The 144179-nt window shown below is 44.0% G+C and overlaps 2 protein-coding genes and 1 pseudogene across 8 annotated transcripts in view; all 3 read right to left on the bottom strand.

The window, feature by feature from the left end:
- LOC125447520 (protein Wiz-like) overlaps window positions 1-175 on the bottom strand; it is a 174048-nt gene extending 173873 nt beyond the window's left edge. For all 7 annotated transcript variants that reach the window (XM_048521968.2, XM_059639878.1, XM_048521967.2 and 4 more), the window contains exon 1: window positions 1-175. This exon is cut by the window's left edge and continues 18 nt beyond it. The gene's annotated coding sequence lies outside the window, so the exon portion shown is untranslated.
- A 12573-nt stretch (window positions 176-12748) lies between these two features.
- Window positions 12749-21030, bottom strand: LOC125447522 (regulator of G-protein signaling 5-like; annotated as a pseudogene).
- Window positions 21031-34950: 13920 nt separating this feature from the next.
- LOC132206340 (adhesion G protein-coupled receptor E1-like) lies at window positions 34951-101993 on the bottom strand. The gene is made up of 21 exons (XM_059640002.1): window positions 101940-101993; window positions 98614-98730; window positions 94493-94570; window positions 93118-93187; window positions 90121-90255; window positions 86565-86699; window positions 83928-84059; window positions 83012-83100; window positions 80501-80599; window positions 76937-77114; window positions 71881-71997; window positions 68625-68827; window positions 67569-67739; window positions 56322-56513; window positions 53132-53367; window positions 51399-51465; window positions 49219-49310; window positions 48223-48391; window positions 42659-42745; window positions 40115-40130; window positions 34951-35054 (listed from the first exon to the last, which is right to left on the bottom strand). The coding sequence occupies exons 1-21, from the start codon at window positions 101991-101993 to the stop codon at window positions 34951-34953; spliced, it is 2541 nt and encodes an 846-aa protein (XP_059495985.1).
- Between the last annotated feature and the right edge of the window lie 42186 nt (window positions 101994-144179).

Raw genomic sequence — 144179 nt, forward strand, 5'->3', positions numbered from 1 at the left:
TGGATTATTGTTTTGGTTTTGCACCTGATCTCCCTCAGGCAGCACTCTCTCCCTCCTTGCTGGGGTGCCTGTGCTCAATGCTTGCTGCCTGGAAGTGCAGCCCCCCTGCTGCAATCCTGCTCAGTCCATAGCAATCCCAGCCAAGAAGCATCCATTACTGCCTGGGAATGCCAGGCTCAGCCCCAACGCGCCGGGCGGACATCCCGCCCGCTGCCGCCTCTCATTGGTTCTGAGTGTTGCTTGTCAGGGATAGAGGCCCGCCTCCCCGTCTTGTCCATTGGCCAGAGGGCCTCCACCCCCAAGCCCCCGCTGTCACTCGGCCGGCGCCGTGTTTCCGTTGGGTCTTAGCGGAGCCCACTCACTTGAACTCCCCGCCTCTCCCACCTCCTGCAAGCAACTGACAGAGCGGCGAGGGCTCCCTTAATCGAACGGTACCGCGTTGGGGTTTTGCCACATGACCTGCATAGTTTGCACAGAGTTGAAGGCCAAATACTTTAAACCACCGCCCTCCCCAAAGTGCCCAGTTCTCATTCTTCATGTTGGGCTGTTCGGCCAATTGGAGACGTACGGTGCGCTGCCAAAATACCTCATCCATCTCCCTGCCACATTCCACCAACCTTCTTCCCAAAGTACCTGGACTGAGTCTCATTCTTCCTGAGATAGTAGGAACTGCAGATGCTACAGAATCTGAGATAACAAGGTGTGTTGGGTCTAGGCCCGAAACATCAGCTTTCCTGCTCCTATGATGCTGCTGGCCTGCTGTGTTCATCCAGCTCTACACCTCGTTATCTCTGGTCCTTCCTGTTGGACTGTTCGGTCAAGAGGAAGCATCCCAACATCCACATTCCAGTCCAGCTAAAACAAAGACTTCCCTTTATATAATGTCTTTGGCGCCCTTGCAGGATCTCAAATCCAAAAGGAATGGATAGTCACCACTTGCAGACGGAAGATTGCACCCATGACCTCAGGATGACCCGAATCACTTTACATAAGACCAGAAGAAACAGCAACGAGTAGCACCATTTTGTCCATTGAGCCTGCTCTCCATTCAATAAGGTCACAGCTATTCTGATTGTGGCCTTAAGTCTACTTTTCTGCCTATTATCCAGAATCATCTTCTTCCTTTTCAATCAGAAATCTGGCTGCAATATATTCAGTGGCCCATTCTCCACAGCTCTTTGAGAAATGGAATTCTAAATGCTATCAACCCTCTCCGAATAAATTCCTCCTCATCCCCATTTAAACAGAGATCATTTTAAAACTGCACCTCAGATCTAGATTCATAGGAGCAGGTATAAGCCATTCAGCACCTACAGCCTGCCCTGGCATTCAATAAGTTCATGGCTGATCTGTGGCCTAACTCCACATGCCTGCCCATATCCCTTGATGCCCTTGCTTAATAAAGATGTGTCTATTTCAGATTTAAATTTAACAATTGAATTAGCATCAACCACCATTTGTGAAACAGAGTTCTGAATCTCACTGCTCTTCGTGTGTAGAAGTGCTTTCTATCATCTCTCCTGAATGACCTGGCTCTAATTCTTAGATTGTCCCCTAGTTCTATTACCCCGTGGTAATACTTTATCTTTATTTGACTTGTCTTTCCCTGTTAATATCCTGAAGATCTCAATTAGATCACCCCTTAAACTTCTAAATGCTGGAGAATAGAGCCCAATTTGTCTAATCTTCCCTCGCAACCTTACCCATGAAGTCCAGGCGTCATTCCTTATACACTGACCTCCCTCCAGGACCAAAACATCTTTCCTAAGGTGTGGTGCCCAGATCTGCCTACAGTACTATAAATGGGATTTAACTAGGGTTCTGTATGCCTGCAGAATAACGTCTGCGTCCCTATACACCAGCCCTTTAGAAATGAAGACTGTCATTCCATTAGCCTTCTTGAGTAATATCTGTCCCACTTCATGGCATTTTAAAGAGCTATGCACCTGTATCCCAAGCTTGTTGGACATCCACTATATTTAACTTTGTGCCTTTTAAAAAAATGCCTGATCTGCACTTTTATGATGCAAAACAAATAACCTCACACTTGCTTATCTTAAAATCCAACTGCTACAGCTTTGCCCATCATGTAATCTATCAATATCCTGTTGTAATTTTATGTTGTCATCAACACTGTTTACAATACTACCAATTTTGTGTCATTAGCAAATTTGGATATTTGACTTTTTATGACATTTTCCAACATGTTAAGGAAAATTGTAAATAATCAAGGTCCCAGTGCAGATCCCTCCAGGATTCCCAAAATGGAAAACATCCCAGGCATCCAGATTCTTGAAACACGTTGCTATGAAACAATGGATGCTAATCCATTGCTGATCCAAATTTGCTAATGACACAAAATTGGTAGTATTGTAAACAGTGTTGATGACAACATAAAATTACAACAGGATATTGATAGATTACATGATGGGCAAAGCTGTAGCAGTTGGATTTAAACAATGGATGCATTAGTTATCATCTTCCAAAATGTTATAGATTCTGGAATGCTTCCTACATGTTGCAAGCTCGCAAATATGACTTTACCATTTATGAAGTGATGGAGAAGGAAAACTGGGAGTTCGGGCCTGTTAGCCATAAACCTGGGAAGCAAGGAAAATGCTAGAATGCAATATAAAGGATGTGATCTTTTGTTTTAAATCGATGTGTTTATGCACATTTTCAGTACAAATGTGACTTGAATGCAGACCTACTGGCCCAGAGGTCAGGACACTACCAACGTGCCCAAACTCATTTTGTAAGGATCTATCAGCTATTCAACTATTAAGAACAGATACTACACATATGATAATTATGCACTTGCACAATAATGATCTAATTGAGCATGAGATGGATTTGTGACTGGAAAATCACATTTGGCAAACCCGTTAGGAGATTTTTTTGAAAATATTATGAACAGAATCAATGACGAGGAGTCACTGGACAAGACAGACTTATACAGGAGGATAGTTAGCAAGATTATAACACAAAGAATAGGAGGTGATGTATTGGTATGAGGGAGGATTGACTAACAGGTGGAAAACAGCAACAAATGGGGCGTTCTCATATAGGCAGACTATGACTAACTGAGTATCGCAAGGATCAGTACTTGGCCCCCAGCTGATTTGGAGGTGTGGACCAAAAGCTGATGGAGAACATGTTGTGAGGAAGGTGGAAGTCATTTCTGGAAAATTTGGACAGACTTAGTGAGTGGGCAAAAACATAGAAGATGGAATATGTGGAAAAGTGTGAGGTTATTCATGTGGAACAGATGTGCAGAATATTTCTTAAATAATGAAAAGTTGGAGAGTGTAGATATACAAAGGGACCTGGGTATTCTTATCAGAAGTCACTGAAGGCTAACATGTAGGTGCAGCCAGGTATTAGGAAAATTAATCACGAGAAACATTGAGTATTGGAGTAGCAAGGCATTACTTCAATTGTCCAGGAGCTTGGTTAGAGTGTGCTTGGAGTACTGTGCGGTTTTGGTCTCCATATCTTAGTAAAGATATCATGGACAGAGAGGGAGTCCAATGAGTCCATCAAGTTGCTTAAAGGGATAGACAATGTGGATGCAAATAAGATATTTCCCCTAGTCAGGGAGTCTTGAAGCCAGGGACATAATTTCAAATTAAGGGGGAAGATACTTAGGATTGAGATGAGGAGAATTTCTTATATTCAAAGGGTTGTGAGTCTTTGCAAATTCCTATTCCAGACAGCTATGGAGGTTCAGTCCTTGAGTATTTCTAACATAGGGGTTTCTTAAAATCAATGTTGTAAATGAACATGGGAATACTAAAGGAAAAAGGAAGAGAAATGGTGATCAGCCATGATCGTTTTGAATGGTGTCACGACCAAATCCTGTGTGATATTCCCTAATGTATTACAGTTCCAGATAGGTCACCCCAAAGTATTAAGTTTCTGGGTAAGGAGGGGGTGGACTGCATTCCCTTCTTTATGCATCACCAACCACATCACCTCCCCTACCCTAACCCCAACCCCAGCCCCAGTTATTTGCAATGTAGTTAAATGAAAAAAGATCCTTTTCCTTATGGCTGCCTTTTTCCCAAATGCAGTGATTTTCAGTTTTAAAAGGAATGAATTTAACTAGGCTTTTCTTGAATGAACAAAGAAGTGTTTGTTGTTTATTAAACGTGGGAAGAAGTAGTAATGTAACACACATACACACAGATTTGAAATAAGAAACATATCTCAAATGATTAAAGTCAATAAAAACACTTGCACAGTTCAGTCTCTGAATTATTCACAAAGAGTGTAAGGATGAATGTTGCAGTCATTGCATTGCAAGTTACTGGTAACATTGACATTGGTAGGTGAACTGTTCGCTCTGTCATCCTGAGTTGAGATTCCGCAGTTTCAATGCCATTCTACTGTGATCAAATTCCAGAGAGAGAGAGTCATTTGTTATCTGTTCCTTTTTTTAAACTGGTTTACAACACTCAAAGTCAGAGAAGATCTTTACCTGCAACACAGGGGTGAACTAATCTTAAATGTTTCAAAGAGATCACCTCACATCCTTCTAAATTCCTAATAAGTATACGGCCAATATTCTGAACATTTCCCGATAAAACAAAGTCATCATCCCAGGAATCAAACCAGTAGACCTTCTCTGAACAACTTCCAGTGCCAGTATGCTCCTCCCTTTTTATGGTGAAACTTGTAAGAAAATAGTACAATTCCTTGAAGGATGATTCCCTTGGCTGGAAAATCAGTATCCAGTGGTCACAGCGTTACCTTAAGCACTGAGTTAAGGGGAAATTTCTTACTCAGAATGATGGTGGCAATGGGGTTAGGGTGTGAGGGACAGGTGGATGAAGTGAACTCTGTGGGCGTAGTGCTTTCCGATCCTATCATGGGAACTGGTGGAATACGTTTGGAATATAAAGCTAGTTGCAATGGTGGAGGCAATGAAAACCATCATCAATTGTTGTAAAAAACCGATATGATTCACTAATATCTTTACCCGGTCTAACCAATAAGTAATTCCAGACCCACAGCAGTGTCGTTCATTCTTAAAATGCCCTTTGAAATGGCCTAATAACTTATTCAATTCAAGAGCAATTAGGAATGCTACCTAATGCACCTTAAGATTTCAGAGTTTGATCAAGCTAAGCATAAATCCCCTAGAATTTAGAACTATAGGGGGATGCTTTATTGAAACATTATAAAATGCTCCACGGTCTCAATAGGGTAGATACTGGGAGAATGTTTCCTGGCTGGTAGGTCTAGAATTAGGGGACACAGTCTCAGAATAAGGGGTTAGCCATTTAAAACATAGATGAGGAGTATGCTTTTCATTCAAATGCCTATGGATCATTGGATTTTGCTACTCCAGAGGAATATGGATTCTCAGTCACTAATGCTGGCTTTGTCAGGAATGCCCACATCCCATGAAAAACAGAGAAAAAAGTCCTGTATCCCAGAGGGATGTAGATGGTAGTTAGGAGTATATTTGAAATTGAAATCAATAGACTTTTAGAAACTAAAGAACGGAAGAATGGGGTACAAGATCAGCCATGATCCTATTGAATGACAAAGCATCTTGAAGTGCCAAATGGTCCACTCCTGCTCTGAGATTCTTACAAAACATTGTGGTCAATTTGCTCATGACAAGCTCCCACAAATAGCAAAGTGATGATGGCCAGCGTTATAATGGACAATATGTACAATATTTACAGCTGCACCCTGTCATGTACTATTGTGTTGGGACAATAGTAAATTATTGATGATTGTATCAACTCAAATGCTATTGTGGGATATGGAATGTACTGTGTGGAACTTTGGTGTAGGCAGGTTCAAGGGAGGCATTCAAGAGAGCATTCAATCGTTATTTAAATAAAAATAATGTGCAAGGGTTTGGGGGAAGAAAAATGGATTGCTACTAAGTAATGATGCTTATTTAATGAGGTGGTTCAGGCATGGTGGGCTGAATGGACTGAGAATGAAGACTTTAGTCCATTGGAATCCTACACATTGGGAATGTAAAAGTTTTGTCTATTGGTATTCTATACATTGAGAGTGAAATAGATTGATTCACCGGAATTTTATACACTAGGAATATAAAGGGTTTGTTCATTGGCATTCTATGTATTGGGAATGTAAAGTGTTCATCGATTGGAATTCTATACATTGAGAGCAAAAGGATTTAATTAATTAGAGTTCTATACAGTGGGAACATAAAGGATTGGTCCACTGGAATTTTGTAGACCAAGAGTGGAAGAGTTTAGTCCATTGGAAATCTACACATTGAAAATGTAAAGAGTTTGTTGATTGGTATTCTACACATTGAGAATGAAAGTGTTTGATCAGATTACCTACAGTGTGGAAACAGGCCCTTCAGCCCAACAAGTCCACACTGCCCTTGAAGCATCCCACCCAAACCCATCCCCCTATAACCCAGACAACCCCCTGAACACTATGGGCAATTTAGCATGGCCAATGCATCTAGCCTGCACATCTTTGGACTGTGGGAGGAAGCTGCAGCAAACCCACACAGACATGGGGAGAATATGCAATCTCCACACAGACAGTCACCTGAGACTGGAATTAAACCTGGGTCCCTGATGCTCTGAGGTTGCAATGTTAACCACTGAGCCATGATGTCACCTAGAATTCACTAGAATTCAATACATTGGGAGTAAATGAGAAAAAGTTGGTTTATTGGAATTTCGCACAATCGGAACTAATGGAAAAGAGTTAGTCTGTCTTATGAATTTGAATTTGATTTACTGTTTTTACATGTACCAAGATGCAGTGAAAAGTATTGACTTGTGTGCTATACAGGTAGCTTGTTCTATATAAAGTGCATGAGGGAAGCCGAACCAGAGCGCAGAATATAGTAAATAAAAACCAAAAGAGCTGTAAATCAGGAGCAAAAACAAAGTTGCTGGAAAAACTCAGCAGATCTGGCAGCATTTGTGAAGCAAGAAACAAAGTTAATGTTTTGGGTCCGGTGACCCTTCCTCAGAACAGTTCTGAGGAAGGGTCACCAGACCTAAAATGTTAACTCTGTTTTTTCCTTCACAGATGCTGCCAGACCTGCTGAGTTTTTCCAGCAACTTTGTTTTTGTGTGCAGGATATAGAGTTACAAACACAGAGAAGGTGCAGACAGAGAGATTGTCATTAACAACTGAAACGTCTGTTCAAACATTTGATAACAGTGGGGAAGAAGCCAATCTTGAATCTGTTCACATGCGTGTTCAAACTTTTATATTTTCTGCTCAATGGAAAAAGGTGGAAGAGTGTATAACTAGGGCAGGAGGGGTCTATGATTGTGATGGTTGTTTTCCCGAGGCAGCAGGAAGTATAGATGTAGTCAATAGGTGGAAGACTGGTTTGCTTGATGGACTGGGCTGTGCCCATGAATATCTTGTGGTCTTGGGAAGCGGAGTTTCTGTACCAAACTGCGATGCATCTAGATGGGATGCTTTCAATGGTGCATCTATAAAGTCTGGTAAGAGTCTTTGTGGAAATGCTGACTTTTCTCAGCCTTCTGAAGAAGTAGAGACGTTGTTGTGTTTTCTTGTCTGTTGCATTAACATGAGTGGACCAGGACAGATTGTCAGTGATCATCACTGCAGTCGACCATCTCCACATCAGTGTGTGTGTATGTGTGTGTGTTTGTCTGTCTAGTAGGGGGGCTAGGTTTCTGAAAAGAGATTTCAGGGAGCAAAGAGGAAGATTGAAAAGCACGACTTCCAAACCACATGATGACCTATATCTACAGGTCTCCTCCTCATGTCTTTAGAGCGATGCGATTTTATGAATATAATTTGTACCTAATTGCTATTCATCAATAAACTACACCTTGTCAACATAAGACCTCACATGTTAAAAATCAATCGTGGTTGTTCTTCTCCCATTGTAAACCGAAAGGACCCTAAGATCCAGTCAATGGAAAGAGGATTAGTGTCAGCATCCTATTCACTATTACTGCAGAAGACTTTGTGGAAAGAAAGTCTGGGATAAACCAGAATCATTTAGTAATGAGAATCTATGACAAGCCCAATGCCAAAAATAGAGATACATAACCGGGAAATGTGTGGAGACATGCTCCAGAAGCTCAATATAGATGAACTTGAACAAGCCCAATGACACCTCTTGCAAACATAAAATGGTACTGCAACTGTTTCCAGTCACATAGCTTGATATCTGTAACATTTCAAACCATGTTCAAACAACAACTGAAGTTAGATTGTTCAAATCAAACTTTTTGTGCAAACAACTTGGGATTCCACTTTTTTATTCGTGCTTTTAATTTTTTTTTTCCCATTCTGAAATTGTTGGCACCAGTCCTGAGGTACAAAAGAGGTAATTTTTACTTAACCTATGTGGCAGGAAACAACCCTGTTTTGATCAGTGTATTTCTATTGACTAGGTGCAGAGCAAGAAGAACTGGGAAATTACCCATACATTTCAAGGGGCTTCAAAGTGCTTCATGGAGTAGGCTAGAGAAGGGAATGTTAGCAAACTGCAATAGGTCTGCTCATATCCTGATAGATTGAGTTAGCAATGAGATCTGACTAACTCAGGCTGTACCTGCTACTAGGCAATTGGAAAAGGGGAGCTTTCTAAAATGTTCAAATAGTTACAACATAAAAGGAAGCCATTGTGTTTATGGGTATGGGCACCATGAGCTAGATCAACATTTATTGCCCATTGCTAATTACCTTGGAACTGAGTTGCTTATGGTGTTATTTCAGAGAGTCAGTAGAATCAACATGTAGCCTAGCAGATTTCCTTCTCTAAAGGGATATGAGTGAACCAGATGTGTTTTTACAACAATGATTACCATTAGACTAGCTTTAATTCCAGATTTTTAGTAATTTAAATAATCCACACAGTGAGATTTGAACCTGCATTCCCAGAGTGTAAATCTGGGTTTTAGGTGACAAATCCAGTGCTACACCATTGCCTCCCCTTAGCCCAGCATTTCATGTTTCAGTTTTATGTGAAAGAAGCTTGGCTAATTCCATTGCCTTGCCATTTGACCCCACAAATCTGCTAAAATAATTAGATTCCTCTTGAAATTCATGTTCGCATCTGCCTCTACCACACTCAGAAGCAGTGTATTCCTAATCCCAACTGCTTGCAGTGTAAAAACCTCTTCATTTTTCTGCCTTTATGTTTTATGTGATGGTTTATTGTTTTTTGTTGTAAGCTGGCACCAGAGAGTGGCAACACTATACAACACGTTTCACTGCATTTGTAAGAAGATACACATGACAATAAATAAATCAAATAAAAAGAATTTTCCTCACACTTTCTGTAGTTCTTATGTCAATCACTTAAAATTGGTGTCCTCTGGTTTTTGAACCTTCCATCAAAGGGAGCAGTAATAAACAATAAAAAACAATTTCAGTAATAAACAATAAAATAAAACAGGTCAACAATCCCTCCTCAGACTGAAAAGTAATTGTAACATGCATCTCCATGGTTTGTGTGTGCAAGTGTGCTTGTGCAAGTATGTGTCTGTGTCTGAAGTACAGAAAATAGGACTGGGAGTAAGCCATTCAGTCCCTGTTGAAGGAGCAGCCTTTCAGATGAGAGGTTATCCCAAGGCCCTTTGAGTCAAGTAACTTAGATGAAAAAGATCCTGTGGCATTGTTTTGAAGGTGAAGCAGTGAATGTCCAGGTCAATGTTTGACCACTAATATGATCAAAAACAGCCATCTTGCCATTACCATAGAACTTTTTGTGGGATCTTACTGTGCACACTTTGGCTGTCAAATTCCTTCCTAACAACATCAACTGTATTTCAAGAAGTAGTTAATCAGCTGTGAAACTCTATGAGAAGTCCAGTGGTCATGAACATTGCTATATAAATGGGCCTTCTCTTGAAAACTCACAAGAGTTGAGTAATCTTTATTGACTTTATATATATAAAACAAAACGCTGATTATTTTCAGAAATAATGGGAACTGCAGATGCTGGAGAATCCAAGATAACAAAGTGTGGGGCTGGATGAACATTGCAGGCCAAGCAGCATCTTAGGAGCACAAAAACTGACATTTCGGGCCTAGACCCTTCATCAGAAAAAATTCTGATGAAGGGTCTAGGCCTGAAACGTCAACTTTTGTGCTCTTAAGATGCTGCTTGGCCTGCAGTGTTCATCTAGCCCCACACTTTATTATAGCTGATTATTTTGTTTGCCAGTTGGTAACACAGAGATGCTAAATTAAAGCAAATGCAGTTACAATGCATAAATGCCACGTGATCAACTCTCCACAAATAGGTGATGCCAACGTTGGCAATCCAAGTCCCACCATCCAGATGACCATTGGTTAGTTCATATCGCTGACCATACCAAACTAAATTGGAACAGGAGGCATTAAACTGCAGTACTTTTAAAGCCCCACTAGTGGTGCTGGTTAGCAGCTTTTCCTGATGCCAATACGAAGTGTGTAGGGACAGACAGCTAGTGCCTGCGTATTGAATGGGAATCGGAGTAGGATTCCTGATGGAATGGGCACAACCACTCATATGAGGAATGCGTAGGAGGAGTAAGAATGGGACTACATCATTCAGGAAAGAAATTCCCAGGACAGGAATATTAAAATTTATAAATATGCCTTTAGCCATTCGCAAACACCTGTTGAAACAGTGCAAAAGTCTGAGTAAAATATATTTTGCTGTTTCATTTGTTAACGTAATGTCCAATTTCTAATACAGAATGCAAGTGATTCGGTTTAAAGAGCTGATAGCTTTTCTGGTTAATAGACATGTTTGCAAATGTGATAGCATACCCTCTATCAAAGGGCAGATATCCCTCGCACTTTCCTACACCAAATGTTAGGGAGGCAGTTGTCTGCTCAGTAATAGGGAGCCTCACCCACATTATCTCACCGAACATTTGTAAACAAATATTTGCATCTCATCAGCACCTTACAACATCAGGAATATTTGAAAGCAGAATGATAGGTGTGGCTCAGGTAGAAGCATTGTTACCTCAGGATTGTAAAGTTCTTTGTTTACGTTGAATGCACAAACCAAGGGAGAACCCACAGTGGAGCCCTGCACTGTCAGAGATGCTGCTCTTCAGGAGCTACACTAAACTGAAGTGCCACCTGACTGCTTGTGGGGATATGAAAAATCCCACGGCACTACTTTGAAGAGTAGGCCAGTTAAAGTAGGTGTTCTAATATTGCCTCTCAATCACATATGTAAAAAAAATCAGCTGGTCTATCTCACATTACTTTTGCGGGAGAGTTAGTAGGAACTGCCAATGCTGGAGAATCTGAGATAACAAGGTGTAGAGCTGAATGAACACAACAGGCCAAGCAGCATCAGAGGAGCAGGAAACATCAGCTTTCCTGCTCCTCTTATGCTGTTTGGCCTTCTGTGTTCATCCAGCTCTACACCGTGTTATCTCTTACTTTTGTGGGAGCTTGCTGTGATTTAATTGCTCGCTGTGATTCCTAAAGACTATGGTGACACAACAACAACATTGATTACGCTTCAAAAACACTGGCTGCAAGGCACTTGGAAACATCGGGTGACTGTAAACAGGAAAAATGAAAAATCTTTCTGTCTTTTTATTAATTTGATGAGCCACGGTGAAAAGAAGGAAATGGCTAATCTATTCCCAAAATGTGGTGGAGAGTCAGCAGTGCTGTACTTAAACCATATTCCAAGCAATTTAACTGAGATATGGCTGGATTGCAGGGCGACACATTCAAACTCACTCAGGGAAATTGTGAGCACAGCTTTGTATCCTATCATTGTCTCACACTGGTAATGTTACAGGGCAAGTAGTCCAATATGGCAGGCTAATGCTCTGGGGGCATGGATTCCAAAGCCACCTTTGCTTCAGTGGAGTTTAAATTTAATTAATAAGGCTGGAATATAAAGCTAGTTCCAGTTACATTGAGGTGAAAATTATCATCCTTTTGTGTTGTTTGTAAACTCATCTGGTTAACTAATGCCCTTCAGGGAGGAAATCTGCCCTCCTTACCTGGTCTGGCCTACATGTGACTCCAGACCAACATTACTATTCACTCTTAATTGTCTTCTTACTGGCCTTAGCAAGCCCCTCAGTTCAATGTCAATTGGGAACGGTCAACAAATCCTTGCGTTAAAGCCCATATCCTAAAAATGGGAAAGAAAACTTCTACATAGGTATCTGTTCTCAGACTGAGTCTGGTTGGCAATTTACAGGTATTTACCCTTGCAAGAATGATTCAATAAGTTACCAAGCTCTTTATACGTACCGTCTTCGCTTCAATTATAATGTGCTGACAAGAAAGGAACCTGCAATGACAGAGACCTTTTCACATTTGTAAAATGCTGTAAAGCTTTTCACAGCTTTTGAAGTGTTGCCACTGTTAAGGTAAGAAATAAGGGCAGTCAAATCGTACACAGTAAGCTCCCACTAATAACAGAGTTAGTTTTAGTGACGGTGCTTGAGGTTTGTATGTTGATCCAGGACTCCAGGGAGAACTCCCCTATTATTCACGCATGTGGAGAAGGTTTAACAGATTTTTAAATCAGACAGGCAGTTGTGGATTACGGGCAAAAGGCAGGAAAGTAGATTTGAAGATTATCAGATCAACCGTGGGCTCATTGAATGGGGAGCAGACTTGATGGGCTAAATGGTCTAGATTAGATTAGATTAGATTCCCTACAGTGTGGAAACAGACCCTTTGGCCCAACAAGTCCACACCGCCCCTTGAAGCATCCCACCCTGACCCATCCCCCTATAACGCACACAGCCCCGAACGCTACGGGCAATTTAGCACGGCCGATCCACCGAGCCTGCACATCTTTGGACTGTGGAAGGAAACTGGAGCACCTGGAGGAAACCCACGCAGACACAGGGAGAATGTACAAACTCCGCACAGACAGTTGCCCGAGGCTCGAATTGAACCAGGGTCCCTGGTGCTACATCTTCTCCTACATCTGATGGTCTGAAGGTCTCAACATATTTTCTGCAACAGACCACCTTCAACAAGGCTGAAATCCTTCAGCAATGCATTTGAGTTCAAGCCTCGGACTTAGGCTCAAGTGTCTGGAGGGGGCTTGGGATCATAAACTGGTTACTGAGCCAAAACCGCCAGTTTAAATACAATCAAATGGACAAAGCAACGATGGGGAAAGCCAGCAGAAAGGACTTTAATGCTTTAATAGAAGTTCTTGTGTTTACTTTATATTAAAAATAATTGTTCTTTAGTCCAGTTTCATATATGCTCTGAGCAAAGGTTGAAGACTGATTGAGAGAGAAAGAAGTGGTGACCTTTATTGACCCATTTAGAATAAGGAGACTCATTCAGATGTCTCCAAACTGTCAGTCATGACCTCTGGTAAGGCTGGAGCATGAGACTTTGGGATCATGGACCCTAAGGCATTAACGGAGACTATGGAACTTGGAGTATATTTGATGGATATGACCTTTAAGTGCTCATGCTCTGTGGCTTCACTTAATGTCCTGTTCTCGGAAGCCTGATTGCTGCAGCCTATGTAAAAGCAGATCTTTGCTTTGCTTCTAGTGCAAAAACCAATGCTTTTAAACCCACTTTCCCATTTATCAATGGTCAACCGCAATTCCACACTCCCCATTGAATGAGGTGGCTCTTCTCAGTCAGTCACCTGGCTTAAGGGCCAAGCCTGACAAATGAAAACCCCAGACCCAAAGACTGGATCATCCAGAAGACAGTCTCTGGAACTCTCTCTGATTCTCCATCCTCTCTTGGACATGAGCCTTCCTCCTTCTTAAGACTGCTTGAACAGGCCAAGGTAGAACTGGGACTTCAGGAAACCAGGGAAGGAATCTTTCTCCATGAGGCCATGAATCCTCTTCTGTGCTGGGTCGAAGTAGGAGATGTCAGGGTTGGTTAAGTTCTTGAGGATGAGCTCTCTGCTAAGCGAGTCCAGGTTCACCTGAAAATAAATGAGTAAAGGAAGCCATCAACATCTTGCTCACCACCTCCTTCCTTGCACAACCCTCCCCTTGAAGCAGGGTATCAGAGATAATGGGAACTGCAGATGCTGAAGAATCCGAGACAACAAAGTGCGGAGCTGGACGAGCACAGTAGGCCAAGCAGCATCCTTAGTCCAGCTCTGCACTTTGTTGTCCCTCGAAGCAGTTGCCTGTTTTGCTGAGATAATGCCATGGGGGCTGTGGGACCCACAGATTCCATGTGGTTTCTACTATTTCACAGGCAGGAAAGAGTCCCAAGGCTTTTCCCAGGCCCAAGGCCTAAGGTTCTGTTCCCTGCTGAGATAGGAAATGGCAATTTCAAGGCTCTGGAATACTGTCCTCCACCACCACCACCACCCCTCTCTCATCGCCACCAACTCCCCCTGATCGCACCCCCTTCTCCCCAACCCCCACCTCTCCCAAGGCAACTATGCTTGTGAAGAATCTTGTTAAGTGTCAGGCTTCCAGTTTCCCAATGAGAACTGACTGCAGTGTCGTGACAGCTAGTCCAAGGTGCCAGTCATTCAGGCAGGGCTCAAGGTGCTGATTGGTTTTCTGCCTTGGATGAGATTGGGGCCAAATCATACCAAACTGGGTATTCCAAGCTAAACAGGAGGCCCACCTTCAAAGTGGGCTTGTAACTAAGATCAAGATCTGAAAGGAAACTTAATAGCTCAAAATGGAATGTGATTTTGAGGGGGATTGATACCTACTAGCCCTAGCGGTGTCTAGCTGCCTAGAAAGCACTATAATAGTCAATCAATGGTGTCTCTTCAAGGCCACACAAGTGCGAATGTAACCACAGAAAAGAAGTAGGCAGTTAGCAGGTGCAACAATCCCACTGCCTGGACTTGTTCAAAGCTATCATTTTTTGGGTCCAGGAGCTGATCCAAGAGGCCGTCCTTGACTGTCCCTCTCCAAAGTCTGTTTATATTGCCTCCTCATCAACCTATTCACAGATAATATTACCCAGCCACCTAGCCCAGAGGTAGGGACACTATTACAATGCCACAAGAGCCTTTCACTCTCCTATTTTGCAAAGTGAAAGAAACAATGAAACCAAATTAGGCCAAATTATTTAGGCAACAAATCTTAACAAGGAGTCTTGCAACTAAACCAACAAAATTCCAAGGGAATCTACAACTTTAAGTTAAAACATCATGTCGTGGGCTACTGACACACACCAGCTCATGTCAAGCAGGGCCTGAAATTAATGTACGGTAAATGACATGACTTAAGTAGCCAGATAATCTGTTCAATAATGTTGATTGAAGGGTACATATACCTGGGAGAACTATCCTGCTCTTCTTTCACATAATGCCACAAGACCTTTTAGGTCTGAGAGTTTGGACAAGCCTCAGTATAACATCTCATCTGAAAGACAGTGCTTCCAACAGGGCAGGAAGAGATATAGGGAACTGTGAAACATAGAAGGATTTCATCTGGAGGATGAGACCCTTAGTTGAGGTACAAGTCTAATTGAGCCCCCCAGTTTCTCGGACCTCCCTTTCCCACCCCATCTAGCTTCCTCCAAAACCCATGACTCTCCCCTCTCCCACAGCTCCTTATCGCCTTCAGTGCCCACTGACCACTGACGCTCAGCCCTGTTCTGCTGGACCCCTGATTCCATCAACAGTGGGCTGATGACAAAAGAAAATGTATGGATGAGGCAATGGTCAAAAGAGAACAAAGATAAGCCTGCCTCCTTTGGGGCCTGAATCTTGACAAACCCATCATAAATCTTCTGGGCTTTGAGCATGAGTTTGGAGTTGGTCTTTGTATTCTTGTAGTCCTCACAGGCAAGCCAGAAGTCCATGATTTCCCTCGCTGAACTCGGAGCGAAGGAAGGCGTGGAATGCAGCCACGCCACCTGGAAACAGACAGACAGACAATTTCGCTTTTCTTTCATATGAAGGAACTATCCATTCCCTCTCTTGCACACCTTGATAAATCATTGATAAATCTGAGTGCAATACGAGCACACAAGGTGCCGGGGAGATGATAGCATTGCAATATTGTCACTGGTCTAGTCTTCTAGAAGCCCCTGGATAATATTCTTGGGACCTCGGTTCAAATTCTACCACAACAGCCAATTTCCTTTAATAAATTACACTTATTAAATACTATTAATAAGTCTGAAATTGATAGCTAGCTTTAGTATTGAATACTAACACTTGTACAATCCCCACATCTGGTTCATTAATGCCCTTCAAGGAAGGAAATCTGCCCTTCTTCCCTGGTCTGGCTTAATGTGACTCCAGACCCATAGCAATGTGGGCTTTAGAAGAGGATTACCAAGATACTGCTGGTAGAAGAGGGTTTGTGTTATGGAGAGACACTGAGTAGGCTGGGACTTTTTTCACTGGACTCAAGGAAGTTGAAGTGTAACCTTATGGAGGTTTATAAAATCTTGAGGAGTATAGAGAAGGTGAATGGCAGGTGTCTTTTCCCTAGGGTGGGGTATTTCAAGATTAGGGGCATTTTTAAGGTGAGAGGAGAAAGATTTAACAAAAACATGATGGCCTTTTTTTTAAATGCAGAGAATGGCTTGTGTTTGGAATGAGCTTCCAGAAGAAGTGGTAGATGCAACATCTAAAATACATTTGGATAAGTGCATGAATAAGAAATGCTTGGATAGATATTGAGTCATAGATTAATAGAGCTGTGCAGCATTGAAACAGACCCTTCATCCAACTCGTTCATGCTGACCACATAGGTTTGGCCCATATCCCTCTAAACCATTCCTCTTTTTATACCCATCTGGATGCCTTTTAAACATTGCACTTGTACCAGCTTTCACTACTTCCTCTGGCAGTTCATTCCATACATGCACCATCCTCTGTATGCCTTTTAGTTTTGGACTCAAATACCCCAGGGAAAAGACCTTGCCTATTCATTCTATCCATGTCCCTCACGATTTTATTAACTCCTATAAAGTCACCCCTCAGCTTCTGGAGAAAATAGCTCCAGACTATTCAGCCTCTCCCTATACATCAAACCCTCCAACCCTAGTAACAGCCTTGTAAATCTTTTCTGAACCCTTTCAAGTTTCACAACATCTTTCCAATAGCAACACTATCCCTATATTCCTTGATAAGTTAGATAGTGGAGCGGATAGGTGGGGGAGAAGACAGACAGGTCAAGGAGGCGGGGATGAAGCTAGTAAAGGGGAGTATAGGTAAGTAGTGGTCTCCCACCTATCCGCTCCTCCCACCTCCCCGACCAATCCCCACCACCAACTAGCTATACTGACCTTTACTAGCTTCATCCCTGCCTCCTTGACCCGTTCATTTTCTCTCCCACTTATCTGCTCCACTATCTGCCTGCTACCACCGCGCCCCTCTCTATTTCAGAACCTCCTTCCCCTCCCCCATTTCTGAAAAAGGGTTCCGACCCGAAACATCAGCTTTCCTGCTCCTCTGATGATGCCTGGCCTGCTGTGTTCATCCAGCTCTACACTATTATCTGCTTTTGAATGTTGTGCGTCAAATGGCTGTTGGTGTTTGCCTCATACAGAATGGTAATTATGATACATTAGAATTTACATTGAGCGGAGTCGGGCATGTATCTGAGGGATGAGACCAGTAACGAATAAAAGTGAGCCTTTCCTCTTTTCATACTTACGTTTGTGATTCAGCAGTTTGTCCAGCGATTCTCCCCATTTAAGAGCTTTGTCTGTATGGGATCTACAGCAAGGAATCAAACAGGATTATTTTAGTCATGTTTACACCAATCTCGACAATCGTACCTTGCATTAATGAGGACAGAGGACTCATAAAACTTAGAGAAATAGGAAAAGGAGGAGGCCATTCAGCCCCTTGAACCTGCTCAACATTCAATATGATCATGGCTGATCATACACTCCTCACATCCACTTTCCTGCCCTTTGATTCCCCTGCTGATCAAGAATCATAGCTTTAAATATGCAGAAGGACTCTGTCCGACAGATCTCAGTTACAATTAGTTCCAAAGGTTTATAACCATCTGAGAGAAGAAATTCCTCTTCATCTCAGTCTTAAATTGGTGCCCCTTTATTTTGAGACTCTGCTGTCTCCTCCGAGACTCTCCCATGAGGCGAAACATCCTCTTAGCATTTACCCTGTCAAGTCCTTTCAGAATCCTACACGTTTCAATAAGATCACCTCTCATTCTCTTAAATTGCAATGAGGAGAGTCCCAACCTGTTTAGCTCTTGCTCATAAACCAATCCCTCAATACCTGGGATTATCCAAAATTGTTCAGACACTGAGAAAGGAAGTGAAAGTGTGAACAGCTGACTAAAAGTTTGTAGGTGCTTATGCTGCTATAGGATGGGGTTATTGTTCAGGGCACTGGTTACAGTTTTTGTGGTTACATTTGCTTGCAGCTGTGGTTTCAGTTATTTTAGTCTGTGGCTATAGCTATTTCAGGTGATAGTTACTGCTAATTAAGGGTATGACTACAAATATTTAGAGCTGTGTTGTTATTGAAGGCTGTAGCTGGAAGGGTGCGTTACAGTTACTTGGGACTGTGGTTGTAATTATTTAGTACTTGGCTACCAGTTATTTGGTGCTGTGGCTATACCTATTATTACTATGGCCACTATTACTTAACACAATAGCCACAGTTATTCGTACTGTAGCTACGGTTATTAGGTGCTGCTGCTACAGTTTTAGGGGTGTTGTTATAGTTATTAGAGGCCATGATTACAGTCCACTAGGAGTTGGTTGAATTGCTGATGTGTAGCAAATCAGTCTCTTGGGGTCTAACAAGGAGATTTATTGAACAACATGGCTTCAGCTGACGCTATTTCACTCATCTCCATATTCATCACACAATTCCACTTGATACTCACTAGTTACTGGACTCACCCCAGGATTCTGGCTTGTCTCTCACTCCTGGATACAGTGGATTCTGATTTCACCAGCAGTAAGTCCAGTCGAGTGCCAACTTCTTTCGCCCTGCAATATTAAGAAAATTATTGTTAGTCTGAGCCAGGGACAAGTTCAACTCCCTCTGCCCCAACAACAGAGGTTTTACATTATTATTATTTTATCATCCTTTATCTAGGAGACAGTTGAGGAGTTATTCAGTCGAATCCAATTCCAGGTCTGGTTCATCTGACCTTAGCCTAGGTGGTATTGGGTGTGCAGAACTGATATTAGCTGGGGTGTAGGATAAAGGCAAAGCAATTGAAGTTGACAATTTATAGCAAGTTTCTAAAATAGTTACAATATGTCCCTTCAGAGATAATGGGAACTGCAGATGGTGAGGAATCCAAGATAATAAAGTGTGGAGCTGGATGAACACAGCAGGCCAAGCAGCATCTCAGGAGCACAAAAGCTGACATTTCGGGCCTAGACCCTTCCCCGAAACGTCAGCTTGTGCGCTCCTAGGCTGCTGTTTGGCCTGCTGTGTTCATCCAGCTCCACACTCTGTTACAATATTCCCCTTGGTTGTACCGAACTTAAATATTGCTGAAAATGAAATATTGTCGAGTTTATTACCTTGTTCTCATCAGGACACATGCAAGAATGCAAAATTTCAACCATAACAACTTATATCATGGAGAAAGAGGCGATGACTGGTTGGCAAGTTAACTCGGATTGATTCATGACATTGCCATGGAGAAGGCAACAGGATAGTTGAAGCCTTGCACCATTTTTGAAACACTTGGCATCTTGGGAATCTTATATTTCATCACAGCTTTCTACATGGAAATGCCTCAGCCAATCCAAGCCAGTTTGCCAGCCCAGTCAGCACCCCTTTTTACTACAGCTGTTGCGATCCTTTAAAATTTGGCATTCTTGCCTCGATGAGTGCAAGACAAAAAGCTTTAGACTTTTTTCATAATATCCAAGACCTGACAACAAGTATTTATCTGCCATTTCCATGGAAACCAGGAAGATTTACAAAAGAAAAGTGGCCATTCAGCCCATCATGGCCAGCTGCTCCATCCCCAAAGGATGGGGAATTTCAAAACTAGGGGTCATATTTTTAAGGTGAGGGGAGAGATTTAAAAAAAAAGACATGAGAGGCAAATTTTATACACAGAGGGTGGTTCAGATGTGGAATGAACTTCCTGACGAAGTGATGGATGTGAGTACAGTTACAACATTTAAAAGACATTTGGATAAGTACATGAATAGGAAAGGTTTGGAGGGATGTAGGCCAAGAGCAGGCAGGAGAGACTAATTTAGTTTGAGATCATGATGAGCATGGACTGTTTGGACTGAAGGGTCTGTTTCCGTGCTGTATGACTCTAAGAGATTGTGACTATGACTCTAGAAGAACACATGGCAGCACGCAGCTCTGAAGCCAAGACATGGTTTGCTGGGCTGATACATCTTTCAAGAACATAGCAACACAGAACAGTTTTTGTTTCCTTCAATTGAAAAAATACAGAGACTCTGGGTGGGAAGGTGCGGTAAAGAAAAATTACCTTTCCAAACATGAGGCTTGAAAATTGGCAAATCCTTTGGACATCTCCAAACTGTTCTTCTCTCCTGAAGCCTTTCGTTAGGTTCTTGTTTGTGTTGCAGCTGTTCCCTTGGAATCTCTCTTCCCTTTACTAGGCCCCTCTTATTCTCTTCACAGCCACTTCCTGCACAGTTTAAGTATATATCCTCAAAATGAGTGAGCTGGTGTGGCGTCCAATCAAATGGAGCTCCCAGATTGTTGCTGCTTTCCAGAATCCTGACGTATTCAGGACTCCACCTGAGATTTATATGGCCTTTCACGCAATCTCGTGCACTTGTGGCGTCACCAGTGTTTGCCTGAATGTCACTAATCATTTACAGCCTCAGACAGTTTGAATGCCTGAAGCACATTTAATTGCTTCTGCCCCACTACTCAAAGCTGCAACCAGCACAGGACTGTAATGAGAGCAGGAAGCTGACTAATGTCTTGCGATTTTTCATTAACAGGAAAGAGATTCCAAACAACAGCAGTACTGATTACATTTATCGGAATCTTAGACGTGGGCTATGTTGGGATTTGTGGCAGAATTGGATGAAAAGCACACCAAGCTCTGTCTCAACATTGGGAGCATCTCAATCCATCTTTGATGCTTTCTCCAAGTGAGTTTCTCACTCGACAGTGGTGAGTTGCCAATTAAAGAGGATGAGCACCAATTGTGAAAAGCCCAACTCACCTCATTAACAGAGATAACAAGGTGTAGAGCTGGATGAACGCGGCCGGTCAAGCAGCATCAGAGGAGCAGGAAGGCTGATGTTTCGGTTCTAGACCCTTCTTCAGAAATTTCTGAAGAAGAATCTAGGCCCAAAACGTTCACTTTCCTGCTCCTCTGATGCTGCTTGGCCTGCTGTGTTCATCCAGCTCTACACCTTGTTATCTCAGATTCTCCAGCATCGGCAGCTCCTACTATTTTGCCTCATTAACATTCAACCTCACATCTTACTAAATGTGCTGACCAAGCTTGACATGGAGAACAGAGCAGGTTACCTGGTGACTTTAACCTGCCACTGACTGCAAGGAGCCTCCATGTGGCCCCAGCCACATCCACCCTTTGTCCACAGGCACTGGCATCTGACACCTACAAATCTCTAACGATCAACATGGCACCTTCTCTGATCCACAGGCAGGGCGCTTAGACTTCCATTGCAGGGTGCATCAGCAAATAGCGTCAAGAGGCTTGCAGAGGGAAGACCGTACGGCACAGACAGGCATCCAGCTCCCGGATTGCACCTGGCTGCATCTCCCAGCTGTTCACTGCCTACCTGTTTGCTCACAGTGAACAGGCATCACCTTAGAACATAGAACATAGAACATTACAGCACAGTACAGACCCTTTAGCCCTCTATGTAGTGCCGACCTGTCATACCGCTCTCAAGCCCATCTAACCTACACTATTCCATGAACGTCCATATGCTTATCCAATGACGACTTAAATGTACCTAAAGTTGGCGAATCTACTACCGTTGCAGGCAAAGCGTTCCATTCCCTTACTACTCTCTGAGTAAAGAAACTACCTTTGACATCTGTCCTATATCATTCATCCCTCAATTTAAAGCTATGACCCCTCGTGCTCGCCGTCACCATTCTAGGAAAAAGGTTCTCCCTATCCACCCTATCTAACCCTCTGATTATTTTATATGTTTCAATTAAGTCACCTCTCAACCTTCTTCTCTCTAATGAAAACAGCCTCAAGTCCCTCAGCCTTTCCTCATAAGACCTTCCCTCCATACCAGGCAACATCCTAGTAAATCTCCTCTGCACCCTTTCCAAAGCTTCCACATCCTTCTTATAATGCGGTGACCAGAACTGTACACAATACTCCAAATGCGGCTGCACCAGAGTTTTGTACAGCTTCACCAAAACCTCTTGGTTCCGGAACTCGATCCCTCTATTAATAAAAGCTAAAACACTGTATGCCTTCTTAACAGCCCTGTCAACCTGAGTGGCAACTTTCAAGGATCTGTGTACATGGACACCGAGATCTCCCTGCTCATCTACACTACTAAGAATCTTACCATTAAGCCTTGCCTTGCCTGTTTGAGCCTTGGTGCTTCATCCAGAGCCCAAAGTTGTGAGTACTGCTGTACTGATGTTCTCCTTTCCACGGCCTTACAGACAGGCTACATGTCAGTAGTAATCTGCCCAGGATATAGTAGTGGGGGGGCATCATGTTACGGCCCACTGAGATATCAGTCCAACACCTACAGTGTGTGTCAGCTGATAATGGGAACTGCAGATGCTGGAGAATCCAAGATAATGAAATGTGAGGCTGGATGAACACAGCAGGCCCAGCTGCATCTCAGGAGCACAAAAGCTGACGTTTTGGGCCTAGACCCTTCATCCATGAAGGGTCTAGGCCCGAAACGTCAGCTTTTGTACCCCTGAGATGCTGCTGGGCCTGCTGTGTTCATCCAGCCTCACATTTCATTATCTTAGTGTGTGTCAGCTGCCTGCATGGCAAACATATTGCACCCTTATTCAATCAAATAGCCATTTCAGAAACTGCATGGGGTCTAGTCCTCAGTCCAGTCACTGTCAATCAGTGAGTCTTGGTACTGCCAGTTAGGGGCATTCTCTGCACTCAGTTCAGGGGCTTGGGCCATGGTTGGTTATCGGTTTGGGTTGCTCATCATCAGGGAATCTGCCCAACTACAGTCTGGTGAGTGGGCAGTACAGAGCTATAGGGCCAGCTCCAATAGTCAGGGGAACTGCGTCTTGTCAGTCCAGGGAGCTGCCAAGACAGCAGTCAGGGATCTGGCTGGTCATGTCTAGGAGCTGCTTGAGAAAGACAGTGAAGAGTCTGGGGAGAATACAATCTGTTGATTGTTCAATTGTAAGAGAGGCATGTAGGGATAGTGAGGGGATCACTGCTGAAAAGGCCTGGGGAAGTGAAGGCTGAGGGGCAAAGCAGGGCATTAATGGAGATGGGGACATGGACAGTGATGGAGTGGGTGAAATCAAGGTGTGGGGGCATATCTCAAAGAGCATTAGAGGACATGGGAAATGATAGGTATTTATTGTCAGTCAAGACTTCCATAGCCTCAGCATGAAGGAGTAAAGTATTATCTTAAAATTGGGGTTCGGGGGCAGGTAATGGAGTTGGAGGTGAAGTTCAGTGAGGTGGGTCTCCACAAGGACGGGTTTGCTGTGAATGGAAATGGACTGTTGGGGTAGAACAAAAGGCAACATGAAGGTTCTGGAGTGTGTGAGGGGTGTACCAGGTGACCAGATGGGGGCTAGTCCCAATGGTAACCACCATTACTTGTCATTCTCTCAATGTGAAATATAACTGAAAGATAGCTGGGCTGATGGCCAGGGTGGACCGTGTCAGCTTGATGTATAGAAGTGAGGGATCCATGAATGCTGGATATTGGACATGAAGTGTGGGTTTACAAACTCTGGCCATGTTTTATTTGCAACCATTTCTACGCTCAAAGGCAGTGCACACAGAGTGAAAGTGCTAATGCATCAATTGCTCTTGCAACCAAACTGAACTTGCTTAACAACTGAACATCCATTGCAGCCTGGGGTAGGGAACTCCAAAGATTTCACCACTTTCTGAGTGAAGAAATTCCTTCTCGTCTCATCTCCAAATGGATTTGCTTTTATTCCTTAGGTTCATATAATTTCCAATGCACGCTCTCTGGATCATTATTCCAGTTCTCTGGGCTAAATGGCTGGCTGAATTTTGCAGGATAGAAAATGCTCAGCGGATGATCTGAAATTGTGAAGGAGTCTGTCAGAGTCAGTGTAAAGAAGGCCCCTCTTGTGCTGCAGTAATAGTGAGCGTACCCCCGGTTGGGAGGCACAGGCTCAAGTCCCATTTGCTCCAGATGGTGTGTAATAACATCGCTGAACATGTTTGTTGGGGAAAAAGGTTAAATTAAGGAAAAAGATATAGAGAAGCTGCTTCCAAATGTGGGCAATGATCAAGCTAGGAAAGACCTCAAAACATCATTAGGGTATTCAGCTGAAAATTTTACCCAATAACTTGGGGGAAGGAAGAACCTACACCTACAGGAAGTTGTTGAGGTGAATTGTACAGCTTTGACACCAACAAAGGGAAACTGGAGAAGAACACAAGGGAGAAAGAGATAAAAGGACAACCTGAAAAAAAACAAAGAACTGCGGTCACTGGAAGTCAGGAAAAAGAAACCTAAAGTGCTGGAGAAACTCAGCAGATCTGACAGAATCTGTGCGGAGGAAGCAGAGTTAACATTTCAGATCCGTCCAGAACTGAGTTCTGAAGAAGGGTCATTGGACCTGAAACATTAACTCTGAATGTCTCTCGCAGACCTGTAACCAGACCTGCTGAGCTTCTTCCAGCAATTTCTGTTTATGTTTCTGAAACGGTCAACTTGATGAAGTTGAACGAGAAAGGGGTGGGTGGATACTTGTGTGGAGCAGAAACACTAGCATGGACCACTATGTTGAATGTTCTGTAAATTCAATGTCATTCTATAAAACAGGGATATATTGAGCTGAATTGTTTGAGGGAAGTCTGTCCCAGTCCGATTGCCAGTCTGTGGTATTGGAAGCCTATAACCCAATGGCCTCAACGTGGACATTACTAGCTTCAAAATCTCCCCACCCCCAACCTCATCCCAAGACCAGCAAGCCCTCTCAGCCCCACATCCTTGAATTGTCCATTCTTCTCTCCCACCTATCTGGTCCTCTCACCTCACTGACCAACCCCCTCTCCCACTTCCCACCTATACTCACCTTTACTGGCTTCACCCCCACCTCCTTGGTCTGTTTATCTTCTCTCCCAGCTTTCCACTCCACCTTCCACCTGCTATCACCACACACCCCTCTCTCTATTCATTTCAGAGCCCCCTTCTCCTCTCCCATTTCTGAAGAAGGGTCCCGACGCAAAATGTCAGCTTTCCTGCTCCTCTGATGCTGCCTGGCCTGCTGTGCTCCTTTAGCTCCATACCTTGTTATCGCAGAGTCTAGCATCAACAGTTCCCACTATCTCCGATTGCCACTCTGTTTTTTTTCCCTCACCCAACCAGAGACTCTGTATTTCTGGCCCAAACTTCCAGTACAGGATTCTTGAGAAACTTGGAATGTGCCTGATCTGGAATCCATCCACAGCAGCACAGGTCAAACCATGCCCCTCTTTTTATTTTACGGCAGTAACTGCAGTACTCTGGGCTTTAAAGTATCCCAAACCTCTTTGAGAAACTGCACAGAGAAGATAAGGGTGTAATGTAAAGAGATAGAGGGGTAGTAAAGCAGAGGAAAGGAGCCCAGGTAATGGAGGAAGACAAGGAGAAATTGGGTTCATTCAGAATTGGTGAATTTTCCAGACGGTTCCAGATGCTGGAGGGTTTCCTCTTCAGAGGGTTAGGCTTCTTAGCAAATTCCATTTGGTTGACCCTTCTCAGGAACCGAAACATCAGCTTTCCTGCTCCTCTGATACTGCCTAGCCTACTGTGTTCATGCAGCTCTACACCTTGACCATGATAAGAGCTTGTCCCTTTCAGTGCTTTTGCTGTTTTGACATGAGTACCGATTCTTCTCCCGACCACCAGCTCTCATCCTCAGCTAGATTCTTCTCTTGCAAACATTTTCCCAGGAGCAGAGTACAGTCCTGACCTCCCCTGCAACGCACCCCTGACACGCCTCACAGATGGTCCCACACATTTTCAGCAGAAGCCTGGCTAATGTTCACTCTGGGATCCAGTTGATTGATTTTAAGTTGCATCAAAGCTCAGCCAACTGACAACACACACTCGCACACACTCACTCACAGTCATGCACACACAGGGACACACACACACACACACACACATACACACACTCACTGTCACTCATACTCATGCTCAAACACTCACACACACTCATATAGATTCACACTCGTACACGCAATTACTCACTCATACATACACTGACTCATAATCATTCTCACTCTTAATCACGCACTCATTCTCACTTACACTCACTCAATTACGCTCTCACTCATACACAAATTCAGTCATATTCATTCTCACTCACACTCACAAACACACTCATTCTTACTCACATTCATACTCATATATACACGCATATACTCATTCACACTCCAATACACACTTATACGCACTCACACAAATACTCATACACTCAAACACTCTGATTCACATTCATTCATTCCACACGCACATTTACTCAAACTCACTTATTTGATTATGCTCACACTAACACTGATTCATAGTAGCACTCACATTTTCACACACACTCAGGAATACACCCTCACTCACTCATCTCACACACTCTCATACTCGAACAAATAACTGCACTTTCACTCACAAATACACACACTAAGTTCTCCCTCCTTGTCACTGGGTCAAAATTCCACGCATCACTCTCTAATTTCCTAATACCATCTCTCCAAAAAAATGATTTGATCATTATCATTATAAATGTGTCTTTTTTGGAGCTTGCTGAAAATAAAATTGCCTGTCTTGTTTCCTACATCATCATCATCAAATTGCCCACTATCAGCTTCCTAGGGGTTAGCATTGGCCAAAAACTGGACTAGGCAATATAAACAGTGGCTACAAGAGCAGGTCAGAGGCTAGGAATCATGCTGTGATTAACCCACCTCCTTACTCCCCAAACCCTGTCCACCATCTGCAAGGCACAGGTCAGGAGTGTGATGGAATACTCCCCATTTGCCTGGGTGAGTGCAGTTCCAACAACACTCAAGGAGCTTGACACCACCTAAGACAAAGGAGCCCTCTTGTTTGGCACCACAACCATTCCCTCCACCACTCAGTGGCAGCAGTGTGTACAATCTGCAAGATACACTGCAGAAATTTACCAAAGATCCTTAGACAGCATCTCCAAAACCCATGACCACTTCCATTGAGAAAAACAGGGCAGCAAATACATGGGAACACCACCATCTGCAAGTTCCACTCCAAGTGAATTAACCTCCTGACTTGGAAATGAATCACTATTCCTTCAATGTTGCAGAGACAAAATCTTGGAGCTCCCTGCCTAGTGGTATTGTGTGGGCTTGGAAGTAGCTAAATTGAAGGGCTAGTCAATTTGTGAGGGCAAATGATAAATCTGCCCATGGAGACTTCTTCACTGGCCTGAGCTTCAATAGGATAGACCCACAATTGGATCATGTGTATTTACTGGTTCTTACGGCCCGGCATGAGAGACTTTTCAGAGGTGGTAATGAGGTGAATGATTTGAGTTTCAAGCCTTGAGTAGGACAAGCATGGATAATGAGAGCTGAGTGGAACAGCTAGACGATGATTAAAGAACAATGGGTAGAGAGACAAATTATTTCCTCTGGTCCAGGCCATCCTTAAAATCGGTGACAGGTCATTTGGGAGTGATGTTAAGCAGCATTTATTTCCACAAGGGACAGTGGAAATCTGTAATTCTCTCCTCACAAAACACTGAAGAAGCTAGGTGGGTGGAGTGGGGCTGTCACTTGAATGATTTGAAAGAGAGAGCAATAGAATTTTATTATTTAAGGCCTTACATGGGTCTAAAATGGATAAATGGAGTTCTAATGGAGCTCAACAATGATTTCTATCAAATTGGCTAGAGGGGCTGAATGGCCTCCTCCATCTAAGGAACCAGAAATTGAGAGCTGGACTCTATGGATTACTGCATTCAAAGTTAAATACTTGTTCTAAATCAATTGGTTTGGACATATAATGACACATACACCTAGCCATCACATTGTGTGGTGTTCCTTAAACCAAGATCTCTTGGCCCAAAGAGAGGGACACTGCCATTATATCACAAGGCCTTGGGCAAATGAAATATTTGTAGATGTATAATTCCTGGTGCGCATTATCCCTCTCCTGAGTTTACAGACCTCTCAATTGCTCTTATCCCAAGTGAAAAGTTCTCTGTTTGTTTGCCAGGCAACCATTGTTGATCTGATGATGCTCTGGAAGAAACGGAAAGCAATTAACTATGATTACTTCAGAGAAATGAATTTTATAGAATGAAGCTTTGGTGCCAAGGTTTTGTCACAACTTTCTTAATCGAAGCTACCTCACTGAATGTTTTTAAGGTAAGGCTAGATAAATTTTTGAACAGTAAAGGAATCAAGGGTTATGGTGAGTAGGTGGGTAAGTGGAGCTGAGTCTCAAAAAGATCAGCCATGATCTTATTAAATGGTGAAGCTCGAGAGGCTGATGACCTACTCCTGCTCCTAGTTCTTATGTTCTTATGTTCTTAATGGCTTCTGCTCTGTTTAACTTTCTGGTATGCAGTGGAGTGGAACATTCCATCTTTTTTCCTTTATTCATTCATGGGATGAGGGCATAGCTGGCCAGGCAGCATTTATTACTCATTCCTAATTGCCCAGGGGGCAGTTAGGAGTCAACCACATTGCTGTGGGTCTGGAGTCACATGTAGGCCAGGTCAGCTAAGGATGGCAGTTTCCTTCTCCAAAGGGCATTAATGAAGCAGAGGGCTTTTTTCCAACACTTGACAATGGATTCCTGGCCATCATTAGATTCTTAATTCCAGATAGTTTATGGAATTCAAATTCCATCATCTGCCTTGGCAGGTTTCAAAGCCAGGTCCCCACAACACTATCTGAGTCTCTAGATTAATAGTCCAGCGACAATACTACTAGGCCATCACCTTCCAAAGCACTATTTTATGTGCTCTGATTCACTATTTTATCTGCTCCTAATGCCAGAAGGTTCCAGTGCTTTAGCTAAAAGGCTATGGAGATGGTGATGTAGTGGCAATAGTGCTGGCCAAGCAACCTAGTAGCCCAAGATATTGTTCTAGGATCATGGGCTCAAATCCCCTCACTATACCTTTGAATGTTGTGGGGAGGTCTAAATCTGTAATTCCTAGACTCACATTTAAGTGATGGCGACTGTATTCAATTGTTGCAATAACCGATCTGGTTCACTAATGCCCCTCAGGGAAGGAAATCTGTTGTTTTTACCTGATCTGGCCTACATGTGACTCCAGACCCACAACAATGTGACTGATTCTTAACTGCTGTCCGAAATGGCCCATTGACTCACTCAATTCAAGGGTAATTAGGGATGGGTAAAGAACACTGGTTTTAGCAACAATGACTATGTTCCACAAAAGAATTAGACTGGCACTGGGCTAAAACTGCTCAGAAAGTTGAATAAAATAATTGTCCAACGTCTGACTACTACTCAGTGAGACCCTGCAACGAGGACCGCAGCTGGGGCGTCTTCCATATCTGAGAAGCTGAAACATCAATGAAGTCAACAGTGGATAAAATAGTGCTTAACATCTTTAAAGACTGAAAAAGTCTCACGTAATAAAACATTTGGTCAACATGTTGCATTTTCCTGAGCCACAGACAGCAAAGCAAGTGGCCATTTCCTGACTGCATCTCATTAGCATAACAAGATCTATGAGCAAATGTAGGCTATTCAGCCCCTTGATTCTCCTCTGCCATTTGACACAATCCTGGCTGATCCCATCTTGGTCTTAACTCCATATTTTGGTCCACTCTCCCTAACCCTTTAACTCGTTACTGATTAAAGATCTGTCTATCTGCTCCTTAATTACTTAATTTCCCAACATCCATTGCAATCTGGGAGAGTGAATTCCATAAATTCATTCAGAGATAGTAGGAACTGCAGATGCTGGAGAATCTGAAATAACAAGGTGTAGAGCTGGATGAACACAGCAGGCCAAGCAGCATCAGAGGAGCAGGAAGGCTGGCGTTTTAGGCCTAGACCCTTCTTCAGACTGCTAAACTGCCTCTCTGTGGGGGAGGGAGACACAGGAAGCCTGAAGACCTATAGTTCCTCATTGATATCTCTTTGGCAAACCCTTTAATAATTAAAGTTGACTTGCCAAAATCTTCCTCTTAGTATAAATTATTGTGATTATTTGAAAGTTTGCATTCTTGCAAATTGTCTTGATGAGTGCAAGGCAAAAAGAACAAAGAACAAAGAAAATTACAGCACAGGAACAGGCCCTTTGGCCCTCCAAGCCTGCACCGATCAAGATCCTCTGTCTAAACCTGTCATCTATTTTCTAAGGGTCTGTATCCCTCTGCTCCCTGCCCATCCATGTACCTGTCCAGGTACATCTTAAAGGACACTATTGTGTCTGTGTCTCCCACCTCCACTGGCAACGTGTTCCAGGCACCCACCACCCTCTGCGTAAAGAACTTTCCACGCATATCTCCCTTAAACTTTCCTCCTCTCACTTTGAACTCATGACCCCTAGTAATTGAGTCCCCCACTCGGGGAAAAAGCTTCTTGCTATCCACCTTATCTGTACCCCTCATGATTTTATAGGCCTCTATCAGGTCCCCGCTTAATCTCTGTCTTTCTAATGAAAATAATCCTAATCTATGCAGTATTCCAAAAGTCACGGCAAGCTGTTCAGAAATAATCAATAAATCCCTGGATCCCTCTGGAAGCTGAAGACATGGTTATCTAGAGATGATGGAAGAACCATCCTCTCCTATAGGGTCTTGCAACAAAGAATGGTGAGCGATAGGATCCTCATAGAAGGGAAAGGTTGATTCATGGTCAAACACTTTCAATCTGCAATAACATATATGCCAATGATTTGGTTGTAGAGGTTGGATGTGAGGTCACTACCGTTTGCTGATGAATCCAAGAGTGAAAGTTAAAATTGTCAAGAGAATGTGTAGAGCGAGTTTTGAGAAGATTGTAACCTTCCAGCTCAGCTAGCAAACTCACATCCAGAATGTGTAGAGGCTGGAAAGAGCTTTAGACAGGTTAAACGAGTAGACAAAAAAAAATGGATGATGGGATATAATGTTGGAAAATGTGAACATGCTCATTTTGGTGGGAAAATTTAAAAAAACCCCATTGAATTGGAATAGGGTCATAGTGCTTGGTTGCCTGAAGGAACTTGGGTGTGCTGGTACATTAATCACGGCAAGTTATTCTACAGCTGCAGCAAGTCATTCGGAAGACAAAAGCAAAATCATCACTGAATGCAAAGAGCTGGAATATAAAAGTAGGAATAATTTACAGCAGATGTGCAGGACCTTGGTGAGAGCACATCTGGAATATATGCACAGTTTGATTTCCTTATTAATTGCAGTAGAAGCAGTTCAGAGAAGATGCACTTGACTTATTTCAGGATGAAGAAAGGGCTAAGCGGTTTGGGGCTTAGAAGAATGAGAGGAGACTTTATTGAAACATGTGAGATCTTGAGGAGAGTGGGAAGGATGGTTAACAAGTGGATATTTTCGGTCTTAGAGGAGACTGGAATTATCGGCTGCAGTTTAAGAATGCAAAAAAAAATCTTGCCCCTCAGAGAGTCACAAATTGGTAGAATTCTCTTTCCTTGGGAGTAATGGGGTCTGGGTCATTGAATTGAGTTTAGTTCGACAAATCTTTGATTGTTAGGTTTTATGGAGGGTGGATAGGAAAGTGGGGCTTAGGAGATCAGTCATGACCTAATTGAATGGTGGAACAGGATCAAAAGGGCAAATGATCTGTTCCTGAGTCCCTTGTTCCTATAATTCACTCTTAAAACAGTTTCTGCATATACTGTTCTCCTCAAAATTCCTCACTGTTAGAGACTTGTGCCACATTCCCCTTCAATCAGCCACACCTAAAAAAGCCCTTCTTCCAAAAGAACCAAAAGCTCCTCATGAGTTCAGATCTTCATGTGTGTATGCCTATCTCTGTGTTAATGTGTATGTGCATGAGACTGTTGACTGTATCTGTGTTTCTGTGTCGGGGTTTGTGAGCCACATTCCCTTTCAGCAACAAGATCCAATAGAGTATCAAAAATATATACCAAGCACCTTCAAATACGTCTGATCCTCTCCTGCCCTGGTCCCTCTCTCTTAGCGCATGCCAATGCCCCCATCCCAACTCTTCCTCCTGGACCCTCCCTCTCCCTCCCCTCCATCCTGACTGTTTCTCTCACTGCTGCAGTGGATGGGATTGACCTGCAGAGGGCTTAAGTGAGCCACAGAAACAAATGGAATCACCTACACAGTGAAGTCAGGGGAATAACACCCGAGGCATCCATGCTAATTCTTAGGGGGACATGAAATCATATGGTAGCATTTAAATTAATAAAATCCGCAAGTGAAAGCTAGTTGTAGTAATTGTGGCCATGATGGCTATCAACAATTGTCATATAGTTTGCACCTTTGATGTTCCATTAGGTATATAAGATGGCGCAAGGCCCCCTTCAGAGCTCCACTCTGCTGGCCAGATCCCTTCCCTTTTCTTTTTCTCTTCTTCCTCTCCCCAGTAATTCTATCTCCCTCCCAACCCCCATCTCTCCTCTCCTCTCCTCTCCTCTCCCCTCCCCTCCCCTCCTCTCTCCCCAGTAATTCTATCTCCCTCCCAACCCCCATCTCTCCTCTCCTCTCCTCTCCCCTCCCCTCCCCTCCTCTCTCCCCAGTAATTCTATCTCCCTCCCAACCCCCATCTCTCCTCTCCTCTCCTCTCCCCTCCCCTCCCCTCCTCTCTCCCCAGTAATTCTATCTCCCTCCCAACCCCCATCCTTTTAACTCTCTAACTAGGGAGTCAGGTTGCGACTGGGAGCCACATGGTGGGAGCTGAATGTACGGTCTGTGTCCTGCAGTGACAGCAGACCAAGCATGGTCCGGAGCAACAGCTACATACCAAGAGCCAGCTGGTTCGGCGGCGAGAGCGGGGCCGGTGATGAGAGCGGGGCCGGTGAGGCGGCGGCGGTGGTGAGAGCGGGGCCGGTGAGGCCGGGAGTGCGGCTGGTAAGGTGGCGGTAGACGCTAGCGAGAGCAGGCTTTTTGCGTAGTGGTGACGGCGGGCTCCTGGGTGTCCTAGCAAATTGAGTGGGGCCTGGACCATTATGGAAATGGTACTTGGGGACTCTGAGATCTGGACTTTTTTCCTTGCTTACCGTTTGGCTCTATTAAAATCTATTAATTCTACTTTTTATAACCAAGTGCGTGCCAGTGAATGGCAACTTTGTGCACTTTTCGCTGTACTTATGTATTCCTAAGCTCCCAATTCTCTCATGTCACTATCAGCTTACCTTCCTTTACTCCCTTCAGAGTTTGTCTTAGCTGCCCTTGTGCTGTTCTTGAGATAAAAGGAGAGAGAGTCTCTCAAACTGCCTTGCTCCTCCCTTTATCTCTAATCTTTAATCCAGCCCACTCCGAAGCACCCGAGGTCCTGTGATTCTGGTCTCTTGACCATCTCCAAATATAGTCACTTCTTCATTGGTGTCTTAGGATGGTTTAAACTAATGTGGCAGGGGGCTGAGAACCAAATGAGGAGGTTAGTGGGCAGTAAGGAAGTGGTAACGAAAGCCTGTAAGCAACTACATAATGAAGTCAGTGTGACTAAGGGGAAGAGTAGGCAGGGAGCAGATGATGAACGCAAAGGGACAGGTGATCTGAGGTGCATTTGTTTCACTGCAAAAAGTGTAGTAGGTGAGGCACTTAGAGCTGGATTAGTCCCTGGGAGTATGATGTTATTGCTATTACTGAGAATTGGTTGAGGGAAGAGCAAGATTAGCAACTAAATATCCCAGAGTATAGATGTTTCAGGCAGGATACAGAGGAAGGTAAAAGGGGTAGAGGAGTTGCATTACTGGTCAAAGAGGATATCAACGCTGTGCTGAAGGTGGGCACTATGGAGGACTGGAGCAGTGAGGCAATATGGGCAGAGCTGAGAAATAGGAAGGGTGCAGTAACAATGTTGGGGCTGTACTACAGGCCTCCCAACAGCAAGCGTGAGATATGTAGACAGATTATGTAAAAATGTAGGAGTAACAGGGTGGTGGTGATGGGAGATTTTAATTTTTCCAACATTGACAGGAATTCACCCAGTGTTAGGGGTTTAGATGGAGCAAAACATGAGGATTTTCGAGAGCTGTATGTAAATAGTCCAACTTGGGAAGAGGCCATACTGGACCTGATGTTGGGGAATGAGCCCGGCCAGGTGGTTGAAGTTTCAGTGGGGTATTATGTTGGGAATAGTGATCACAATTCCGCTCGTTTTTAGAATACTGATGGACAAAGATGAGAGTGGTCCTAAAGGAAGAGTGCTGAATTGGAGAAAGGCCAACTATAGCAAAATTCAGCAGGAGCTGGGGAATGTGGGGAATTGGGAGCAGCTGTTTGCGGGTAAATCTACATTTGATACGTGGGAGGCTTTTAAAGAGGTTGATTAGAGTGCAGGACAAACATGTCCCTATGTAAACGAGGGATAGAAAGGGCAAGATTAGGGAACCATGGATGACAGGTGAAATTGTGAGACTAGCAAAGAGGAAAAAGAAGCATACATAAGGTCTAGGTGACTGAAAACAGATGAAGCTTTGGAAGAATATTGGGAAAGTAGGACCAATCCGAAACGAGGAATTAAGGCTAAAAGGGGCCATGAAATATCTTTAGCAAACAGGATTAAGGAAAATCCGAAACCCTCTTGTTCCTTATGTTTGAATAAAAGGCTAACTAGAGAAAGGATTGGCCCACTCAAGGACAAAGGAGGGAAGTTATGCAAGGAGTCAGAGAAAATGAGTGAGATTTTTAATGAGTACTTTGCGTCGGTATTCACCTGAGGAGAGGGACATGACGGATGTTGAGGTTAGGGATGGATGTTTGATTACTCCAGGTCAAGTTGGCACAAGAAGCGGGGACGTGTTGGGTATTCTACAAGGCGTGAGGGTGGACAAGCCCCCAGGTCCAGATAGGATCTGTCGCAGGTTACTGAGGGAAGCGAGAGAGGAAATAGCTGGGGCCTTAACAGATATCTTAGCAGCATCCTTGAGCAAAGGTGAGGACCTGGAGGACTGGAGAATTACTAATTTTGTCCACTTGTTTAAGAAGGATAATTCAGGTAATTATTGACCAGTGAGCCTGATGTCAGCGGTGGGGAAGGTGCTGGAGAAGATACTGAGGGATAGGATCTATTTACATTTCGAAGAAAATGGGCTTATTAGTGATAGGCAGCATGGTTTTGTGCAGGGAAGGTCATGTCTTACCAGCTTGATAGAATTCTTTGAGGAAGTGACAAAGTTGATAGATGAGGGAAGGGCTGTAGATATCATATACATGGACTTCAGTAAGGCGTTTGAGGTTCCCCATGGTAGGCTGACCTGAGAAAGTGAAGTCACATGGGATCCAGGGTGTACTAGCTAGATGGATAGAGAACTGGCTGGGCAACGGGAGACAGAAGGGGACAGAAGGGAGTTTCTCAAAATGGAGAACTGTGACCAGTGGTGTTCCACAGGGATCCGTGTTAGGACCACTGTTGTTTGTGATCTACATAAATGATCTGGAGGAAGGTATAGATGATCTGATTAGCAAGTTTGCAGATAACACTAAGGAGTAGCAGACGGTGAAGGGGGCTGTCGGAGAATGCAACAGAATACAGATAGATTGGAGAGTTGGGCTGAGAAATAGCAGATGGCGTTTAATCCAGGCAAATGTGAGATGATTCATTTTGGAAGATCCAATTCAAGGGTGAACTATACAGTAAATGGAAAAGCCCTGGGGAAAATTGATACACAGATCTGGGTGTTCAGGTCCATATACCGTGAAGGTGGCAACACAGATCGATAGTGATCAAAAAGGTATAAGGCATGCTTTTATTCATTGGACAGGGTATTGAGTACAAGAGTTGGCAGGTCATGTTACAGTTGTATAGGCCTTTGGTTCGGCCACATTTGGAGTACTGTGTACAGTTCTGGTCGCCACATTACCAAAAGGATGTGGATGCTTTGGACAGGGTGCAGAGGAGGTTCACCTGATATGGAGGGTGCTAGCTATGAAGACAGGTTGAGTGGCTTAGGATTATTTACATTAGAAACATGGAAGTTGATGGGCGAACATGATTGAGGTCTACAATATCATGAAAGGTATAGACAGGGTGGATAGCAAGAAGCTTTTCCCCCAGAGTGGGGGACTCAATTATTAGGGATCACGATTTCAAGGTGAGAGGGGAATAGTTTAAGGGAGGTATGCATGGAATGTTCTTTATGCAAAGGGTGGTGGGTTCCTGGAACACGTTGCCAGTGGAGGTGATAAAGGCGGGCACAATAGCGTCATTTAAGATGTATCTAGACAGATACCTGAATGGGCAGGGAGCAGAGGGATACAGATACTTGGAAACTAGGCGACAGATTTAGATAGAGGATCTGTATCGGAGCAGGCTTGGAGGGCCGAAGGGCGTGTTCCTGTGCTGTAATTTTCTTTGTTCTTGTTCTTTGTCTTCAGATGCTTATCACAAAGCTCTGGAGTTTCCTAAAACCCTCTGTCGCTCTGGCCCTTTCAAGAGTCTCCTTAAAACCTTCCTCCTTTTATCTTTTGTTGCTCAGAGCTACATTCCCTTTTATCAGACTCTGTCAAATCTTGTTGACTAGAAATGCACCTTAGAATGTGTTATTCTGCTAAATGTGATTTACAAATACAATTTGTTGTTGAAGCTCTGACTGTGCAAAGGAAAAGCTTCATCAGTGGATTGCTTGAATTTTGGGAACATTGAATATGATTTACTTACTGGGTATTGACTAAAAGCCATGACAAAGCACAACAATCTGTGGTTCCTGTTCTTCCTCTCACCTGTCCCCACCTCCCACATCAAGCCACACCTCCATTTCCCACCTACTAACCTATCCCGCCTCCTTGGCCTGTCCGTCCTCCCCGGATTGACCTATCCCCTCCCCACCTATACTCCCCTCTCCACTTAGCATCTTTTCTCTCCATCTTCGGTCCGCCTCCCCCTCTATCCCTATTTATTTCAGAACCCTCTCCCCATCCCCCTCTCTGAAGGGTCTAGGCCCGAAACGTCAGCTTTTGTGCTCCTGAGATGCTGCTTGGCCTGCTGTGTTCATCCAGCTCCACACTTTGTTATCTTGGATTCTCCAGCATCTGCAGTTCTCATTATCTCTGATCACAATCTGTGGTTCAGTCAGGATCCTGAGTGGTCATTGAGTAAAGGGACGTAGCAAAATATACACCAACTTTATTAACTGGAATGAGAAAGTGTGAGCCTGTCTTGATGCTCACTTTTCCAGTACATGTCAACGTTTCATGCTTTGAGTGTGTAATTTAAAGCCTTTTTCTCATTGTAGCACCTGATGGTGTGACAACAAGCTTAAGTTTGAATGGGAACAATGCCAAGGGAGTTGAACTGAACACATGATTTGGAAGCAATTCCCACCCTACTTTGCAAAGCCAGTGAATAAGAAAGAGTGTCAACTGACACCAGTGAGTGCACTGCAGGTTGTGTCTAACAGTGGAGTCAATAGAAACATGTCACTAGGTGTGACAGCAAACAGAATCTATTTTACACCAACTTTGTTGTTGCCAGGCCTCATGGTATCTCTATATGTAGCATAAAATGAAATCTCATTTGCTCACAAATATTACTCAATACACCTGTAAAAGTCATAATAGGAAAACAAAACTTTATTAAATTACAACTTGGCCGAGAATTGTAATTAACTATTAAACAGTCCAGAAAATTTCAAAAACATGTTCTTTTGCAAAGATAGTTTTACTGTAATTTTAAATTCTGTTAATCATCATTTCCATTTCATCATGAATCTTCTAAAATACATGTTCAGCATTAAACAAACCCAGAAAGCAGGGTGTGAGACCAGTACCTGTAACACATCTTATTATTGTTCAGCTTGAAAAGGGCCATTGGATCTAAAGCAAGCAAACTGGAAAAACGAATATGGTTGCCATTAGCACTGAATCGCCCAGGGTAGGGGAGGAATGTGAGCATTATTGTCAATACCTTCAATGTGTACATACAGGAGTGTCTTGTTTGTATCTGTTAGATGGACGTTTCTGATGGCTGTGTGTGCAGTTTGTTTTCTGTATGCGACCCTTTGTCTGTGTGTGTGTATTTATTATGGACCATAGCAGATCCCCTCAAAATATGTTATGAACATACCCTACACCCCAACATTTTCCATTTTTAAAGACCAGTGCCAGATGTTGCATTCCAGATGCAATTCCATTGGTCACAAAAGCAGTCATGAAGCAAAACACACTTTATTCATACACTGTAGTTAAAATACAACAAAACAAAGAAGGAATTGGAATAACTTAACTCTATTTAAGAATTTCACAGAAAAATAGTTTATTTAACTACTCCAACATAGTAACTTCCCATAAATGCACCTATGGCAGGGGCAAATTCAGTAACTTAGATTATCTCACATGCAATTCTAGCACCAGGCAGTGAACCCCAGCTTTTAGCTGTAACAGAGAGCAAAAGCATCCTCCACATCCAGCTTCAAGACCCTAGCAGCAACTGCTCCTGAAAAACTAAACCTAAAAATACACATCCCTCACACCCCGCCCCTGCCACAACCGCCCCCAGAGGATCCCCCTCGTTCTCTCACACCACCCCACCAACCTCCGGATACAACGCATCATCCTTTGACACTTCCGCCGTCTACAATCAGACCCCACCACCCAAGCTATTGTTCCATCCCCACCCTTGTCTGTCTTCTGGAGAGACCACTCTCTCCGCGACTTCCTTGTCCGCTCCACACTCCCCTCCAACCCCACCATACCCGACACCTTCCCCTGCAACCGCAGGAAGTGCTACACTTGCCCCCACATCTCCTCCGTCACCCCTATCACAGGCCCCAAGATGACCTTCCACATCAAGCAGATGTTCACCTGCACATCTGCCAATGTAGTATATTGTATCCATTGTACCCGGTGTGGCATCCTCTACATTGGGGAAACCAAGTGGAGGCTTGGGGACCAGAGATAATGGGAACTGCAGATGCTGGAGAATCCAAGATAATAAAATGTGAAGCTGGATGAACACAGCAGGTCAAGCAGCATCTCAGGAGCACAAAAGCTGACGTTTCGGGCCTAGGGTCTTTATTATCTTGGAGGCTTGGGACCGCTTTGCAGAACACCTCCGCTCAGTTCGCGACAAACAACTGCACCTCCCAGTCGCGAACCATTTTAACTCTCCCTCCCATTTCTCAGACGACATGTCCTTCATGGGCCTTCTGCAGTGCCACAATGATGCCACCCGAAGGTTGCAAGAACAGCAACTCATATTCCGCCTGGGAACCCTGCAGCCCAATGGTATCAATTTGGACTTCACAAGCTTCAAAATCTCCCCTTCCCTCACTGCATTCCAAAACCAGCCCAGTTCGTCCCCTCCCCCCCACTGCATCCCAAAACCAGCCCAGCCTGTCTCAGCTTCCCTAACCTGTTCTTCCTCTCACCCATCCCTTCCTCCCACCTCAAGCCGCACCTCCATTTCCTACCTACTAACCTCATCCCGTCTCCTTGACCTGTCCTTCTTCCCTGGACTGACCTATCCCCTACCTACCTCCCCACCTATACTCTCCTCTCCACCTATCTTCTTTTCTCTCCATCTTCGGTCTGCCTCCCCCTCTCTCCCTATTTATTCCAGTTCCCTCTCCCCATTCCCCTCTCTGATGGGTCTAGGCCCGAAAAATCAGCTTTTGTGCTCCTGAGATGCTGCTTGGCCTGCTGTGTTCATCCAGCTCCACACTTTGTTACCTAAAAATACTGGTTCATGTCAGAGCCTGACTCACCCATTCAGGCTGCTTCCATTATTCTAACTTTTAAAAATACTCCAAGGCGCCTCAAGCTATTTACTTTATTGGATCCAAATAGACAGCACTTAGCCTCTATCTTAAAACTTCTCTTCATTTTAAAAAAAAAGGTCCAGGTCAAAATACACCCCTTAAAGCCACAGTGTAATCACACTATTGTGTATGTATATATTTGTCTATGTGACAGTGTCTGTGTGACCTTACCCGTGAAGCCCACATCCTATGAGACAAAAAATAAAAGCAACAATGTGCAAACTCCAGACAGTCGGTTGCCCAAGACTGGAATCAAACCTGGGCCTTTGGCGCTGTGACACAGAAGTGCTTACCACTGAGCCACCATGCTGCACTGGTGTCTGACAAACTTGTCTGATAAAGCTGGAAAATCTAACAAAATGCAAATCCAATTCACTAAATGTTGCACTAAATGTTGCAGACAGACAGAGAAACAGATGCAAAAACTGGATGCTTTTGTTGCTGTCACCTCTCGAATCCTCAGAAGGGTTATGTTGTGTTATTCTAGGTGAGAAAATAAATGACGATTTCTTATTACTTGCCCTTATCCGATTTGGCAGATCTTTAAGAGACACAATTGCCCTGAAACTGCTCACAAGGTAATGGCTGATGCCCAGGCACATAGTGCCGATGTCTGCTGGGGGTGGAGGGTCAATGGGGGATAATAAGATGTAGGAGCAGAGGTAGGCCATTCAGCCCATTGAGGCGTCTCAGTTTAGGTTGGGAGGGCACTGACAGTTTTTGGAATGGAGTGACAAAGCACATCTGCCCAGGACTGTTGGAAATGTTGGCACACAGTTGGGGCGTGAGGATGAAGGGCCCAAGACCTCTGCACCATCCATGCCTCTCTCTAACTCCTGGGCAAGAGGTTCATTTTGCATTAACAGGTAGTCCACTCCATCAGTGAGAGGAAGAAGGTGTGGTAAGGCGTAAATACCCACGTGGAGGAAGAAAACACTCTCATTTACTGAGGGAACAGTCACCACTTTGAATCTGGGATACCACCAGCTGGTCGAGGAGCAGAAGATCAAAGACTGAAGGTTCAACACTGCAGTGCAGGAAAAGGAGCAGAGTGTAAGAAAATCTTGGGAAGAATTGAAAATGTGAGGGAGTTAGACCAATCCTGTCTTTGGGAATTACTCACACCCCTCTCCACCTGCATTCCTGACCCATCTCCCTCCAGGTCCCATCCTCCTCTTGCACCTTTAGGGAGCTTTGCAGTCCCAGGAGCAGCTGTAGGTTTTGAGCTGGGATTGCACACAGATTCAGTTCCATTCACACGCAATATTATTCCTAACTCAATAGGATCAGGCAAAGGGTTAGAAGCATTCTGTTCACACTCTGTTGCACTTCATTCTCTCTCTATTTTGACTTCACTCCTGTCCCAACTTGTTTGGAGGAGATAGTGGTGTCTCGGGAATGCCATTAGACCAAGAGGACCAGGCTAATTCTCCACGGACAAGGGTTTCAATCCCACCATGGCATCTCTGAGAATGGGGCATGAGGAACCAGGATATGCTGCTATGGGCACTGGGACACAAAGTGAAAGCATGTCATTCCAAATCAGAACTTGGATTAAACAGTTCAAGGTACTTGAGGTTTCTACAAAGGTGCCATCTTGAAAAGACCACAATCCAGTGCTTCCCACTAGTATCCTGTGGTGGTTGAGTCGGGCTTGGAGATGGGATGGTGGGCTGATCCAAACTGCAATTCACTAACACACATTGTCATGGGCAAGATCAAATGAGGGAACAAATGCAAAACTATCCCCAACACTCCTGCAACAATGCATAATCAGGTGAGGTCCCACACGCATGATGTCATTGTCACTTTGGGAGTGATGTCTCTTTAAGAGGTCAACGCAAAATAAGCCAAGTAATAGGATGTTACTAGACGACCACAGGTCTCTCAATATTAGTTTCTCAGAGATTAGGGCTAAGTTATGGGGAACAATTGCGTAGGTTAGACCTGCACAATTGGAGTTGAAAAGAACAAGGTTTGTTCTCTCATTGAAACCTGAAGTTCTGAGGAGGTCTTGACAAGGTAAGCAGTGAAGATGTTTCCCTCGTGGGAGAATCCAGTATGAGACAGCAGAATTTCAGAATAAAGGGCGCCCATTTAAGACATAGATGAGAAGTAATTTTTTCTCTCAGCGGGTCATTGCTACTTGAAATTCCCTCCCCACAGAGGGCAGAAGAGGCTGGGCCATGGAATGTATTCAACTGACATTTCATGGATGAAGGAGTCAGGGATTGTGGGGGACAGGCTAGAAAGTGGAGTTCAGAACAGGGTCAGAAGATGGAGAAGCCTATTCCTGCACACTGTTATGCTCATGTTGAAGACTGTGTTGATTTCCTAACAAAGATTAGAATATTTTAAATATACACATAGTCTTATGGTATCAATGTTTATCATAGGAATAAACTCTGCACTTTTGTCTCTGCACAAATCAACTTACATATGACACTTAATTAAAACTTGAATGCAAGTATATTGATTTCCTGTTTTTTCCCTGTTAAAATGAAATGATTTGTACATTTTGTATGTTCCCTTTAACTCTAATTTCTTTGTAGGGACAAGTAGGTGAGATAGGATTGGAGGTTGTAGGGCGGGATGGAATACAGTATTTCTGGAGTGTGCTCCCGTGGATCTTTCTGTCCTGCCAATAGTATTCCATAGTAAGAAGATTTGACCACTGCTTACGTGTCACTTGCCTTTTGGTGCCTCACTCCTTACCTCAAGAGAACTTAACTGAATATTTGAGGTGTTGCTGGTCGAGTATGTGCTTGTTTTGATGAACCATTTCCGAACTTCATCCCTCACCTTCAACAAAATGAGGACAATTATGTCAGTCTCACAAGAGGTTGGATTAAGTCTGGAGAAACCTGGTTGGACCCAGCTGACATGGCTGTGAACATTTCTCATCTCCATTGTGACAAAAGAACACACACAAACTGTGGTGAAGGGGAAAGGATAAAGATTGAGAATGGTATCAGAACTGAGGGGCTATGCAGGAAATATTGATGAGTTTGGTTTCCCAAGAATACAGCACAGGTTAAAAGGAGCTGTTGAGTAAAGGGAATTGCACTCTTATTCATGGAATACCTACAGAGCATGTGCCCAAGGAGCTGTGTTATTACCATGTCAAGTCACATGCGATTGGAGCCTGACTGTGTAAAGTTCTGGAAGATCCCTTTCTTCTGTTGTACACAGCTATCTTTAATGAGGCCTTTTAAAGTTGACTTGCAAGATTGCAGACTTGATCTTACTACAATGATCTGACGAGGATCTCCAAGATGATGGAAGGCTTTAATAGGGCAATTTTGGCAGAGATTTTTCAACTTACAGGCTAGGCAAAAAGTTGGAGCCACAAAAAAATATATTTAAGCACAACTAAATATAAATAACAAATACATATATAAGTCCACTTATCAACCAATCAGCAGCCTCCTCGCTCAGTGTAAAATGTTCATATTGCTATTCTTGCAAAATGTCCTGATGAGTGCATGTGGAAAAGCTTTGACATAATGTGTCATTTTTCAGCAATTCTTGGCTAAGATAATCACTAATAAATCTACAAGGGAATTCATGACAAGTGTCTTTTTCTAGAGAATGAGGAGAATGTGGGCCGACCACAATGCAGAGTAGTTGAGGTGAACCATTAGGGGAAAGCTGGATAATAACACAAGAGAGAAGGGAATAGAAGGCTCTGTTGGTGGGATAAAATATGGGAGGGCAGGAATAAGTTTCTGTTGAGTCTAAATACTGGTGTATATACCAGCTGGATTGAATGGCCTTTGGCCCAGTGAAATATCTTTCTAATACATTGCAAGATAACTTTCCAAAATGTTGGACAGACAAAGAAAAGTAAGCGTGATAATGGGAACTGCAGATGCTGGAGAATCCAAGATAATAAAATGTGAGGCTGGATGAACACAGCAGGGCCAGCAGCATCTCAGGAGCACAAAAGCTGACGTTTTGGGCCTAGACCCTTCATCAGAGAGGGGGATGGGGTGAGGGTTCTGGAATAAATAGGGAGAGAGGGGGAGGTGGACCGAAGATGAAGAGAAAAGAAGATAGGTGGAGAGGAGAGTATAGGTAGGGAGGGGATAGGTCAGTCCAGGGAAGAAGGACAGGTCAAGGAGGTGGGATGAGGTTAGTAGGTAGAAGATGGAGGTGCGACTTGGGATGGGAGGAAGGGATGGGTGAGAGGAAGAACAGGTTAGGGAAGCAGAGACAGGTTGGACTGGTTTTGGGATGCAGTGGTTAGAGGGGAAGAGCTGGGCTGGTTGTGTGGTGCAGTGGGGGGAGGGGATGAACTGGGCTGGTTTTGGGATGTGGTGGGGGAAGGGGAGATTTTGAAGCTGGTGAAGTCCACATTGATACCATTGGGCTGCAGGGTTCCCAAGCGGAATATGAGTTGCTGTTCCTGCAACCTTCGGGTGGCATCATTGAGGCACTGCAGGAGGCCCATGATGGACATGTCATCTAAAGAATGGGAGGGGGAGTGGAAATGGTTTGCGACTGGGAGGTGCAGTTGTGTATTGCGTAGACTGCATCCATTGTACCCGGTGTGGCTTCCTCTACATTGGGGAAACCAAGCGGAGGCTTGGGGACCGCTTTGCAGAACACCTCCGCTCGGTTCGCAATAAACAACCACCTCCCAGTTGCAAACCATTTCCACTCCCCTTCCCATTCTTTAGATGACATGTAGATCATGGGCCTCCTGCAGTGCCACAATGATGCCACCCGAAGGTGGCAGGAACAGCAACTCATATTCCGCTTGGGAACCCTGCAGCCCAATGGTATCAGTGTGGACTTCACCAGTTTCATAATCTCCCCTTCCCCGACCGCATCCCAAAACCAGCCCAGTTCGTCCCCTCTCCCCCACTGCATCCCAAAACCAGTCCAACCTGTCTCTGCTTCCCTAACCTGTTCTTCCTCTCACCCATCCCTTCCTCCCACCCCAAGCTGCACCTCCATCTCCTACCCACTAACCTCATCCCACCTCCTCGACCTGTCCGTCTTCCCTGTGCTGACCTATCCCCTCCCTACCTCCCCACCTATACTCTCCTCTCCACCTATCTTCTTTTCTCTCCATCTTCGGTCCGCCTCCCCCTCTCTCCCTATTTATTCCAGAACCCTCACCCCATCCCGCTCTCTGAAGGGTCTAGGCCCAAAACGTCAGCTTTTGTGCTCCTGAGATGCTGCTGGGCCTGCTGTGTTCATCCAGCCTCACATTTTATTATCAGAGAAAAGTAAGCACCTGCTTTCCATGCAACTCTATTGTGTCACATGTTGTTTGAAAGTAGAAAATGTGTCCACTGGTCCAGGCAAAATGTGACTCCAGTTCGGTGCACTGAATGGTTCGGTTGTTATGGACGTACAGTAGGGCGACACCTCTACTCTGGGGTTTAAAAAAAAAATCAGCTAAGGCAGGACAGGTCACAGGATACAGCATCTTTTGCGAACCTTAACATCAGGAGAAATGATCATGAGGGACTGTCACAAACTAGAGGGATGGAGTTTAAAAATAGGGACACTATGCTGCAGCTGTATAAGGTGCTGCTAAAGCCAGTTTTGGTGCCCTTACTTCAGAAAGGATGAACTGGTACTGGAGTGGGTGCAGTGGAGGTATGCTAGGTTGGCACCAGAATTGAGAGGGTTGGCCTATGACAGAGATTGTATAGACCAGGACTAATTAAGAAGACATTTCGAAACATAAAATTATGAAGGGAACAGGGAGATTGTTTGTTTCTATTGGCATGTGAAACGAGAACTAGTGGGCATAGCTTCAAAATAAGGGAGAACAGATTCAAGACTGAGTTGAGGAGGAACTTCTTCACCCAAAGTTGTGAATCTATGGAATTCCCTGTCCAGCGAAGCAGTTGAGGCTATCTCATTAAATGTTCTTTAAGTCAAAGATTTAAGGTATAGATTTTTGAACAGTTAAGGAATTAAGGCTTATGGGGAGCAGGCAGTTAAGTGGAGCTGAGTCCACGTAAGGATTAGCCATGATCTTATTGAATGGCAGAGCAGGCTCGAGGGACCAGATAGCCCACTCCTGCTCCTGGTTTTTATGTTCTTTCCATATAACAACTAACTGCATAAAAATGCTCACAATAATGCAAGTCAATTCACATGAGAAAATATCAAATTGTGACGAATAAACACAACAGAACAATCAGGAAGAATGATGAGAATATGCAGCTTGCTATAACTAAGTGTAGAGCTGGATGAACACAGCAGGCCAAGCAGCATCAGAGGAGCAGGAAGGGGCCAGCTGTGTTCATCCAGCTCTAAACCTTATCGTCTCAGATTCACCAGCATCTGCAGTTCCTACTAACTCGATAACTAAGTGTAGTTGACTTATGAAGATGCAGTTAAAGAAAAACCTAAACATGCAAATGAGGTGGAAAGGAATAGCAGGCTACTTATTTCTAATTTCTAATAACCTGAACCCTAACTGTATATTTAAAATCACAGGCCGGTCAGTCTAGCCCTGGTGGTGGAGAAGTTATTAGAAAGAATTCTAAGATGTAGGATATGTCTGCACTTGGAGAGACACAGATTAATCAGGTACAGTCAGCATGGATTCCTTAAAGGGAAGTTGTATTTAGCCAGTTTGATTGAATTTTTTGAGCAGTTAACTGTGAATATTGACGACTGTGTTAGATGTAATCCACTTTGACTTTAGCAAGGCATCCGATAAAGTCTTACATAGAAATAGAACATAGAACACTACAGTGCAGAACAGGCCCTTCGGCCCTCGATGTTGTGCCGACCTGTGAAACCAAACTGAAGCCCATCTAACCTACACTATTCCATTATCATCCGTATGTATAGAACATAGAACATGGCAGACTGATGAGGAAAGAAAGAGCCTATGGGAAGGCAAGGCAAACTGGTATATTGAATAACTGGCTAAGACACAGAAACCAGATGAAAATGGTAGAGACAATGTTTCCGTGACTGGAAATCTGTCTCCAATGAGATTCCACAGGGCTCTTGCTGTTTTAGTGTACATTATTAATTTGGACTTAAATGATCAAGAAATTTGGACGTGGCATGGAAATTGGTGTTGTGGTAAGTAATGAGGGGACCAGCTGTAAACTGCAGGAGGGTATCAACGGACTGGACAGCTGGGCAGAGCAGTGGCAAAAGGAATTTAACCCAGAAATGTGAGAGGTAATACACCTAGGGAAGGCAAACAATGCAAGCGATTTAAAAATAGCAAGACCTTGGAAGGTGCAGGAGATCAAAGGGAACAAACACAGAAAATGTTGGAGAAACTCAACAGATCCAGCAATATCTGTGGAGAGAGAAGCAAAGTTATTGTTCTGATTTGCATTTTCACTCTTCTTCAGAACATGAGACAGACCTTGTTGTGGATAAGGTAGATAAGAGCAAGGAGATTAAATTGGATAAAACACTAGTTAGGCCACAGCTAGAGTATTCCATGTCACTCTGGTTTTCACATTGTAGAAAGGATGTGATTGCATGAAAGAGGGTGGGGAGGAGACTCTCAAGGATGTTGCCTCAGCTGGAACACCTCCTCTTTGAGGAAAGACTGGAGATGCTGGGGTTTTTTTCCTTGGAACAGGAAAGGTCAAGAGGGGACCTGATAGAAGTGCATCAGAATATGTAGAGCATAGGTTGGGTGGATGCTTCTTCCTATTAGTAGAGAGGTGTAGATTTAAGGTTAAGAAGTAGAAGGTGAAGAGGAAAGTTGAGGAACAGTGTTTCGCACCCAGAGGGTAGTGGCAGATTGGAACTAACTGCCTGAAAGCGGGGTTGAGTCAGAAACTCTCATAAAATTGGAACATTTAATATTCACTTGCATTGCTGTAGCCACCATGGCATTGGGCCAAGAGCTGGAAAATGGGATTAATGTAGTCAGAATTTTGTGACTGTGCGGACGCGATGGGCTGGATGGCTCCTTCAGTGCTGTAAGTCTCTATAAGATGATGGTCTATGATGAACATGGTTGATGGAAAATAAATAGCAGTACAGACTAGCTGAGCTAAATGATATCGATGTGCACTGAACTTTGTATTTAGTTCTACACGACATGATGGATCTTTGTCTTTTACCGAAATTTAAATGGATTCAGGTTGCTAACTACTGTTAACTCTTCATCAGACTGTTGGCAGTAAGAGTCACTGGACAGTCACTTTGGCACACAGCTAATATCTGACCCACACCCAGTTCCTCTGATAAACCTATCCTTTCCTGTTCGACAAATATAGCGGGGTTTGGAGAGTCTCCATTCGCTCCACCTGTAAAGGAGTCAGCCTTACCTGGCGATTGGAAACACAGTAGACCATGAAAATAAAGAGGCCCTGGAGAGTGTTGACGATAGTGAATAGGTAGGAGAGGAAGTTGGTGCTCTCGTTGAAACGAAATATTCCAAAGATCCAAGTGATTCCCAGGACAAACAATCGCGCAGCTGCCTTAAGGGTCAGGGTCCTGTCCAAAAGTCACAAAATAAAAGAACATTCATGACAATCCACCTCATCACAATTTAGAAAAAGGCACCGACTTGTGCACTGCCTTTCACTACCCCAGGATGTCCCAAAGGGCACAGCAGCCGGTGAAAAACATTTGCAATGTTGACAGTGTTACGATGCAGGGAACATGACAGTCAATTAACGTGCAGGAAACCCCTGCCAATAGTATTGTGATAATCTATGCCTGATGTCATTACCTGAGAAATAATTAATGGCCAGGTGTGGAGCTGGATGAGCACAGCAGGCCAGGCAGCATCAGAGGAGCAGGTAAGCTGATATTTCAAGTCTGGGCCCTTCTTCAGAAGGGTTGATTTCTGAAGAAGGGTCTAGACCCGAAACATCAGCCTTCCTGCTCCTCTGATGCTTCCTGGCCTGCTGTGTTCATCCTGCTTCACACCTTATTATCTCAGACTCCAGCATTCTTACAAGCCCATTATTGGCCAGGATGTGAGGGAGATGTTTTGATGTTATTGTGCAATGGGAATATTTACATCCAGCTGAGAGAGCAGATTGGGTTTCAGTTTGATAGCCTCAGCTGAAAGAGTGTATGCACATACAGATCATTTAGCCCAGCTAGTCTGTACTGCTATTTCATGTTCCATGAACCCTGAAGTACTCCCTCTGTATGCATTGGGATCTAACCCTAGCCCTGCACCATCCATCTCTCAATATAAAGGTAGAATGGACCATTGCAGGTGATCTCATTTCAGCTACTGCTACTGGGTGGGAGTGAATCATGCTGTGATCTGAAGACAGTGGGCCATGAATTTTCTGCTCAACACTTACGTGGTGTCTTTAATCTTTGACACATTCATGTCACGTGAAGACAAATGATGTCTCAGTAAGCAGAGCGTCCAGCCATACAACACCACATTCACCTGGACAGGAAGAAAAATGAAATTTGGGAAGAAAAGACAGAATGTTATCTTTGATTCTCAGTATACAGAATGCTCTCTGTCTGACCATCCCAATTATTTTTCTTCCAATCTCTTTCCATACACTTAATGGTTGTTGGCTGGTCTGACCAGCACTTGTTGCTCATCATTATACTGCCCTCAAGAAGGCAGAGGTGATCGATCTTGTTGATCTGCTGTAGTCCATGTGGTGTGTTCAATGGTTGCTTAGACTCAGCCCAGCCAAAAACCTTTCTGATTTCATATGGCTGATACACTGGTGGCTCAAATCACACTGCCAACTTCATCCCTGCAACATATCCAGCAAGAGTGGGAGATGGTGGCATTGTAGCATTGTTCCTTGATCTTTCATCCAGAGACAGAGAAAATGGTTTGGGGACTTGGGGGTCAAATCCCACCAAGGTAGACAGTGAATTCAGTTGATTGTCACAAAAATGTACATGCACGTGGGCATGAGTCAACATGCCTAGAGAGATTGATTAAAATACCTACATCCAGTCAAGTTCTCGTCTGATTATCCTTTAATTAACATAGCTAATGGGTTTCATTTGTTCTAATGTGTACCTGCCAGCATGATAACATTGAATGGTTATCTTGAAAGAGCTTTCTTCTGTCCGAAACAACTGAAAGTGTGTTAGGGTGGTTTTGGTCAGTTTGTTGGAACAGCTAGTTGTAGGTACAGAATAACATCTATGATCGAAGGTCCCACCTCATCAACCTCTTCCCCTCCCACCTCCCTGAGATATAGTGATCCTCAAGTTAAACCTCCACCAGTCATTTATCTGTAATGAGAGAGCAGCGCTATGGTCTAGTAAGACTATGCCAACTTTACCTTTTTATTACTGAGCGTTTTGCTGAGGTGGTTCAGAGTTAATATCAGCAGCATCTAGAGTCAAATGTAGGCCAGACCAGGTAAGATTGGCAGATTTCTACCTTGATGGACATGCATGAACAGGACAACACAAAAGTTTTGTGATACTTATAACTGAGACAATGATCTATTTCAGATTTACTAACTAGCTGAGTTTGAGATCCCCAACTGCCTTGGTGAGATTTGAACTTCAGTTTCTCTCACACCTTCTTTGCCCTATGGCTTTGCCTATGATGACTTTTCTATCTTCTTTTGTCTAAAACTCCTCTCTTCTCTGCATCCAGTGCCTGTAAATTTGACCTGGATGCCTGATCTCTCTATCTGTGTCTTTCTCTCTGCTGAGCAAGGCCTGATGCCTACCGGTGGGGCTTCCTCTACATTGGGGAAACCAAGTGGAGGCTTGGGGAACGCTTTGCAGAACACCTCTGCTCGGTTCGCAAAAAATAACTGCACCTCCCAGTCGCGAACCATTTTAACTCTCCCCTCCCATTCCTTAGACGACATGTCCATCATGGGTCTCCTGCAGTGCCACAATGATGCCACCGGTAGGTTGCAGGAACAGCAACTCATATTCCACTTGGGAACCCTGCAGCCCAATGGTATCAATGTGGACGTCACAAGCTTCAAAATCTCCCCCTCCCCCAGTGTATCCCAAAACCAGCCCAGCTCGTCCCCTCCCCCTCCCCCAGTGTATCCCAAAACCAGCCCAGCTTGTCCCCTCTCCCCCCCCCCCCACTGCATCCCAAAACCAGCCCAGCTCGTCCCTGCCTCCCTAACCTGTTCTTCCTCTCACCTATCCCCTCCTCCCACCTCCCAAGCTGCACCTCCCCTTTCCTACCTATTAACCTCATCCCATCTTCTTCTTGAACTGTCCGTCCTCCCTGGACCAACCTATCCCCTCCCCACCTATACACTCCTCTCCACCTATCTTCACCTCAATCCATCTTTGGTCTGCCTCCCCCTCTCTCCCTATTTATTCCAGAACCCTCACCCCAACCCACTCTCTGATGAAGGGTCTAGGCCCGAAACGTCAGCTTTTGTGCTCCTGAGATGCTCCTTGGCCTGCTGTGTTCATCCAGCTTCACACTTTATTATCTTGGATTCTCCAGCATCTGCAGGGGTCCTGTTTTGGTTACTTTAGAGAGTGTTAGGGTGTGAGCAAATATCAGAAAGACACATACCACAATCACAAGGCAGACTGGCCCTCGGAAACTCCATCGAAAGCCCCGCTCTAGGCTCAGCCAGCAGCTGTGAGAACCAAAGAATTCATTACTACATGTCATCCAGCCATTGAAGTACCTTTTGTAATGTTGTTACTATTGTTATGGAGAAAACGCAGAAACCAGTTTGCACACAGCAATCTCCCGCATGTGATAGTTGTAGTGTAAGGGGTTTAATGTCTGATATGAAATGAGACACAGTATACATCATCTCAGGAAGTGATAAAATGTCACATGATATGACCACAGCCTTGCTCTTGCCTATGGCTTGATGGCGGGACACAGTCCCTGTTACTTGCTGTTACTTTCGGTTATGTTCTTAAATATTAATCTCTTGCACTGGCAAACACTGTCAGTATACGTCAACACATCAAGATCAAAAATATTATAAAGTAGGAACAGCTGACAATGTTACAATGACCAGGTATTGATTATTTAATGCTTTAATAAGGTTGGTTCAGAGGATACCCCAGTCCTAGGACTTCAGGGAGACCTACCCTACTCCTTTTCCAATCTCTCATTAGTAGTCAATGAAAATAAAATCAAAGAGATGTATTTGCTGTCTTGTTTGATATTTATGACAGGTTGGCCCTAACTTTCTATCAACAGGGTTACTAGACAGTGAGGGGTAATGAGATTTCACTGCTGAAAATGCAGCCCCCAAAAATCTGGCTGACAGTAAATTCAAAAGATTTGGTGTCAAAGCTCTGGCACGACTACGGCTGGAGCACTCCTGTGCAGTTTTGGTCTCCTTATCTAAGGAATGATGTAGATTTTCTAATCAACATGCTCAGAGCTGCTATTACACACGTCCGGAGCAGATGGATCTTGAGTTCCCTGACACAAAAGTCTAAGGAAGGTTCTGGGACTCTGGTGATGAGCAAACATTTTCATACAGCATCTCATGCACACAACGTGCTTACACAGTGACACTGAGCGTTATAAGCTCAGGCTGCAATCCTGGGGGCAGGGTCAACTGGGGCAATGAATGGAGCATTGGATGATATTTTTTAACATATAATAGGGTGACCAGATATGGGGAAAAGGCAGGAGATTGGCTGTTGTTAAACAAGCCGGACTGGATCACCAAACTGGACTGGATAGAGAAGCCAGACTAGATAACACAGGCGGACTGGATAATAGAACGGGATCGGATAACAGAAATGGATAAGGTATTGGAGCTGGGCTAGATAAACGAGCCAGAGCAGGCACTATGTGCTGAATGGCCTCCTTCTGCACTGCAATCAACCTGTGATTCTGTGAATTGGTTTCTGGGTTGGACGGGTTATCCTATGATGAGGCTGAGTACATTTTTAAAAAAGTAATTCAAAAAAATACTTGTCCAACAGTGACAAAATGACCACTGTCTATTGTCGTTGAAGCCCACCTGGTTCATAATGCTCCTTTAGGGAAGGAAATCTGTCATCCTCACACTGTCTAATCTACACATGACTCCAGATCCACAGCAATGCGGTTGATTCTTAACTGCACTCAAGGCAATTAGGGATGGACAATACACACTGGCGTTGCCAGCGATGCCTACACCCCATGAAAAATAAAAGTTAACAATGCAAGATTGGAATATACAAGATTCTGAAGGAGTCCGTCAGAGTATACTCAGGAGCTTGATACAGCAAATTACCTCCTTCTGTGCTGTTGATTCTGTGATGTCAAATAAACATAAAATTACTCACTGTTTTTCTGATCCATAGCCATAGGGATAGATTGTTGCCGATATAATGACAATCAGCACAGAGACAGCGTAGCCAGAAGGATACAGGTATCTCTGTCTGATGACGTATGTGTGAGTGAACTTTGTGACTGTGAGGTGTCTGCACACAATGAAGATCTGCAAAGCATCCAGGAACATCCTGGCAAAGACAGTTAGAAAGAAGTAATGTAGGCAACCTGCAACCAGGGCACAAACCACCTGGAGGGAAGATCCGAATAATCGGTTAGGTTCAGCAGTGAGTAAAAACACACAGCGACAAAGGCAGATGGAGAGAAACACAGGCGGACACACTAACACGACAAACACAAAGACTAACACTCTGAAGGGAGATGTAACACACAGATACAGAGAGACACAGAGACAGAAGCATAGAGAAAGACACGGAGAGATCACACAGATAATTATACAAGCAGATTCAGGAGATGCACAGGAAGAGACACACAGAGTCACACATGAATAATACCCACAGGCAGAGAGAGAGAGAGAGACAGTGACAAAACAAGCAGAGACATACAGAAATAAACACTCAGATAATATAGTCAGAGGGGTACAGCAATAAACACGCAGATAATGAATTCAGAGAAACAAAGATAAAATCACAGACATGGGCAGAGACACAATTACAGACAATTGTAGACACAGGCAGAGACAGGCACAACCAGAGATAGACAGGTATATACATAACAAGCGCAGTCACAGCAGAAGCAGGCACACAAAGATGGGCAGACACAGGGTAATAAGTAGGGGTTTAGTGAAATCTCTAACTCCATGTGTAATTTAGATTATAACAATGAGGCAGAGTCTGTTGTTTTTGAAGATCATAGGGCATTCAGCAGGGCCCTGGCCGACTACTAAATTGCCAATAGACAGAGGAGGATGGAGTAATGGAAAGTTGTACTGGTGAGTGGGAGGTGCTTTCCTGAGCAGATGTAGAACAGTAATCTGTGAGGATTATAGTCTTAGATCACAGAAGGATATAGACAGGCTGATCAGATGGATTGATCAGTGCCAAATGGAATTCAATCTGGATAAATGTGAGATGATGCATTGGACAGGACAAACAAGGCAAGTGAATACATGATGAATGGTGGGACCCCGTGAAGCACTGAGGATCAGAGAGACCTTGGTTAGCATGCCCACCGATCTGTTACGTTATTAGGACCAGTAGATGAAAGGAGGCTTATGGGATACCTGCCTTTTCTAGTCCACAGAATTTTAGAGCAGGGAGATTATGCAGGAACTATACAAATTTTGGTTAGGCCACAGTTAAATTGTTGTGTGCAGCCTGGAATCCACGTTATAGGAGGAATTTGATAGCATTGGAGAGGGTGCAGAGGAGATTTACCAGGGTGTTGCTTGGACTGGAGCGTTATAGTTATGAAGAAACATTAGGCAGACTGGGCTTGTTTTCTTTGGAACAGCAGAGACTGAGAAGGGAACACTAAATAAAAACCAAAAGAACTGCGGATGCTGTAAATCTGGAACAAAACTGAGAAGTGAATTAATTGCGATGTTTAAAATTATGAAGGCATTGACAGTGTAGACAGGAAGGAACTTTTCACTTTCAGGAATGGATCAATGACCAAGAGGCACAGATTTAAGGTAAGGGCCAGGAGATTTAGAGGGAATGTGAGGAAAAACTTTTTCACCCAGAGGGTGGTGGGAATTTGGAACTCACTGCCTGTGATGGTGTGAAAGGCAGAAGTCATCGCAACCTTCAAGAAGTATTTAGATGTGTAGTCATGATGCCATGACGCACAAGGTTATGGACCAAGGGGAGGAAAATGAGATTAGAATCATTAGGTGGTTGTTTTTCACTGACATAGATGCAACGTGCTGAAGGGAAAGTTTATGCAATGTAGATCTCTGTGACTGTAATTGTGTTATTCCATATTTTACTGCACATCTCAATGATGACAGTAAATGGAATTCCCTTCACAATCCCATCTTGGGTTGCGAGGCTAGAGACTGAAATCTGAGTGGGGCCAGGAAAGACTTAGGGCTGGGTTCCACTTTCAGAACCTTATCAGAAGCAATTCTGGAGTTGCTGTGGAATAGATATAGAGACGATGGATGAGCTGATGTTGAGGTCCTTCCCATGGAGACTCCTCTGTGGTCCCCATTCAATGTGGCATACAGGATCAGTGCCAAAACTGATGAAGCAGCTGAATAGCCAATCCTCAGGGTTCTTCCCTGTTCCTTCAGTTGCCCAACTTCCTCCTCTGGTATGGAAGGACTGGCAGAAATCTTGGACTGGGCAGTGGATGAGCACCCTCTTGGTCAACAGGAATCCCCCTGGGAGTCCACCACCGATATTAAATGAAATAAAATGCCACATTCACCAGCACCTCTGTCCAAAAAAAAGCAAGGGCAGGGAATCAGGGCAACCCTTCTCTTCCTGTCAAGTTTTGATCTTTCACGCAGCAGTGGGGGACAAGTTGAGAGCGAATATTAGTCCAGCCCTTCCGTAGCACTCTCCAAACCCGTGACTGCAACTATCTAGAAGGACAAGGGCAGCAGATACAAGGGAACATCACCACCTGCAAGATCCCTTGGAGTCCCACACCATGCTGATTTGGAAATATATCATCGTTTTTTCACTGATGCTTGTGTGTGTGTGTGTGTGTGTGTGTGTGTGTGTGTGTGTGTGTGTGTGTGTGTGTGTGTGTTCCTATACCACACTAACTGTGGCAGCTCCAGAAGCTAGCTCACCACCACCTTCTCCAGGGCAACTAGGGATGGTGATATCCTATGATTGAATGAGAGAAAGAGAGGATCGAGTGTCAAGACCAGAGTAAGGAGAGTTAAGAATGAGTTTAGCCAGACTGAGAGTGGTTCATTTGAGAAATAAATGATGTAAGAAAACCTCCATGACAGACTATGGCAAGATAAAGTTAATTTTTCTGTCCAGTCTGGGCAGGATTATAAAGGAGCAGCCTGTACATAGTGATGGAAGATCTGGAGTGTCTTGAACTGATGAAATTGTAATTTAGAGACTGAACTGAAAGGGAAAAAACCTAAGATGGTGATCTGATATCTACAAAGCCTTGATTGAGATGAGCGAACAGCTCGGGCAGAAAGCAGAGGGTGGATGAGGAGCCTGGGGTCGGTTGCCTACCTGAGAGAGGTGGTTCACGGGCCAGCTTTCTCACCTTGTTTGTCACATGGATTCCTGTCAGGAAGATGAGCTGTGCCAGGAAGAGGTTGATGCTCAGGTGCTTGTACACGATGATGTTGGCCTTTTGGATGGAGCGGCACTTTGTGAACACAACGATGGAGGCGGCGAGGCACAGCAGGGATATTGTGAGCCCGACTGTGCTGATCAGCAGCAAGGACCAGCCTTCCTGCAGCAATGACAAACAGGGAATTACATGCTGGGGCACAGCCATTTGGATGCTCCCACAGAATTACACTGGGGGTACAGCAAAGAAACAGGCTATTCAGCCCTTCTGGCCTGTACTGATAATTATATTCCATACAAGCCTACTCCCTATCTCTTGACATCTCATCTATCAACATGAGAACCTTCTATTCCTTTCTACCTCACATGATTATCCAGCTTTCCTGTAAATCAACAGTATTCACCTCAGTCATGCTGCATGGTAGACAGTTTCATCTTCTAATCATTCTCTGTGTAATGAGGTTTGTCCTGAATTCCCTGATTTCTCAGCTTTGGCCAGGGGATGTGGGCATCACCAATATGCCCATCATATGTTGCCCACCCATCATTGCCTTTGAGAGGAGGTTTAGAGTCAACCAAATAGACTGCAAGTCTGGAGTCACAGACTAGGTCAGGATGGCAGATATCCTTCCCCAAAGGGACATCAGTGACACAGATGGCACTTTTTACAATGCTCGATGATGGTTTCATTGTCACCTTCACCAAGAGTAGTTTTCAATTCCAGATTTAATTGATCATATTCAGAAGCTACCAGATGCCTCAGTGGAATTTAAACCTACAAAAGCAGAACATTAGGAGATAGTAGGAACTGCCGATGCTGGAGATTATTTCTAAAGAGGTGTCCCGACCTGAAACGTCAGCTTTCCTGATCCTCTGATGCTGCCTGGCCTGCTGTGTTCATCCAGCTCCACGCTGTGTTGTATCTAAAGCAGAATGTTAGCCTGGGCCTCTGGATAATGAATCTATTCACATGACCACAAATATAAAGTACTTGAGTCAGCATAGTCCTCCCAGAGCATAGGACTGCTCTTGCATCAGAGAGACAGAGAATAACTGGTGGTGACTTAATGTTGAGGGTTAACACACCTCAGCTAAGGGAAGAGTGTGTGAAAGAGAGTCCTTCAGCCAGTGCAGAAATTGAACCCAGACTGTTGTTGCCACTCTGTATCACAAACCAACTGTCCAAGCTAACTGACCCCATTCCACAAAGAGACAGATGTATGAACATACAAATTAGGAACTGGAGCCAGCCATTCGGCCCCTCAAGCCTGTTTTGCTATTTAATACCATCATTGTAGATCTGATTGTAACATGAACTCTGCATTCTGGTGACCTTTCAGCTCCTACTTCATCAAGAATCTATTCACCTTTGTCTTAAAAATATTAAAAAGCTTTTCTTCCATGCACTTTCGAGGAACAGACTTAAAGGCCTGACAGAAAAGACTTGGACAACATGATGGCACGATGGTTAATGCTGCTGCCTCACAGCACCAGGGTCCTGAATTCAATTCTGAATTGCTGTAATGAATGTAGGGTTATGGGGTGGGTGAGATGCTCTTCAGAGGGTTGGTGCAGACTTGATAGGCTAAATGCACTCTTTCTGCAACGTAGTGGCTCTAACTTATGACTTTTGCTTTCATCTCTGACTTAAATGGGCATCCCCTTATTTTTAAACAGCGATCCCTATTTCTAGATACAAGGTGGGGTATCCTCTCCAGATCACCTTGTCAAGAACCTTCAGAATCTGAAATGTTTCAACCTGAGCACCTCTAACTGTTCTAAACTCCAGCAGATACAACTTCAACTGCCCAATGTTTCCTCCTGGGACAATCCATCTCTTCCAGGTATTAGTCTAGTGAAATAAAACAAAGAACTGCAGATGCTGGAGTACTGAAACAAACAAACACAGAAATTGCTGGAGAAACTCAACAGGTCTGACAGCATCTGTGGAGTGAAAATCAAAATCAATGTTTCGAGTCCAGTCACTTGCGACCTCATAAACATTCTCTGAACTGATTCACACACCTTTACTTCCCCCCAATACTGTCCACGTTACTCCAGATGACTGTATGAGGCAGCAGCGTCAATCATGCAGCTGCTCCTGAGATTTCAGGCTGACTTAAAGATTTGTTGTAGCTTTATTATATTTCATTAATAGAGGATTTTTATTCATTTTGTTTTTTTAACATTAAAAATAAAAAAAGGAACCTTTTTTTTCGAAATGGACCTTTTGTGAAATTGATTGAAGAAAACATTACTGCTGTAACTAAAGAAGATATTTCTGAAAAAGTGTCCAGTGAAAAAATATGGGTAGAAATTAGGAATAAGAAAGGAAAAATCTCTTTGATGGGATTGTACTATAAGCCCCCCAATAGTAAGAAAGAAACCTCCGATGAATCGCTGATGTGTTTTCCCACCTTGCTTTTAAACTCTGGAGTCCATTGAACTGGATTATCCCACTTCCGGTTTTCCTTCGCAATGGAGTGTATACCCGGTCGAGTTCGATGTGTTTCATGATGGCTTCCTTCAAGGAATACCAGGCTTCTAGGACTTCCCGTGCCTGTCTCTGCTTTGCTTGTCCCAGGATTTTGGTGTTGTCCCAGTTGAATTGGTGGCTCTCCTTATCCATGTGGATTGAGATGAGTGAGTATTGGTCATGTCTTTTTGTAGCCAATTCGTGTTTGTGTACTCTTGTTGTTAATTTCCTTCCTGTTTGTCCAATGTAGTGTTTGTCACAGTCTCTGCAGGGAATCTTATAGATGACCATTGGTCGTGTCCATAGTGGGGGGTGGGTCTTTGGTTCGGGCGAGTAGTTGTCATAGGGTTGATGTGGATTTGTGTGCCACTGTGATGCCCAGTGGCCAAAGGAGTCTTGTGGTTAGTTCCAATGTGTTCCTGATGTAAGGTAGCGTGATGAGTTTTCCGGGCGTGTAGTATCTTCCTGATGTTGTTCGTGTAGGCATCTTCTGACCCAGTTTTTTGGATATCCATTATCTTTGAAAACCTGGAAGAGGTATTCTTCTTCTTCTTCTCGGTGTAGTTCTGTATTGCTGCTGTGTGTTGTAGCCCGTTTAGATAGTGCTCGCACACAGCTTCATTTGTGTTTGTTGGGAATGGTCACTGTTGAAGTCAGTGTGCGTAGCTTATCTGTGTACTTTCGTTTGGAGTTCCCCATTTGTCTTGCGCTCTACCATGACATCCAGGAATGGGAGCTGTTTGTTCTTCTCCTCTCTGGTGAATTTTATTCCGGTGAGGGTGTTGTTTATTAGTTTTGTATGTCTCCTCTAGTTTGGTCCGTTTAATGATGACAAAGATGTTGCTCATGTAGTGTATCCATAGTTTTGGTTGGATTAGCAGAAGTGCCATTCTTTCCAGTCTTTGCATCACTGCCTCAACTACAAGTCTGGAAATAGGTGCTCCCATGGGTGTCCTGTTGATCTTTTCGTATGTTTGGCCATTGGGAATGAAGTTGATGGTGAGGTCCTGTAGTTTCAGCATGTGGTCTGTGGAGATGGTTTCACTGGGGTCTTGTTCTTGTATTGCTGTCTTTGTTACCCTTGCTAGTGGTATGGCTATTGATGTACCTCCTCAACAAGTATCCCTATGTCTCTGATGGAATTGAGGAATTCTCGGGATGAGCGGATGGAGTAGGGTGACTTGTTGACTAGGTGCCCGAGTCTCCTTTGTAATTCTTTGGTTAATCTGTGCGATGGCATGCCTGGTATGGAACTATGGGTCTAAGGGACCTTCTAGTTTGTGTACTTTTCGGAGGTGGTCGAATCAGGGTGTGTTGGTTCCTTCAGGCTTCATTCTTAAGAAGTCTGTTTTGTTGATCTGTCCGGCCTATTTGAGTCTTTTTAGCGTGTAGAGGATTTTGTTGCCTAGTTGCGGTGTCGGACAGTCTGTACTGGCTGGTATGTGTGCTCGTTGGCGAGCAGTTCCTGTGCCTTGGATATGTAGTCCCTTTAGTATTACTGTCATGTGCCCTTTGGATGACATCTTTGTCATCATTAAACGGACCAAACTAGAGGAGACATACAAACTAATAAACAACACCCTCACCGGAATAAAATTCACCAGAGAGGAGAAGAACAAACAGCTCCCATTCCTGGATGTCATGGTAGAGCGCAAGACAAATGGGGAACTCCAAACGAAAGTACACAGATAAGCTACGCACACTGACTTCAACAGTGACCATTCCCAACAAACACAAATGAAGCTGTGTGCGAGCACTATCTAAACGGGCTACAACACACAGCAGCAATACAGAACTACACCGAGAAGAAGAAGAAGAATACCTCTTCCAGGTTTTCAAAGATAATGGATATCCAAAAAACTGGGTCAGAAGATGCCTACACGAACAACATCAGGAAGATACTACACGCCCGGAAAACTCATCACGCTACCTTACATCAGGAACACATTGGAACTAACCACAAGACTCCTTTGGCCACTGGGCATCACAGTGGCACACAAATCCACATCAACCCTATGACAACTACTCGCCCGAACCAAAGACCCACCCCCCACTATGGACACGACCAATGGTCATCTATAAGATTCCCTGCAGAGACTGTGACAAACACTACATTGGACAAACAGGAAGGAAATTAACAACAAGAGTACACAAACACGAATTGGCTACAAAAAGACATGACCAATACTCACTCATCTCAATCCACATGGATAAGGAGAGCCACCAATTCAACTGGGACAACACCAAAATCCTGGGACAAGCAAAGCAGAGACAGGCACGGGAAGTCCTAGAAGCCTGGTATTCCTTGAAGGAAGCCATCATGAAACACATCGAACTCGACCGGGTATACACTCCATTGCGAAGGAAAACCGGAAGTGGGGTAATCCAGTTCAATGGACTCCAGAGTTTAAAAGCAAGGTGGGAAAACACATCAGCGATTCATCGGAGGCTGCACTGATGATGTTACTCAGCAGGACAATGAAACGTCTGCAGAACAACAAACCAGCTTGGTGAGCCAACCAACCACAGCACCCACAACCCGAGCTACAGATCTACTCTGAAACCTCAGAGTAAGAGACAAAATGAGAAACTAATATATTGGGAGATTTTAGATATATGTAAGCATAACAAGGTTGTAATAATGGGGCATTTTGATTTTTGAAACATTGACTGGTGCTGCCACAGCGCTAAAGGTTTAGATGATGAAGAATTGTGAAATGTGGTCAAAAAATCTTTCTTTATCAACATGTGGAAGCTCCTACCAGAGAAGGAGCAAGACTTGACCTTTTTTTGGGCAACAAAGAATGGCAGCTAACTGAAGCAAAGTAAGTGCATACTTTGGGTCGAGCGATCATAATTCTATTAGTTTCAAAATGATTATGTAAAAGGATAAGCCCTCCATAAACATTAAATTTTTTAATTTGAGTAAGGAAAATTTTAATGGTATAAGATAAGAACTTTCAACACTTGATTGGAATAAACTAAGATTAAGGAGCAATGGATGTGTAAAGATATTGAGGTTTGAGTCAAGTTAAGAAGAGAATCTTGAGGTCATAGACTTGCATGCTGAGCCGATGCGTTTGTTTGCGAACGTTTCGTCACCTTGCTAAATAACATTGTCAGTGCGCCACCGGTGAAGCGTTGGTGTTCTATCCCGCTTTTTATTTATCTGCCTCGGTTTGCTGGAGTGGTTGGCATTACTTCTGGTTTTGTTTCTCATTGGTTTGTACACAGGGTCTCATTCAAGGTGTTTGTTGATGGAGTTCCGTTTGGAATACTCCAGGCATTCCCTGACATGTCTGTTTGGTTTGTGAGATTATGGATGTGTGGTCTCAGTTGAAATTGTGTCCCTCATTGTCCATGTGTAGTGAGACAAGCGAGAATTGGCTGTGTTTCTCGGTGGCTAGTTGGTGCTCATGTGTCCATGTTGTCAGTTTTTCTTCATACAAACTGACAACCAGCCTACCACAGCAACTGATTAACATAAAAGATCCCATACCCAAAGCTAGCAAAACTTAGGTAATGTACAAAATACCATGCAAGGACTGTGAGAAACATTACATAGGCCAAACTGGAAGAACATTGACAATACGGATACACGAGCACCAACTGGCCACCAAGAGACACGACCAATTCTCACTTGTCTCACTGCACGCAGACAGCGAGGGACATAAGTTCAATGGGGACAACACATTGATAATCACGCAAGCCAGACAGAGACACATCAGGGAATTGCTGGAGGCCTGGTATTCCAACCGGAACTCCAGCAACAAACACAATGAATTATACCGTGTGTACAAATCACTAAGAAACAACACTGGAAATAATCCCGATCACCCCAGAAAACTGAGGCAAATAAATAACAAGCGGGACAAAACACCAATTCTTCACCAGTGACAGACTGATGATTGCCTAGCAGGGAAACGAAACATTTGCAACCAAATCCACCAGCTCAGCGAGCATATCTACAACCTCATCCACAACCCGAGCTACAAATCTTCTTGAAAACTTTAAAAGAGAAACTTATTTTAGATATAGACAATTGAGTTCAAATAAGTCTCTCTTAATCAATATAAAGAATTTATTAAGAAGAAAATCAGGAAGGCAAAGAGGAGATACTAGATAGCATTAGCAGTTAAGGTTATGGATAAGCCAAAGAGGTTCCACAACTATTTTAAGAGGAAGAAGGCAATGAGAGAGAGGGTAGGCCCCTTAACAATCAGGAAGATTATCCATATGTTGAACCCTAGGAGATGGGAGAGAAACTAAATGAATATTTTGCCTCAGTTTTTACTGTGGAGAAAGAAATTGAGGCTAGAGAACTTAGGGAAATAAATATCGATTGTTTTTAAAAACAGTTCACATTACAGAAGAGGAAGTTCTGGAGGACATAGAGATAAAGAAGTGGATAAACCTCTGGGACCTGATCTAAAGTATCCCAGAATGTTGTGGGAAGTTAGGGAGGAAATTGTGAGGCCCCTTGCAGAAATGTTTGCATAATCCATAATCAGTAGTGAGGTACTTGTTGACTGGAGGGTGGCTAATGTTGTGCCTTTGTTTAAGAAGGGCTGCGGGGGGAAACCTGGAAACTATAGCCTGGTGAGTCTGACTTCAGCTTTGCCCAAATTGTTGGAGGTGATTTTAAAAGATAAGATTTATATACGTTTAAAAAGGCAGAAATTGATTGGGGATAGTCAGCATGGTTTTGTTCCAGGAAAACCATGTCTCACAAACTTGATTGAGTTTTTTTTCAGTAAGTTACTAAAAAGATTGAGAAGGGCAGAATAGTAGTTGTTGTTTATTTGGACTTTAGTAAAGCCTTCAACAAGGTTCTGCATGGTAGACTAAATCAGTAAAGTTAGGTCACATAGGATTCAGGGTGAGTTTGCCAGTTGGATACATAAATGGCTTACAGCAGGAGGTAGAGAGTGGTGAAGGGCTATTTTTAGAACTGAAGTCCTGTCACCAGCAGTGTTCAACGGGGATCAGTTCTGGGTTCTCCAGTTGTTTGTCATTTATATAAATGATTTGGATGAGAATATAGAAGGCATGTTTAGTATGTTTGCCGACGACTCCAAAATTGGTGGCATTGTAGACAGTGAAGGTTTTCTAAAATTACAAAAGGATCTTGAATAAATGGGTAAATGGGCTGAAAAATGGCAGATGGAGTTCGATGTGGTTAAATGTTTTGGTACAACAAACAATGGCAGGACTTTTCCAATTCATATCAGGTCCTTAGGTTTTTGAACAGAAGGACTGAGGGGTTCAGGTATGTAATTCTTTGAAATTTGCTTCACAGGTGGACAAAGTGGTTAAGAAAGCATTTACCATGCTTGCCTTCATTGTTCTGTCATTTGAGTACAGGAGTTGGGAAGGCATGTTGAGGTTATACAGGAGTACTATTCTGGAGTATGAATTCCAGTTCTGGTCACCAATTATAGGAAGGATCGTATAAAGCTGGAAAGGGTTGAGGAGACATTTATCAGTATTTTGCTGGGAATAGAAAGTTTGAGTTATAAAGCAAGACAGGATAGGCTGGGACCTTTTCCACTGGAACACAGAAGTTGAGAGGTGACCTTATACATGTTTATAAAATCATAAAGGGCACAGACAGGATTAATGATAGATATCTTTTCCCTAGGATGGGGATTTCAAGTCTAGGAGGCATATTTTTAAGGTGTGAGGAGGGAGATTCAGAAAAAACATGAGGGGCAAATTTTTTTACATAGACGGTGGTTTGCATTGGGAATGAACTTTCTGACGAAGTGGTGGATGTGGGCACAGTTACAATGTTTAAAAGATAAGTTCAGGAATAGGAGAGGTTCTGAGGGATATGGGTCAGGAGCAGGCAGGCGGAGTAAGTTTAGTTTGGGATTGTGTTTGGCATGGACTGTTTGAACCAAAGGATCTGTTTCCATGCTGTATGACTCAATGACTCAATGTAGCTTCGTTCAGTGTATTGTATTACTGAAGCATAGCTTCCATACCTTTTGTATTCAATTCCCCTCACAATAAATGTTAACATTCTATTAGTTTTCTTCAAAAATAATCTCCTACAACTTGGATCTACACAATCTCTCATCATTTGAATAATATTCTTCTTTATATTTCTTCCTGACAGAATTGACAATTTCACTATTTCCCACATTGTACTCCATTTGCAAGAATCTCGCCCATTCACTTTGTTTTTCTGTGTTCGTAGCTCTTGTAGACCTTGATGCAACTTACATTTTTACTTATTTTTGTGCCATTGGTAAATTTAGGTTCGCCATATTTTTAACCCTTTCATCCAAGTCTGATATAAATGATTAAAAATTGAGGTGCCAGCACTCATCCCTGCAGGACACCATACATGACATCTTACTTTGGGGCGGCATAGTAGCTCAGTGGTTAGCACTGCAGCCTCACAGCGCCAGGGACCCAAGTTTGATTCCAGCCTCAGGCGATGGTCTGTGTGGAGTTTGCACACTCTCCCTGTGTCTGCATGGGTTTCCTGGGTGCTCCGGTTTCCTCCCACAGCCCAAAGATGTGCAGGCTAAGTGGATCAGCCATGCTAAATTGCCTGTAGTGTTCAGGGGTGAGTGGGTTATGGGGGATGGGTCTGGGTGGTATGCTGTTGGGCCAAAGGGCCTGTTTCCACACTGTAGGGAATCTAATGTAAGCTAACACATTTTATGTTAATTCCCGTTAACCAGGCAATCTTTTACCCATGCCAATATATTAATCCCTATATCTTGAAAGTTCATTTGCTGCAATAATCATTGAAGTGGCACCTGATCAAATGCCTTTTAGAAATGTAGGTACACTATTTCTGCCATTTGCCCAATAAAATGTGTTATTTCTTCAAAGAATTCCAATAAATTGGCTGGACATGATTTCCTTTTCACAAAACCATATTAACTCTGCCCAATTACTTTGAATTTTTCCGAGTTCTGCTCTTGCAGCTTTAATAATAGCTTCCGATAGCTTCCCTTTGACAGATGTTAAATTAACTGGCTTTTGTTTTCCTGCTTTCAGCCTCCCTTCTATTTTGAATAAAGGTGTAATATTCACTGTTTAATGAAGAAGAAGATTAATACCACATTCAAAACTTTAACTATTTTGCTCTCTGTAAATTCTGCTAAGTTTCTCCAACATTCTTTGTATTTATTTCAGATTTCCATCATCGCAATGTTTTACTTTTACTTGAGTTGCATTCAATATCTTACAGTTGAATGGACCCTTCACCAAATGCAGGAAGCTTTGAATATTAGTACCAATTGCTCAGATATCTCACTAACCACTTATTTTAAGACCTGCCCAGCTCCTCCTATCGAGTGTAAATATAAAATAATATCTAAAGTTTTTGACAAGATTTGCAGCTTGGGTTATCGATGAAGTTGTAGACTTGCTCACTGAGCTGATGCGTTTGGTTGTGTGGAGGTGCACTGATGATGTTACCTAACAGGGTGATGAAACATTTGCAACCAAACCCACTAGCTTGGCGAGCATGTCTACAACATTATAAAACAATATCAGATTTATGGACCCTCAGTTTGATCTGTGCCACATGATTTGTGCCAAGGACTGTGACAGATTGGGTGGCATTGTGAGCTGCAGCTAATATTAGTTAGGGTATTAATTTCAGGGGTGCACAGGTTCCATTGCTAGAACATTTGAGATCACCATGAAAACCCTGCCTCCTTAAGTCCACTCATTGTCTGGGGCATGATCATCCTCAGGTTAAACTCACTGCCAGCCATCTCTTTTAAATGAGTCGATGGTCCTCTGGCAACTTTCACTCATGTAAAACAGTGATAGCCTATTCTGAAAGAACAGTCATACTGGGCTTGAAACGTTAACTATGTTTCTGTCTCCAGAGTTCATCACACCTGCTGAGTTTCTCCAGTTCTACCTGTTTTTATTTCAGTTATCCAGAATCCACAGTATTTTAATCAACATGTTCAGAGGTGTTATTACACACCTCTGGAGTGGGTGAGACTTGAACCTAGGTATCACAACCTGTTTTACACTTTGTTCATTCTTTAATTTTCACTGATTCCAACAATGACCAGGGGTGTTGCATCTGGGACAAGCATTGACGTTGGGACAAATCCACTATTTTCCTTCAAAATAACACTGTGTGATCTTTAACATCTGGCTTCACTGTTCTGCTTGCTGTCAAGGGGTCATTTTCTCAGGTCAGTCCCTGGGGTCAATCCTGAGGGGCTCTCCCCAGTGTCGTTACCTTGGTTAGCTCCTGGGTTTTCAACACATTCACTCACTGGGGTAATTATCAGTTTCAGTCTCTGTGGTCACTTTTGGGGTGACTTTCTGGAGTCTCTGGGGTCACTGGGGTCTGAGTGGTCACACTCTAAGGTCACGGTCTGGGTCACTCTGCTATCACAGTCTGGGTCACTCTGCTAGCACGGTCTGGGTCACTCTTTGGGATCAGACTCTGGTCTTTTGGGGGGGTTCAGTAGTCATTATCTGAAATTACAGTGTGGCTCACAATGTGGTGTTTCAGGAGTCTGTTGATCTTACTCTCTAGATCACTCAGTAGACATTAATCAGTTACTTTCCTGCTCTCTGTCACCCTTGGGTGTTATTCTGACTCTCTAGGTTTCTCTGATCTTGTTCTTGTGTGTCTGATTCCTGACTGATTCTTTCTCTCAATCTCAGGTCCCTGAGTGTTACACTTTCGGGTTTCCACTGTCTCTGTGTTTACTTCCCACTTTGACTGGAGTTTGAATGATGTTTTACCTCAATCTCAATCGGAGACATTAAAATAGCAAAGCTCGTCAGATGGTCACATTGGCACATTACGGAGCTTCCACTGGAACCAATCAGGAAGCAGCCCTCAGGGGACCATAAACTTCCCCCGTCTGTTATCTTCAAATAAATGCATTCAGCCTTCTCGTGATCTTTGGCATCCTGCATGAAGGAATAAACCTTGTTAAACTGTCTGCCACAGATTTAAATATTCCCACCTCTCTGAACCATGCCAGTACAGAAAACGATCAGACAACCAGTACACAGTGACCTCCTCGAGATAGGAACTTAAGATGCAAAAACACATTTCATAACTTATGGAAACAACATTAGCAAAATCACACTCTATGCTGTCCCCATCAAAGACTTCCCAGACAGGAACAGTACAGAGTTAGATACAGTGTAAAACTTACTCCACACTGCCCCATTAAACATTCCCAAGACAGAGATAGCACGGGGTCAGATACAGGATAAAGCTACCTCCATTCTATTAAACTCAAAGTAAACGTCCTTCTTCGTGTTCCCCATCAAACACTCCTGGACAGGTACAGCATGGGATTAGGTACAACATGAAGATTCCTGTAAACTTTTGAACAGAAAATAAATTGCCGTATACTCTTTCAAACTAAAAGTAAACAGCAAATAAAGCTCCTTCTGAACTGTTCCCATCAAACATTCCAAGGAAAGGGACAACATGGGATAAATACAAGAGTAAAGCTCCTTGAAATATCCCTGGATAGGGACAGCAGAGGGTAAGATATGGTGTAAAGCTCTCGCTACCGGTCCCCATCAAACATTCCAAGGACAGGGACAGCATGGGGTTAAATACAGAGTAAAGCCTTCTCTACACTGTCCCCATCAAACACCCTGGAACAGGGATAGTGCAGGGGTAGATAGAGTAAACCTCCCTCTATGCTGACCCATCAAACATTTCCAGGGCAGTATGGAGTTAGATACAGAGTAAAACAACTCTCTATGCTGGCAAATCCTTCACCTTGGACCACTACAATTCCATTTGCACGAAAAGCCTCAGTCTCCCTTACAAACCTGGTTGAGTTTCAGTGTAAAATTGACCATTTCTGTCAGTTCACGACTGGCTGCTTTGTTACTGATTCTGGCTGTTACCACTTTGGAGTTTAACCAACTTGTTCCTTCAGTTGCCTCCAATTGCTTGACCCCATCTTTACGGATCTCGCTGTTCAAAAGGGATTCCATGTCGCTGAATACAAAGAAGGAGACTGCAGCAAAGTCTGGTGGAGCAAAGTGATTTGGACTTTGGTCAGTGTTAAGTCATCTGAAATAGTTCAGCAACAATAGTTGATCTAGGTATAAGTCCAATTCCACAGCTCATTGTATCCATTCCAATGATGCATTACAGAATTGTTCCAAATATGAAAACAAGGCAATTTTTAAACAATTTTTAAAAATGAATGAGTTGCTTCGCAGCACAGAAGCTGAATATAGCTAAAAAAGGAGAAATGTTCAACGGTTTTTGCCTTACAATCATCAAGACAGAATTGAAGGAATACCAAATCTCAGAGGAAACAGCTGTTTGTACTGCTCGAGAAGTGGGAAAATTTGTACCAGTATTGATTTATTGCCACAAGAGTCTAGAGGCATATTTGTGGACTTGTATTTGTGTAGTGCCTTTCATCATCTCAGGATTTTTGCAAACACTCTACAGCTAATTGAATACTTTTGAAATATAGTTACTGGAATCACAGCAGCCAATATGTGCAGAAATTTCAACAAAGAACAATGAGGTAATGAGCAGATAATCAATATGTAATAAATATCAGTTGGTGTGGTATTCACAAACTAAGAAGATAAAATTTCACTGCCGTGATGAACTTCTTATTTATTGACAAGTTGTAGAATATTACAAACACGACTTGGGTGTTGGAAGTGACTTCTAGTTTTCTGCACTCCCCATTTGCCACAAATATATAGATTAAATTACTCAGAGACAGAAGCCATTCACAGTGGGTGAATCTGGTGTCTCCCCAGTTGGGAACTGCCTTTACAATAGGACCTCCCTGTCCGAACATTGCAGAGCTTCCACACAGAGGGAGGCACAGACTGATGATGCTCCACTTCTGGAGATACAACAGTAACAGTCAAATGATACATATTTAATCCTCTATCTCTCACTGACTGTGCAGGGGCCTTTAATACACTCCCAACAGTGCTTTACATTTTTTGTGCTTTTTACTTCTATCCAAAGGCCTTGTCTGATGATCCTTCCAAATATAATCCCTCCTCACTGATATAATTGATTCCTTCATTAATATTAGAACAACACCGTTCGTCTATCCTTCTCTCTCACTGAAATACCCTATAGCCAGAAACATTGAGCTGCCAATTCTGTGCATCTTTCTGTAAAGCGAGAGCATGATGTCAAACGGTAGTAGATTCGCCAACTTTAGGTACATTTAAGTCGTCATTGGACAAGCATATGGACGTACATGGAATAGTGTAGGTTAGATGGGCTTCAGATCGGTATGACAGGTCGGCACAACATCAAGGGCCGAAGGGCCTGTACTGTGCTGTAATGTTCTATTCTATTCTATTCTAAACTCCCACCTGCATATCTATGTCCTCATCATGTCAGTCTTATTCCACAGTCTCCTTGCATCAAAATATATTCCACTTAGCCTTGCTCAATTCAATTCTTTCTTATCTATCCTTTCCTCAGTAGTGTGTTTCCTTTACCTTCCGGGCTCACTCGCCCGTGTTTTAATTTTTCATTTGTCCCTGCTTCTCTTCCCTCTGAGCTATTTGTCAGGACCGCATCCCCTTTTCAAGCTAATTAAAATTCACGCCCAAAAGCATCAGCAGACCCCTCCCAAAAACAGTCTCCATGCCTGAGAAATCTAAAGCCCGCTCCCCGTACCATCTCTCTAGCCATGCATTCATCTGCTTGATCTTTTGATTTTTATACTAGCTGGCTAGCTGTGTGGCATTGGGAAGAACTTGTAGATCTCTACCTTTAAGTCCTGCTATTCAGCTTCTTACCTAATCCCCTGAAGTCTGTTTTCAGGACTCCTTTTTTTCTCTTTGTCTGCCATTGATCCCAATGTGGACTATGACCTCTGGCTGATCTCCCTTCTTTCAGTATTCGCATGCCCCCAAGTAGATGGACTACCCACAGTGCCACAGCAATGGCTGTGACTGGCCTTCACTCAAGAATTCCCACGCTACCTGCTTTCCAAGGCCGAGAAACAATTTCGATGCAAGATGCACAATTAGGAACAGGAATATACCATTCTGCCCATCAAGGCATTTCTCCCGTTTGATAGAATCACAGCTGACCTGACTGTGACCTTAACTCCATTTTCCTGCCTGTCTCCACTCTGCCCTCCGATGACTCATGACAATCATAACTTTAACCTTAAACATATTCAGTGACCTGACCTCCACTCCTCACAGGGGCAGGGAAATTTAAAAACTAATGAGCCTCTGAGAGTAAAGATTGCTCCTCATCTTCCTTTCATTGGGAGACCTGTGGCCCCTAGTTCTGAATTCACATGGCTAATTTGTCCAGTTTCTTATATTTATTCAATGGGATGAAGGCTTTGCTGTTGAAGTCTGCAAAAAAAGTCAAGCACACATTGCTGTGGGTCTGGAGTCTCATGTAGACCAGACCAGGTAAGAAGGCCACTTTCCTTTGTCATAGGACATTAGTGAACCAGAGTTTTACCAACAATGGATTTCCGGTCGCCGTCAGAGTCTTAATTCAGGATTTTTTTTGGAGTAAAATTCCGCCATCTGTCATGGGTTCAATTTCTGCACCATCTGAGGCTATCATGAAGGTCCTCCCTTCTTAAACTCTCCACTTGCCTGAGGTGCAGTGACTCTTAATTTAAAACACCAGCATTCACCTCACCATAATGAGAGAATAGCCCTGTGGTGTGGTAGAACTCTGCTGATGTTATCTTTAGTTCTACGTTCCCCCACAAGGGGAAACATTCTCTCAGCATGTCTTGAGTCAAGCCCCTCAGAACTCCAGATGTTTCAGAAAGATCACCGCTCATGCTTCTAGACTTCAATGAGTATAGATCTATCCTCACAGGTTTCTCTTATAAGACAAACGCTTTGAACTCAAGAATGCCGGCATAGAAAGGGAGGAATGAATGAAGTAAATGAAGGGCTGGGGCGGGGGGGGGTTGCGGGAGATGGCAAGAGAGAGAGAGAGCGAGAGAGAGACAGAGAGAGAAGGGGAGGAATGAAGAGAGGAGTAGCAATTCTAAATCCAGGGTGTTCAGAAATACAAATTTGGATGCAAAAGAAACTAAACACTTACCAGAGTTCTTTGCTCCCATGACTGTTCTCCAGTTTATCTCCATGGTGTTATTCCAGATTTCGATTCTTACCAAGTCGTCTGGCAAACTTTGATTACCAGGCACCTGGATCTTTGCAGCTAAAAGTAAAGATAAGACTTTGTGAAGAATGCAGTGCCGTTTGAAACTGTCTTGCCTCTTTCTCTCTCACAGGTTTACTTGTCTCTGATGTTACTCGATTCGTTCTGAGCCTACCTAAATACACAGAGCATCCCTGCCTTGCCTTTCTGCACTTTGCCCACTCAGCCTGATTACCCTCATTACTTCTGAAGAAGAAGACTCATATCGGATTCAAACTCTTTCTCACTTCACAGAATACTGTCAAACCTACTGAGTTTCTCCAGCACTGTTTGTGTTTGTTGTTGAACATCTTCCTTTGTTTGCAGGAAATGAGCGCCTGAGCACGAATGTATGTTGCTGTTCGTGACAGCAAATGAAGCATGTTACAAGTGCAACTCATTTTCTTACAATGGTTGTTAGCATTGCTATGAGCACACTCACGACATTCCCCCCTGCAAAGAACTGAACAACGTTACATATGCATTTCAGTGTCAGTGCAGAACCTGATATGTAGCCTACACATCTCAACAAATAGCTGATTGAATCAAACAGAATGTTTCTTCTGCAGATGATAACAGGCCAAATATAATCCCCACCCAACTGGTCTGAATTTGCAAAATCCAGAACAAAACATCTACTGTTCAATGCGATTCTGCCATTGGGCAGCAGTTACTTATCAATCCCAAGGAATCTCGATTTCATGTCCGATGTGAAAGACAGTCCCTCCGGCAGTGTATGCTCCATTGGAACTGCTGTGGGATTGCCTGCCTTGATTCTGAGCACAAAACCTCTGGAATCAGACATGAGCCCCCAGTCTTCTGACTGAAGGCATTAAAATAACCCACTGAGGCCCAGAGGAGACAGGGCAAACACTGAGTCACAGCACAGCACAACCTGCTCTCAGTCAATATTCACACACAGTCACTTTCAAACAGCTGATACTTTTGAATTTGGAAGGATGAGGAGAGGAAGATCAATGAAACTTTCAGAATACTGAGAGAGCTAGATAGAGTGGGCAGCACGGTGGCTCAGTGGTTAGCAGTGCTCCCTCACAGCAACAGGGACCACTCTTAGGCAACTGTCTATGTGCAGTTTGCACATTCTCCCCATGTTTGCATGGGTTTCTGCAGGGTGCTCTGGTTTCCTCCAACAGCCCAAAGATCTGGACTACTCCTGGTGCCACAAGCTGGTGAGTTTCAGGGTAGGAGCACAGAGCAGATGAATGCATGGCTGTAGAGCTGGTGCCGCGGTGAAGGATTCACAAAGTTTGGATCATTGGAATCTCTTCTGGGGTAGAAGTGACCTGTATAAGAAGGATGGATTGCACCTGAATTGAAATAGTACTAATATACTGGCGGGGAGATTTGGTAGAGCTGCTTGGGAGGATCTAAACTTGTAAGGCGGGAGCGGTTGAAGTTGGTGAGTGGGTGCAGGGGGCTGGTGTGGAGATGGGACCCAGAGAGATAGTGAGGAAAGAGAGCACTGAGAGACTGATACAGTTGGGCAAAGGAGTAAGTCAAACAATCAGGGCAGGTGGGAATAAAGCAGAGAACAATGTAGGACTGATACATTAAACTGCATTGATTTCAAAGCAAGAGGCCTAACAGGTAAGGCAGATGAACTCAGTCATGGTTGAGAATATGGGACTGGGATATTATAGCAATTACACAGACATGGCTCAGGAATGAATAGGACTGGCAGCAAAATGTTCCAGGGTGTAGATGCTATGGGCAGGATAGAAAGGGGAGCAAGAGAGGAAGGTGAGGGGGCATTTTTGATTAGGGATAACTTTATGACTGTACTTAGGAAGGATATTCCTGGGAATACATCCAGGGAAGTTATTTGGGTGGAACTGAGAATTAAGAAAAGGGTGATCACCTCATTGAGATTGTACTACAGACTCCCAAATAGCGGGAAATTGAGAAACCCATTTATAAGGAGGTCTCAGTTACTGTGCGAATAATAGGGTGGTTATGGTAGTGGATTTTAACTTTCCAAGACATAGACTGGGACTGCCATTGTGTTAAGGATTTTGATAGAGAGGAAATTGTTAAGTGTGTACAAGAAAATTTTCTGATTCAATACGTGGATATATGTATTAGAGAAGGTTCAAAATCTGACCTAGTCTTGGGAAATAAGGCAGGGCAGGTTCCTGAGGTGTCAGTGGGGGAGCAGTTTGGGGCCAGTGACCGTAATTCTATTAGTTTTAAAATAGTGATGGAAAAGGATAGAGCAGATCTAAAAGTTAAAAGTTCTAATTTGGAAGTAAGCCAATTTTGACGGTATTAGGTAAAAACTTTCAAAAGTTGATTTGAGCTGTGGATGTTCGCAGGTAAAGGGATAGCTGGAAAATGGGAAGCATTCAAAAATGAGATAACAAGAGTCCAGAGACAGTGTGTTCCTGTTACAGTGAAGGACAAAGCTGGTAGGTGTAGGGAATGCTGGATGACTAGACAAATTGAGGTTTTGATCAAGAAAAAGAAGGAAGCGCATGTCAGGTACAGACAGCAGGGATCAAGGGAATCCATGGAAGTGCATGAAGGCAGTAGGAGTGTACTTTAGAGGGAAATCAGGGAGGCAAAAAAAAGGGACATGAAATACCTTTGGCAAATAGGGTTAGGGTGAATCCAAAGGGATTCTACAAATACATTAAGGACAAAAGGGTCACCAGGGAGAGAATAAGGCCCCTTAAAGATCAGCAAGACCACCCATGTGTGGAACCGTAGGAGATGGAGGAGATAGTAAATGAGTAATTTGCATAAGTTTTTACTGTGGAGAAGGATATGGAAGGTACAGAACATGGGGAAATAAATAAAAGTCTATATTACAAAGGAGGAGGTGCAGGACGTCTTAAAATGCATAAAGGTGGATAAGTCCCTGGGACTTGATCAGGTGAACCCTAGAACTCTGTGGGAAGTGAGGGAAATGATTGCTGAGTCCCTTGCTGAGATATTTGTATCATCGATAACCACAGATGAGGCGCCGGAAGACTGTAGGTTGGCCAAAACCCTAACTCTAACCCTAAGCCTAGGAAAGGTGGTTAGGAAAAGCCAGGGAACTACAGACCAGTGAGCCTGACATTGGTGGTGGGCAAGTTGTTGGAGGGAATCTTGAGAGACAGCATTTACATGTTATTGGAAGGGGATCTTGGTCAGATGGGCCAATGTGCCGAGGAGTGGCATATGGAGTTTAATTTAGATAAATGTGAGGTGTTGCATTTTGGAAAGACAAATCAGGGCAGGACTTATACACTTAATGGTAAGGCTCTGGGAAGTGTTACTGAACAAAGAGACCTTTGAGTGCAGGTTCATAATACCTTGAAAGTGGAGTGGCAGTTAGACAAGATAGTGAAGAAGGCATTTGGTATGCTTGGCTTTTTTTGGACAGTGCATAGAGTATAGGAGTTGCTAGGTCATGTTGTGGCTGTATAGGACATTTAGTTAGGCCAATTTTGGAGGATAGTGTGCAATTCTGGTCTCCTTGCTTGAGAAAAGATGTTGTGAAACTTGAAAGGATTCAGAAAAGATTTACAAGGATGTTGCCAGGGTTGGAGAGTTTGAGCTAGAGGGAGATGCTAAATAGGCTGGGTCTGCTTTCCCTGGAGCATCGGGGGCTGAGGAGTGACCTTATCAAGGTTCATAAAATCATGAGGGGCATGGATAGCGTAAATAGGCAACATCTTTTCCCTGGGGCGGGGTGTCCAAAACTAGGCGGCATAGGGTTGAAAGACAAGAGGTGAAAGATATAACAGAGAACTAAGGGGCAACTTTTTCACGCAGAATGTGGTGCTCGTATGGAATGAGTTGCAGAGGAAGTGGTGGAGCCTGGTACAATTACAATAATTGATAGGCATTTGGATGAGTATATGAATAGGAAGGGTTTAGAGGGACATGGGTCAAATGGGATTAGATTATCTAGCATATCTGAGTGGAATGGACAAGATAGGCCAAAGGATCTGTTTCCGTGCTGTATATCTCTATAGCTCCCTGACTCTCTGTGCAAGTTAGGTGGATTGGCCATGGTAAATTGCCCATAGTGTTCAGGGATGTGTAGATTTGGTGCGTTAGCCATGGAAAATGCAGGGTTACAGGAAAGGGTAGAAGTTGGGTCGAGTTGGGATGCTCTTCAGAGTGTCGGTGTGGACTTGTTAGGCCGAATAGGCACACTGTAACGATTTTATGGATTATATGGAGGAAATGTGGAAAAGATATTTCCACCGTTAGAAGAGACCTGGGCTCGAGGGAACAGCTTCACACTGAAAGGACGACCTTTTAGAACTGACATGAGGAGGAATTTCTTCAGCCACGGAGTGATGAATCTGCTCAACTCATTGACTCAGAAAGCTGAGGAAGCTAGGTTGCTGAGAGTCTTTAAGTCAGAGGTAGCAAGGTTCTGGAATAGTAAGGAGATCAAAGGTTATGGGGAGAAGGCAGGAATGGCCTGATTCTGTTCCTATTATATTATTCTGTTATGTACAGAAACAGGAACCCAGGCTGGTAGCAATATCCTCTTCAGTGTTTCCTTGCAAATGTGATAATCAAGTATGATCGAGGAACTTACTCAGCTCTATGACACAACATCATTGACAATAATGTTTGTACATGTTCCTCAAAACAATTCTAGGAAACATTGTTTGAAATTTTTAATCAGATGTCGCCATTTTAATTGATACACTTCTTTAAGTAAAGTACCAATTGGGTCAGAGAGTGCAGATCAGAAAACCAGAAATAAACAACCTTTCCTTTGATTAAATTCTCCTTCTGTGTCCACTCAACATCTAGAATGTCAGGAACAAAAACAAAGTTGCTGGAAAAGCTCAGCAGGTCTGGCAGCATCTGTGGAGGAGAAAAAGTGTTAACGTTTCGGGTCCAGTGACCCTTCCTCAGAACAGATTTACAGCATCCACAGTTCTTTTGGTTCTTATCTAGAATGTTAGTATTTCTACTGAGTAATATTTACCAAAAGAGTCTTCTGAGATTGACTTTGTTCCTCCTCTGGGCAAAGTCAAAGCGATAGCCATTGCTGTATTCTCCAAAAGATCCAAGATGGTCGCTACGACATTTAACCGCTGACTGGTCGTCATGTTCTGCAGCCGTGAATTCCTATTGAGGAGACCATTTGTCAAGTTTGTGACAGCCTAAGGGTAGAAAAAGAAATGGCTTCTTGAACTCATGGGCCTGTTTTGTCTGCTTTTTTATATTCATTTTCTCTCATTCCTTTCCTCTCTAAATTGCCTTCTCCTCTTTACTCCTCAAATATTTTTGTTTTCTCACCTCTTTTCCCTTCCCATTTTCCTCTTCCCTGTTTCGACTTTCATCCCCTCCACCAGTGACTGCCAATAATCTTGCCATTTGTTGAAACATATCACAACAGCGGTGAACTGCAATTCACAAAAAGATACTTTGAAATTAAAGAGAAACAGCCAAAATAGGCATTTTCACAGAATCACAGAATTGTGATGGTGCCAAGTGAGGCCGATCAACCCACTGTGCCTGTGCTAGTTCTGTGCCCAGGTGCCCCTACCTTGTCCTCATTGCAAATTACTAACACCTGTTGCCTTTGAACTGAGTAGCTCCCCGAGTCCGTTCCAGATTGGAGCTCAGAGTCAATCCCATTGCTGTGGGTCTGCAATCACATGTAACCCAGACTGTTTTACTGCTGGCACACATCACTCAGATCCTGCCCAATGCACAGTCCATGAATTGAATAGTCCTGCCATTACAATGGTCATCTTTACACCAGCTTCACACATTGATTAGCCCACTATTGCAGCGGTGCCTTATGGGCTACAAGCGACATGTTAATGGGACAGTACACATCCATCAGATAAGAACATCCCATTGGATATCAAACCCAAGTTGAGATCGGAAGATCCAGTCTCCCTGCAAAAGTTGGGGGGGTGGGTGATTCATTAACAGGCTGTTAGCCTCAGATAAAATATAGGCATCTTTCCCCAAAGCACATAAACAATCGCAGCAGGAGTATTTAAAAAATGACTCTTGCTCACATTAGTCACATGTTAACTTAAAGCTTGGTCAAAGAGATAGATTCTAAGGTACATTTGGGGAACCAAAAGCATTGTAGCCAAATGGCTCAGGCACAAAGATACCATGAAGTGATTACCAGTTGTTATAAACACTGAGCTTGTTCATTTTAATGCCCTTTCGGGAAAGAGGCCTGCTATTTTCTCCCAGACTGGCCCATGTGTACCTCCAGGCCCAAAGCCATGTGGTTGACTCTTAACTGTCCTCTGAATCAGCCCTTAAGTCTGTACCACCTCCAAAATGGCTTAAGTCAAAGGCAATTGAGGAAGGGCAACAATGTGTCGGCAAATACAAATTCACCCCATAGATTTGCACGTGTGTGTGCATTTGCATGTGTGTGCATGTGCACATGTGTGCGTGTGAGTATGTGTGACAGAGAGAGTGTGTGTGAGTGAGAGAGAGACTCTGTGTGTGTGTGTGTGTGTGTGTGTGTGTGTGTGTGTGTGTGTGTGTGTGTGTGTGTGTGAGAGAGAGTGTATGGCGTGGTGGGGTCACGTGTAGTGTGACATGAGCCCAGGATCTTGGTTGAGGCTGTCCTCAAGGATATCAAACATATTCACACACATGCATACATACGCATACACAGACACACACAGACACACACACACACACACACACACACACACAAACATCCTCTCTGACACGTACTGTCTCACATATATCCACTCATACGAACACACACACACTCTCACACAGATCTTCTCCCATACACAAAAGAAGGGTCTGAAGAAGGGTCACGGGACCTGAAACGTTAACTCTGTTTTCTCCTCTATGGATGCTGCCAGACCTGCTCAGCTTTTCCAGCAACTTTATTTTTGTTCATGATTTGCAGCATCCGCAGTTCTTTTGGTTCCTCTCTCATACACATGCTGTCTCTCATGCGCGCACACATACACACACACACACACACACACACACATACACACACAGTTTCTCCCATTTTCACACACACACACTCACTGTCTCTCTCTCCCTCACACACTCTCTCTCCCATACATTCTCTCAAACATACAAACACTCTCACCTGCACACACAAACTCTTTCTCTCTCTCTCCCACACAAACACACCTTCTCATTCTCTCTCTCCCCGCTCTCTCTCAAACACACACACGTGCACACACACGTATGCACACTCACATACAGGACCACACACATTCTCTCTCTACCCCCTAACACAAACATTAAGCTCTCTGCACCCCCAGCACACACACATGCAAACACACAAACACACTGTCTGTTCCACACACACATACACACACACACACACACACACACACACACACACACACGCGCAAATGTATGGGTGAATTTGTATTTGCAGATATATTTTGTTGAAATTGCACACAATTTATAAACAGTCAGTCAATGTGGCATTTTATAAATTCTTCCATTAGGAATAAAAACCAGTCTGACTCCAAACCAAAATGTAAACCGATTCTAAACGAAGCCTCACACCTAACATGCATTGTCTGACTTAAAATGTCACCTCTTCCTTACCCTGATAAAACCTTTAGTTCTTGCAGCACAGTGACTTGAAAGGAATTTGGGGATTTACATTTACATATTAAACAACTAAAACCTTCTAACTGATTTAAAGATTTGACAGCTTCTGAAGTTTGTTTAATATAGCCTCGTCAGTGGTGCAACCCTTTGGTCTTTTACTTATAAAATCTGTGTCTGATGCCACATCTCTCACTAAAACCTGAAGAAGGAGTGACGCTCCGAAAGCTTGTGCCTTCAAATAAACCTGATAGGCTCTAGACTGGTGTCATGTGATTTCTGACCTTTTCCAGCCCAGACCAACACTGGCATCTCCACATCATATCATCCAATGACTACAGACAAAAAGGACTTCTTTGTAAGGAAATTTGCAAAATCCTGAGGAAACCCAGCCAACCTTGCCTGACAGATCAGGCAAATAATCACTCCTGCTTGCTACAGGCTTAAAGTGAAGCCACATGCATCCCCACCCTAAGGAGAGAGCTGGGCTTTAACCTAGTTGTCCATATTTTAGTATACTCGTAAATCTGGTGTATAAGATTAATTTGCCAAAATCTGATCCTTTGCATGAATTGTTAACCAATTGTTTATAACTATGTGCTAATAGAAGGCAGTAACTAAGGTCTCAATTGAGACCAAATAAAGAGACATTCAAGGACCCTCCTGTGGTGCAGTGGCAGTGTCCTTACCCCTACAACTAAGAGAACTGGGTTTAAGCTCCACATGCTCCAGAGGTGTGCAATAACACCTCTGAACAAGTTGATCAGAAAAATGGGCCAATTAAAAAAGAATTAAAAATTAAATAGACATTCACTAAAACTCAAGATGATTGAGTTTGGAGGTACATGCTTGTACTGTTACATTCTGTAAATAAATGTAGGTCTATTCTTCACTGACTGGCTTTGTACAGTATAACACTCTACACCAGAACCATGTCACTTTTAGAGTAAATAAAAACACTGGGCCTATAATTCCTTACCTGGAGATCCCCTGTGACGCTGAAATTCTGACAGACTTTGTTAAGTAATTTGTGAGCTGCTTCCATTGCAGAACAAGACCCAATACCCTCCGAGTTTGTCTAGATAGTGGAACAAGGCAATAGTTAAAAAACACCCCTTCTCATTGATAACTAATACTGAGCAAGTCAAACTAGAAAACCCACAAAAGCAACAGTCCCGAGATCAAAAGCCTGGAGAATCGACTCTGTAATGCCATGTCCCTCTGGAAATAAGGGACATGGCATTGCTTGTGTCACCCGTGGTGACGCTGGGATCATACCAGACAGTGACATCTGATTCTATCCCACTGGAGTTCAAAGCATGAGTATCTGGGAACCTTGTTGGCATGGGATGTGTGAGCAAGCATCTCCTGAATAAAGAAACAGAGACTGAAAATGATATCACACCCTTCATTCCCTTCGGACATTTAAAAACACTTTGTAACTAATTCTTGAAAAATGTATCTGTTCATGGGAAATGGGTGTGACTGGTTAGGACAGTATTTATTAGTCACTGCCCATTCCTAATTGCTCCCTAGAAGGTGATGGCGAACTTCTTTCTTGATTTCTTGCAATCCATCTTATGTAGGGGGCACCTGGAGTGTTCTTCATGGGGAAAGTGTGCAGGGAGTTGCAGGATTCGGAATCAGTTACAGCAAGGGAACGGTGATATAACTCCAAGTCAGGATGGTGCATGGCCTGGAGATTGCTGATGTTCTCTAGGCATCAACTGCCCCTGTCCTAGAGGTGACAATTTTCCCAGGTGCTGCCATGGGAGCCCTGGTGAGGTGCTGCAGTGTATCTTGTATAGACGATACTGTACTCCCACTGTGAGTCACTGGTAGAAGTAGAGAATGTTGAAGGTGCTGGATGGGGCCCAATCATGTAGGCTGCTTTATCGTGAATGGTATCCAGCTTCTTGAGTGTTGTTGGAGTGACACTCATCCAGATAGTCATTCCACCACACATCTGACTTGTGTCTTATTGATGGTGTGCAAGATTTAGAGAGTCAAAAGATGAGTTACTCACTGCAGGGTTGACCTGCTTGGGTAGCCCCATACTTAAACAGCTGGTCTGATTCAATTTGTGGTCAGCGGTAAACCCCAGGGCATTGACAGTAAGGATTTAGTGATGGTCATGCCATCTGATCATGTTCAGATCTTCTCCTGTCAGAGATAGTCATGGGCCGGCTCTTGTGTAGCATGAATGCAACTTGCCGATTATCAACCCATGCCTGAATGTTGTTGAGATGATGCTGCATTTTGGCGTGGGTGGGTTCAGTAACTGAGGAGTCATTAATGGTGCTGAATATTGAATGAACATCCTCATTTACAATTTAGGGGCATTCACTGACAAAGCAGCTGAGGACACAATCCTGAGGAGCCTCTGCAGAGATGTCTTGGAGTGGGGATGACTGATCTCCAACAAACAACCATCTTCCTTTGTGCCAGCTAAGTCTCCAACCTGTAGAGAATTTTCTCTGATTGAGAATGAGTTAAGTTTTGCTCAAGCTCTTTGATGCCAAACTTGGGCTTTAGTGAAAGCAATCACTCTTATCTCACAAGATAACAAAGTGTGGAGCTGGATGAACACAACAGGCCAAGCAACATCTTTGGAGCAGGAAGGCTGACATTTCGGGCCCGGACCCTTCTGACGTCAGCTTTCCTCCTCCTAAGATGTTGCTTGGCCTGTTGTGTTCATCCAGCTCCATGCCTTGCTATCTTGGATTCTCCAGCATCTGCAGTTCCTATCATCTCTTATCTCACCCCTGGAGTGTCGCTGTTTTGTCCAGGATATTGATTTTGTCACAGTTGTAAGGTAGGAAAAGTGACACCCAACTTTCATATTGGACATTCACACAAACAGCAATGCCAAGTAATTAGATAATGATTAGATAAACTGTTTAGTGCATTGTATTGAGGACGAAATCTTGACTCAAACATTTACTAGAAGCTCCCCTGTATTTTCTCCACAGGATTTCCAATATGATCTTGGTTCTAGCCAAGGAGGCACATGGGATCTGAGATGTTAAACATTGATTTGAAAGTCGACTATGGACATGAAAATGTGAACATATCGAGGGACAGAGTGGCTTTCCAAAACCCTTTCCAATGAATGGGGAGGGGAATCAGGTTGTTTGGGGTGAACATAAAGATGAAAAATGTTTGAGTTGTCCTTATCAGAGCAGGGGAGAAGCTTCCAAATGAAGACTCTTTTAACAATGTCTAAGGTGACATAATTAAACATTCTGATGCTAGATAACAGTGAAGTGCTGGTTTGCCGGGAATGTAGCTGCTCGTTTTAAAAACATTTTCTTTTGTTCAACCTTTTAAATCTACAATAATTACCTGTGACCAATATAGTCATTCTACAGCCATTTGAAATCTGTGCTCATGTTAAACCAGAACTCGTGAGTACAAAGAAATGGACCCCATTAAACATCAGAACCGTTTGAGGTGTCAGTTTGAAAATGGAACAATACGGGTCACATACCTGTTTGAGAGTTTGTGAATGCTTCCCACCACACTTTGTGAGGGTGGAATCGTTTGGCTTTTCTGTGTTGGGACAGTTGAGAGGTTGCACTGTAAAAATTAGAGCAGTTAAGAGATCTTTGAAAGTTAGTGCCCAGTTCAAAACTCTGCCATCTTCCTACTACGGATTTCTGATGCCTCCCCCCACCCCCAACTGGGAAGATGGGGCCCAGTTTTGGCATGTCATCTAAAGGATGCTCCTCCAACAGTGCCGCATTCCGTCAGCACAGCACTGGAGCTTAGAGAGGGGTTGGCGTGAGCTTAGATTACACTCTCAAATCCTGGCGTGGTGTTTCATACCACTGCCCTTCTGATCCAGAGTGGTAATAGCTGAGCCAAATGGATATACACAACACTAACAAACTTGCTTAGAGATTAGTCCCAAGTATAGGTGAATGAAGATCAGGTTTTTGGCATCCTTTAGGCCCTGAAATTCTATCAAAGAGGGTCTTAGCATCTGTGGGAAGACCATATAGATAAAATTTACTCCATTGGATCTGACTTGTTATTCTTGGAAACCAGCAACTGAAGATGAAGTTAATTTCAGCTCTACAAGTTTTCTGATATCCTAACGTTCCCACCATTGCCCTTTCTGATCCTCTCCTCCGCAGAACTGACCTCACAGTCATTGACAGTTGCCCAAAATTTCTCAGGTGTCCCAATTTTCTAGGCCTCTGGCATCTAAGGTCCATCAGGAAGGTACCTGTACATAAGGAGTCTAGGCCAAGTAATGGAGCCAAACTAATTTTTACTGCAGTATGTGTAGGCTGCCCTTACCACACCACCATCACCGCCCATATACACACAAACCCAATCACCCAAACTCCAGGGCCAATAAACATTTCCATGCAGTTCTGTGTATTAATCATTGCCTTTACCTGTGCAGGTCTTTCCTGTCTGTTCTGCAACTGGATCAAATCCTGTCCGACAGATACAGTGGTAACTCCCAAAGGAGTTAACACAGGTTGCATTCCTGCCACATACATCTTCATCCTCACACTCGTCCACATCTGAAGGGAAGAGGGAAAGAGATCACAGCAACTGCTCCAGAGCTCGACTGAACAAACATGGACTACACAGACTCCCACTTGAGCCAATGCTTGATAACTTGGTGTTAATAACCTACATTAAATAAAATTTGCAGCACAGAAAGAGGCCAGTCTGTTAGACTTTCTGGAAAATTGCAGTAGTAATTTTAACAGTCTGATGTTCTTGTTCATCTGGGTATTGGAGATGAGTTTAAATGAGCAGCTGCAGTGCATTTTGTTGATAGTGCACATGGTACTGATGGTGGGCAGAAGGTGGAAGCATGAATACTTAAAATTTTATCTGTGGGATTGATAACCAAAGAGTTAGATACTGCACTAATGCTATGATGTCCTAATGGAACAATTGGACTGGTCGTAGGCGAGTGTATTCTGTCTTGATCACACATTTTTACCTCTCATCATGCAAACGTTCTTCCTTTCGGGAATAATCAGGAAGGTTTTACAAGATTAGCAAGCTAATCATTAACTTCTATTAGCTTCTGTGTAGGCCCGAATTACTGAACTTCTCATCATGGATCAACCATTCCTCTCAGGAGGCACCCAGTGAAATTCCAGTGTGTCCTTCATCACAAAGAGCACCAAATCCATTAGCCTGGCTATTAAAGGTCATGAAACAGAGGCAGCTGGTTGGAGTTCAGATGCAGATCAACCATGATCTCACTGAAAGAGGCTGATGTTTCTGGGGTTGAATGGTCTTCTCCTCTGCCTACAGGCAGCCTACTCTTTAGAACCCACAGAGTTCAGCATTTCGGCCCTGGATCCAGACTCAGATTCCACGGAGGCAACAACAGTTTGGCTGATTCCTGTGGACAATACTTATAATGAGGGCTGTGGTCAGGTATGTATCAAGCTTAGAAATGGTCTCTAAGCATCAGGCTGCAACCTGGTATATTTGGATCCTGGAACCATTCTCCAATCCCTCACTGGCACTATATGCACATGTTTGGGCCCTGTGGAAACTACAGAACTCAGGAAATCATAATAATGATCACACTCAACTATTCAAAATGCCCCATCTGGTCCAGGAACATTTTGTTTCCTTCTGCTCTTAATACCTTTAGAATAAATGAAGAAAACCGAGAGGCACGAATACAGTAGATAGTTGGAGTCTTTCTCTTAAGTACAATTGTCAATCACAAGGGGGCAGAAATTTGAGGTGAAAGCGGGAAATTTTATGGGAGAAGTGAGTAGTGAGTTTTTTTACACAGTGAGTGGTAAGTGCCTGGAATGCACTGTCAGAGAAAATGTGGAGGTGAATACAATAGCAATGTTTAAGAAGCATGTCAATAGATCATGAATGCGCAAGGAACAGAGGGATTTGGAACATTCAGAGGCAAAAGGATTTTAGATTACAAAGGCATCTTTTGTTGGCACAGTCTTTGTGGATCAAAGAGCCCTTTCCTGTGCTGTACTATTCTTTGTTCCTTCTTTCCTTAATTACCCCTTAAATTATTCTCCTGGATTTGACTTGGACACCAGTCTCTAATTCTGTCGGAGTCCAAGACCATCCTGAAGAACGGACAAACTTATCACAAACAGGAGATTAGTGCTCTCCTTTAATCGCTCATGATATTATCTGCCTTACCTTCACAAGTTGTTGCATTGCTGGAGCTCCCAGGAATGGAGTTAAACCCTTTATCACAGTAACAGTCATAGCTCCCAAATAAGTTGTGACACATTGCGGATGGATCACACCGTGACGTTTTACACTCACCAATATCTGTGCAAAACAGTGATGTTTGTGCCTGGATCAATTTTTTGCTGGAAATGGAACTGAAGGTATAGAAGCATGAGCAGGCCACTCAGCCCCTCACGTTTGCTCTACCATTCAATAACTGAACCAATCATGGCCTTCAATCCACTTTCCTGCCCCATTACTCGGCCTAGACTCCTGATGCACAGGTTATTCCTGACGGAGCATAGATGCCAGAGGCCTAGGAAATTGGGGCCCCTGAGATAACCCTCAACCCTTTTGTCAATCGAAAAACACAGAGAATAGGCAAAGAATAGGCCACTGGTCTTTTGAGTATTCTCTATCTTTCAACATGACTTTGAGAGCCATGCAGCTTTTAAGAAAATTAGGGGTACACCCTGCAGGAGCATCCAAATGCGCTGTCTCGGATGGTTAGAGGCGGAAACCATGGCGATTCTTAAGAGAAATGTTGACGGACACATGAATGGGCAGGTAATAGAGGGGTACAGTCTATGTTGTGTCAGGAGGGCTTTAGTTTAGAAAGGCATCATTTGTTGGCACTGTCTTGTTGGGACAAGGAGCCTGTTCCTGGGCTGTAGTATTCTTTGTTCCCCGTTTATTTCAATTATACCTTCGACTTTTCTCCCGGATTTGACTTGGACAGCAGTTTCTAAATCCTTTGGAGTCCAGGATCATCCTAAAGAACTGACAAAAGTATTACAAACAAGAGATTAGTGCTGCCCTTTATTCACTTGTAATATTATCCTCCTTACCTTTACAAATTGTTGCATTGCCGGAGCTCCCAGGACTGGGGGTAAACCCTTTACCACAGTGACACTCATAGCTCCCATTCAAGTTGCGGCATAACGCGAATGGATCACACGGTGACGACTTACACTCATCGATATCTGTGTAAAACAGTGATGTATGTTAATGCCTGGATTGCTATTTTGCTTAAAGAGACCCTCAGATATAGAAGTGTGAGCAGGTCACTGAGTCCCTCAGGCCTGCTCCACCAATCAATAACTGACCTTATTGTGGCCTTTCCTCCACTTTAATGTCTGTTCCTCATAACCCTTAACTTGATGGTTGATTGAAAGTCAATCTCAAGCCACTTGAATATAGAAACACAGAGTGTAAAGGCCTTAGAGAGACATGCAATCATGAAGAAAATTTGGGGGAACATTGTACAGGAACTTCTGAATTGCTGCCAGAGGTGGTGGTCGAAGTGGATACTAATGCAACGTTTGGAAGTATCTTGTCAGACAACACATGAATGGGCAGGGAAGAGAGGGATCAACACCATGTAGCAGGGAATCGTTTTCAGATTGCAAAGTCTTCATACGTTGGAGTATTCCATGGGCACAAAGGGCCTGTTCCAGTGTCGGAGTATTCTTTGTTCCTTGTTTTCATAATTATCCCTCCCATTTTTCTCCCAGATTTGACTTGGACATCAGTTTCTAAATCTTTTGGAGCCCAGGGCCATCCTGGAGAACAGACAACTTTATCACAAACAAGAGATTAGTGCTCCCATTTAATCACTTGTAAGATTATCCTCCTTTCCTTTACAAATTGTTGCATTGCCGGAGCTCCCAGGAATGGGGGTAAACCCTCTACCACAGTAACACTCATAGCTCCCATTCAAGTTGCGACATATTGCAGATGGTTCGCACGGTGATGATCTACACTCATCGATATCTGTGTAAAACAGTGATGTTAGTCAATGGCTGGATCACTGTTTTGCTTGAATTAGACCCGAACCTACAAAGCATGAGCAGACCACTTGGCCCCTCAGGCCTTCCCCAGCATTCAGTGTCTGACCTAATTGTGGCCTTTAGAGATAATGGGAACTGCAGATGCTGGAGATTCCAAGATAATAAAATGTGAGGCTGGATGAACACAGCAGGCCAAGCTCCTGAGATGCTGCTTGGCCTGCTGTGTTCATCCAGCCTCACATTTTATTATCTATTAATTGTGGCCTTTATTCTGCTTTAATGTCTGTTTCTCATAATCCTCAACTTTTTTGTCGATCAAAAGTAAATCTCAAGCGCCATGAATATAGAAACAGAGAATAAGAGCAGCAGTAGGCCTTTCAACCCTTAGGGCATGCTTCGCTATTAAACATAATCATAGCTGATCATCCAAGTGGCTTCTGTGCACAGGCCTTGGACAGCGATGCAACCATTTAGAAAATTAGGGGCACACTGTGCAGGAACTTCTGAATGTGCTGCCAGAGGAGGTGGAGGAGGAGGATACTACTGTAATGTTCAGAGGCATCTTTATAGATACATGAATGGGGAGGGAATAGAGGTATACAGAGCACATACAGGCAAAACTGTTTTAGTCTAAAAAGGCATCAATGTATTGGTGCAGTCTAGGTCAGCCAAAGTGGTCTGTTCCTGAGCGGTACTGCTGTTTGGTCTTTGTTTTCTTCATTATCCCTCTGATTTTCCTCCTGGATTTTACTTGGACATTAGCCTCTAATTCCTTTGGAATCCAGCACAATCGCAGAGAACTGACAACCTTGCTACCAATAAGAGATTAATGCTCTCCTTTAATCGCTCATGATATTATCTGCCTTACCTTCACAAGTTGTTGCATTGCCGGAGCTCCCAGGAACGGTGGTAAACCCTGTAGCACAGTAACACTCATAGCTCCCATTCAGATTGCGACATGTTGCAGATGGATCACACGGTGACAATTTACACTCATCAATATCTGTGCAAAACAGTGATGTTTGTTAATGCCTGAATCACCGTTCTGCTTCAATTAGGCCCAAATATATAGGAGCATGAGCAGTGCATTTGGCCCATCAAGCCTACCCCACCATTCAGTATCTGATCAGATTTTGGCTTTTAGTCCACATTCCTGTCTGTTCCTCACAACCCTCAACACTTTTGTCAATCAGACAGCCATTGCATGCACCATGATTATAGAAGCATAGAAAAAAGGAACAGGAGAAGGCCATTCAGCCCTTTGAGTGTGTTCGGTCATTTAATCTATTCATGGCAGATCAATCTACTGGCTTCTGTGCAAAGGCCTGTGAGGGCCCTGCAGCTTTTAAGAAAATCTGGGGGCACACACTGCAGGAGCTTCTGAATGCGCTGCCACACATGGTACAGGCAGATACAATGGCAATGCTTAAGAGATATCTTGACAAATACATGAATGGGCAGGGAATAGAGGGGTACAGAACATCTTGTGGCAAAAGGTGTTAGTTTAGAAAGGCCTGGTTTGTTGGCACTGTCTTGTTGGGACAAACAGCTAGTTCCTGTGCTGTCCAATTGTTTGTTCCTTGTTTATTTTAATTATACCTTCGGCTTTTCTCCTGGCTTTGATTTGGACAACACTTTCTAAATCCTTTGTAGTGCAGATCCATCCCAAAGAATGGACAAACTTGTTACAATCAAGAGATTAGCGCCCCCGTTTAATTGATTGTAACATTATTCCCCCTTACCGTCACAAGTTGTTGCATTGCCAGAGCTCCCAGGAATGCGGGTAAACCCTTTATCACAGTAACACTCATAGCTCCCATTCAATTTGCGACATGCTGCAGATGGATCACACAGTGACGATTTACACTCATCAATATCTGTGCAAAACAGTGACATTTGTTAATGCCTGGATCACTATTTTGCTTGAATTAGACCCGAACATACAGAAGCCTGAGCCGGCCACTTGGCCCCTCAAACCGACCCTAACATTCAATAGCTGACCTGATAGTGGCCTTTTCTCTGCTTTACTGTCTGTCCCTCATAGCCCTCAATTCTTTTGTCAATTGAGAATCCACCACATCCGCCTTGAATGTAGAAACAGAGAATAGGAGCGGAAGTAGGCCGTTCAGCCATTTGAGTATGCTCAGTCATTCAATATTATCATAGCTGATCAGTCTACTGGTTTCTGCGCACAGGCCGAAGGGACCCACGTAGCCATTTAGAAAATTAGGGGTGTGCTGTGCCGGAACTTCTGAATGTGCTGCCAGAGGAGGTGGTGGAGGAGGATAATACTGTAGTGTTTGGAAGCATCTTGACAGACACATAAATGGGTCGGGAATAGAGGAATAAAGACCATGTTGAAGTAAATGGTTTTTAATTCAGAAAGGCATCATGTGTTGTTGTAGTCTCGTGGGGACAAAGGCCCTGTTCCTGTGCTGGCGTATTCTTTGTTCCTTGTTCTCTAAGGTATCCCTCCCATTTTCCTCCCGGATTTGACTTGGACATCAGCTTCTAATTCCTTTGGAGTCCTGGATTGTCCTGGAGAACAGACTACTTTGTCACAAACAAGACATTAGTGTCCCAGTTGAATTGCTTGTAACGTAGTCCTCCTTACCTTCACAAATTGTTGTGATGCTGGAGCTCCCAGGGGCAGGTTTAAGCCCTGCACCACAGTAACATTCATAGCTTCCAATGGTGTTGCGACATGTTGCAGATGGATCACATGGTGATGATGTACATTCATCGATATCTGTGTAAAACAGTGATGTTTGTTAATGCCTGGATTGCTATTTCGCTAGAACTAGTCCCTTAGATATAGAAGCATGAGCAGGCCACTGGGTCTCTCAAGCTAGCTCCACAATTTAATTGGTGACCCTATTCTGGCCCTTCACTCGACTTTACTGTTCTTTCTTCATAGCCTATAACTTGATAGTCGATTGAAAGTCCACCTCATATAGTTACATAGAGAATAAGACCATCAGTAGGTCATTTCGCCTCTGGGGCCTGCTTCACTATTAAATATGATCACGGTTTCTGTGCACAGGTCTCGGAGAGCCATGCAGACGTTTAGAAAATTAGGGGGACGCTGTGCAGGAACTTCTGAATGTGCTACCAGATGAGGTGGTGGAGGAGGATACTACTGTAATGTTTGGAGCCATGTTTATAGATACATGAATAGGCAGGGAATAGAGGGGTACAGAGCACATACAGACAAAATGGTTTTAGTCTAAAAAAGTATCAATGTGTTGGTGCAGTCCTGGTTGGCCAAAGTGATCTGTTTCTGAGCTGTACTGTTGTTTGGTCTTTGTTTTCTTCATCATCCCTCTGAACTTTCAATCAGACTTGAGTTGGAAATTTGTCTCTAATTCCTTTGGAGTCCAGGGCCTTTCCACAGAACTGACAACCTTATCACAGATTATAAAATGTGAGGCTGGATGAACACAGCAGGCCCAGCAGCATCTCAGGAGCCCAAAAGCTGACGTTTCGGGCCTAGACCCTTCATCAGAGAGGGTCTAGGCCCGAAACGTCAGCTTTTGTGCTCCTGAGATGCTGCTGGGCCTGCTGTGCTCATCCAGCCTCACATTTTATAATCTTGGATTCTCCAGCATCTGCAGTTCCCATTATCACTGACACAATTTTAACCTTATCACAAACATGAGATTAGTGCCCCTGTTTAATCACTTGTAAGATTATCCTCCTTACCTTGACAATTTGTTGTAATTCCGAAGCTTCCAGGAATGGGGGTAAATCCGTTACCACAGAAACATTCATAGCTCCCAATTAAGTTGCGACATGTTGCGTTTGATTGGCACGGTAACCATTTACACTCATCGGTATCTGTGTCAAAGAGTGACGTTTGTTAATGACTGGATCACTGTTTTGCTTGAATTCGACCCTAAGATATAGAAGCATGAGCAGGCCACCTGGCCCTTCGAGTCTGCTGACTTGTTCGATAGCTGACCTAATTGTGGCCTTTACTCCATTTTACTGTCTACCTCAACTCTTTTGTTGATCAAAAGGCCATCTCATGCACCGTGAATACGGAAACATAGAGAATAGCAACAGCAGTAGGCCATTCTGCTCTTGGACCTGCATTGCTACTAAATCATAGCTGATCATCTGAGTAGCTTCTGTGCACAGGCCTTGAAGAGCCATGTGGCCATTTAGAAAACTAGGGGCACACTGTGCAGGGACTTCTGAATGTGCTGCCAGAGGAGGTGGTGGAGGAGGATACTACTGTAATGTTCAGAGGCATCTTTATAGATACATGAATAGGCAGGGAATAGAGGGGTACAGAGCACATACAGACAAAACTGTTTTAGTCTAAAAAGGCATCAATGTGGGTCAAAGCGGCCTGTTCCAGAGCTGTACGATTGTTTGGTCTTTGTTTTCTTAATTATCCCTCTGATTTTTCTCCTAGATTTGCTTTGGATATTTGTCTCTAATTCCTTAGGAGTCCAGGACCATCCCTGAGAACTGACAACCTTATCACAAGCAAGAGATTAGTGCTCCCGTTTAATCACTTGTAAGATTATCCTCCTTACCTTGACAAATTGTTGCAGTTCCGGAGCTCCCAGGAATGGGGGTAAACCCTCTACCACAGTAACACTCATAGCTCCCATATGAGTTGATACATAATGCGGATGGATCACAGAGGGACATTGCGCACTCATCGATATCTGTGTAAATCAGTGACGTTCGTGAATGCCTGGGTCATTATTTTGCTCAAATTAGAACCGAAGATATAGAAGCATGAGGAAGCCACCTGGCTTCTTAAGCTGCCCCACCATTCAATAGCTGACCTGTATATAGCCTTCACTCCACTTTCCTGTCTGTACTACATAACCCTTAATTCTTTTGTTAATCGACAATCCACCTTACGCACCATGAATATAGAAACATAGAAGGCAGGCGCAGAGTTAGGCCATTCAGCCCCTTTGAGTACACTGTGTCATTCAATATGATCATGGCTGATCATCCTACTGACTTCTAAGCACAGCCCTTGGAAAGCCATGCAGCAATTTAGAAAACTAGCAGGCACACCGTGCAGGAACCCCTGAACACAGTGTGTTTTCCTGAAGTGTATCATCTCTTTATTTGAGGAGGGATGTTCTGGCTATGGAGGCAGTGCAGTGAGCTGATTCCTGCGATGGTGGGAATGATATATGAGGAGAGATTATATCAGTTACGATTACATTCACTGACGTTCAGATCAATGAAAGGGGTACCTTATAGATACGTAGAAAATTCGAACAGAATGAGACAGGGTAGATACAGGAAAGATGTTCCCAATGATGGGAGAGTCCAGAATCATAAGTCACTGTCTAAGGATATGGGTTAAACCATTTGGGACTGAGATTAGCAGAAGAGTCTCTGGAATTTCCTATCACAGGAAGCAATGAAGGCCGAAACATTTTAGGATTTCAATAAGTAGTTGAATAAGGCACTTGGGGCTAAAGGGATCCAAGGATATGGAGGAAAGGCGGGAATATGCCACTGAGTTGGATGATCAGCCATGATTTTAATAGTGAAACAGGCTGAATGGGCCGAATGGCCAACTCCAATTGCTGTTCTCTGTGTTTCTCTGACTTTCCTGTGGCCTGCTGCCAACCATGACATGGTTCAATCCTTTGAGTCTGTGCTAAATAGCGAGGCCAGGCAGAAGTAATATGAACAAAATACTGCAAAGTTGAAGAAAAAAATCAGAAAGAGCCGGAGAAACTCTGGCAACATCTGTGGAGAGAGAGAAACCAAATAAATATTTCAAGTCTGATGTGACTCTTTTTCAGAATTAGTACGTATGTGTGGGGCTGAAGAGGTAAAACACAAAAAGCCAAGGTAATGTAAGGCAGGGACGCTGTGAGCATCTAGGTAAGGCCTGTAGTGGAGTGTGCACTATGGCCGTGAGCAAACAACCTGGACTTACTGCCTGGTTCAGTCCATGAGCTGGGTGTGTGTCCCTAAGCACTCTTGACTGTCCTTGCTCCTGCATTGCAATGCTCTGTGCTGGAGTGGCGTTCAAATGCAGAAGTGGATTGGAGATGTTCAAAGGGTCCATCGAAGTTGGCATAAGTTGGATGTCAATGTGCATGAACATGAGGTAAGTTTGGCCAGTAAGATATTGGGGCCTGTTGCCCGACAGAGGGGTCCTTCAGGGTAAGTAGTGAGCTGTAGTCACCAGGTCCCCGATCTGATTTCTATATCGAGTATCCTGACATCAAGTTTGTTTGACACATTTGGTCAGATAGTAAGCTGAATACTGATTAGGTGAGTAATGCTGTTAACAAGGCGTTTAACAAGCTATAATCCCCCTTCATTAGCAACCCACTCAGCCTGAGTGAGAAACTTGCCTCACAGCTTGGCAAAAACATAGCAGATGCTCCCCATATCAAGATGTGCCTCGCCAGACTCCTGGCCAGATTCTGCCACGCAGCTCGCTACAGCCAATCTTGCCCAGACCTTTAAAAGGTTCCGCCTCACCTTTCACTCTTCCTGTGGGAATAGGCCCACCCAATCCTCATGTGATAACATCATCATCCCAGGAATCAGCCTCATGAATGTTCTTCCAATCACTTCCAATTCCAAATATATCACTCCTTCAATAACCTGCATGCAGAACACTAGATGTGCTCTCTCTAAAGCTCTGTATATCTGTAGAAAGATCCCTTACTTTTATATTCTGTACCACTTGTGATAAAGGACATTTTTTTTCCAATTTAAAATGTATAAAGCTGGTTTTTGCAGACAGGCCACCATTGTTGACAATGATGTTGGCCATGGGTGTGGGGCATGAATGTGAACCATGGGTGTGGATCTGGTTGTGAGGCATGAGTGTGGGGCATGGATGTTTGATATCCATCTCTGCCACAGGATGTAAACACTGCAACGTCCTCTTAGTCCAGCTGTGAGGGTCAGAAACCGAAAGGGAAAGACCTGGGCATTGTCTTTAAACATGTAGCAGTTTCCTGACTTTGCTTAACACTTACCCATGCAGCCAAGATGTTTACGATTGTAATAACCAGACGGACAAGACGTAGCCTGGCACGGCCTCCAAATGAAGCAGACTACTGGGAGAAAAAGAAATGAAGCACTTTAGAATTTTGCTCCTCAGTTGTCTCTCTTACTGCCCTGAAAGAGTTTACTCATTCTCCAATCCTTCACCCATACCCCATGTACAGGTCCAGCAACTTTTCAAACAGTAGGGGCTGAGGATGGATCTGGGTTTGTTTGGAAAGACGACTGGGGGACCCACCACAATGTCTGAGTTTGATACATGTGCATCAGCTCAGACTGGGCACTGTTGTCCTGCCCCTTTCCTTGAGAGGGGAATCAGTTGGCTTTGTACAATAATCTAGAAACATCCATGTGGACATGTTACCTGAAGCTAAATAACAAATTAAGAGGCATAATGAGGTCAGTTTCAGAATTTACAAGATTTGATTCCACCAAGAGACCTGGCTGATAAAATCCAATTGGCCTTGATTTTAATCCAGCCCACATTGGGCAGGGGAGAGTTAGGTGAGCAGTTAATACCTTGTTGCATCTTCTTATTGTGGTCTAAAGGCACAATATGGCGAGACACATTAGGCACCCTTCCATACATCAGAGACATATCAGAGATAACCACAACACTGCTCAGACCCCTCGGTATCAGGGTAGCCCACAAACCAACAACTACCCTGTGACAGCTACTGACAAACATAAAGGATCCCATACACACAACCAGTAAAACTAATGTAATATGCAAAGCATCATGTAAGGTCTGTGAGAAACATTACACAGGCCAAACTGGAAGATGTGTGCAGATACATAGATCCCTTAAAATGGCCACCCAAGTGGACAAGGTTGTTAAGAAAGCATATGGTGTTTTGGCTTTCATTAACAGGGGGATTGAGTTTAAGAGTCGTGAGATCTTGTTGCAGCTCTATAAAACTTTGGTTAGACCGCACTTGCAATACTGCGTCCAGTTCTGGGCGCCCTATTATAGGAAAGATGTGGATGCTTTGGAGAGGGTTCAGAGGAGGTTTACCAGGATGCTGCCTGGACTGGAGGGCTTATCTTATGAAGAGAGGTTGACTGAGCTCGGTCTCTTTTCATTGGCGAAAAGGAGGAGGAGAGGGCACCTAATTGAGGTATACAAGATAATGAGAGGCATAGATAGAGTTGATAGCCAGAGACTATTTCCCAGGGCAGAAATGGCCAGTACAAGGGGTCATAGTTTTAAGCTGGTTGGTGGAAAGTATAGAGGGGATGTCAGAGGCAGGTTCTTTACGCAGAGAGTTGTGAGAGCATGGAATGCGTTGCCAGCAGCAGTTGTGGAAGCAAGGTCATTGGGGTCATTTAAGAGACTGCTGGACATGTATATGGTCACAGAAATTTGAGGGTGCATACATGAGGATCAATGGTCGGCACAACATTGTGGGCTGAAGGGCCTGTTCTGTGCTGTACTGTTCTATGTTCTATGTTCTAAAACAGACAATAAGGAATTACAAACACCAACTAGCCACCAAGAGACATGACCAATTCTCACTGGTCTCAGTACACACGGACAACGAGGGATACGAATTCGACTTGGACAATGCATCCATAGTTGCACAAGCCAGACAGAGACATGTCAGGGAATTCCTGGAGGCCTGACAGTCCAAACAGAACTCCATCAACAAACACATTGAACAGGACCCAATATATACAAACCACTGAAAAACAGATCTGGAAGTGAAGCCAACGACCCCAGCAAACCAAGGCATATAAACAACAAGCAGGACAGAACACCGACACTTCACCAGAGGCACACTGACGATGTTACCTAGCAGGGTAACGAAACGTCTGCAATCAAACACACTGGCCCAGCGAGCAAGTCTATAACTTCATCCACAATCCAAGTACAAATCTTCTCAAAAACGTTAAACTCTGTCCCACTTTATATCTGCAGCAATGGCTATAACGGATTGTGTGGCTTCCTCAGCTCTCATCACTGTCAGAGGCTGCCATTTGCGCCATTGAACTGCTGCTGCTTGTATGCTTTGCTGTTCTGTTAGTGTTGCACTGGGCAGTTTTTGCTCGAATTTCGCTGAATTACATCGGAATCCGCAGCAGAGAAACAGGGCATTCAGTCCAACCAATCAAGGCTGCAGTTACATTCCAAATGGGAATAAGGTGTACAGTTCTGGTGACCACACCAGAAGGATGTGGAGGCTTTGGAGAAAAGATACATGAAAAGTTTACCAGGATGTTGCCTGATTTGCAGGTCACTAGCTATGAGGAGAGATTGGTCAAACTTGGTTTGTTTTCACTTGAATGTTGAAGGATGGGGGATGACCTAATAGAAGTCTATAAAATGATGAGAAGCATTGGTAGATTTGATAATCAGTCTTTTTCCCAGGGTAGAAATGTCAGTTACGGGGAGACATAAGTTTAAGGTAAACAGAGGAAAGTTTAAAGGTGATATATAAGGGGCAGGTTTCTTACACAGAGATTGATAAGTGCCTGCAATACGCAGCCAGAGGAGGTGATGGAGGCAGATACAATAGCAACGCTTAAGAGGCATCTTGGCAGATACAATAACAGGCAGGGAATACAGGAATACAGACCGCATGGGGGTAAAACAAAATTTAGTTAAAAAGCATCAGGTATCAACAGTCTTTCGGGGCTGAAGGGGCCATTCATGTGCTGTAATGTTCTTTGCTCTTTTTGTTCTCTGTGAACTCATCACCTCCAAACTTCTGACACCAGTGTACTTCTAACATTAAATGCACACTCTGACCCGTGAACGAACAGAACTGAGCTGAGAACACATCAGCACTCTTGGTAGCACATCCACTCCTTTCATCCATTTAAACTTCGCACTCAATACAGTTTCTGTGATAGTATAAGTTCACATAAGAACATCTAAACAGATTACCTCGTCTGATCCCTTGTACTCACCCAGGATTAAACATGATGTTCCTAATCTCATGACTTCCCAACCACCAGAGCAAATGCTTCAGCAATACTCTCTCATACACTGTGTGAGTCTGAGCACCAACCTCAATATTTTTACACACTTTACATCATCCACATGAGTAGCCACTGCAATGGAGGAAGTTGCATCGTACGTGGCAAAAGGAAATTTATTGTGAAATTAGATAGTACCTCCTACATTTACATTAACAGATTATTTATCAGAATCAGTGCATCTTATGTATAAATATTAACAGCCTTTTATATTTGGGCAGCAATAATTTATATCTGAGCAATAACTGCATATTCCAACAGAAAGGGCAGAATCTTCCCAGGCCCTGGATGACATGGGCTATCGTGAGAAACCTGGAAGATTTGTGTGAGAAGTCGAGTGAGGTGTTTCTTGATGTCAGGAGCAACAAGTTGTATTTTCCAACATACTTCTGGACATTGAAATGAGATTCTCACTTATGAGCAGTGTGAGGTCAATTAACTGGAAACATTATTCATTATCGCCCTCATTATTATTTAATCTTGTCTCATTAATAGTTAGGTTCCTTTTCTACGGCCTTCCAGGTAAAAACCAATGCTGAGAATTCCTAAAGTGAAAATCACACAGGTCCCTGGTAACTCCAGCTCAACACTTGCTCCTCTGAAGCTCTGTCTTGGACACGTGGCATCAACATCTCAGGCACACACCACAGGCAGCACCCACAAACACCCCACACCCTCTGATCTTTACATATAACATGTTCCAGTCCGTGCACATCATCATGGCACATCTCCAATGCCCTTACACTTCCCTTACAGTACACTTGTGCACTGTAATGCTGCATTTTGGAGCACACTGGCAAATAACACAACATTTCTACTGCAAGGACTCTGCATTACAATCAGCTCAAGGGCTGGACCAGGCTGCATCTTACAGCAATAATGGGAACTGCAGGTGCTGAAGCATCCGAGATAACAAAGTGTGGAGCTGGATGAACACAGCAGACCAAGCAGCATCTCAGGAGCACAAAAGCTGACGTTTCGGGCCTAGACCCTTCATCAGAAAAGCTGCTCACTTGTTCTCAGTGCCTCACCCACATTGTGCTGACTCGGATGGTCACAGCATTGTTTGACTTGCCTTTTGCCTTTTTGTATTTTTTTTGCACTGTTATCTCACCTCGCTGTTTAGCACAGACAGAAAGTCAGGCAGCTGATGAAGCTTGTAGCAGTCCTTATGTTGCTGGATGGCACCATGCCACACCAATCTCGCAGCTACACCATGTGTCAGCAGCTTCTGTAGAAAACACACTGTGTGGCATCCAAGTGAACAGCTACCTCTCAATGTCTAAGGCAAATGGTGCTCAATGAGGTTTAGGGAGACCCAATCACTCAGAGCCTCCCAGCACAGTATGTCAAGGATTGTCTCCGATATCATTCCAAGGTTTCGGGCATGGTCATTCAGCTGCTTGGGGTGGTCAGGGTCAGGATTCCTTCCAACGCCAGCACTGGTTAATTTTGCCCCTTTGAGGCATGATTTCTGCTGGAATGAGAGACGGGATGGATTGACTCTGATGGTAGTGGGTCACACAACTGTTAGTCGGAGTGCAGGTGGCGGAAAGGGAGTGGGAGAAAGGGGGTGAGGTGTGCCCAGTGAGTAGCCAGTGCAGAGGCCCTGCAGGCCCAGTGGTGTGGGAGAATTGGGTGAGTGAGAGTGAATGAGAGAAGTTGTTGTAGGCAAGAGTGAGAGTAGAAATTGAGTCTTGTTGAGAGGTAGGTGTGGTAACAGAGATAGAGCGAATGTGAGGTATCAACAAGAAGATGATGACACCTACACTGGTGAAATGAAGGTCATTGACCTTCCTCCAGCAATCATGAAGAGAGTAACAATATTTACTTTACTGTCATCACCTTCTCACTCTTAATTCTTCCCTCTATAAACTCAATTAATCAAGATTCCTCTGACAGCACTTTTCAAACCCATGCCCTCCTGTAGTCCTGGGCATTCCTCTAGATTCTGAGGCCACCGTGATCTGGGTGGCAACATTGGCCCAGGCTGGCAGGGTCACGTGTCATGGCCTCCTCTGGTTCTCCTGTATGAGTACGACATCCCTCTTCTGCTCCAACCCATCCACCAGGACCTTCGGCCCCTGTTTGCAAAGCAGGGAGCCAGTTACCCCTTGTTTGTCACACCTGTGGCTAATGTCATGAATGGGGGATTTAGCTACCGACTGACCATGCTTGACCAGGTGAGCAACAGGCTTTTAAATGTTCCAGGCTGTTCCGGGGGGATCCTTCCAGTGACCGTGAGTGGGACAATCCTGCTCAATCAGATGTAAGGGGAGCCATGGGATGTGACAGGGAGTTAATGAGTCAAATCAGGTTCATAGTGTGAGAAAATTTTCTAGGCCTTGCAGAGAAAAGCCTTAACTCAACACAAAAGTCATTTTGCTAAAATATGGTTAAATTCAGCTCTAAAAAATGTTCATTTGTAGATTATAACAAGCTGAAGCGCATTCAGCAGTCTATGAAACTTACAGACTAAAGTTTAAAACAGGACGGTTGAATCACCTCTGACAGCTGCTTCTTTAAGTACAGCAATCATGAAGACAGTAACAATATTTACTTTACAGTCATCACCTTCTCACTCTTAATTCTTCCCTCAATAAACTCAATTCACCAAGGTTCCTCTGACAGCACCTTTCAAACCCATGCCCTCTCTCATCTAGAAGGACAGGGCAGCGGGTACATGGGAACAGCACCACCATCTCCAAGGTCCTCTCCAAGCCACTCACATCCTGACTTGGAATTATGTATCACTGCTCCTTCAGGGTCGCTGGGCTAACATCCTGGAATTCCCTCTTAATAGAACTGTGATGTTCCCACACCTCATGGACTGTAGGTGTTGGCAGGTGTGGAAGTCTTGACTTATAGAGAGAGGCTCGATAGGCTGGCACAGTTTTCACTGGAGCATAGGAGGCTGTGAGGTGTCTTTTTAGAAGTTTATAAAATAATGAGGGGTATTGATTGAGTTAATGGTAGTTGTCTTATGCCTGGGATGGGGTTTTCAAGATCAGGGGCATATTTACAAGGTGAAAGGAGACAGATTTAAAAAACCTCATGAGGGCAAACTTTTTACACAGAGTGCGGTTCGCGTGTGGGAAGAACTTCCTGAGGAAGTGGTGGATGTGGGTAGAATTACAATGTGTAAAAGACATTTGGATAAGTACATGAATAGGAACGGTTTGGAAGGATATAGGCCAGTAGCAGGCAGGTGGGTCTAGTTTAGTTTGGGCTTTTAGATAGTGTGGATTGGTTGGACTGAAGGGTCTGTTTCCATGCTGTATGATTTTATGACTCCACCACAGCTTATCACCATCTTCTCAACAGCAATAAGGGACTGAATGCTGGTCTAGCCAGTAATGCCCACATCTTGTAAAGAAAGTTCCCTGCCTTTTGTTGCATTCTGGCTTGATCTGTCATTACCTTTAGTCGCTCATTTTTCATGGATTAGATATTTATGAAGCTGAGGACTTTGGTTTTTGTCCAGTACTGCTGAAAGGTAGCTCTTTTCATTGCTGTACAAGGTTTTTTCTAAGACTGACGATTGTCCAACTCACAGAATTTTTTTTTTTTTTTTAGATTCCCTACAGTGTGGAAACAGGCCCTTCGGCCCAACAAGTCCACACCGCCCCTTGAAGAATTCCACCCAGACACATCCCCCTATACCCCACACACCCCTGAACACTATGGGCAATTTAACATGGCCAATCCACCTAGCCTGCACATCTTTGGACTGTGGGAGGAAACCGGAGCACCCGGAGGAAACCCACGCAGACACGGGGAGAATGTGCAAACTCCACACAGACAGTCGCCCGAGGCTGGAATTGAACCCGGGTGTCTGGCACTGTGGGGCTGCAGTGCTAACCACTGAGCCACCGTCCTGCCCTAAATTTGGATCCCATCCTTAAAAGTTGACATCAAGACACAAGAATAAACAATTGGTCAAAGAGATGTTAACTACAGCTTTCGGAGGCAGAGGGTCATGGGTTCAAATCTCACAGAAAAGAGGCATGCACAAAATCTAGGTTAATACTACAGTGACGGAGTGCTGCACTGTCATAGGTCATGTATATCAAATGTGACACAAAAGCTGTTCTGAGATGGATGTAAAAGATACTTGGCACGGTTATGGAGAAGAACCAGGGAGTTTGCCCCACCCTCAATCAGCATCATGACAAAACAAGTGATAAACTGTTGTAGGAATTTTGCTGACTGCAAATTAGTTGTCCCACTTCCTCTACTAGAACACAAACACACCACATGCTCAGATCATCCTTACAATACACTTCTACACTGCAGTGCTGCACTTTAGAGCACCACACCGGCAAATAACATTGCAATGTTACTGAAAGAACTCTGCAGTACACCCAGCTCATGGACTGGGCCAGGCTGCAAATCAAAGCTGCTCACTTGCTCTTAGTGCCTCACCTACATTGTGCCTACTTGGATGTTCACAGAATTCTTCGCCTTGTCTTTTGCCTTTTTGTGTTTTGACATCTTAACCAGTGCTCAATGGCTTGCTGTCCTCCTGTCTTGGTTTGCTGTTGAGCACAGACACAAAGCCAGCAGGCTTGTGAAGCTTGCCAGCAGTCCTCAGTTGAGGACAGGAGAATAGATAATGTTGTCCATTGTTTAAGAAGTAAGAGCAGGAATAATCCTGGAAATTAAAGGCCTATGAGCCTCACGTTGGTTTTTGCAAAACACTTTTTGTTGAATGTACTGATATTTTCAGCTGATATCATTCTGTTTCCCTGATTTGGCAAATTCAGATTGGCAACAATTGCAGCATTTTCCATGATTTGCAGAAATATGGAGCATGAAAAAATCATTTTCTCACAGGGAATAATTCCTTAAAATATCACTCGAATTTGGAATGGTTTCTGATCCCAGTGAACACAACTAATTTCTGAGGTCCATTTATTTGAAGGTTGTCATTGCTCCTTCTAATGACTCTGCTCATTGACCCAATGATGACCAGCTATGCCTCAGAGGGTAACATGCCTGCCTCTAGGTCAGGAGGTTGTTGCTTCAAGTCCCAATCCAGTATCTTCAGCACAAAATCTAGACTGGTGCTCCCAAGGCATTTAACAATCAGTTGAGGGGTGACCTGACATATGAAAGGGTCAATAGTGACAGATGGTTTCCATTTATTGGATTTGTTATTTCCTGGATTTTTAGGATGTTTGCCTCATGCCACAAGGACAATCATGACTCCTTGTCTACCCATTCATGCTCCCATACTCCTCTAAGGGCATCATAAAAGTAAAACCCACTCAGCTTCCATTGTCTTCACTGACAGGCATGGTGCTGATTTCTCCAAGGTTCATAGAGGGTCAGGGGTGAACTACTGGGCACCAGACAAAAAAACTGTATGGGGGAATTCCAGTGAATGCAAGATCACGTTATTGGTAAAAGAAGCAAAAGTGAACCGAGGTATTTTGCAGAGTGAATAGTTAGGGTCTGGAAATTGCTGCCTGGGATTTAGCGGTGGCTGGCTCAAATGAGGCTTTCCAAATGGAATTGGATGGTTATTTTGTAAAGGAATAATATGTAGGTTAACATGGAGAAGGCAGAATGACACTGAGTGAGATGCTCATCGGAGAGGGAGCTGATGGGCTGTCGATACAATTGACGTAATAGTCTTTTTTTGCACTGTACAATTTTGTGATAGCGTGAGGACGGGAGCTTCTGTCAGCTTTGGCTAGATGAAGATTAAAGGACTATGGAGGATGATGTTTTCTGCCATCAGCTACGATTGAACCAGTATCCATCAGCAGTGTGAATGGTAATTAATAGACAGATGTGTGAAGAGGAGGGGAGTTTAAAACATCGTTGTGGGGGGTGCAGTGGTTGGGGAGGCTGTGGTTGGAAGAAATTGGGATCAGAAAATGTTCCTCTTGTGGAAGCCGCTACTAGTGGTGCAGGTAGATAAAGCCCAGCCTAGGAGTTCTGCACACCCTTCCCGGGGTCTGCCTTATCGTTTTCTTTTATACCCAGAAGTGTTATGACACATAACTGAGTGACTTTCTCACCACCTTGGTTTTTCTTTACTTGCTTTTTTGTATTTAAACTATCACCAATAAAACAGCCATGTAGCCAACTGAATATTTACAAGTCAATGCCCAGTATGACCAAAGCAAACCATCAAAAGTGAGGGGGAGGTAAGGAGAGAAGGAAGGGACTAGATCAAAATGGACTTGGAGGGGTAAATAAAGCACATCTCTGCCTCTAAAGGCATTGAGAGCATTGGTAGACACTGCATGCTCCCTCTCCAATGACAACCGGGTATGAATGTAATCGATGAAGAGGGGCAGACAGTAGGATGAGATGACGCCCCCCCCCCACCCCTTCCCCACCTAAAGCCTGCTGCCCAGACTGGTTTATAGCCAGCCTGGCCAGGCCCAGGCCCAGGAACTGTCCTACAAGTAGGTCCTTTGATCTTCTGAGACCCCTCCTCATCAGGTACCCAAAGATCTGGGCCCTGGAGTTGAACACAACTGAAAAGGACATGAAATCACTCACAACCTATACATACATTGTCCACAGATTCCACAACGCCACAGGGGTCTGCTTTATAAAGGATTTAGGTCATACCTTCTAGCTGGGCAGGCCATTGCCTTTTACCAAGGGAAAACATACTCATGAGCTCCTTGAGGACATTAATTTGTGATTCTCCATGGGCTTTAAAGGGGTTATCAGAAGAAGGATAAATTGAATGGGCTAAATGGTCTGTTTCTGTGCTAGAACATCATGGTGCAATCCCTCATTGAGGTCTCTAGGTGCTTCTTTACTTTTACCTGGCCATTATGTCTCTGTCGATGACTGACATTCCCTAGCAATCATTTTAGAAGCTGTCGAAATCAGAGCCTTAATCATTGTACCCCTTCACCACGGCGAATAACTGAATCAGAATTTTTCACTTCAAGGGGAGATTAAAAGTCTATAGAAATGGAACACATTTAGGTTGTCAAACTGTAACTGTGTGGGTATTTTAGGAATTAGTGTTGTTTGTTTGTACTCTATAGAAATGATTTGATTTAATTCACTGAGTGTATTGCAACCAAATTTGCAAAGTAAAGTAAATAGAATAGAATAGAATCCCTACAGCCAGGAAACAGACCATATGGCCCAACAAGTCAAGACTGACCCTCTGAAGATCATCCCATCCAGACTCACCCCTCCACCACCCCGCCCGCCCCCCATCCTATATCTGTGATCCTGCATCTTCCATGTCTAATCCACTTAGCCTGCACATCCCTGGACACGATAGGAAATTTAGCATGGCCACTCTATCTAAGCTGCACATCCCTGGACACGATAGGAAATTTAGCATGGCCACTCTATCTAAGCTGCACATCCCTGGACACGATAGGAAATTTAGCATGGCCACTCTATCTAAGCTGCACATCCCTGGACACGATAGGAAATTTAGCATGGCCACTCTATCTAAGCTGCACATCTTTGGACTATGCGAGTAAGCCCACACGGAAATGGGGAGATCGTGCAAACTCCACACAGACAGTCATCTGAGGCAGGAATTGAACCCAGGTTCCTGGTCTTGTGAGGCAGCAGTGCTAACAACTGAGTCACCATGCTGCCCCAAAAGCATATCAGTGAACCAGATGGGTTTTCCTGACAATCAGCAATGGATCATTGGAGTCTTAATTCCAGATTTTTAAAATTAATTCAAATTCTACCATCTGCTGTGGTGGGTTTCAAACGTGGGTCCCTAGGACATTTGCTGAGTTTCTGAATTAACAATGCAGCAATAATGCCACTAGTCAAATGCCTCCTGTATGATGCCTTTACCTCCCCTGTGTTGAGTGGTCATATATTTGAAAGTAATCTTGCATTTTGAGAATTGAATCTTTATATGTAAGACAAATTTTAGAAATCTGATGTTGAGAAAACCAGAAACACAACAAAGGTAATTATAACATAGAAAATCAAAAGAGTTTAGAGTTAGAGATGTGAATGAAATAAAGAATAGATGATTACTTCTTGGCTTTGTTATGGAGTTCATTTGTCAAATAACACTACAGTTGTCCCTGTTAGAGTAAAAGTGTGTTCTGTAGTGACTAAGATGGATTTTTCATTACAGTTGCAATAAAAATGATCAAACTCATCGGTGCATGTTGTATTTGAACCACATGGATCTGTCTCACACTCGTTACTATCTGGGATATGAAATAACCATGAAACTCCCCGAACACCTTCATGTGCTGATCATCTGTTGTAAGCTTCTGTCTAAACGTTTGTTTGACCTCTATCTCCCCTGTGTCATGTAAATTTCCTTTAAAGAGACTGTTTTACCTGATGTGGCAATCTTGCTATCTCTCACAGCAGAAAAACCTGCCAGGGACGTTGCGGTAATGAAGAATCCAACAGATATTGATACAACTAACCATCATTTGAAAACATTACATTGCTCAGTCACAGAAGTGTCCGGGCCAATATTATGCCATTTCATTACAGCAGAGGAAAATGGTTCCAGTAAGCTGTCATGTTCAAATGATCTGAGCTAAGATGGAGTATGAGATCTTTGTACTGTCAGGTCCCAAGCTATGATGCAGTAATGATATCATAAGCATTTTTTTCAATTTTACTGAAAAACATAAGACAACAGTTATTCAATTTTACAAGAAAAAAATCTTCGAAGTTGAACATCAGTCTGCGCTATGTGCAATCAATGTTGTGCTGGCATAAGAAGCTAATGCCCCAGAGCAGTGATTCTGTAACATTTTAGCTACTCAATGAACTCATCCAAATTTCAAGACTAGGATTACTCACATCTGGCAGCATCTGTGAAGGAAAATCAGAATGAACTTTTCTTGAATTTGAAGGATCACTGGACCCGAAACATTAACTCTGATTTTTCTTCACATGTGCTGCGAGACTTGCTGAGAATCCCCCTAGTCCTCACATTTTCGCGAGGAGAGCGAGAGAACCAGACAGAGAGAGCACCAGGAGGCTGCCGGGAAGGTAACTTCTTTTTTACCACTTTAAAAAGCTTACCTCGAGTCGGGAGCGGTCTTCATTTATTCGGGCTGATGTCTCCAACTCTTTCATGTGCAGGAAGTGTGTCCAGCTGCAGCTCTTGTTAGACCGCATGACGGCTCTGGAGCTGCGGATGGACTCACTTTGGAGCATACGCAATGCTGAAGGGGTCGTGGATAGCACGTTTAGCAATTTGGTCACACCGCAGATTAGGATTGCTGAGGGAGATAGCGAATGGGTGACCAAAAGGCAGAGGAAGAGCAGGAATGCAGTGCAGGTATCCCCTGCGGTCATCTCCCTCCAAAACAGGTATTCCGTTTTGGATACTCTTGGGGGAGATGGCTCACCAGAGAAAGGCAGCAGTAGCCAGATTCACGGCACCGTGGCTGGCTCTGCTGTATAGAAGGGCGGGAAAAAGAGTGGAAGGGCAATAGTCATTGGGGATTCAATTGTAAGGGGAGTAGATAGGCGGTTCTGCTGTCGAAAACGAGACTCCTGAATGGTATGTTGCCTCCCAGGTGCATGGCTCAGGGATGTCTCCGATCGGCTGCAGAACATTCTGAAGGGGGAGAGTGAACAGCCAGTTGTCATGGTGCATATAGGCACCAGCGATATCGGCAGGAAACGGGATGAGGTCCTACAAGCAAAATTTAGGGAGTTAGGAGCCAAGTTAAAAAGTAGGACCTCAAAGGTAGTAATCTCAGGATTGGTACCAGTGCCACGTGCGAGTCAGTGCAGAAATGAAAGAATAGCCAGGATGAATGCATGGCTTGAGAGATGGTGTAGGAGGGAGGGGTTCAGATTTTTGGGACATTTGAACCTGTTCTGGGGAAGATGGGACTATTACAAATTGGATGGTCTACACCTGAACCGGACTGGAACCAATGTCCTTGGGGGTGCTTTTGCTAATGCTGTGGGGGAGGGTTTAAACTAATGTGGCAGGGGGATGGGAACCAAATATTGGACAGAAAAGAGGTAGAAACGAAAGCCTGTAGGGAACTAGATAGTGGAGTCAGTGTGACTAAAGGGAATAGTAGTCGGGGAGCAGATGATGAACACAAAGGGACAGGTGGTCTGAGGTGCATTTGTTTTAATGCGAGAAGTGTAGTAGACCAGGCAGATGAGCTTAGGGCTTGGATCAGTACCTGGAGGTATGATGTTATTGCTATTACTGAGGCTTGGTTGAGGGAAGGGCATGATTGGCAACTAGTTGTCCCAGGATATCGCTGCTTCAGGCGGGGTAGAGAGGGAGGTAACAGGGGTGGAGGATTTGCAGTACTGGTCAAAGACAGTATCACAGCCGCACTGAAGGAGGGCCCCATGGAGGACTCAAGCAGTGAGGCAATATGGGTAGAACTCAGAAATAGGAAGGATGCAGTAACAATGCTGGGGCTGTACTATAGGCCTCCCAACACAGCGAGCGTGAGATACAGGCACAAATATGTAAACAGATTGTGGAAAGGTGTAGGAGAAACAGGGTGGTGGTGATGGGAGATTTTAATTTTCCCAACATTGACTGGGATTCTCTCAGTGTTAGGGGCCAAGATGGAGCAGAATTTGTAAGGTGTGTCCAGGAGGGTTTTCTAGAGCAGTATGTATGTAGTCCAACTCGGGAAGGGGCCATACTGGACCTGGTGCTGGGGAATGAACCCGGCCAGGTGGTTGATATTACAGTAGGGGACTACTTTGGAAATAGCAACCACAATTCTGTAAGTTTTACAATACTCATGGACAAGATAGGAGTGGTCCTAAAGGAAGAGTTCTAAACTGGGGGAAGGCCGACTATACCAACATTCGGCAGGATCTGAGGAATGTAGATCGAGAGAAACTGTTTGAAGGTAAATCCACATTTGATATGTGGGAGGCTTTTAAAGAGAGGTTGATTAGTATGCAGGAGAGACATGTTCCTGTGAAAATGAGGAATAGAAAAGGCAAGATTAGGGAGCCATGGATGACAGGTGAAATTGTGAGACTAGCCAAGAGGAAAAAGGAAGCAGACATGAGGCCTAGGCGACTGAAGACAGACGAAGCTTTGCAAGAATATCGGGAATGTAGAACGAATCTGAAAAAAGGGATTAAGAGGGATAAGAGAGGACATGAGATATTGCTGGCAAACATGGTTAAGGAAAATCCCAAAACCTTTTATTCACATATAAAGAGCAAGAGGGTAACCAGAGAAAGCACTGGCCCACTTAAGGACAAAGAAGGAAAATTATGCGCTGAGTCAGAGAAAATGGGTGACATTCTTAACAAGTACTTTGCATTGGTATTCACCAAGGAGAGGGACATGACGGATGTTGAGGTTAGGGATAGATGTTTGCTTACTCTAGGTCAAATTGATATAAGGAAGGAGGAAGTGTTGGGTTTCCTGAAAGACATTAAGGTGGACAAGTCCCCAGGTCCGGATGGGATCTATCCCAGGTTACTGAGGGAAGCGAGAGAGGAAATAGCCGGGGCCCTAACAGATAGCTTTGCAGTGCCCTTAGACACGGGTGAGGTCCTGGAGGACTGGAGACTTGCTAATGTTGTCCCCTTGTTTAAAACGGGCAGCAAGGATAATCCAGGTAATTATTGACCGGTGAGCCTGATGTCAGTGGTAGGGAAGCTACTGGAGAAGATACTGAGGGATAGGATCTATCCCATTTAGAAGAAAATGGGCTTATCAGTGATAGGCAACATGGTTTTGTGCAGGGAGGGTCATGTCTTACCAACTTAATAGAATTCTTTGAGGACATGACAAAGTTGATTGATGAGGGAAAGGCTGTAGATGTCATATACATGGACTTCAGTAAGGTGATTGATAAGGTTCCCCATGGCAGGCTGATGGAGAAAGTGAAGTCACATGGGTTCCATGGTGTGCTAGCTAGATGGATAAAAAACTGGCTGGGCAACAGGAGACAGAGGGTAGTAGTAGAAGGGAGTTTCTCAAATTGGAGACCTGTAACCAGTGGTGTTCCACAGGGATCTGTGCTGGGACCACTGTTGTTTGTGATATATGTAAATGATAGAACATAGAACATTACAGCACAGTACAGGCCCTTCGGCCTTCAAAGTTGTGCCGACCTGTCATACCGATCTCAAGCCCATCTAACCTACACTATTCCATGTACGTCCATTTGCTTATCCAATGACGACTTAAATGTACCTAAAGTTGGCGAATCTACTACCATTGGAGGCAATGCGTTCCATTCCCTTACTACTCTCTGAATAAAGAAACTACCTCTGACATCTGTCCTATATCTTTCACCCATCAATTTAAAGCTATGCCCCCTCGTGCTCGCCATCACCATCCGAGGAAAAAGGCTCTCCCTATCCACCCTATCTAACCCTCTGATTATTTTATATGTTTCAATTAAGTCACCTCTCAACCTTCTTCTCTCTAATGAAAACAGCCTCAAGTCCCTCAGCCTTTCCTCGCAAGACCTTCCCTCCATACCAGGCAACATCCTAGTAAATCTCCTCTGCACCCTTTCCAAAGCTTCCACATCCTTCTTACAATGCGGTGACCAGAACTGTACACAATACTCCAAGTGCGGCCACATCAGAGTTTTGTACAGCTTCACCATAACCTCTTGGTTCTGGAACTCGATCCCTCTACTAATAAAAGCTGAAACACCGTATGCCTTCTTAACAGCCCTGTCAACCTGGGTGGCAACTGTGTCCATTTGCAACTGATCTGGAGGAAGGTGTAGGTGGTCTGATCAGAAAGTTTGCTGATGACACTAAGATTGGTGGAGTAGCAGATAGTGAAGGGGACTGTCAGAAATTACAGCAGAATATAGATAGACTGGAGAGTTGGGCAGATAAATGGCAGATGGAGTTCAATCCGGGCAAATACGAGGTAACGCATTTTGGAAGATCAAATTGAAGTGTGAACTATACAGTAAATAGAAAAGTCCTGGGAAAATTGATGAACAGAGAGATCTGGGTGTTCAGGTCCATTATACCCTGAAGGTGACAACGCAGGTCAATAGGGTGGTCAAGAAGGCATATGGCATGCTTTCCTTTATTGGGCTGGGTATTGAGTACAAGAGTTGGCAGGTCATGTTGCAGTTGTATAGGACTTTGGTATACAACTTTGGTTTGGCCACATTTGGAGTACTGTGTACAGTTCTGTTCGCCACATTACCAAAAGGATGTGGACGCTTTGGAGATGGTGCGGAGGAGGTTCACCAGAATGTTGCCTGGTATGGAGGGCGCCAGCTATGAAGAGAGGTTGAATAGATTAGGATTATTTTCATTAGAAAGACGGAGATTGAGGGAGGGACCTGATTGAGGTCTACAAAATCAATGGGGGTATATTTGGACAGGTACATGGATGGGCAGGGAGCAAATGGACACAGACCGTTAGAAAATAAATGACAGGTTAGACAGAGGATCTTGATCAGCGCAGGCTTGGAGGGCCGAAGGGCCTGTTCCTGTGCTGTAGGTTTCTTTGTTTCTTTGTTTCTTTATACCACCCCACCAACCTCCGGATACAATGCATCATCCTCCGACACTTCCGGCATCTACAATCTGATCCCACCACTAAAGACATTTTTCCATCCCCACCCTTATCTGCTTTCCGGAGAGACCACTCTCTCTGTGACTCCCTTGTTCGCTCCACACTCCCCTCCAACCCCACCACACCCGGCACCTTCCCCTGCAACCGCAGGAAATGCTACTCTTGCCCCCACACCTCCTCCCTCACCCCTATCCCAGGGCCCAGGGAGACTTTCCATATTAAGCAGATGTTCATCTCCACATCTGCCAATGTGGTATACTGCATCCGCTGTACCTGTTGTGGCTTCATCTACATTGCAGAAACCAAGCAGAGGCTTGGGGACCGCTTTGCAGAACACCCACGCTTGGGTTCGCAGTAAACAACTGCACCTTCCAGTCGCGAACCATTTTAACTCCCCCTCCCATTCCTTAGATGACATGTCCATCCTGGGCGTCCTGCAGTGCCATAATGATGCCGCCTGTAGGTTGCAGGAACAGCAACTCATATTCCACTTGGGAACTCTGCGGCCCAATGGTATCAATGTGGATTTCACCAGCTTCAAAATCTCTCCTTCCCCCACCGCATCCCAAAACCAGCCCAGCTCGTCCCCTCCCCCACTGCATCCCAAAACCAGCCCAGCTCGTCACCGCCTCCCTAACCTATTCTTCCTCTCACCTATCCCCTCCTTCCACCTCAAGCCGCACCTCCATTTCCTACCTACTAACTTCATCCGCCCCCTTGACCTGTCCCTCCTCCCCAGACTGACCTATCCCCTCCCCACCTCCCCACCCATGCTCTCCTCTGCACCTATCTACTCCTCTATCCAACTTCGGTCCACCTCCCCCTCTCTCCATATTTATTTCAGAGCCCTCTCCCCATCCCCCTTTTCTGATGAAGGGTCTAGGCCTGAAACATCAGCTTTTGTGCTCCTGAGATGCTGCTTGGCCTGCTGTGTTCGTCCAGCTTCACACTTTGTTATCTTGGATTCTCCAGCATCTGCAGTTCCCATTATCTCTGAACTTTTATTTTTGTTCCTGGTTTGCAGTATTTGCAGTTCTTTTGGGTTTCATCTTGGATTAGTCATATCCAAATAGTATGCCAACTATCTGTGAAATGTCAAATTAATGCCTGATTAAGTAATTATTTGTCATGTTTACTTTGATTTGACTTCCCTTCATGACCATTCACTCAATGGAGATAGCATGTCACAGTGGTTATGTTCCCAAATTTATAATCCAGTGCCTTGAACCAATGCTCTGAAGATATGAGTTTCCCACATTACTATACAGATCTTACAGAACCTGAAGAAAGTCAAGTAGTGTGGATACAAAATGAAGATGAAAAGAGCCGCAGCCCAACTATTCATTACCGTGTGAAATCAGATTGTGGTAAAGGACAGGTGGGTCAGTATTAAAGAGAGAAAGTCTAGTGAATGTCTTAAATGCTGCTTTGCAATCAGAATAGTCTTAATCCAGCACTGTGTTACTGTTTTATCAGTAAATGTGTATTCTCCATTGGATGAGGCCAATCCTTCATTGCAAGTGCAATAGATATCGCTAAACTCATTGTACACGTTGCATTAGAGCCATTGGATCTGTCTCACACTCATTAAAATGTCATGAAACTCCCTTGCCACCATCATGGACTGATCATCTACTGTAAGCTTCCGCCTAAACATTTCTTTGAGTTCAATCTCTCTGTGTCATAGTTGGTCTGCGTTTCCATTAAAGAGAAAATCCTTCATTACAGGTGCAATTTTCCTTAGAGGAGCGAATTATTTCAGTCAACTGTCACAAAATTGGCCCATTGAGTCTGCACTATCAAAAACTACTCCAGATATACACTAAACCTGCTTTCCAGCACTTGGCCCATAGCCTTGAAAGTTAAGATACCTCAAGTGCTTATGGATGTACGTTTAAAAAGTTATGAGGCTTCCTGCCTCAAGTATCCTCATATGTAGTGCATTCAGCATTCCCACCGTCTTGTGGGTGAGAAAAGATACTTCCTCAAATGTGCTCTAAACATACTACTTTTCACCTTAAAGTTATGTCCTGTGTTAACTAAGGGGAACATCTGCTTTCTCCACTCACTGTCCATGCCCCTCGTAATCTTATATACCTCAATCAGGTCCCCTCCCAACCTGCACTGCACAAAAGAAGCTTATCCGTCCTTACTTCATACATTAACTGCTCCAGCCCAGTAAGATCCTGGTGAATCTCCTCTGCACCTGCTTCAGGGCAATCACATCCTTCTGAAAATGCGATGACCAGAATTTACACATTGTACTCCAAGTGTGACCAAATCAAAGTCCTGTACAGAACCAGCATAACCTCTTTGCTCTCATAACCTATACAATACCTAATAAAAGCAAGTTGCCCTTATACTTTATTAACTACCCCATTAACCTCTCCTGTCACCTCAAAAGGATCTGTAGATAGCCACTCCAAGATTTCTCTGTTCCTTCAGCTTCCTACTGACCTGCCATTCATTGAGTACACACTTGTCTCGTTACTTCTTCCAAACTGAATCACCTCACACTTAACAAAGTTGTTACATCTGTCACTGATCTGTTCGTCTGATTGATCTGGTCATATCCTCCTGTAACTTAAGGCCTTCTTCCTCACTGTCAACTTCCTGGCCAGTCATCATGTCATCAGCAAACTTACTTACCATTAGCACACCCCCCCCCCACCAACATTTTCTTGTGTATCATTTACATCATAAACAATAAGGGACCCAGAACAAATCCATGTGATATGCCTCTAGACACCAGCCTCCGACACACAAACTACCTTCTATTTTCATTCTCTGGCTCCTATCACTAAATCAATATTTGGATCCAACTTGCCAAATTACCCTGGATCCTGTGTGTTTTTGCTTTATTGATCACTCTCCTGTGTTGAACTTTGTTAAAGGCCTTGCTAGAATCCATATAAACTGCATCAATCTGTTATAGACCAGAACCAAACCCCACTCAGGATATATTAAGAGGATAGCCTAGCCCCTACATTTTTCTTACCTTAAAGGTAAATGTAAGGTGTTTTGTTCCAGATTGTAATTTGATTCATCAAGCTATTTGATATTCAGGAAAACACAATTTATTCATACAAGATAGTTAAGATAAAAAAAGAATTAGCTTAGCTGTAACTCTATTAGGAAACTTAACAGAATAATAGATTAGTTAGCTATCAAACAGTTACTGTTCCAATACAGTTACATCCCATAAACACACCCTTGGCAAATGGCAAATTCAGAAAACAAATTGTCTCACATGTAACTCCAACAGCAACAAGAGAACATTTTCCCCATCTTTTAGCTGTAACTGAGAAAAGGGAAAAATAGCTTCCACTTCTTCAAGACCTCATAAACAACTCCTCTTGAAAAGCTAAGAAACTAAAATCCTTGCTCTGTGAGAGCATGGCCACACCCATTCAGGCTGCTTCTATTGTTCCAACTTTAAAAAAAGCCATGAGGCTTTACAAGCTATTTACGTTACTGGCTTTGCAAATAGACAACTCAGTACCTCTGTCTTAAAATTGTATCAGCGATAATGGGAACTGCAGATGCTGGAGAATCCAAGATAATGAAATGTGAGGTTGGATGAACACAGCAGGCCCAGCAGCATCTCAGGAGCACAAAAGCTGACGTTTCGGAAGGGTCTAGGCCCGAAACGTCAGCTTTTGTGCTCCTGAGATGCTGCTGGGCCTGCTGTGTTCATCCAGCCTCACATTTCATTACCTTTGTCTTAAACTTCTCTTTTAAAATAAAGGACAAAATAACTTCTTAAAGCCATAGCATTGTCACAAAAAGAACCGTTGATATACAAAGATGGTTTCATTTTTCAACCCTTTCATCTTACTCTATTAGTATACTGCAATACATATACATTACATTGTCTCTAAGCATGCAAACATGCATTACTACAGTCCACTTTTGTCCATTTATTCCTGCCACTGAACACCTCCGTCATCCTTCACAAAAGTTGTAACAACACATTGACAATTACATTCTCTTGTCCACCCATGTGTATAATTTTGAAGCTGAATGCTGCAGTAATTAGCTCCATCTAAACAGCCTGCAACGTTTGGCCATAAATTTTTCCAAAACCTTTAAGAGGCTGCAATCAGTATACATAATTGTCTCAGACACATTACTGGCAATATACATTTGAAAATGTTGCAAAGCCAACACCAAGCTCAAAGTCTCCTTCTCAATTGTGGAATATTTCTGTTGATGATTATTCAAGTTTCTGAAAAATAATACCCAATAGGTCTTTCTATCTTCTCGTTGTTTCCTTCTAAGAGTACAGCACCAACACCCACATCACTCGCTTTGATTGCCACCTTAAATGGCTTTGTGTAATTAGGTGTGGCTAACACAGCTTTCAGGTTGTCAAATGCCTTCTGACAGTCCTCCATCCGCTGAAATTTTTGGCACTTCTTCAATAAGTCAATCAGAGGAGCAACCACACTGCTTAAAGCCGGTACAAACTTCCAATAAAAAATGCTCAATTCAAGGAATCATGGTACTTCTCTGTTTATTGATGGTGTGGGAAATTGCCTGATAACCCTTGTTTTCACATCCCATGGGGCCACCTGTCCATATCCAAGAAAGTGAATTGAACTTTTGCAAACTCACTTTGAGCCAGGGTTATCACCAAGGCTGCCTCCTGAAATCAATCGAAAATTCTGAAAGATGCTCAAAAAGTTCCTTCCATGTGAGACTAAAAATCACCAGGTTGTCGATGCACACCACACAACTGAGTAATCCCAAAGTAACTTTATTGGTTAGTCTTTGAAATGGGACTGGCTCAAGTGGCATGACTATGAACTTGTACAGTCCATTCAGTGACATGAAAGAAAATCTTTTTGTCTTTTGGATAAAGGTACCTGAATGTTTCCTCTGAGTAGGTCCAACTTGGAAACATAGGTTGCATGTCCCACCTTCTCAATACGGTCTTCCTAATGTGGAATAGTATATGAATCAGATTTGTAACTGTATTGACTTTGTGGTAGTCCACAAAAAATTGTTGGGTATCATCTGGTTTTGGTACCATTATTATGGGTGAGCTCCATTTGCTGCAACTCACATCAATTACGTTGTCTTTGAGCATGCATTCAATATTTCTTTGAACACGTGTCAAATCTTCTACAATCACGATACTGCATAACATAATGGTCTCTGGAAATCTAATGGACTCATCCAGTCTAGTTGGAAAAAACTGAATCCCACTTTTTAAGTCCAGATCCTATGCAATCAATTAAGAACCTTGTAAAAGGTTCCTCAAATGTGGGAATGGGTAATAAGGATGCTGGTTTTATCATTGCCTGAGGTTTTCCAATTACCTGATACAAATAACATGTCCAGCAAAATTCAACTACATCCTAATGCAGTCCAAACCAATAAAAATGTTTTTGTATTTTGGCATAAGCTTTCCTTCCTCCCAAATGACCTTCCACAGCTAATTCACATGCTACTCACAACACTTCCTTTCCGTAACCCATCGGTAATACAACCTGATGAACTTCTGCCTATTTCTCATCTGCCTGAATATGTGATGGTCTCTATTTCCTTTTTAAGACTTCATTTTAAAGATAGTAACATTCTGGGACACACTCAGATTCTTTTTCTGTGCATGCTTTTTGACACAACTGCTTTAATTTTTCATCTTTCTGTTGTAATTCAGTTAATTTCCCTGAACTAAAAATACCCACTTTGTCTTCCAGGTGTTCTTGTTTTTTCTCAACCGTTTGATCAAACATAGCTTCTGACAAATGACTTTCAACTTCCTTATCTTTATTGTTTGATTTCTCCTCCTGCTTCAACTTGTGGCTCTGTGACCTTGTTACCACATGGTCAGGAAAAATCCCAGGATCTCCTTCCTATAATACCTTAATTGCCTGATTTTCTGAGATAGTAGGAACTGCAGATGCTGGAGAATCTGAGATAACATGATGTAGAGCTGGATGAACACAGCAGGCCGAGCAGCATCAGAGGAGCAGGAAGGCTGACGTTTTGGGTCTGGACTCTTCTTCAGAAAGGCTGATTTTCTACTGGATTTTCAACTACAGTATGCATCATTTCCTCTGTGATACAGCTATATCATTACCAAGGAATGAACTGTGTTCCTGAAACTGAATTTCTCCATTAATCCTACCACCACTTAACCACTTTTCATCAGACTCTCCAGCCTCATTTTGTATAACGGAACACTGCTCTTCTCACCATGAATTCTGTTGATTATCACCTTTTCTGTCAATACATCTTCTGAATTACATATCTCCTCGGCTTTCACAATCCAAGATTCACTTGATCCTGTATCTTTTAAAATTTTAATTTCTTGACCTGCTTCTCCAGGCATATCCGAGTAAACCTTAACCCCACAAATAAATTCTTTAACGAGATCTGGCACTTTCTTTTCAACCAATCCATGATCAGGTTTAATATTCTTTTGCAGCTCCCCTCTGCCTTCCTTTACTACTTCAATAAAACTCACTGGTTTTATCCTGTTTTCTCACATCTGCCTTTCCAGTGCTTTTTCTAAATGACCGATGTGCGACTTCATGTAGCCTACCTGATTACAGTGGGAACACGTGAGCTTTTCCATTTCTCTTTCAACTTCATGGGTTTCCTATTTATCGTGAAGTAAATGACCTTAACTATCTCCAAAGGGATCTCCCTTTCCTTTACCACCTGAGGATTTCTTTTTTCTCCAATTTTTATCCCTCACAGATTGAAATTAATGTCGGAAGCCAAACTTTGATTGATGAACCAAACTCATGATCGTTTGGCACTTCCACTTCGCATCTTGTAGTTTTAACTCTCTGTTCTTCCATATGTGTTCCCACTACTTCAGTGAGTGAATTTTTGAACGCTTTGAAATAATCATCTCTCCAAGAGCATTATACGCCAGATATATTTTCAATACCCTCATCCAACTATCAAAATTTCTTTGCTTGACCCTTTCACACTCTATGTGTGTTTGACTAGGTTCCCTCTTTAGATTCCTGAAACATTGTCTTTAGACTTCTGGTACTAGCTCATGTGCAGTGAAGATAGCATTTTTCATCTCATTATACTCCCCTCTGATTGTGATTTAAATACCTCACGAGGTCTACCTGGGGTCGTTTGCATGGATCAACAATATTCACATGGTCATCGACCGTTTCATTTGCATGGCCAATTTCTCAAAAGAGATGAAAAACTCTTCTGTATCTGTCTCTTCAACCTTAGGCAACACTTAGACATATTTCATTCAGTCAAACTGCTCAATGTTAAGCAAAACACTATTCATTCATATACTCTTGTTAAAATACAACAAAAGAAAAAAAAAGACTTAGAACATAGAACATAGAACATAGAACAGTACAGCACAGAACAGGCCCTTCAGCCCACGATGTTGTGCCGACCATTGATGCTCATGTATGCATCCTCAAATTTCTGTGACCATGTGCATGTCCAGCAGTCTCTTAAATGACCCCAATGACCTTGCTTCCACAACTGCTGCTGGCAATGCATTCCATGCTCTCACAACTCTCTGTGTAAAGAACATAGCTGTAGCTTTATTGGAAAACTCAGCAGATGAAGGGTCTAGGCCTGAAACATCAGCTTTCCTGCTCTTACAATGCTGCTTGGCCTGCTGTGTCCATCCAGCTCCACATCTTGTTATCTCAGAATACCAGATTCGTTCACCACCAAAACAGTAAATGTTCCAATAGAGTAACATTCCATGCACCCTTGGCATAAGGCAAATTCAAAAAACAGATTGTTTCACACGCAACCCCAGCAGCAAGAAGAGACCCCATAGCTTTTAGCTGTAACCAAAGCAGGCAAAACATATCTTCCACTTTTTCAAGACCTGAGCAGCAACTGCAATGGAAAAACGAAGGGTCTAGGCCCGAAATGTTAGCTTTTGTACTCCTGAGATCCTGCTTGGGCTGCTGTGTTCATCCAGCTCCACACTTTGTTATCTTGGGTTCTCCAGCATCTGCAGTTCCCATTATCTCTGAAGCTAAAAATCCTGGTTCTGAGAGAGCTTGTTCCACCCGTTCAAACAAAACAAACCCAATGCGTCATAAGCTGTTTAATTTATTGGTTTTCCAAATAAAAACCTGGCACCTCAGTCTTAAAACCTCTCTTCAAAAGAAAAGCAAAGTAACCTCCTAAAGCCACAGTATTGTCAAAAATTTCACTGACCTCATGCACACACCTGGCCAGCTCCTCGAAAAATCAAATCAAAATTGTTAGGTATGACCTCCATCTGACAAAAGCATGCTTCCTTTCCCTGATTATATCTTTCCAAGTGGAGATTAAATCTCTCCTTCAGAAATTTCTCCAGTAATTTCTCCAGTTGATGATGTGAGACCCAAAGTAATTTCCTCTCTCACCTTCTACGGCAGCCTGGGATACATCTTATCCAGATACAGGGATTTGTTCACTTCCAAGTCCTGAAAAACCTCCAATACCTCCTCACTCCTGATGTCAAACTGGAAAAGAACCTCACAGTCCCCTTCTTAAGTTCTGTACCGATATCCTCCCCGCTAAAGTGAAGACAAAGGTGAAGCATTCATTTATATTGTTGCGGTTCCTCACTTTGGCATGGAGATTGAAAAGTAGAATGTTACCTAAATGGAGAATGTCTGCAAAATTCAAAGGTGAAGAGAGATTTATGTGTTCTAGGACATGAGTCACAAAAATTTAGGAAAGATTAGTTGAAGAATATCATTAAGAAGGCTCATGGAATATTATCCTTTATTATGAGAAAAATTGAAAATTAGAGTAAGGATGTTATGTTTCACCTCTCCAGGACATTCCTGAGACCACATCTGCATACTGGGTGCAGTTTTGTTGACCTTATTTACAGAAGGATAGAATTGATTCCCTACAGTGTGGGTACAGGCCCTTCAGCCCAACAAGTCCACACCAACCCTTACAGCATCCCACTCAGGTCCATCCCCCTATAACCCACACAACTCTGAACACTATGGGCAATTTAGAATGGCCAATCCACCTAAACTACACATCTCTGGACTGTGGGAGGAAACCGGAACACCTGGAGAAAACCCATGCAGACATGGGGAGAATGTGCAAACTCCGCACAGACAGTTACCCGAAGCTTGAAGTGAGCCTGGGTCCCTGGTGCTGTGAGGCTGCAGTGTTAACCACTGAGCCACCGTGCACCACTATGTAATACATGCAAATGTACTGGACAAGGAGGTTTACTAGAGTGATACTGGGAATGAATGTGTTGTCTTGTGAGGATAGGTTGGACAACTGGTATTTTTTTTCCAGTGGAATTGAAAGAAATGTGGGGTGACTTGATGCAAGTGTGTAAGATCTTGAATAGTGTTAGCCAGCTGAGAGTGGAAATTGTGTTTTCTCATGTGTGGGAATCCAGAACCAAGGGACACTGTTTTAAAATTCAGGATTGGTCTTTTTAGGTCAGAGATGAGAAGAAATATTTTCCCTCAGAGGGTTGTGTAACTTCGGAGCTCTCTGCCTCAGGAGGAGGTGGAGTCAGGGTTATTGAATATTTTCAAGGTTGAGGTAGATCAATTCTTCTGAGGTAGAGATGTCACAGATGATTGGGATTGATGTGAATGAGAAATTCAGGATAGAAACAGATCAGCCATGATCTGATTGAATGGCAGAGCGGGCTTGAGGGGCTGAATGGTCAACATCTGCTCCTGTTTCGTCTGTTTGTGTGTGTGGATGGAATAGTGGGGGAAGATTGTCGACATTTTCATCCAAATCTAGTGAAGCAGCTTCAAAGTAAAAGTGCTCAAAATGGAGGTAGAGCCCATACACAGTAATACTTTTTATGATAATAAAATGTGAGGCTGGATGAACACAGCAGGCCAAGCAGCATCTCAGGAGCACAAAAGCTGACGTTTCGGGCCTAGACCCTTCATCAGAGAGGGGGATGGGGGGAGGGAACTGGAATAAATAGGGAGAGAGGGGGAGGCGGACCGAAGATGGAGAGTAAAGAAGATAGGTGGAGAGAGTGTAGGTGGGGAGGTAGGGAGGGGATAGGTCAGTCCAGGGAAGACGGACAGGTCAAGGAGGTGGGATGAGGTTAGTAGGTAGCGGGGGGTGCGGCTTGGGGTGGGAGGAAGGGATGGGTGAGAGGAAGAACCGGTTAGGGAGGCAGAGACAGGTTGGACTGGTTTTGGGATGCAGTGGGTGGGGGGGAAGAGCTGGGCTGGTTGTGTGGTGCAGTGGGGGGAGGGGACGAACTGGGCTGGTTGAGGGATGCAGTAGGGGAAGGGGAGATTTTGAAACTGGTGAAGTCCACATTGATGCCATATGGCTGCAGGGTTCCCAGGCGGAATATGAGTTGCTGTTCCTGCAACCTTCGGGTGGCATCATTGTGGCAGTGCAGGAGGCCCATGATGGACATGTCATCAAGAGAATGGGAGGGGGAGTGGAAATGGTTTGCGATTGGGAGGTGCAGTTGTTTTTTGCGAACTGAGCGGAGGTGTTCTGCAAAGCGGTCCCCAAGCCTCCGCTTGGTTTCCCCAATGTAGAGGAAGCCGCACCGGGTACAGTGGATGCAGTATACCACATTGGCAGATGTGCAGGTGAACCTCTGCTTGATGTGGAATGTCATCTTGGGGCCTGGGATGGGGGTGAGGGAGGAGGTGTGGGGACAAGTGTAGCAGTTCCTGCGGTTGCAGGGGAAGGTGCCGGGTGTGGTGGCGTTGGAGGGCAGTGTGGAGCGAACAAGGGAGTCACGGAGAGAGTGGTCTCTCCGGAAAGCAGACAGGGGAGGGGATGGAAAAATGTCTTGGGTGGTGGGGTCGGATTGTAAATGGCGGAAGTGTCGGAGGATAATGCGTTGTATCCGGAGGTTGGTAGGGTGGTGTGTGAGAACGAGGGGGATCCTCTTGGGGCGGTTGTGGCGGGGTGTGAGGGATGTGTCGCGGGAAATGCGGGAGACGCGGTCAAGGGCGTTCTCGATCACCGTGGGGGGAAAGTTGCGGTCCTTAAAGAACTTGGACATCTGGGATGTGCGGGAGTGGAATGTCTTGTCGTGGGAGCAGATGCGGCGGAGGCGGAGGAATTGGGAATAGGGGATGGAATTTTTGCAGGAGGGTGGGTGGGAGGAGGTGTATTCTAGGTAGCTGTGGGAGTCGGTGGGCTTGAAATGGACATCAGTTACAAGCTGGTTGCCTGAGATGGAGACTGAGAGGTCCAGGAAGGTGAGGGATGTGCTGGAGATGGCCCAGGTGAACTGAAGGTTGGGGTGGAAGGTGTTGGTGAAGTGGATGAACTGTTCGAGCTCCTCTGGGGAGCAAGAGGCGGCGCCGATACAGTCATCAATGTACCGGAGGAAGAGGTGGGGTTTGGGGCCTGTGTAGGTGCGGAAGAGGGACTGTTCCACGTAACCTACAAAGAGGCAGGCATAGCTGGGGCCCATGCGGGTGCCCATGGCCACCCCCTTAGTCTGTAGGAAGTGGGAGGAGTCAAAAGAGAAGTTGTTGAGTGTGAGGACGAGTTCAGCTAGGCGGATGAGAGTGTCGGTGGAGGGGGACTGGTCGGGCCTGCGGGACAGGAAGAAGCGGAGGGCCTTGAGGCCATCTCCATGCGGAATGCAGGTGTACAGGGACTGGACGTCCATGGTGAATATGAGGTGTTGGGGGCCAGGGAATTGGAAGTCCTGGAGGAGGTGGAGGGCGTGGGTGGTGTCACGGACGTAGGTGGGGAGTTCCTGGACCAAAGGGGAGAAAATGGAGTCCAGATAGGTGGAGATGAGTTCGGTGGGGCAGGAGCAGGCTGAGACGATGGGTCGACCAGGGCAGGCAGGTTTGTGGATTTTGGGAAGGAGATAGAAACGGGCCGTGCGGGGTTGGGGAACAATGAGGTTGGAGGCTGTGGGTGGGAGGTCCCCTGAGGTGATGAGGTCGTGAATGGTGTTGGAGATGATGGTTTGGTGCTCTGGTGTGGGGTCATGATCAAGGAGGCGGTAGGAGGTGATGTTGGAGAGTTGGAGTCTGGCCTCGGCGATGTAGAGGTCAGTGCGCCATACTACCACTGCGCCACCCTTGTCTGCGGGTTTGATGGTGAGGTTGGGGTTGGAGCGGAGGGAGCGGAGGGCTGCCCGTTCTGCGGGGGAGAGGTTGGAGTGGGTGAGAGGGGTGGAGAGGTTGAGGCGGTTGATGTCTCGACGGCAGTTGGAGATGAAGAGGTCGAGGGAGGGTAGGAGGCCTGGGGGTGGTGTCCAGGAGGAGGACTTGTGTTGGAAGAGGGTGAAGGGTCAGTGGAAGGAGGGTTGGGTTCCCGGTTGAAGAAGTAGGCATGGAGGCGAAGACGGCGGAAAAACTGCTCTACATTTCAAGCCCACCGACTCCCACAGCTACCTAGAATACACCTCCTCCCACCCACCCTCCTGCAAAAATTCCATCCCCTATTCCCAATTCCTCCGCCTCCGCCGCATCTGCTCCCACGACAAGACATTCCACTCCCGCACATCCCAGATGTCCAAGTTCTTTAAGGACCGCAACTTTCCCCCCACGGTGATCGAGAACGCCCTTGACCGCGTCTCCCGCATTTCCCGCGACACATCCCTCACACCCCGCCACAACCGCCCCAAGAGGATCCCCCTCGTTCTCACACACCACCCTACCAACCTCCGGATACAACGCATTATCCTCCGACACTTCCGCCATTTACAATCCGACCCCACCACCCAAGACATTTTTCCATCCCCTCCCCTGTCTGCTTTCCGGAGAGACCACTCTCTCCGTGACTCCCTTGTTCGCTCCACACTGCCCTCCAACGCCACCACACCCAGCACCTTCCCCTGCAACCGCAGGAACTGCTACACTTGTCCCCACACCTCCTCCCTCACCCCCATCCCAGGCCCCAAGATGACATTCCACATCAAGCAGAGGTTCACCTGCACATCTGCCAATGTGGTATACTGCATCCACTGTACCCGGTGCGGCTTCCTCTACATTGGGGAAACCAAGCGGAGGCTTGGGGACCGCTTTGCAGAACACCTCCGCTCAGTTCGCAAAAAACAACTGCACCTCCCAATCGCAAACCATTTCCACTCCCCCTCCCATTCTCTTGATGACATGTCCATCATGGGCCTCCTGCACTGCCACAATGATGCCACCCGAAGGTTGCAGGAACAGCAACTCATATTCCGCCTGGGAACCCTGCAGCCATATGGCATCAATGTGGACTTCACCAGTTTCAAAATCTCCACTTCCCCTACTGCATCCCTCAACCAGCCCAGTTCGTCCCCTCCCCCCACTGCACCACACAACCAGCCCAGCTCTTCCCCCCCACCCACTGCATCCCAAAACCAGTCCAACCTGTCTCTGCCTCCCTAACCAGTTCTTCCTCTCACCCATCCCTTCCTCCCACCCCAAGCTGCACCCCCCGCTACCTACTAACCTCATCCCACCTCCTTGACCTGTCCGTCTTCCCTGGACTGACCTATCCCCTCCCTACCTCCCCACCTACACTCTCTCCACCTATCTTCTTTACTCTCCATCTTCGGTCCGCCTCCCCCTCTCTCCCTATTTATTCCAGTTCCCTCCCCCCATCCCCCTCTCTGATGAAGGGTCTAGGCCCGAAACGTCAGCTTTTGTGCTCCTGAGATGCTGCTTGGCCTGCTGTGTTCATCCAGCCTCACATTTTATTATCTTGGAATCTCCAGCATCTGCAGTTCCCATTATCTCTAATACTTTTTATGAACTAGCTTCTTTACCCTAGCAGTATATCATGTTGGTAAGGTTAGTTTCTCCTGAATAGCTGATGTGTGCTTTCTTACAGGGAGAGTAGAAACTCCCCAGCATATTGTGACATTCTGTGTTGACACCAGACCTGCGATTAAAAATAGCTTCAGAACGATCACACTCATTTTTATCAGGAAACATGGAGAAGGGAGTTAAAAACTTTCCTTTATACTTTGGGATTGAAGTTTTTCATAAAAGTCAGGAACACTAGGGGGTGTCCAAGGACCGTGCTGAATTGAAATCGAACATTCTGAACGTTGCAGAACTTTTACATTCACCTTGAGCTATGAGCATTGCTAGCATTGATTGGCCAGTGCAAGTTGTCCTCAAGGAAGTGGTGGTGAGCCTTTGTTTTGAATCGCTTCAGCCTGCTGATGAAAGTGATGCCACAGTACAGTCAGGTACTTAGGCACACTGTTAGGGACCAGATCAAACACTTTGCAAATATATCAAGGAAATGGCCTAGATCCTAACTTTTATTTTATTTAAAAGTCAACACGAGCTGATGCTTTTTGAATAGATTTCAAAATGGCACAGTCAAATTCAGGAAAATTGATTGTCCCATTTGTTATTCAGACAGCAGAGAGAATTCCAGCTTTTAGTTGTAACAGAGAGAAAGAATAGCAGCTTCCACAACCAGCTTCAAAACCCCAGCAATTACTGAAAGCTAAACTAAAAAACCTTCTTTCCGTGGGAGCTTGACTCCACCCATTTATGCTGCTTCTATTATTCCAACTTTTACAGAAAAGCCTCACAATTTGTTTACGTTATTGGCGTCAAACAGACTGCTCAGTAAATCTGTCTCAACCTCCCTCCCTATTAAAAATAAACAGGAGAAAATGCACCTTTTAAAGTCACAGTGGAGTCACAAGGATTGAGATTTGACTCAGTGTCCAGGAAGCCTTGTCCTTTGGGGAAGGAGGTATGGTGCTTACCTGATGTTGTCTACATATGACTCAAATGTGATTGACTCCTAGCTGGTCCCTGAAGCCACTTTGCAAGTGATTCAGCAACTGTGCAGTGAAGGAATCTGTTGGCAGGAAAGGCCTAGCAGAGGGAGCAGCACAATGGTACATAGTTGGGGCAGAATTGCCCTTGCCCTGAGAATTATCTCTTACCTTCCTCCCACCCCTGGCTGATGAATCATTGCTTCTCCATATTGGCCACAATTTAGAGAAAGCACTGAAGGTGACAAAGGCACAGATGCATCCTTGGTGAAGTATTTCATATCCATCGCCAAGGGTAACTTGGAACCACCAATACATATTGTGAGAGATGCTGTAACATCAGAAGCAGCTGCATTGGCCAGGTGGGCCCGAAGTGGACTCTTGGTGGTGGTATCAGAGTTGATATTGAGCCAGTGCAGTATCTGGCAGTTTTGGTGGTGACTGCATTGGTGATGTCCATTGGGGGCTCATAGTGGCGAGGGTGTCAGAGGAGGTGATGGTGCCAAAGAATGGTGGCTTCCATTCCAGTGGAGGCAGTGTGGTGAAAGGGACTTGTGGTTGGCCACCAGCCCCATGATCCCTGATGGAGCAACTAACAAGAAGGACAGTAAAGTTGAACACTCTTTCTTTATTTCTTTATTCTTCTGCCTTTATATGTTTTGGCCTATTTTTCTGAGTTTTAAGATGGCGTTGGAGAGTGGTGACACTACGCTACACTTTTCACCAAATTTTGTAACAAGATACATGTGACAATAATTAAATCAAATCAGATCACTACTGGGCTGCATGTGTGGCAGGTGATGAGGGAGGCAGCACGAAGGAAATACCTACTTGCCGTCATGCTCACCAGTCTGCCTGCCACAGGCGTATCAGTAGGATTTACCATCAGACAGACCTTTCGAAGACAAAGTCCACTTTTCATATTGAGGTCACTGCCCATTGCGTTGTAAGGTACTGCTAATGTGCTGAATGGGACAGACTGTGAACAGACGTAGCAGCTCAAAACTGCATTCATGAGGAATTGTGGGTCATCAGCAACAGCTGACTTGTACTGCAACACAGTCTGCAACATCATGGCCTGATATATTCCCCACTCAATCATGTCCATCAAGCCAGCGCATCAATGGTTTAACAAAGAGTGCGGGAGGCATGCCAGGAGAATCACCTGGCATATTGGAGGTCCCCAGCATCACAGATGGCAGACTTTAGTCAATTTGATTCACTTTACATGATATCAAATTACTGAAGATGCTGGGTACTACAAATGCCGTAAGCCCTGACAACATTCTGGCAATAGTACTGAGGAGACGGGCTTCAAACTGCAATGTACCCCTCATCAACCTCATCACGTGCAGTCATAACATTGTTATCCAATGGACAATGTGGAACATTTCCCAGGTATGTACTGTACAGAAAAAGCAGGACAAATCCAAACTAGCTAACTGTGGTCCTATCAACTGGGGGAAACCTCTCTGCTGGTTGGAGTCAGACCTGGCAGATCGGAAGATGGTTGTGGTTGTTGGAGGTCAGTCGTCCCTCACTCCAGGACATTGTTGCAGGTTTCCTCAGGGTAGCCTCTGAGACCCCATCCTTAGCTGCTTCATCAATGGCCTTCCCTCCATCACAAGGTCCCGGGGTGGTTTGCTGATGATTGCTTAAGGTTCATCTGAGGATGTGCAAATCCTCAGATACTGAAGCTGCTCACGAGGCTTGGTAAGTGGCAATTTACATTCACATCACACAAATGCCAGCTAATGACCATCTTTAACAAGAGAGTACTTCAACCTCCACACTTGACATTCAGTGGCATCATTATCACTGAGCCCCACTAACAGTATTCTGGGAGTCACCATTGGCCATAAACTGAACTGAACCAACATAACAGTAGGTCAGAGGCAAGGAATTCTGGTGAGTAACTCACTTCTTGACTCCCCACAGTGTATCCACCATCTGTAAGACACAAGTAAGGAGTATAGTGGAATACTCTCCACTCATATTGACTGATGCAGCTCCAAAAACACTCAGGTAGGTTGATACCATCTCAATCAAATCAGCCCACTTGATTGATAACCACGCTGGTACTCCAACCTTTACATTCTTCGCCCCCTTTGCACAGTGTCAGAAGAAGCATGATGGCAACTCATCCTCAGCACATTCCAAATCCATGCCAATGCCTCCCAGAAGGACAAGAGCAGCAGGTACAAGTGAACACCACCCCCTGCAAGTTCCCCTCCAAGCCAGTCATCATCCTGACTTGGAAAAATACCATTGTTCCTTCAGTGTCACTGGGTCAAAATCCTGAAACTTCCTCCTTAATGTCTTGGGGGTGTCCATGCAACAAATGGACTGCAGTAGTTCAAGGAGGCTTCTCACCAGCACCTTCTCCACGGCAATTAGAGATGGGCAATAAACATTGGCTCTGCCAGCATGGAACAATACCTAAAAGAAACTCTCTCCTGATGCTGCCACAGCATTACACCTGGACCTTTGCACTTGCAGTGTGCAACTCTTAGTGAAAGTGGGATTGAGCTAGAAGATCAATATGCTTTCTCTGAGGGAATAGGCTTGATGGGCTGAATGGCCTGCTGCCGACTCTATTTCCTGGCACAGGGAAATGGCTATCGGAGAAAGTACATGCACAATTGTAAAACAGTATGCTCATACTGGTTATAAACAATAAATCTTTCTCCATTGGCTAGAGAGATTTATGTTCAAAAGATGAAAGAGGGAATTCCATTTCGTTTCAAAGACACAAAACCCACCATTGGTGCTGCCGCTTTCATTGGTTCCCCTGGTTGCAGGGCTCACACCCAGAGCTACTTGCTCAGTGGTGGGGGCACTACCCACTGCCCCACAGGGACCTCCCTTGCCAGAGTTCAGGAACCTTTCTATTCCACCAAGCAAAAGCCTTACACTTCACTGAATTTTATTCTAAAGATTTGTTTATAGAACTGAACATTTTAGTAAGTGGCCCATATTATTTACTATACACCTCCGACTGGCATCAGGTATAAATTTGGATATTGTAACTCAAATTTCTCAAATTGAGTTTAAAAGCCAGCTGCTGTCTGGTGGCCATTTTTGGATATATATCAGAAGAGGAAAGGAACCTGGTTGCCCATGAAGAGCATCCATTGCTGAAACAGATCACTGGGAGTAAAAAAAATACATTTGAAAAAAATATTCACATCAAGTTCTATCCACTGATCGGCCCTTTACGTGTTGTTCTGGATTGACTCTCCTCCTGGTTAAATCACTTTTGGGCTCCATCTTTACCTTTCTAAACCTTCTCCAACCCTATGAACTCTTCAGAACTGTAATCCTCCAACATGTAATAATCGATCATCTCCGTATTTATGCACTCCAAATTCACTGTACTGAGAGGAGTCTAAACCTTTTGCTTTGCAATTCCATTCCTAAACCTAAAGCCTCCCACTTTAACATATTACTTAAAAACTGCCCCTGTTAGGGGAAGCCATTACCGGCCACAAACTACCAGAAGAATCGATTAGAGCCATTGAATCAATGTGAAGAATAGAAACCAGAGCCATAAGCCTCATGGTGAGACAAGTCATCTGTGAAGTATCTTGGAATAGCTCATTACATCAAGGGTGCGTTATGTACACAAGCTGATGTTGTGCAGTTTTGCATCAGTCTTGATCAGCTCCTTTCATTTCAACACAGAACATATTAAACTCTTCAATGTCGAAGTTTCAGACCTTTTCCAACTTGTTAGCATTAAATATCCTTATCAGAGAATCACATAATTTTTATTGTGCAGAAGGAGACAATTCGGTCCATCATACCTGCCCTGATTTTTAAACGAGCATCATTCCCTGGTGCCAAAATCTTTGATTTTATCACTATACCCATTATTTCTATTCAACTAATCATCTAATGCCCTGACTTGAATTTTCCCCCACCACATTTCCAGGCAGTGCATTCCATACCTTAGCTATTACCCAAATGAAATATCTTATCACAAGTTATGTGGATTTGCTGTCCACTGGCCCTCACAATGTGCTACAAACACAGTTGTAGAAGACAAACTCCAACACACCTGGGGTAACAGTACGTTTCTCAGAGTGGCTGAAGAATTTGGAACTTCTCCTGATGGACCCTTTCTCCCAAATTTTAAAGAATTGATTAGAAACACTGAACTGTTGGCTCAGATGAAGCCAAGCACGAAGAGAAGTTTGACCAATTTAGACAACTTTCATGGACAGGCGAAGGGTGACTCAAATTTTATGAACCTTCCTAAAGATAGGCATCATTGCACTGTAGGCAATTCACAGAAGATTCACTGAATTAATTTGAGAGAGATAAGGCTTATCTTATTTGGCAATATTGAGCAGTTTAGGTCAATATATGCTAGATTTTAGTAGAATGGAGAGGAAATCTAACAAAGGATGTAAGATGTTAAATGGGATTGACGAAGTAGGTCTAGAGTGAATATTCCTCCTAGTACGGCAATCTGGTATGAGATATAATAGTTTTTGGCCAAGGATTGGCCTAGTTAAACAGAAATGAGGAAGAATTACTTCTCTCAGAGCGTCATGAATGTGTGGAATTCAACTAACCTAGTGTTTGGTGGATGCCAGGACATTGAATAAATTTCAGGAGGAAATAGATTTTTAATTGGTAATGAGTTAGAGGGTTATGGGGATTGGGCAGGAAAGTGGTGTTGAGGTTGAGATGAGAGCAGCCATGATCATAATTAAATGGCTAAGCAGGCTTGAGGGGCTGAATTGCCTACCCCTTCAACTTACTGTGCTCCAAGACAAGGCAACTACCAGGTTATATCTAGCAAAATCTGTGTCACACATTAGCAAACTGAACATGGAAAGAGCCGCTTATAATTTCCAGAAGATGGACCAGAAGCAGAGCCCAAGAAGTGGTCACAATGAAGAATGAGTGTGACTGTCTTCTAAAGACAAATTGGCCACTGAGTTTCATGCTGTCAACGTCAATTACAATGCAAGCTGCTGTGTTGTAATGTTAAAAGAAAGACCACTGGGGGAAGTTTTCAATCTTGTTTTCCTGAAGAGTGAATAGGGACTTTGCAACTACTCTGCACAAACCGTGGTGCTCAAGTTGATAATGAAGTTGATAATTATTTTAGCACAAATTCTCAACTGATTGTGTGATTTTAAATTTTCTTCTCTAGCCATACGACTGAATGTTTTAATCCTGTCATCAAATCACCCATGATATTGGTTTTCATCTATTAACCAATATAACACCCATTTCTCCAACTGAATAATTTATGTGCAAAGTCCATTAAGGGCAATGCAAGCCATCAGAAGTCGGAGGCAGGTAGGGATAGTGGAAGGAGTGTGGAATATTAGACGGAGGGTAACAATGATCAATAACATAGACATCCCAACTCCTCCTCAATGTTGTGACCAATGAAGGCAAGCTTGTCTAATGGCTTCTTCGCCAACTTGCCTACCTGTGAGTCTACTTTCAAGGAACTGCGCACCGCACTCCTTGGTCTCTTTGTTCTGCCAAACTCCCCAGAACCCGGCCAGTAACTGTATCAGTGCTCCTTGGTTTGCCCTATCAATATGCAACACCTCACATTTATCTTCTTAAAGGCCATCTGCCACTCCTTGACCCACTGGCCCATATGATCAAGGTCCTGTTGTACACTGAAGTAATCTTCTTCACTGTTTATTACACCACCTATTTAGGTGTCATCTACAACCTTACAAATCATATCTCTTATAATCACATACAAATCATTTATTAAAAATGATCCTCAAAGCAGTGGATCCAGCACTGACTCCTGTGGCACCCCAGTGGTCACAGGCCTTCAGTCCAAAAAACAACCCTCTACCATCATCCACAATCTCCTTTCTTCTAGCCAGTTTTGTATCCAACTGGGAAGCTCTCCACAGATCCCATGTGTTCAAACCTGACAGACCAGTCTACAATGCAGAACCTTGTCAAATGCTTTGCTGGAGTGTCCAACAAGTTTTCTCCGACACATTGTGGGGCGACCTTTCACCCTCCTTTTGCCGAATATTGTCCTCCCTTTACATGGCTGTACGCTGAACGTGAACTTTGGCAATGTAGAAGTATCATGCTAAAATGACACTGGGTCGGCGGGATTAACCATCAGCTGTCAGATTTTCATTGCTGAAGGATGTGAGCTTATCGATGTTGATTTCTTCATCCGGGCCTCTGTTTCCCAGGGATTGAACATCCCCTATTGTGGCTACATCGAGCCCTCCCTAACTATCCTTAAATGCACGCTTCATAGCTTTAGGTTTTTGGTAGCTTAAGACCCAATCGATACTCCTGGGGAAATAGCAAATTTGAGAATAGCCACGGTGCTGGGTTCAAACGTATTGAGAGATATCTAGGCATCCTTGGAGATCATCTATGGTGATGGCAACACAGTCAGGGCATATGGGTCTTTCACCTTACTCCACGCGCTCATGATGTGCCAGCCTGTATGGAGCCCTAGAAATATCCATGTCACAGGGAGCCAGGCTGTTCTTCACCTGTCTGTTCTTGAACTCCAACTATTTGATGTCAACACTTTTGTGAGAGTTACACGTGCCACATGGTGTACTTAGTGTAATTCTGCAATTCACCCTCAACACTGCGCAAGAAAACATAAAGAAACATAGGCAGATTGTGAACTTTCAGAGATAGTAGATAGCAGATGCTAGAAAATCTGAGATAACAAGGTGGAGATGGACGAACGCAGCTGCTTGGCCTGCTGGGTTCATCCAGCTCTACACCTTGTTATCTCAGATTGTGAGCTTTGAAGACTTTGAATTGGGTGGGAAGAAAAACTGGAAGGAGGATGCAGAGATGCTTCAATGTGTTTTATACAAGTAGAGTGAGTGGGCAAATTCATAACAGGTGTTTATAATGTGGATAAATGTGAGGCTATCCATTTTAGTCGCAAAAACAGAAAGCGGAGATGCACTAAAGGCCTCTCATTTCCTCTACCCTTCTCAGTGCCAACCTGGCAATTGTTTATTCTTTTGTTTTGTTTGCCCTCTTGTAGGAGTGTTTTTCCCAACCAGGAACAAAGACTCAGGATAATAAAATGTGATGCTGGATGAACACAGCAGGCAGGAGGCAGTCAGGATTCAGGCAAGTGAAAAATGTTTATTCAAGCAGAAACCGGTTTATGCAGGGAGAGGGCCAAAAGATCTTCCCCAAATCTGGTTTGGAGAATAGATCAATGACACACCCTCTGCTTTTACAAAGAAATATAGCATTTCTATGCATTTTGTGTTACAATAATCAGATGCAATGTATTCACTATTCTTTCCCTTATTCCAAATACCCAATCCTGTGGGACACCTAATCAATGATGGGCACTTCTACAGGCAGCCCCAGATTCTCATGATCTTATGGTTTTAGCTGGACATTGTAATCGCTAGGCCTTGGGATCTTTCTGTGCACAGTATTCATTTGCATTCCAAACTTTAATGGCTATACTCCTTCAGGTCTTTCTCAGACTTGTTTATCTGTAAGGACCGCTTGAATTCTATTACCCATTGTATTTTGGTGCTGTCTTTTATTGCTTTCAGTTATTCCTTTTGTCCCAATCACATTATGTAAAAATGAAAAGTCAGTTAGTTTTAACTATTTGCAATGAGGTTAACGACAGTTATACAATTTACTATTAATGTAATGTTATACAACTACTTCTACTGTTAGCATTTTGTAATTCATGGGTTGTGAGCCATCTATATTGTTCAGGGCATAGGAGAAGGCATCTCCTCAGGCTAGTTAGCCTTCACATCTAAGCTTAATTATTTTTAAGGCTTGTATTAAATTCTGGTTATGAATTGAAACCAACTTCTATGATTACAACATTTTTAGCTAGAAACTTTTAAATATTGCAATCTTACCTTCTAGTACATGACCGAACGAATTTGAGTTAGTTAATCTAAGTGGTGTGATTGCATCCCGAAACATAGTGTGCAGGCAACTCCCTCCCTCCCAGATGTGTCGCAGACTCTAGCTCATCAACTCTGAGCCGAAGTTCCTCAAGTAACCACCGCTGGCCACAGATGTAGTCACAATGGGACCCACCAACTCCAACATTGTACATTTACAACACATCACCTAGCCCAGAATCTCTATTTTAACATTCAATACTTACTAAATATTTAGCTCTTAATTTGATTTTTAAATGTTTCATATCGTCGTTTTAGTTAGCAACCTGTAAATTTTCCCCCAATTTACCTTCAATCTGAAATAACCTATCATAGAATTATTCAATTTACCATTCAATTTATCCTGTTTAAAAAAAATCCCGATAAACTATAAACCAAACAAGGTTAAAAAAAAGCACCTCATTCCTCTGCACCGAATTCCCATGCTATACAGTCACATGAGTTCCTTTATTGGTATTCCCAGGCCAATTTGCAAAGCCAGAGAATAAGAAAGAGAGTGAACTCATAGCAATGAGTAAGGGAGTGATTTCACTGCAGGTTGAGTCTAACAACAGTCCATAGAAACACGTCATGAGGTGTGACAGCAAACAGAATCTACTTTATACCAACATTGCCTATCACCTCCATCGTAGTCAAATCTCATGGTTTCTCTGTATGAAGCTTAAAATGAAATCTCATTTGCTCACAAATATTACTCAATACACTGAGAAGGATAATAACACTTAAAAAACTTTATTCTATTAAAGTACAATTGGTGAAGAGTCGTAATCAACTATAATACAGTCTGGAAAATTCCAAGAACATTTTCTTTTGTAAACATAGTTTCACAATAATTTTAAATCCAGTTAATCGACATTTCCACTTCAAACATGAATCTCAGAAAAACATGTTGAGTGTTAAACAAACCCAGAAAGCAGGGTGTGAGACCAGTATCTATAACACATCTTGGACATTGGACATTGCATTTAAAGCAAGCAAGCTGGAAAATTAAATGTGGTTGTCATCAACATTCAATACTTTCGATGTGTATCTTTTATGACAATGTCTCTGATAGCTATGTACGTGGTTTGTTATAGGTATGTGACTGTGTGTGTGTGTGTGTGTGTGTGTGTGTGTGTGTGTGTGTGTGTGTGTGTGTGTGTGTGTGTGTGTGTATGTGTGTGCATGCATGTGTGACTGTGTGTGTGTGTGTGTGTGTGTGTGTGTGTGTGTGTGTGTGTGTGCCTGCCTGTCTGTGGGATCTTGCCAATGAAGCCTGCGTCCCATGGGAGAATAAAGAAAAAGCAACAACTTGTATGATGAAACTAAAAATGTTGTCTGGCAAAGCTGGAAAAGCCAACTAAATACAAATCCAACTTTCTAAACATTGTGCAAGCTGTAGTCACAGACAGACAGAGAGACACAGACACACAAACCATGGACATTCCCGTCGCTGCCCTCTCTCGGATGCTCAGAAGGGTTATGTTGTCTTAGTCTTGTTGAAATAATAAATGAGGATCTCTTATTACTTGCCCCTGTCCAATTCGGAAAATCTTTAAAGACACAATTGCCCTGAAACCGCTCGCATGGCGATGATGACAGATGCCCGGGCAATAGGTGCCCAATGATGCCTGTTGGGGGGTGGAGGGTCAATGGGAGACAATAAGATGTAGGAGCAGCGGTAGGCCATTCAGCCCATTGAGGCATCTCAGCAGCAGAGGTTGGGAGGGCACTGACAGTTTTTGGAATGGAGTGACAAAGCACATCTGCCGAGGCCCATTGGAAATGTTGGCACACAGTTGGGGCGTGAGGATGAAGGGCCCAAGACCTCTGCACCATCCATGCCTCTCTCTAACTCCTGAGCAAGAGGTTCATTTTGCATTAACAGGTAGCCCACTCCATCAGCGAGAGGAAGAAGAAGGAGGTGTGGTAAGGCGTAAATACCCACGTGGAGGAAGAGAACACTCTCTTTAATGAGGGAACAGTCACTACTTTGAATCTGCGATACACCAAGCTGGTCTGGGAGCAGCAGATCAAAGACTGAAAGCTCGACACTGCAGTGCAGGGAGAGGAGCAGAGTGTAAGAAAATCATGGGAAGAATTGAAAATGAGAGGGAGCCAGACAAATCCAGTCTTTGGGAATCCCTTTCACCTGTCTCCACTTGCACCCCGACCCCTCTCCCTTCAAGTCCCATCCTTCTCTTGCCCTTTTGGAAACCTTGCAGTCCCAGGAGCAGCAGTAGGTTTTGAGCTGGGGTTACACAGGAGTTCGGGGCAATTCACAGGGGATTTTGCTCCTAGCTCGACAGGATCAGGCAATGGGAAAGCAGCATTCAGCTCATACTCTGTTGCGCTTCATTCTCTTTCTATCTTGACTTCATCTGGTTTGGAGGAGAAAATGGTGTCATGGCAATGAATGCCATTAGACCCAGAGGCCCAGGCTAATTCTCCAGGGACAAGGATTTTAATCCCACCAAGGCATCTCTGAGAATGGGGTGCGAGGAACCAGGATATGCTGCTGTGGGCACTGGAATGCAAAGTGAAAGCATGCCATTCTGAATCTGAGCATGGACATCACTTGACCATTCCACAGGAGAAAGCGGACAACCTTCACCTCACATTCATCTATCTGCACATATTCCCATGAATACAGACACATCCTGAGCTCAGGCAGAAGGCTGGGAACTTGGATTAAACAGTCCGAGGTATATGAGGTTTCTGCAAAGATGCCCTCCTGAAAAGACCACAATCCAGTGCTTCCCACTAGTATCCTGTGGTAGGTGAGTCAGGTGTGGAGATAGGATGGTGGGCTGGTCCAAACTGCAATTCACTAATACACATTGTCATGGGCAAGATCAAATGAGAGGTCGAACCCAAACCTGTCCCCAACACTCCTGCAATATTGCATAATCAGATGAGCTCCCACTGACAACATGTATCATCGTTGAACATTGTCGCTTCGGGAGCGATGTCGCCTCAAGAGTTTGCCATGCAAAATGCATCAAACAGTGGGATGTTAATACATGACCACGATTCTCAGGCTTTCTGCACTCTAGCAATTAAGGCACAGACTATGTTTTGGGATTACCCTCTGTTTTATATTTTAGTCTAGAAATCAGACTTAGAGATTTTCAACTAAACAGAATCCACTTAGTTCACCTATGTTACATTTACATAACACAGAAATTTTACTCCAGCCATAAGCAATGTTATTTTATGAACTCAATATATATTATTGTTGTTATTGTTTGATGAATGCAGATGCAAGATGAATGCTAGTTTCTCAGAGATTAAGGCTGCCTTATGAGGGAGGATTGAGCAGGTTGAACTTGCACAATTGGAGTTGAAAAGAACAAGGTTTGTTCTCTCATTGAAACGTAAGGTTCTGAGGGGGTCTTGACAGGGTAAATACAGTGAAAACATTTACTCTCATGGGATAATCTAAAATGAGACAGTGGAGATTCAGAATAAAAGGTCTTCCATTCAAGACAGAGATGAGAAGCAGTTTCTTCTGTCAGATGGTTATTGCTGCTTGAAATTCCCTCCCCACAGGGGGCAGAGGAGGTTGGGCCATGGAATGCTTTCAACGCTGGATTCAACTAATTTTTGGTGGACAAAGGAGCTGGGATTATGGGGTACAGGAGTGAAAGTGGAATTCAGACCGATATCAGAAGATGGACAAGTCTATTCCTGAAGACTCTTTATGCTCATGTTAAGGACTGCGATGGTTTTATAACACATTTTAACTAAACATATTATCTGTGCTCCTAAGATGCTGCATGGCCTGCTGTGTTCATCCAGCCCCACACTTTGTTATCGTGGATTATCCAGCATCTGCAGTTCCCATTATCTTGTGGTATTAATGTTTATCATAAAAATAATTTCTGCTGTTAGGTTTCTGGCAGAAGCCACTTCATGCACAATTAAATATTGAATGAATATGTATTTATTCCATTTAGCAGGGAAAAAGCAGGAAATTATTTATACATTTTGTATGTTTCCTTTCATTCTGAAATTTTTTTGCAGGAGTGAGTAGGTGGGATAGGATTGGTGGGGGAGAGGGGCAGAATATAGCATTGGGGGGGCGGGGGTGGGGAGCCTGGGGTCACATGGGATCTTTATGCCCTGTCTCACCTGTAGTATTCCACAGTCAGAAAGTTTGACCACTGCTTATGGGCCAACATCATTTAATATCCCTTACCTTTTGGCATCTTAATTCTTACCTGGAGAGAATTGGTGTGAACATTTGAGGTGTTGCTGGTCGAGTGTGCGCTTGTCTTGATGAACCATTTCGGAACTTCATCCCTCACCTTCAACAAAGAGGGGATAATAAATGGGGTCACGAGAGATCAGATTAAACCCACGGAGAACCCTGGTTGCACCCGGCTCACATATCTGTGAATATTTTTGGTCTCCGTGTCGTCAAAAGGACACACAAACCATGGAGAAGGGAGAAAGATAAAGACAGATTAAAATGGTATCACAACCGAGGGGCTAAGCAGGAAATATTGACGAGGTTGGGTCTGGTTTCCCCAGAAAAATGAATGTTGAAGGGTGACTTTTGAATAAAGTGAATTACACCTTTATTCTTGCAACAGCTACAGAGCATGTGTACGACGAACTATGTTATAGCCATGTCAAGTCACATGGGACAGCAGCCTGCCAATAGTATTGTGATAATCTATGTCTGGTGTCGTTACCTGAGAAATAATTATTGGTGAGGACGTGAGGAAGATTTTTTTTTGTAATTGTGTGATGGGATCTTTTACATCCAGCTGAGAGAGCGGATTGGGCTTCAGTTTGATGCTTCGTCTGAAAGAGGGTACCTCTGACAGTGAAGCACTCCCTCTGCATTGCACTGAGGTCTAACCCCAGCCCTGAACCATCCGTCTCTCAATATAAAGCCCAGCTAGTCTGTACTGCTATTTCATGTTCCATGAACCCTGAAGTACTCCCTCTGTATGCATTGGGATCTAACCCTAGCCCTGCACCATCCATCTCTCAATATAAAGGTAGAATGAACCATTGCAGGGTGATCTCATTTCAGCCACTGCTACTGGGTGGGGGTGAATCATGCTGTGATCTGAAGACAGTGGGCCATGAATTTTCTGCTCAACACTTACGTGGTGTCTTTAATCTTTGACACATTCATGTCACGTGAAGACAAATGATGTCTCAGTAAGCAGAGTGTCCAGACGTACAACACCATATTCACCTGGAAAGGGAGAGAGGCAAAGTTTGGGAAGCAAAGTCAGGATTATATTTTCAAAAGTCTCAGAGCACAGAATGCTCTCTGTCTAACAATCCCAATTATTTTTCTTCCGATCTTTCTCCTTGCACCTAATGCAATTAGTTTTGGGATGTGGGCACAGTTGGCCTGGCCAGCACTTGTTGCTCATCCCTATTTGCCCTCAAGAAGGTGGTAGTGAGCTGTCTTCTTGAATTACTGTCGTCCATCAGGTGAGTTTAACACCAGAGGTTCATGGTTGCTTAGACAGTGTCCAGCCAAATACTTTTTTGATTTAGTTTGGCTGGTACACTGATGATCCAAACCACACTGCTTACTTCATCCGTACAATAAAGTCAATGAAGCAGAAGATGATGCCATTGTGGCATTGCCGCTCGATCTGTAATCCTGATACCTGCAGTTTTGGGGTCAAATCTCATCAAGGTGGATCGTGAATTCTGTTGATTGTGATTAAAAATGCAGCACTGTGTTGATTAGAATATCTACACTCAGTCAAGTTCTTATCCAATTATTCCTTAATTAGCACCCATTGTATTGTTGCCTTGAAGGACATCTTTTCATCCATTTTTCATGATCATCCAAACTTTCCACCTTTCACGTTAAATGCATGGCCCATATTTAGACATTTTAGCTCTGGGGAAATGATCCTGACCGTCAACCCTATCTACACATCTTATAATTTTATAGACTTCTACAAAGTCTCCCCTTTGCCTCCACCACTTCATTGAAAATAACCTTAGTGTTTCTAGCCTCTCCTTACAGTTCATACCCTCTAATCCAGGCAGCATGCTGGTAAACCTCTTCTGCACTCTCTCCAAAGCATCCATATCCTCCCACTAACATGGCGACCAGAATTAGACACAATACCCTTAATGTGGCTTAACCAAAGTCTTATAAAGCTGCAATATGACATCCTGGCTCTTGTACTCAATTCTCTGAACAATAAAGGCAAGCACCATTTTACCACTGTATCTACTTGTGTGGCCACTTTCGGGGAGCTATGGATTTGAACCCCAAGATCCCTCTGTACATCAATGGTGTTCAGGGTCCTCCCAATAGCTGTATACTTTTTCTTAACATTTGATTTCGCGAAGTACAGCAGCTCACACTTATATGGATTAAACTCCATCTGTCATTTCTCCTCCCATATCTGCAACTGATCTATATCCTGCTGTATCCTTTGACAACCTTCTACGCTGTCCACAACTCTACCAATCTTTGTATCGTCTGCAAACTTACTAACTAACTCATCTACATTTTCAACTAAGTCATTTATACATATCACAAACTGTAAATGGATCCCTATGGAACACCATGGACCTCCAGCCTGAAAAACAACCTTCTACCAGTGCTCTCTGCCTTCTATGCGCAAGCCTTTTCTGAATCCATGCGGCCAAGTCATCTTAGATCCTACTGCATACAACTCTTCATCAGATAAATTATGAGCCTGGTGTGTGGGGCTGAGGGGTAAAGCACAAAAAGCCAAGATAACTTAAGGCAGGGATTCTGTGAGCATCTAGATAAGGCTCGGAGTGAATGTGCACTATAACAGTGAGTAAAGAACCTGGGTATGGGTTTAGGTATGGGTGTGGGTCTGGGTGGGATCTGGGTGTGCATGCAGGTGTGGGTCTGGGAGTGGGTCTGGGTGGGATCTGGGTGTGCATACAGATGTGGGTCTGGCTGGGATCTGGGTGTACATGCAGGTGTGGGTCTGGGTGTGCATACAGGTGTGGGTCTGGGTGTGCGAAAAGGTGTGGGTCTGGGTATGGGTATGATTTTAGGTATGACTGTGGGTCTGGGTGTGGGTATGGGTGTGGGTATGGGTGTGGGTATGGGTTTAGGTATGGGTGTGGGTATGGGTGTGGGTATGGGTATGGGTATGGGTTTCGGCATGGGTGTGGGTATGGGTTTAGGTATGGGCGTGGGTCTGGGTGTGGGTCTGGGTCTGGGTATGGGTGGGGTCTGGGTGTGGGTATGGGTATGGGTCTGGGTTTCGGTATGGGTGTGGGTCTGGGTGCGAGTCTGAGTATGGGTGTGGGTATGGGTGGGGTCTGGGTGTGGGTATGGGTGTGGGTCTGGGTGTGGGTATGGGTATGGGTCTGGGTTTCGGTATGGGTGTGGGTCTGGGTGCGAGTCTGAGTATGGGTGTGGGTATGAGTGGGGTCTGGGTGTGGGTATGGGTGTGGGTATGGGTTTCGGTATGGGTGTGGGTCTGGGTGTGAGTCTGGGTCTGGGTATGGGTGGGGTCTGGGTGTGGGTATGGGTGTGGGTGCAAGGCATTATTGTGGGATATCCATCCATGCTGTAAGATACAGACACTGCAGCTTCCTCTTAGTCTGACTGAAAGGGTCAGAAACTGACGGAGAAAGACCTGAGCATTGTCTTCAATCATGCAACAGTCTCCTGATCTTGCTTAACACTGACCCGCACTATGATTAGTTTGCTCGGCATAACCCGGCGAACACATCTGAGCCAACCACAGCCTCCAAATGAAGCAGGTCACCAGGAGATAAACAATGAAGCATTTTGTTCCTCAGTTGCCTCTCTTACTGCCCTGAAAGAGTTTACTCATTCTCCAACCCTTCACCCATTCCTCATGCACAGGACCAACAACATTTCAACCAGCACAGACTGAGGATGGATCTGGGTTTGGTTGGAAAGATGACTGAGGTCCCACTACATTGCTGAGTTTGATACATGTGTATCAGCCCAGATTGGGCACTGTGGGCCTGTCCCTTTCCCTGAGAGCCGTTGTGAACCAAGTTGGCTTTGTACAACAATCTGGAAACTTCCAGGTGGACATCTTACCCGAAGCTAAATATCAAATTAAGAGACATAATAAGGTCAGTTTCACAACGTACAAGATTTGATTCTGCCAAGTGACCTGGCTGATAAAACCCAATTGGCCTCAATTTTAATCTGCCCCTCCATTGGGCAGGGAAGAGTCAGGTGAGTGGTTAATACCTTAAATATCACCCTCCCACCCATTGTGTTGCCAGGCGATGTAATATTAGCAGTGGCAATTCAGGCTGTGGACAAGGCTCCCGTTAAAAGCGAGCAGGGACCTGCCTAAGACACAGTCACATCCATCATGCCAGGCAGTAATGTATTTCAGATGTACAGTGAGATTTGGATTGCGTTTATCCAAACTCATATCACACACAGGGTCTAGAACACAGCGGGCAGTATCTGTGGGCTGTCTTCGCACCCTGCTCTCTGAGGTAAAGTAACAGCGTCATGTGCCTCCTAACCTCCAGTTCTCTGGTTCAGACGTACGTGAAAATGATCAAAGAGTTTAGCGTGGATTCCACAAAGCTGAGAAACATTACACTGCTCAGTTCCAATAATAAGGGGTAAGCCATTCAAGGCTGAGATGAGGAAGTATTTCTTCACTTAGAGAGTTGTGAACTTGTGGAATTCTCTACCACACTATCATTGGGCCTTGGTCATTACATATATTCAAGAGGGAGCTGGACGTGCCCTTGCAACTGGAGGGACAAGGAGTGTGGAGAGCAAGCGGGAGTGGGGCACTGAAATTGCATGATCAGCCATGATCACGTTAGATGGTAGTGCACACTCGAACGGCCAAATGGCCTACTCCTGAACCTACTTTCTCTGTTTCTAATAATCATATGTCCAGCAATGGCTATTATGTATTGTGTGGCTTCCTCTGCTCACATTACTATGAGAGATTGCCATGTCTGTGTTTAACTGCTACTGGTTGTAACCTTCGCTGTCTTGTCAGCATTACACTGGGCAGATTTTGCTCAAATTTCACTGAATTACATCGGAATTCACAGCACAGCAATTGGCTGTTCAGCCTAACCATTCCTTGGAACATGCCTTGTTCCAGTCCTGTTCTGGGTGCCATCCACAACTGTTTCTCCAGCACATCAATGATATCATTGGTGCTGCTTCCCTCTCTCATACGGAAGTGGAAAAGTTTATTGATTTCATTTTATTGGGTTCCACCCCAATCTCACTTCCACCTTCTCCCTTCGCTAGCTCAACATCTGTATCCATTTCTGGGGAGAACCTGGTCACCCCAAAATCCACCAATTCTCATAGCTTGCATGACTATTCTGCCTCACACCCTGTTTCTTGTAAAGACTATTCTTTTTTCCCAGTTCCTCCAGCTCCACCACATCCGGTCTGATGATATCAACGTTGACAAAAAAACCTCCAAAGTGCCCACCTTCTTCCTCAAATGAGGATTGCCCAGCACCTTTGTTGACAGGGCCCTCAACTGGTCTGACCCAACTCCACACTTCAGCTCTCACCTCCTATCTTCCCTCCTGCAACAGCGATGGGGTCCCCATTGTCCTTACCTACAATTCCACCAGGATCCACATACAGAAGATTATTCGCTCTTATTTCTGCCAACTCCAGCGGGATGCCGCCACCAGACACATACCCTCCTCCCCTCCCTTGTCAGCCTTCTGCATTCCCTCTGGGACATCTTAGTCAACTGTTCCTTCACTCCCAACACCCCAGTCACAGCCCCACGGCATCCTCTCCTGCAACCACAGAACCGAACTTCTCCCCTCCTCAGTATTCAAGGGTTCAAACACACCTTCTTGGTGAAACAGGTATTTATCTGCACCTCCCAGAATTTAGTCTACTGCATTCACTGCTCACAATGTGGTGTCCTCTACATTGGGGAAAATGAAGCGTAGACTGGGTGATCGCTTCACAGAACATCTATATTCTGCATACAAAAAAGACCCCGAGCTTCCAGTTCCTTGCCACTTTAACACACCACCCTGTTCCCTGGCCAACATCTCTGTCTCCGGCCTGCTGCAGTGTTCCACTGAAGCTCAGCTCAAGCTGAAAGAACAACACCTCATTTCCACTTGGGGACCTTGCAGCCTTTTGGATACAATATAGAGTTCAAGACCTTTACGGATTAAGTTCTCACATGTCCTTACCCCAACACCACACACCAGATCTTGTTATTGCATTCTGCTATTACACACAAACCATTACTAATCACCAACAGTCCCTATTAATATCTATTGCTAAATTGTTATCCATTCTTTTGTCTGTCCAACTGTTCTTTTCTCTGTCATTGGACTCTATCCTAACCTACTGTTTTTTCCTTACCCTATCTTCTGCATTTTATTTTCCTAGCTACCATCAGTTCCCGAAATGCTAACTCTGATTTCTCTCCACAGATGCTGCCAGGCCTGCTGAGCTTTTCCAACAATTTCTGTTTCTGAGTCAAGGCTAGCATTTATGCCACAAATTGGAATTTGGTGTCCCGTTCTGGTCGCCACACCAGAATGATGTGGAGGCTTTGGAGAAAAGGTACAGAAAATGTTTCTGAAGAAGAGTCTAGGCCCGAAGTGTCAGC

This window comes from Stegostoma tigrinum, chromosome 35 (assembly GCF_030684315.1).
Source record: "Stegostoma tigrinum isolate sSteTig4 chromosome 35, sSteTig4.hap1, whole genome shotgun sequence".
In the NCBI taxonomy this organism is placed as follows: domain Eukaryota; kingdom Metazoa; phylum Chordata; class Chondrichthyes; order Orectolobiformes; family Stegostomatidae; genus Stegostoma; species Stegostoma tigrinum.

Bases quoted from the DNA above. Each gene is read 5' to 3' on its own strand.
- LOC132206340 (XM_059640002.1), bottom strand. From the start codon at position 101,993: ATGTCAAAACACAAAAAGGCAAAAGACAAGGCGAAGAATTCTGTGAAC. The intron at 80,600-83,011 runs GTATGTGACCCG...TCCACTATCTAG, and splicing joins ATTCACAAACTCTCAAACAG to ACAAACTCGGAGGGTATTGG. The intron at 67,740-68,624 runs GTTTGTAAGGGA...TCCTTCATGCAG, and splicing joins TTACACTGAAACTCAACCAG to GATGCCAAAGATCACGAGAA.